Raw genomic sequence first — 144,179 nt, forward strand, 5'->3', positions numbered from 1 at the left:
GTACGCACAGGCTCCAAAAATATGCATTCCAAATACTGCTCGGGGGAGCCAGTAGCGAGAGAGCACAAATTTTTAGAGAATCACAAGGGGGACATTTAAAAAAAAAAAAACATTTCTTTACCCAGAGAGTGGCTAGAATGTGGAATTAGCTGTCAGACTGTTGTTAATGCAGGGTCAAAATTCTGAAAAAGGGAATTGGAAACATGCTTGAAAAAGAGAAATAATAAAAGGCATGACGAGCGAGCAGGAGAGTGGGACGAGACTAGCTGGAGAAACAACACGGGTGCAGACTTGATGGGCTGAATGGCCTGTTCCAGTGCTGGAAGACTCTGTGATTCTAGATCAGAGCACTCTAGTTTTCTAATGCCTTTTTGGCTACATATAAGATGCATGAGTGAGATTGTTATGCAATGTGCGCAGAGGATATATCTATTTATATAACGGAGGTTCACCAGTAATAGACGGTACCAGTGACACGCTTCACCGCAGGTTTGGCAGTGATGGTGTTTGTGGTTTTGTAATAGCAGACAGCTACATAAGAACATAAAAAATGTCAAGGATGGAAAAAGCCATTCAGCCCATCAAAGCCTGTCCAGTAATCCAAATTACCCGGTATAGTATCCAGCTGCAGATTGGATGCCCCGCATGTCTTTGACTCCACTATTTTACTTGGCAGATGACCCCAAATAATGACTCATTTGAGTAAAGAATTTTTTCCTAATATATATTTGCTTCAAATTTATTAATCACTCACTTAAATTTATGCCCTTTTGTCCTGTTGGCCATTTACTTAGACTATCACTCAGGGTTCACCTTTTCTATGGTATTTAATACTTTATATACGTTCTCATGGGGCACCCATTTAACCGTCTTCCAATCTAGACCGTAGAGAGCCGATTTTTGATCTTACAGTGAAAATCTCCCGTGGGACTTTCCTGATTTCTGGCAGTATTTGTTGAGGGATGGTGATGGGGTGGGGGAGGGGGGTTTGTGGAGAAGGGACAGTGGCCTGGACATAGGAGAGCTCCTTGCTCTTCTTCAAGTCAGGCAGTGATGGTGTAAGAAAACTCAGTCTAAGTGTTAAAGCTTTAATCAACTGTTTTACAACATGGAGGTCTAGTTGTGTCCTTCACTAGTTCCTGTTAAGAATGTCCTGCGCAAGCTGGGCCCATGCCCGAGTATTTATACTCTCCCTGGACAGCGCCACCCGTAGGCCGCTCAGTATTATTTCATTAGTCTTTCTTTCATGAATAACTGATTCATGTTAAGTGGTATCTTTAACATCCACCTGAACAAGCAGAGGGACCTTCATTTAATACCTAAAAGGTGAGTAGAGTAACTCCAAGTATGCAGCGCTGCCTCAGTACTGCACTGTATTATCACTCTAACCTACACACTCAAGTCTTGGTGGGGGGCCCGCGCTCCACCGGTTGACCCCGAGGTGTAGAACGGTACTAACTGAGCCAAGCTCATCTCATGATTTTCACTACGTTGCAGTCTCAGCCGGAAAGGCTGCTAGGGTGGCTGGCGTGGGAGGTGGAACGTGGAGGGCTGACCTTTTTGAGGGTGGGACTGAGGTGCATCGTTAAAGAAGAGGCAAAGGAATTTGGCTCCTTATCCAACTGTGCTACTTCTGACCTGGGAGTGACCGATGCTGACAATGTTGGGGGGGGGGGGGCGGGAGGGGGTTGGGGGGAATAATCCGTCCCAAGCACTGTTAGTTCTGATCTCGATGAGGTCAGCCATGACCTCTTTGAATGCCGGAACAGGCTCGAGGGGGCTGAATGGCCTCCTCCTGTTCCTGTGTTCCTATAATAATTCACACACACACAAAAATCAAATGCAATGAACTGTAGAATGATACACTTTACCGAGTTGTTTCTTAAGTATACTGACCTATGTCATGATGCTGTTCTACTCTACTGCTGTATAAATATACTTTCATAAGTCTCTCTAAACCAAAAAAATTCACCTTTATACAAATAGATTTCTTTTTTACAATGTTCCTGTAATAAAATGGAGTTATTTTGGGCCAGAAATTTGGGTCAGGGGCTTCCCGCGGGTGCAAGCCCCCGACCTGCACTTACCTAGCGCGCCGGCCGTTGAGCTGTGGGCCCGCGTGGGATTCCGATCCTGGGCCTGCTCCAACTGCCGGCGCGCAGTGCTTGCGTATCCCAGGGGCGCAGTTAGTTCGAAGCGTCCCCATGGATCATGTGGGCCATGGAGAGCCAATGGTAGCAGGGAATCTGTATTCATAGATTTGACAGGAAGACCTGTCAAATCTATGAATAGAGTTCGGCCCCAAAACCTAACTAAAACTTCAAATAATTTTTTTTTTTAAATCACATTTTTAAAATAACTATAAGTTACATAAAATAACTATTTTAAACAATAATTTAAATTTTTGAAAAAATTAATTACATTTTCTAACGGGGCTAAAAATAAACTTACCTTTCTTTAAAGTATTTAAAAATAATAAACCTGTGGAAAAAATGTTTTAATTTTATTTAATTCACCACTTACCTTGTTAAAAGCAGGCCTTGCGACTGCTTTTTAAATGCGCAGCTGCTGGAGACTTACCCTCCCGGAAAAACCTGGAAAAAAAACGTAAGTTCCAGGCGTGCGTGCTGCCTCTCCGGCGTACGCATTCGACCTGTGAATCCCTTCTTTCAAGGGAACGGAAGTTCCGGTTTCCAGCGCATGCGCAGTGCATGCACGAAACCGGCACTTTCGTTGGCCCTACGTGTGAGTACCCAGCGCGTACTCGCCCGTGGGGACCTGAATTTCTGGCCCAGTAAATTCTCGGTCATAGACTGCAAGCTGCTACAAAGGTAAATTAGATAGTAGTGTCCAGCTGTCCACACCCTATTCACGTGGTGACTTGTTACTGTCGTTCCCTGTATTAAGCGCCATTTTTGTAGACTTTGAAAATGTGTTATGATACATTCTATAAAATTACGCATAAAACCAATTGGATCGGCTGTGATCTAATTGATTGGCGGAGCAGGCTCCCCTGTAAGGCTCCATTGGAGCCAGATGGAAGTCCTGTCATTAACTCGCTTTTCGGACAAAGGACCAGCATTGAAAATATTCGGAGCGCCTGTCTGGCCATTCCTCCTCAGAGCCACACGCACCTGGAACCACGGCTGAATGGCCGACTCCTGTTCCTATGCAAATGTTCGACTCCTGACCATTCTCGTGCTCAAGAGGCAGGCATCTCATGAACCTCATGTTGCACTGCTCTCTACTTGAGGAGAAACTGGAGTGCTTTGTTTTTGATCTCCGTTGTTTAATTATTGTCCCGTTTGTTTCCCGTCCCTCCCCCCGTCCCCCCTTTTCCTCCACTCATGCCACTGCCCAGCTGTCAGGGTGGCTATGCAGTTTTCTTCCAGTCTTCTACCAATGCCACCACTCTTTAAACAGGAGCTAGGAGGGTGGCCTGGGGTGAATTGTCCATCTCCTCCTCCCCCCCGCCCCACCCCATCCTCCCCACCTCTACAAGTCATAAACCCTGAGATCATGAACTTCCTCTGTGAGGAGCTGTGGGTGTTAACACATCCTAACGTTCTTGGGACACAGTATATCAGTAATTTGAGACGTGACATGTGGTGAGTGTAGCACACTTGGGAGGAACACACAACTTTGGACCTATGGTTCCCAAAGCTCTCCACCACTGCGGTTTTTTCCTTGCGTCATGTCTGGGGTATGTTGTAGATTAATTGATAGCGATGGATTGCTGTGATCAGTCACCAACTCCATTATCGTTGTATCAGAAGGCGAACTAGATGGATCTTGGTTGCTCCTTGTCCAGAAATTCCTAGTTTCTGTGCGGTGCTGGCATGCATCACTACACCAACACACTACTCACCTGATCACCTCAGTCAGTGCCACTTCTAAACACAGAGATATGTTGGCGTCAAAGATATTTAATTCTATGTTCCTGAAGGTCTGGTGGAATAGTGATAATGCACTCTGAAGTATATTGGAGCGGGTTTTTTTTGAGGACAGGGCATTAGACTGAAGGATCTGCCTTAAGGATTGACCTGACTACTCGTAACTCCTCTTGCAATACTCAGGCATTATCAGATAAGTATTTACCGTGTAAAACAGTGACTGCTAGATGAGCAGATTAAAGGGATTTTGTGCCAACCTTAACATCATTGGAGTAAAATCCGAAACTTGAGAAATTATACTGCGCGCTATTACTGCGCGAACTCTGAGCACGCTCAGGTCATCTTGCTGCGCCCTTCATTTTAGAAGAAGCATTAACCCATTCGTTTTAAATGGATTAATACCTCCCTTAAAATAGTTGGTGACAGACGTTTAAGTCTCTTTGCGATAGGGTCGCGCAGCACAATTTCTAGACGCGAGATTGTTTAAAGGTGGCGGCGTCACAGTGATGGGAGAGGAGAGGGCGAGAGGTGGGATTGGGACAGATTCCATTCCCGGAGCAGCTTGGGAACAGCCTGTTCCGAAATGTTGTATCAAACCTGCCAGACTGGACATTGAATTATCACAGTACTGACGTGTAAAGCTTCCACCGGCTCCTGTCTAATGGTTTTAAGATGTAAAGCAGACACTGATTTTTGTACCTGATCCTGTATATATTTTTTTAAAACTTGTATGTCTTATACCTGTTTCTTGATCTGTTATTAATTCAATATCCTAGAAGAGGACAACCTGTCAAATTAGTGGTTCTGTCGAATTTCTGGTTTTGAAGTTTAATGTATTTTTTTTTGCCTTTAGTGTCTTTATTCACAACTAAAATAAAATATATTTTTTGTTAGTCTATTGTTTTTTTGTTGAAATAATTATGATCCTGACAGCAGAAGGTGGGACTGGAACCGTGAAATTCACTGGGGGAGTTCCCTATCTCGGCTGGGCTTGCCGGGGGGGTATTTCGTGCTCACAGGCCAAGTGGTTTCATCCTCGGGGGCCAAAAAAAAAAGGATGCATGGAACCATTGGGGCTGAATTTCCCTAGAGGTTCTCCCGATCATTTACCCCCACCTCAGTAACCCTGCGCTCCTCCAATTCCGGCCTCTTGCCGATTTCTTTCGCTCCACCATTGGCGGCCGTGCCTTCAGCTGCCTAGGCCCCACAGCTCTGGAATTCTCATCCTAAACCTCTTTGCACATCTACCTCTCTCTTCTTTAAGATGCTCCTTAAAACCTACCTCTTTGACAAACCTTTCGACCACCTACATAGAAACATAGAAGATAGAAGCAGGAGTAGGCCATTCGGCCCCTCGAGCCTGCTCCGCCATTTAATGAGATCATGGCTGATCATCCAAATTCAGCTCTACCCATACAGATTCCACATCATCAGAGCTAATATCCTTCCTTACTATTATGTTAATCTCTTTAACAAGCAATGCTACCCCACCTCCTTTTCCTTTTTGCCTGTCTCAGCCTTGGTCACCCTGGAGCCATGTTTCCGTAATCCCAATCATATCATATCCTGTCCTAATATCTCCTGATGCGGCTCAGTGCCTTGGAACACTTTACTACTTTAAAGATGCTAAATAAATACAAATTGTTGTTGTTATTCTTGATCTGCTGAAAACCTGGAAAAATGACATGAACGCTGTTTCTCCAGGGTTTCCGCAGTTATGGCGAATGATCGGGAGGACCTCTGCGAATATTCAATCCCATAGCATTTTACAGCATATGAGGCCATTCGGCCTTTCACACCTCTCCATTCCTTTGTCCTTTCCTCGTATACCCTTTTAGTTATGTGTTCTGTTTGAAATATCTATACACTTTCCTTTTAAAAGCTATTATGGATTCTGTTTCCATCTGGTAGGGCGATCCATGTCCTAACAAGAGTCTTGTGTGAAAAAATTCCTACCCACCCTCGCCCTTCGTTCTTTTGGTGGCGATCTTAAATTTATGCCTCCCTACAGTTACCGATTTCCTAACCAGTGGCAATAACGTATCCCCTCTTACCTCATTGAAACCCACCGTCGTTTTGAATACCTCTATCAGATTTCTGCTTAACTTGATACGCTCTGACGAAAAGAATCCTAGTTTCTCTAATCTCTCCTACCTAAAGCCTTTCGTCCCTGTTATTAATGAACCTAATCGAGGTGTTTAAGATGATTAAAGGAGTTGATAGGGTAGATAGATAGAAACCATTTCCACTGGCGGTGAGGGAGTCCAGAACAAAGGGGGCATAACCTTCAAATTAAAGCCAGGCCATTCAGGGGTGATGTCAGGAAACACTTCTTCACTCAAAGGGTGGTGGAAATCTGGAACTCTCTCCCCCAAATCGCTGTGGAGGATAGGGGGGGTTCAATTGAAAATTTCAAAACTGAGAGTGATAGATTTTTGTTAGGCAAGGGTATTGAGGGTTTAAAAAAAATTAGTTTATGGGATGTGGGCGTCGCTGGCAAGGCCAGCATTTATTGCCCATCCCGAATTGCCCTTGAGAAGGTGGTGGTGAGCCGCCTTCTGTCCGTGTGGTGAAGGTACTCCCACAGTGCTGTTAGGGAGGGAGTTCCAGGATTTTGACCCAGCGACGATGACGGAACGGCCAATCTATTTCCAAGTCAGGATGGTGTGTGACTTGGAGGGGAACTTGGAGGTGGTGGTGTTCCCATGCGCCTGCTGCCCTTGTCCCTCTAGGTGGAAGAGGTCGCGGGTTTGGGAGGGGCTGCCGAAGAAGCCTTGTCGAGTTGCTGCAGTGTATCTTGTAGATGGTACGGAACCAAGCCGGGTAGATGGAGTTAAGATACCGATCTCACTGAATGGCGGAACAGGCTGGAGGGGTTGAATGGCCTCCTCCTGTTCCTATGACACCAGCGGGCACGATTCCGGCACAACCGGTGGGATTGCAGCCCGGGAAATGTCAGGGCCTCGGGTGTTGACATGACCATTCAATTCTGCAGCTTGACATGTTTACGAAAATCTGCTTTGTGAACAGAGCGTAGCGCAGACACAGAAATCAGGCAGGGGGTTGATGCTGTTCATTTAATTTTACACATCCCAGAAGGTGTACACAGAAGGATGAAAAGAAGGCCAAAGATAACCATCTTTGGATATAAACTGAGCAAAGCAAGAAAGCTCTACTTTAACGAAAAAACAATCTGCACAGAAATGATTACAATCCACTTTGGTTCCTTAAGGAGTCATTGCACCTCACTTGTGGTGATTCCACTGTAAATCTATGAATTCTTTGGAACATTGAAGATGTCAATCAGATACATTCAGCCAGGAACCGTTACCAGAGAACGTTTACTCCATGTCCATTCCAAGTTTTTTTTTGGTTTGTCCATGGGATGTGGGCATCGCTGGCAAGGCCAGCATTTATTGCCCATCCCTAATTGCCCTCGAGAAGGTGGTGGTGAGCCGCCTTCTTGAACTGCTGCAGTCCGTGTGGTGAAGGTACTCCCACAGTGCTGTTAGGGAGGGAGTTCCAGGATTTTGACCCAGCGATGATGAAGGAACAGCCGATATATTTCCAAGTCAGGATGGTGTGTGATTTGGAGGGGAACTTGGAGGTGGTGGTGTTCCCATGCGCCTGCTGCCTTTGTCCTTCTAGGCGGTAGAGGTCTCGGGTTTGGGAGGTGCTGCCAAAGAAGCCTTGGCGAGTTGCTGCAGTGCGTCTTGTAGAATTTCGAGGGGCCTAGGAGTGAGACCTTCAACTGACAATAGGGGTCTATTCAAAATCAAATGCACTTGGATTCATCAAGAGAAGAGTCTGCTACATTGGTAGCACTCCCCCCCCCCCCCCCCCCCCCAGAGTACTGTTCACGTTTAGCATAGCTTTAAGGGCACTATGATACCGTGAGATGCTGGGGTAATCTAACAGAGGCCAAAGTCAAACCGGCATAACAATTACACAGCAAACAGAAGATGACAAAATAAACTACAAACAATGAATTCAAACTATTTCATAAGATTACAGCGAACAAGAAACTCCAGTGCAGCTTGGGATGTAGTGTAGAGGGAGAGGACAAGCAGTGCTGAATGAGTTCTCTATCTCAACTGGGCTGTCTAGGGGAGGTGGTAAGCAGAGGCAAGGTCACTGGCAGATAGGGGCTAATTCTGACTTTGGGTGATGATGTAAAAGGGGCGCTATTGATTCAGCCGCCCGTTGTACACCTCTCCTGACTTGCATTTCCATTGACGTCAATGGAACCATCGCCCAATGGAATTACTCCCATGGTCCTTTGTGCGACGCAAGGCTGAGGCCCAGTCGCCCCTGGATTAATGACTAAGGGGGTGAAATTCCTTCTCATTGATAGTTTTAACAAAAAAAGTTGGAATGAATATTCATTTTGCTTTCTCAGTAAAGTGATTGACAGGACGAATTTCACCCCCCCTCCCATATCTACAGAATTCCAGGCTGGCCTTTTGTTAAGCTCTATGTGCATTGAAACAAACCTTGTTACAGCGACTAAGCTACTCTGATTCAGGAGTAGCTTTAGAAATGTAATATTAAACCTGTGCTACAAAATCAACATGAAAATAATGTTAAATACAATACGTTTTGAACAATGTATTTCTCATCGGGTCTTCTCCTCTGTTCCCCTTTTCTCCGTTCTCTCTCCAAGTTTTGTTACTGTAATGTCATTTCTAACAACATTTATTTTAACATTTCCATAACTTCTTTTCCTTGACCTATGCAGCCCTTAGGGCTATAAAGGAAATGAACTATTGACCTACGTCGCCTTGGTAGGTATACAGGAAGTGAGCTTCGATGCTGGGGATGTTGGCCTGAGCGAGAACACTGAGGTTGGTGCGCCTATCCTGCCAATGGATTTGCAGGATCTTGCGGAGGCAGCATTGGTGGTACCTCTCCAGTGCTTTGAGGTGCCTGCTGTACATGGGCCATGTCTCTGAAGCATACAGGAGGGCGGGTATCACTGCTGCTCTGTAGACCATGAGTTTGATGCTGGGTTTGAGGTCCTGGGCTTTGACCACGCTCGATCAGCTCCGATGGACGGGTCACATCGTTCGCATGCCCGATACGGGACTCCCAAAACAAGCGCTCTACTCGGAGCTCTGACACGGCAAGAGAGCCCCAGGTGGGCAGAGGAAACCCTTCAAGGACACCCTCAAAGCCTCCTTGAAAAAATGCAACATTCCCACCGACACCTGGGAATCCCTGGCCCAAGACCGTACAAAGTGGAGGAGAAGCATCCGCGAAGGCGCCGAACACCTCGAGTCTTTTTGCCGGGAGCAAGCGGAAGCCAAGCGCAAGGAGCGCACGTCAACCCAAGCACCCCGCCCACCCGCCCCTTCAACCGCCGTCTACCCCACCTGTGACAGGGACTGTAGGTCCCACGTTGGACTCATCTTCTTCTTCTTCTCTCTTAGGCAGTCCCTCAGAACCGAGGATGACTTGCTTCCACATTAAAAATGAGTTTGCAGGTGACTGATGAGAGTCCAATGCGGGACCTACAGTCTCTGTCACAGGTGGGGCAGATGGTGGTTGAAGGGGCGGGTGGGTGGGGTGCTTGGGTTGACGTGCGCTCCTTGCGCTGCCTGCGCTTGGCTTCCGCTTGCTCCCGGCGAAGAGACTCGAGGTGTTCGGCGCCTTCCCGGATGCTTCTCCTCCACTTTGTGCGGTCTTGGGCCAGGGATTCCCAGGTGTCGGTGGGAATGTTGCACTTTTTCAAGGAGGCTTTGAGGGTGTCCTTGAAGCGTTTCCTCTGCCCACCTGGGGCTCTCTTGCCGTGTCGGAGCTCCGAGTAGAGCGCTTGTTTAGGGTGTCTTGTATCGGGCATGCGGACGATGTGGCCCATCCATCAGAGCTGATCGAGTGTGGTCAAAGCTTTGATGCTGGGGATGTTGGCCTGAGCGAGCACACTGACGTTGGTGCGCCTATCCTGCCAATGGATTTGCAGGATCTTGCGGAGGCAGCGTTGGTGGTACCTCTCCAGTGCTTTGAGGTGCCTGCTGTACATGGTCTATGTCTCTGAGGCATACGGCAGGGCGGGTATCACTGCTGCTCTGTAGACCATGAGCTTAGTGCCGGGTTTGAGATCCTGGTCTTCATACACTCTCTTCCTCAGGACTCATCAGTCACCTGAGAACTCATTTTTAATGTGGAAGCAAGTCATCCTCGGTTCCGAGGGGCTGTCTAAGAAGAGACAGGAAGTGACTTAATCTGTCCTAGTAACTTCTAGTGACATTGATCCACTAACCTGGACACTACTGAAAGAGTAAACTTATGACTTACTGGGGCTGAGGTTACAAAGGTACTCTGCCCTTTCTTGTTACTCAAATTAAAGCTTTTGCCACAAGATGCTTTGTAAGTTATATTCAAAGGGTAAAAAACTCTCACTGAAATTTGGATCATACTGCAACCTGTTGTCCCTGGTCAATATTTTCTGCAATTTGAGCCAGAAATAGGGTTCTGCGTGTGGATTGTGGGGCCAACTTAAGACAGAGGCTTTGCACAGTCTCTTGCGCAACTGCAGGTACTTTGACTTCCTCAAAGATTGAGCCAAAAGAACCAAGACAATGACGTCCACCTTCTCATCCAATAGCCGCTGGTGTGCAATGAAGAAAGCCTGCCTTAACTGTCCGCTTACAAAAAAAGCGCTCGTCATTATAAAGATTGTTTTCCTACTTTGGTAGATGGCATCGTACAAGTTCTCTATTGATGACTTGCCCGGAATCCAATCTCTCTCCTCAAGGCAAAGCCTGAAACGGAATTGTCCTTTCTTCTCAAGGCTGACTACAAGTTCTTGATAGACCCAATCGGCTACAGCTTTGTGCGTGGTGTCGAAAGCTATAAATGCATCATATTGCAGACTTTCTGAGGGGATTGTTGCACTGCCTTTTAATTTGGCAGCGCAAATATGGAAAGTGTACCAAAAATCCCAACCAAATAGTTTATTTAATATAGGTAGGACCGTGAAGGTTATTGTTGCCAGAAAAGACAAGACAAAGCTTATACTTCCATAAATCTTCTGGCAGGACAGGGGATCAGTCAGCAGAATGCTCTTGCCCTCTTCTGACTCTGGAAACTCACATTTCCAACTGGTGGTGAGATGTGCCAACGACACACTGGTATCTTTGATGAAATGAATAAACCAATCAGCCTCACAGGTGCATCTGAAAGGGTTGTTGCCCAGAGCTAGCGTCTCCAAACTTCCCAGTAACTGAGAGGGGAAGCTGTTTTCGTGTAATATTTTGATATCATTCTGGCTTAGGTCAAGATAACGCAACACTTTGACCTGGGATAGAAACTTGCTGGGAAATGTTGCTATTTTGTTGTTTTGCAGGACAAGTTTGGAAAATGTCTTGGGAAAGTGACACGGTTTTGTAGGCAACCCACCAAGTAAGTTATGGCTTAAGTCTAGAGTTTCCAGGTTTACCAGCCCGCTTAGATTGTCCCAGTTGAAAAAGTTAATCTGGTTGTTGTTGATATAAAGTTCCTTCAGATTTGGCGGGAGTCGAACCATTGCTTCTGGCGGCACTGTCTTCAGCATATTGTTCGAGATGTCCAGGCATGTTAAATTATTAAGGTTGTAGAAAAAATTCAAGTATGTATTTGTCCCACTTTCCCACATAATGCTCAGCATGTTTCCAGTGAAGTTTAACACGTTCAGAGAGTTGCTGTGGAGCTCACTTGATACCCGTTTTGCTATTTGGTTGTTTGCGAAACTTAAGCACCTGAGAGAATGGAGCTGACTGATGAATTCGAAAGAATGGCCCATGCCTATCATTTGAAAGGTGTAACTGTTGTAACTGAGATCTAAAACTTCGAGTGTTTGGATCTCAGAAAACGCCTCCTTATAGTAGAAATCAATTCTATTGTGAGCAAGATCCAAATACTTCAGTTTTTTCAATCTGTTGAATTGCTGGCCATTCAACGCTTGGGTCATATAATTGCAAGACATCAAAAGGCATTCAATGTCTTCCAGCCCTTCGAAATCTTCCGGTTTAATATCTGCAATGTTATTGGATGACAAGTCAAAGGTCCTCCCGAAAGAAGAACATCTGCTAGAGGAAAAGTAGGGAGAAGGCTCAACCTCAGTTCCGGTCTCCTCAATATCCTCATATTCACCTCTTCTTTCAGGGATCCGTCGCTCTTGATGGCTGGTGGCAACGGAGCCCTTATTCATTCTGCTATTTTCACAACCATACCGGCAGGTATTCCGCAGCGAAAAAGACACTTTGTTTTCAGACAGCCCAATATATTTCAATGACGTCATATTTTCAAAGAGCTTGAAGTCGACATGCTCTATAAAATTCATTCGGAAGTTTACAGACGTAAGGCTGGGAAGTCTGAGCAACGAGTGTATGCCACCTTCATCTAACGTGCTAAAGAAATACCCATCAATCTGAAATTTCCTCAAAGACGTCAGACTCTCCAAAGAAGGAGGTAGGACAAGACGATCAAAGGTTTTAAAAGATTCGTAGTTATACATTAAGTTGAGATTTTCCAACTTGGGCAAGCTTGCAAAAAATGTGGCATTTTGAATTTCATAGGCAAGAAAGTTGTCTGATAGATCTAAGGAGGTTAAGCTTCCCAGAGATTGGAATAACCGGTCTTCCAGGTGCCTAAGAGAGTTGCCCCTGAGGACCAGCACCTTCAGTTTACTAAGATGGAGGAAGGCTTCAGGAGACAGCTCAATGGATCTGTTGTCTTTGCAAGGGAAACAAGGTTGGGCAGCGTGATCGCATCGTTGGCAGTTCCATGCCAGGAAAAGATTTTCCAAATTAGTGAGGTTTTTAAAATCCTCTGAAGAAATGTGCGAGATTTTATTTTCAGAGAGGCTCAGTGTCCTCAAGGATCTCGGAAGGCCCCTGGGCACGGCAGTTATGCTATTGAAGCTGATCTCCAGTAAGCGCAGGCTGGGCATCTTCTTAAAGGTGTCCTCCTCAAAGGTAAATGAAGTGTTGCACGGATTTTGGTAAAAACAGTTTCTACTAATGTTCAGGGCCTCCAGCTTGACCAGATTGGAGACGTTGCTAAATTGCAGGTTGACTATGTTGTTGAGCGCCAAGTACAAGTCAGTGAGCGTTGTGGGCAGTGGTGGGATACTTGTTAAACTGTTTCCTGTAAGGTAGATTATTTTTAACTTGCGGAGGTGAAGGAAGGCTCTGGACTCGATGATCAATTTGCATTCTTGACCAGGGGAGCGGAGCTTCCCAGGGTAACAGTTGTGACTCAGGTCAATCACCACAAGGTTCGGGACACCGGAGAAAGCTTGATTTTTGACCTCTTGTAGCGAATTCTTATTCAGCAGCAGGGTGGTTACGTTTGCTGACCTGATTATTGGCACTGACGTTAAATCCCTGTTGCTACAGTCAATCTCTCCGGCCGTCCTCACGACATCACAAGGCAGGTAGATCGGAAAACGACACCAGGCAATGTTGCAATTGAAAAGAACGAGCAGTAGCACTCTTGCGCAAATCTGCCAAATATCCTGTTAAGTAAAATGAGAGTATTATAGTTTTTTTTAAAACCCTTTTTACCTTATAAAACAACCTTTCTCTTTGGCTTGTCTCTCCTTGTCAGCCTCGTCTCTGAGTCAGAAGGTCGTGGGTTCACAGTCCCACTCCAGGATCTTGAGCACAAAATCTAGGCTGACACTTCAGTACAATACTGAGGGAGTACTGCACTGTCGGAGGCTGCTGCCCTTCAGTGGAGTTGTTATACTGAAGAAGGGCAGTGGCGCTCTCCCCCGCCCCCCCCCCCCCCCCGTGTCCTGGCCAATATTTATCTCTCAACCAACATCACCAAAAGACAGATCATCGATCATCTGCCCAGTGAGGGGGCATAGCATATAGGACAGGTTGGGTGATTGAGCAGAAGCATGGCAGATGCAATATAACGTGGATAAATGCGAGGTTATCCACTTTGGTGGCAAAAACAGGAAGGCAGATTATTATCTGAATGGCAATAGATTGGGAGAAGGGGAAGTGCAACGAGACCTGGGTATCCTTGTGCACCAGTCGCTGAAGGTAAGCATGCAGGTGCAGCAGGCGGTTAAGAAGGCAAATGGTATGTTGGCCTTCGTAGCGAGAGGGTTTGAGTACAGGAACAAGGATGTCTTGCTGCAGTTGTACAGGGCCTTGGTGAGACCACATCTTGAGTATTGTGTGCAGTTTTGGTCGCCTTATCTGAGGAAGGATGTTCTTGCCATGGAAGGAGTTCAGCAAAGATTCACCAGGTTGATACCTGGGATGGCAGGAATGACATATGAGGAGAGATTGGGTCGATTGGGCTTAAACTCGCTGGAGTTTAGAAGAATGAGAGCGGATCTCATTGAAACTTATAAAATTCTGACAGGACTGGACAGACTAGAGGCAGGAAGGATACTCCCGTTGGTCGGGGAGTCCAGAACCAGGGGTCACAGTCTAAGGATAAGGGGTGAGCCATTTAGGACAGAAATGAGGAGGAATTTCTTCACCCAGAGAGTGGTGAACCTGCCAATTCATTAAATATATTCAAGAAGGAGTTGGAATTATTTCTTAAGGCTAAAGGGATCAAGGGGTATGGGGAGAAAGCAGGGACAGGGTACTGAATTTGGATGATCAGCCATGATCACATTGAATGGCGGAGCAGGCTCGAGGGGCCGAATGGCCTATTCCTGCTCCTATCTTCTATGTTTCTATGTTTCTATATCTGCGCAGATAATTGGTGGATGTATTCTACTGCTTTGAAAATGGCGGAAAGAAGTCGCGCAGCATCACTGCTGTTACTTGCAGCCTAGCAGCGCCGCACACAAGGGACGTCTATTTGGCCCTGCTTTCAATGATGCTGTGGGTGGCGGAGGAGCTATTTAAAACTTAAGTGTAGAAAAAGGCCTATGTAATTGATTGCCACTTTAAAAAAAAATCCCCCCCCTCCCACTTTAAGCGGTAACACATTGGCGTTGTCCATGGTATGCTGTGGTAGATAGAGTGAAACTATTTCCTCTGATGGAGGAACCAAGAACAAGGGGGCATAACCTTAAAATTAGAGCTAGGCTATTCAGGAGTGGGGGGGTTAGCTAAACCCCAAAGTTTCTCTCATTCTCTACTCCTTTTAGCGTACAGCATAAGGTGCCCCCCAGGGGTCAGTATTATCTCCTTATTCTTCTTTCCAAAATGTATCGCCTCACATTTCAGAGCAATTGTCCTAATACTGACCCCTGGAGGAATACCCCTATTTACAGCCATCCTGCCCAAAGAACTACTACTTTAGCTACTACATTAGACACAGTTGACCACACCATCCTCCTCCAACACCTCTCCTCCGTCGTCCAGCTGGGTGGGACTGCCCTCGCCTTTCCATTCTTATCTATCCAGTTGTAGCCAGAGAATTACCTGCAATGGCTTCTCTTCCCGCTCCCGCATTATTACCTCTGGAGACCCCAAGGATCTATCCTTGGCCCGCTCCTATTTCTCAGCTACATGCTGCCCCTCGGCGCTACCATCTGAAAACACATCAGATTCCACATGTACGCTGATGACACCCAGCTCCACCTCACCACCACCTCTCTCGACCCCTCCACTGTCTCTAAATTGTCAGACTGCTTGTCCGACATCCAGTACTGGATGAGCATAAATTTCCTCCAACTAAATAATGGGAAGACCAAAGGCATTGGGCTGGATTTTCATTGGGCCGTGGAGGCGGGATTGGAGGCGTGTGGGGGGTTAAAATCCTGAAATCGGGGGTCCCGACCCCATCCTGCCCCCAACCCGCCTCCATGCCAGATTCAAAGGAGGCGGGTACCTGACCCGCACTGGGACCCGCCTCCCCAAGGCGGGAAGGGGATTAGTGCCAATTAACTGCCTGTTAACAGGTAGTTTTTAGCCTAATCCCTATCTTTATTGTTGAAATGTGGGATTCCCAAGGGCTCCAAACCACGCCAAGTTAGCGAGGCGGGCCGTCGGGATGAAGGGCTTGGTGGGGTCGAGATGTCCGGTGTTCAGGTGAGTGATGGGTGCATGAGTGAAGAGATAAGTGTGTTTGGTGTGTTTAAAGTGTTTAAAGAAGTTCTACTAACCTTTACTTACCTTTACAACCTTCCTTCCTTCAGGTCTCGGGAGTCCCTCATCTCACCGGCACAGAAAGCAGAATGGCCGCCAGCTGTCAAAATCTGCAGCATTCAGCTTTCTGTTCCAGGAAGATCTCTAAATCATCCTGAGAGGAAGGAATTAACCTGGAGTACAGATTGTCAGTGTTTGACAGCTTCAAACAGCAGTTGAACACTGATATTTCATGTCAAAAGGTCTTGACAGATGAAATATCAATCTGTGACATCACCTGGTGCCGGGTGGCCCTTAATTGGCCTGCTGAGTCAAAATCACGTGGGTTGGCTAGAACTCGATGGAGGCGGAACTACAACCCCAAAAGTTGTAGTCACACCTCCTACCCGACTCCTCAATGAAAATCCAGCCCAATGTCTTCGGTCCCTGCCACAAACTCCGTTTCCTAGTCACCGACTCCATCCCTCTCCCTGTCTGAGGCTGAACCAGGCTGTTTGCATCCTTGGTGTCATATTTGACCCTGAGATGAGCTTCTGGCCACGTATCTGCACCGTCACTAAGACCGCCTACTTCCACCGCTGTAACATCACCCGACTCCGCCCCTGCCTCAGCTCATCTGCTGCTGAAACTCTCACCCATGCCTTTGTTACCTCTAGACTTGACTATTCCAACGCACTCCTGGCCGGCCTCCCATCTTCCCCCCTCCATAAACCTAAGTGCATCCAAAACTATGCTGCCCGTATCCTAACTCGCACCAAGTCCCGTTCACCCATCACCCCCTGCGCTCGCTGACCTACATTGGCTCCCGGTTGAGCAACGCCTCGATTTTAAAATTCTCACCCTTCTTTTCAAATCCCTCCATGCCCTCACTCCTCCCTATCTCTGTAACCTCCTCCAGCCCTACAACCCTCCGAGATATCTACGCTCCTCCAATTCTGGTCTCTTGCACATCCCCGATTTTCATCGCTCTACCATCAGTGGCCGTGTTTTCAGTTGCCTAGGCCCTAAGCTCTGGAATTCCCTCCCTAAACCTCTCCGCCTCTGTACCTCTCTCTCCTCCTTTAAGGCGCTGCTTAACACCATCATCTTTGACCAAGCTTTTGGTCATCAGCCCTAATATCTCCTTATGTGGCTCGGTGTCAAATTTTGTTTGATAACGCTTGTACGAAAAGCTGATATTTAGTAGATGAGAATCATATATGTATAACTTTAAGTGTAGCCATTGACCAAATAATATTACCCATAATTACTCCTGGGTAACTAGAAAGCTAAGACTTGTTCAAAATGTAGCTGCAGACAGTCAAAAGCAGTTTTGACTAAGTTTTGATAACAAACAGCCACAGGCTGCAAGTGAAGGTCAAATCATTAAATTGCTAAGAAAAACATATTGGCCCGTATTTTCCGATCGTAGGCCTCCCGCGGACGGAGGACTGCGATCTGGAAATATCTGCGCCCTTACCTGAGGGCTCCCGGGACGTGCACAATTCCGGTGCTGGGCCTCTCGAAACTGCCGGTGCGCAGGGCCCACGTGTCCCAGAGGCGCAGGTAGTTCGCAACGTCCCTGGGATCACGTGGGCCATGGGGAGCCAGTCAAAGAAGGGAATCTCCCTTCATACATTTGACAGGAAGACCTGTCAAATATATGAATGGAGATCACCCCAAAGCATAGTAAAACTTCAAATACATTTTTTAAAAATCACATTTTTAAAATGACTTGTAAGTACAATAAATTAACTATTTTAAACAAGACTTTAAATTTTTCAAAAAAATAATTAAAGCTTTTTACGGGGCTAAAAATAAACTTACCTTTTTTAAAGTATTTTTAAATGATAAATAAGTGGAATTAAAAAAAAACTTTTTCAACTCTTATCCTGGTAAAAGCAGGCCTTACGCTTGCTTTTACCAGGCGCAAGAATTGTAAGTGTTTTCTGCGGGCGGAGGGTCTCCAAAAAGCGGAACTCTCCGCCCGCAGAGGCCCTGCTCCAAGGCAGCCGGAGGATCTGTCAAGAGCTTTCTTGACAGATCGGAAATGCTGGTTTCCAGCGCATGCGCAGTGCGTGCCTGAAACCGGCATTTCCGATGTCCCTACGGGTGGGTACACAGCGCGTACACACCCGTAGGGATCGGAATATCCGGCCCATTATAATGCTGTATAGAACTTAGAATTCGCTTAACAAAACTATTTGCAACAATAATTAAAGGATAATTAGTATAAATTCCAATAAAATGAGAGAGATCATGGAAGTTAAGGTATTTATCTGGTAGATTAAAGTGAGATAGTCTGGATACATCAAGACTGGTGAAACAGCGCTGAAATGATCTAGGCCCTTGGTGTAGAGAAAGGCCTTGTACTGCTTGAGACATGAAATGAAAGAGATAAAGTAAATTCCAATGGGGTGAAAAGCTATAAACAAGATAACACGGCAGCGGAACAGGGTTAATGGGAATATACAGGAAAAGGTGTGGCCATATTACTAGCCTTAACTTGAGTGACAATGGTATTTTGACCATTAGAACCAATTAAAAAAGGTGATTTTGTTAAAGACCATATATGGACACTGGCCAAACGAACTGTTGATAAGGAATGGGTTAAAACCTCGATACTCAAAGAACAGTTTCACACAGAGATTTGCTGCGAAGATAAGGAACAGACCTGCGACAAAGTTGCCTGTGTCCGAAGGGCTCCAGAAACCAAGAGCTGCGAGCTATTCATTACTATCGCCTAATGTTAAGTATTGATTACGCTGTAAGCTTAATAAATCTGACCTATTGCTCAAACATACCGGCTGCTCCCTATTGTGTCTTGTCCAAGAACTCTGAGTGGTCACTTGACTGACTCACACGCTCCTGTGAAGCGCCTTGGGATATTTTACTATGTTAAGGGCACTATATAAATGCAAATTGTTACTCTCTCATTTTGCATCCTATAACCAATTTCCTAACCATGCTACCACAGGCATGGGAGTTTAAACACAATAAAGGGGCAGGGCCGGGAAGTTAAATACTATGGGGATGGGAATTTAAACACAGCACAGGGACATAAATGGAAGTCAAAACACAATGAATGATTGGAGATGGAGGACTAAACAGGCACATGTTATTGTGTCGGAAACAAAGGCCGCGATTTTCTCAGCGGTGTCAGGATGGGGGCAGGTCAGCTGGTTTCCTGGTTCCAGTCCCGCTCCCAGCAGACGTGATTTTCCCTTGATTGGCCTTGTTACGCCTGCCTACCCGCCAATTAACAGGAAGCAGGTCTGATGACATCATTTAATGACGCGTCATCTGCCAGTTTCCTTAAAGGGACCATGCACAATTTTATTTTGACAATTGATTTTTCAGTGTTTGACAGCATTGAGGTGCTGAAAACACTTGACAATCACTGCACAAAGGTGAACTCTTGCATCCAGGCTCTCCAATGACTCCCTCCATATGCTTTTGGAGGGAGTCACAGTATGCAGGGAGGTTCTCTTCCCTTCCAAGGGTGGAAGAGACCTCCCCAGGTCACCAACTTACCTTGCACCTCCACCCATCCCTCTCTATCTGCTTTATCACTTCCCCATCTTACTAGCCACCCCTCATACTCACCCTCATTCTACTGCAAGCATACCAACTAACAACACACAAGGGTGGGGACTTGAGAGGTTTAGCCAATGTCCATGTGAAGTTTCTGGTAATGTGTTGTCATACAGTGAAATCACGTTTTCAAAAAGTGCCCCTTATTGGACAGATCTGAGCGCACCTTGAGAAGTGTCTTACTGAGTTCCAGTGATTGTTCAGACATAACTCCCCCCGCACCCCTCCCCCCCCCCAGTATAATGACGAGTGTGCATGGAATGGCTTGGACATTAAAGGGATGCTTCATGGTGCTGGTGTGGGATGGTGTCAACCTGGCGCATCATGTGGCAGCCAGGGTTTACAGCATCAAGTGAAGAAAGTCTGGCTATGGTGATGCCATCGCTGGCCTCCTGGCCAGCAATGTTGTCAGGGGCTGATGCCCTGTGTCCAGTGCAGCATCAGGTGATGGCGGCGAAGGTTGGTGATGAGGTTGGTGATGTTGGTGTTGGGGATAATTGTGGAAGGATTCGGAGGACCAAGGTCTGATTGTTTCATTGGCTCCGATGTTGCTGCAATAGATGGCAGCTGCAGGTGAGATGACAGAAGCGATCTGTCACTGGTGAGAGAGGTGCTTCCAATGAGGTGGACATACAGTTGGATTTAAAAACTTGTAAGGTAAAGAAATCTGTATATGTATTAAAAATACAGTAACCAACATTTTCTTTGCTCTGAGACTCACCATGTGCAACATGGCATCCTTCACACCACTTCTGCAGCTGTCATCTCTTCACAAACATCAGACCAGACACACAACACGCCGCACTTGCCTGGCGTGGTGCCTGGGCGTCGTAAAACCCGACCCAGAAGCTGGAAAATCGAAAAAGACCCTGAAAACTGCTCACAAGTACCTGTTAATAGGCAGATAATCGCCTTTAATCCATTTCCTGTCTCTAGGTGTCGGGTCCATTCACAAATCGGGGACCCGACACTTGGGAAGGTTGCGGGGAGGCGGGATGACGGCGGGTGCGGAACCCGCCGTCAATCAAAATGGCTTTCACCTCTGACCCGCCTCCAAACCCGCCCTCTGAGCGCTGGCAAAAATTGCGGCTAGAGAGTAGCAGAGAGTGACAGGATGCAGAGACCCCCTAATATCGTGTGGAATGGAACGGAACGCCAGACCACCCTGGTACCCCTGCCAGATGTGAAGCTGAACGAGACAGAGACCTTACACTAAATAGAGAGAAGGGAAGGGGAGAGAAAGTAAAATAATAATAAGTATATAAACTCAATTCATTCGTAAATTTTGATTTTGATTTTTTGAAGCTCAGTCAAAGCTGGAAAGCAATTTCCCCCCATTTAGGGGAATTTTTCAGGGCTGTGGAAAATAATAAGTTTACAATAGTACCCGACCCCAACTGGAAGAGGAGCGACTGTAATGAAGAAAGCTCAAGTGCACTTACCATCTTATCAGTGTCATTCACAATTGTGAAATTGTCAATGCGAAAGTTCTCCTGTAGTATTCCACAGGCACTGAAATTGCCCCTGTTGTTCTACTCCTTCTGAACTCGACACATTTGTTTAATCGGATGAGCTTGACTGCGGACCACTGTATTTCCTTCGTGGAACTGACTACGAATGATAGCTCATTTTTGCAGTTTCATTTCTCCTCTGCTTTAGAAATAGCCGTAAAATTGGCCCAACCACCACAGTGATCTATCAGTTCCTTTTTAAAGATGCTAGCCGACCTCACGAGGCATTGCTCACGGGCAGCCTGCATCCTGGGGCACAATTGTTGCTCTTTTGGTGCGATCAGTAAACAAAAACCGTAACTTCACAAAAATACATCAAATGAAACTTAACAAATTTAAATTAAAATTTGGTTGCCAGGGGTTGCTGATGCACTCCAGTCCCTGCGGTGCTCACCGGTCGCGGAAGGCCTCAAGCATGCCGGCGGACACTGCGTGCTCCGTCCCCAGGGCCACCTGGGCACGAACGTGGCCACGGAAGAGAGGCAGGCAGTCGGGCCGAACGACCCCCCTCGACTGCCCGCTGCCTAGACCAGTTGATGGCCACTTTGGCCAGGCCCAGGAGCAGTCCCACGAGGAGGTCCGCTGACTTGCCCGCTCCACCCACCCCTTAGCAATCTTGTTGTACGAGGCCCCTTTGGTCGGAGCGATCATAATATGATCGAATTCTTCATTAAGATGGAGAATGAAGTAGTTGACTCAGAGACTAGGGTCCTAAATTTAAATAAAGGAAACTACGATGGTCTGAGGCACGAGTTGGGTAGGATTGATTGGAGAATGTCACTCAAAGGGTTGACGGTGGATAGGCAATGGAAAACATTCAAAGACCGCATGGATGAACTACAGAATTTGTTCATCCCAGTTTGGCATAAAAATAAAACCAAAAAGGGGACTCAACCGTGGCTAACAAGGGAAATTAGGGATAGCATAAGATCCAAGGAGAAGACATATAAATTGGTCAGAAAAAGCAATAATCCTGAGGAATTGGGAGCAGTTTAGGATTCAACAAAGGAGGACAAAGGGGTTAATTAAGAAGGGGAAAATAGAATATGAGAGTAAGCTTGCAGGGAAAATAAAAACTGACTGTAAAAGCTTTTATAGATATGTGAAGAGAAAAAGATTGGTGAAGTCAAACGTAGGTCCCCTGCAGTCAGAATCAGGGGAATTTATAATGGGGAACAAAGAAATGGCAGACCAATTAAATACATATTTTGGTTCTGTCTTCACAAAGGAGGACACAAATAACCTCCCAGAGATGCCGGGGAACATAGGGTCTGATGAAAGGGTGGAACTGAAATAAATCAGTATTTGTAGGGAAATGGTGTTAGGGAAATTGATGTGACTGAAGGCCGATAAATCCCCAGGGCCTGATAATCTACATCCTAGGGTACTTAAGGAAGTGGCCCTAGAAATAGTAGATGCATTGCTGATCATCTTTCAACATTCGATGGAATCTGGAACAGTACCCATGGATTGGAAGGTAGCTAATGTTACCCCACTATTCAAAAAAGGTGGTAGAGAGAAAACCGGGAATTACAGACCGGTAAACCTGACATCGGTAATGGGGAAAATGCTAGAGTCCATTATAAAAGATGTAATAGCAGAGCACTTCGTAAACAATGACAGGATCGGACAAAGTCAACGTGGATTCACAAGAGGTAAATCGTGCTTGACTAATCTACTGGAATTTTTTGAGGATGTAACTGGTAAAATAGATAAGGGAGAACCAGTGGATGTGGTGTATCTGGACTTTCAGAAGGCCTTCGATAAGGTCCCGCATAAGAGATTAGCATGTAAAGTTAAGGCACATGGGATCGGGGGCAAGGTATTGACTTGGATAGAGAACTGGTTGGCAGACAGAAAACAAAGAGTTGGAATAAATGGGTCTTTTTCCGAATGGCAGGCAGTGACTAGTGGGGTACCGCAGGGATCGGTCCTTGGACCCCAGCTATTCACAATATATATAAATGATCTGGACAAGGGAACTAGATGTAATATCTCCAAATTTGCAGACAACACAAAGCTGGGTGGGCATGTGTGCTGTGAGGAGGATGTCGAGAAACTCCAGGATGATTTGGACATGTTGGGTGATTGGGCAGAAACATGGCAGATGCAATATAACGTGGATAAATGTGAGGTTATCCACTTCGGTGGCAAAAACAGGAAGGCAGATTATTATCTAAATGGCAATAGATTGGGAGAAGGGGAAGTGCAACGAGACCTGGGTGTCCTTGTGCACCAGTCACTGAAGGTAAGCATGCAGGTGCAGCAGGTGGTTAAGAAGGCAAATGGTATGTTGGCCTTCGTAGCAAGTGGGTTTGAGTACAGGAACAAGGATGTCTTGCTGCAGTTGTACAGGGCCTTGGTGAGACCACATCTTGAGTATTGTGTGCAGTTTTGGTTGCCTTATCTGAGGAAGGATGTTCTTGCCATGGAAGGAGTTCAGCGAAGATTCACCAGGCTGATACCTGGGATGGCAGGAATGACGTATGAGGAGAGATTGGGTCGATTAGACTTGTACTCGCTGGAGTTTAGAAGAATGAGAGGGGATCTCATTGAAACTTATAAAATTCTGACAGGACTGGACAGACTAGATGCAGGAAGGATGTTCCCGATGGTCGGGGAGTCCAGAACCAGGGGACACAGTCTAAGGATAAAGGGTAGGCCATTTAGGACAGAAATGAGGAGGAATTTCTTCACCCAGAGAGTGGTGAACCTGTGGAACTCTTTACCACAGAAGGCGGTGGAGGCCAGTTCATTAAATATATTCAAGAAGGAGTTGGATATATTTCTTAAGGCTAAAGGGATCAAGGGGTATGGGGAGAAAGCAGGGACCGGGTACTGAATTTGGATGATCAGCCATGATCGCATTGAATGGCGGAGCAGGCTTGAGGGGCCGAATGGCCTACTCCTGCTCCTATCTTCTATGTTTCTATGTTTGTATGTTTCCGCACCGGGTGACCAAAGATCAGGAGCATGGGATTGAAGTGCAGCCAAAAATCAAGAAGCAGCCCCTTCAAATGGAAGAGGGGCGGCAGGGGTACAATAGTTAGGAGCCAAATGTTCTCCGCCATATTTGGGATGGGAGGGGGTGGAAATTGGGATTGGACTTGATTTGGCCCATTACTGCGTCGTAAACAGCAGCACGGATTTTGGGGCTCAGTGATCTGTTATGAGCACATCCCGGGATCAATTAGAGGCTAAATACACCAGCAAATGAGTGGCTTGCGTTCTCCATATATTCTTGACACTTAAAATGTTTACTGGCATTCTGGAGGGGGAGGGTGAACAGCCAGTGGTCGTGGTCCACATTGGTACCAACGACATAGGTAAAAAGAGGGATGAGGTCCTGCATCAAGAATTTAGGGAGCTAGGTAACAGATTAAAGGGCAGGACCTCAAAGGGTGTAATCTCTGGATTACTCCCAGTGCCACGTGCTAGTAAGTATAGGAATGGGAGGATAGAGCAGATGAATGCGTGGCTAAAGAGTTGGTGTAGGGGGGAGGGTTTTACTTTCCTGGATCACTGGGCCTGCTTCTGGGAAAGGTGGGACTTGTACAAGTCGGACGGGTTGCACCTGAACCAGAGCGGGACAAATATCCTTGCGGGGAGGTTTGCTAGCACTGTCGGGGGGGGTTTAAACTAACTTGGCAGGGGGATGGGATACAGGGGGGAGCTGAAGTAGGGGGGGATGTGCTGCCAATTATGGAGGAAAAAACAAGTCAGCTTGGTAGGCAGGGCAAATATATAAGGGCAAGGCTGGATGGCATCTATTTTAATGCAAGGAGCCTTGCAAATAAGGTGGATGAACTGAAGGTGTTGATAAACACATGGGAGTATGATATTGTTGCTATCACTGAGACATGGTTGAGGGAGGGGCAAGACTGGCAGCTCAATATTCCGGGGTACAGAATCTTCAGGCGAGACAGAGGGGGAGGTATAAGAGGAGGGGGTGTCGCAATATTAATTAAGGAGTCAATTACTGCAGTAAGGAGGGATGATATATTAGCTGGGTCCTCTAATGAGGCCATATGGGTGGAGCTTAAAAACAAAAAGGGGGCAAGCACTTTGCTGGGAGTGTACTATAGGCCTCCAAACAGTCAGGGGGAGATAGAGGAACAGATATGTAGGCAAATCTCAGAGAAATGTGCAAATAATAGGGTAATAATAATGGGGGATTTCAACTTCCCCAATATTAACTGGGATAGTCAGAGTGTGAAAGGCTCAGAGGGTGTAGAATTCTTAAAGTGCATCCAGGAGAGCTTTTTGAGCCAGCATGTAGAAAGTCCTACAAGAGAGGGGGCGGTACTGGACCTAATTCTAGGGAATGTGGCCGGCCAAGTGGAAAAAGTGCTAGTAGGTGAGCACTTTGGTGATAGTGACCATAATATGGTAAGATTTAAGGTGGTCATGGAAAAGGACAGGGATGGGCCGGAAATAAAGGTTCTAAATTGGGGGAAGGCCGATTTTAATAGGATAAGGCAGGATCTGGCCAAAATGGACTGGGATCAGCTACTTGTAGGAAAATCCGCATCGGAGCAATGGGAGGCTTTCAGAAGGGAGATTGAGATCATACAAGGGCAACATGTTCCCATAAAGGTCAAGAGTGGTTCCAAAAACCACAGGGAACCGTGGATGTCAGGGGATATACGGGAATGGATTAGGAAAAAAAGGAGGGCTTTTGGTAGATACAAAAGGCTAAAGACGGAGGAAGCCCTAGAGGAGTACAAAAAGTGCAGGGGGATACTTAAAAAAGAAATTAGGAGATCAAGGAGGGGCCATGAAATAACACTGGCGAGCAAAATAAAGGAAAATCCGAAGATGTTTTATAAGTATATTAAGGGTAAAAGGATAACTAGGGAAAAAATAGGGCCCATTAGGGACAAAAGTGGCAATCTGTGTGTGGAGCCGGAAGATGTAGGAGGGGTTCTAAATGAATTTTTTGCATCTGTTTTCACTATGGAGAAGGACGATGTAGACATAGAAATAGGGCGGGGGCACTGTGATATGCTCGAACATATTAACATCGAGAGGGAGGAGGTATTGGCGGTTTTAGCTGGCCTAAAAATGGATAAATCCCCAGGCCCCGATGAAATGTACCCCAGGCTGCTGTGTGAGGCAAAGGAGGAGATTGCGGGGGCTCTAACACATATATTCAGGACCTCTCTGGCCACAGGGGATGTGCCAGAGGACTGGAGAACCGCTAATGTAGTACCATTATTCAAGAAGGGTAGTAGGGAAAAACCGGGGAACTACAGGCCAGTGAGCCTAACATCAGTGGTAGGAAAATTACTGGAAAAAATCCTGAGGGACAAAATTTGTCTCCACTTGGAGAGGCAAGGATTAATCAGGGATAGTCAACATGGCTTTGTCAAGGGAAGATCATGTCTGACTAATTTGATTGAATTTTTTGAGGGGGTGACTAGGTGTGTGGATGAGGGTAACGCAGTGGATGTGGTATACATGGATTTCAGTAAGGCCTTCGATAAAGTCCCGCACAGGAGACTGGTCAAGAAGGTAAGAGCCCATGGAATCCAGGGTGCCTTGGCACATTGGATACAAAACTGGCTTAGTGGCAGAAGGCAGAGGGTGATGGTCGAAGGTTGTTTTTGTGACTGGAAACCTGTGGCCAGTGGGGTACCACAGGGATCGGTGCTGGGTCCCTTGCTGTTTGTGGTCTACATTAATGACTTGGATATGAATGTAAAGGGTATGATCAGTAAATTCGCGGATGATACTAAAATTGGTAGGGTGGTAAATAGCGAGGAGGGTAGCCTCAGTCTGCAGAACGATATAGATGGGTTGGTCAGATGGGCGGAACAGTGGCAAATGGAATTTAACCCGGAAAAGTGCGAGGTGATGCACTTTGGGGGGTCTAACAAGGCAAGGGAATACACAATGAATGGTAAGACCCTAGGCAAGACGGAGGGTCAGAGGGATCTGGGTGTGCAGGTACACAGATCCCTGAAGGCGGCGGAACAGGTGGATAAGGTGGTAAAAAAGGCATATGGGATACTTGCCTTCATTAGCCGAGGCATAGAATATAAGAGCAAGGAGGTTATGATGGAGCTGTATAAAACACTGGTTAGGCCACAGCTGGAATACTGTGTGCAGTTCTGGTCGCCACACTACAGGAAAGATGTGATCGCGTTAGAGAGGGTGCAGAGGAGGTTCACCAGGATGTTACCAGGGCTGGAGCGCTTCAGCTATGAAGAGAGACTGGGCAGATTGGGTTTGTTTTCCTTGGAGCAGAGGAGGCTGAGGGGGGACATGATTGAGGTGTACAAAATTGTGAGGGGCATAGATAGGATGGATGCTGAGGAGCTTTTCCCCTTAGTAGAGGGGTCAATAACTAGGGGGCATAGATTCAAGGTAAAGGGAGGGAGGTTTAGAGGGGATTTGAGAAAGAACTTTTTCACCCAGAGGGTGGTTGGAGTCTGGAACTCACTGCCTGAAAGGGTTGTGGAGGCAGAAACCCTCACAACATTTAAGAAGCATTTGGATGAGCATTTGAAATGCCATAGCATACAAGGCTACGGGCCAAATGCTGGAATATGGGATTAGATTAGACAGGGCTTGATGGCCGGCATGGACACGATGGGCCGAAGGGCCTCTATCTGTGCTGTATTACTCTATGACTCTATGACTCTATGATGACCTCCTGTAACATTCTGGCGGGGAATGAGAGTGACGTAAGAAAACTACTAGGCACTTGGTCTAAGCGTTAAACAAAGCTTTAATCAACTGCTTTACAACATGGAGGTCTAGTTGTGACCTTCACTAGTTCCTGTTAAGAATGTCCTGCGCAAGCTGGGCCCGTGCCCGAGTATTTATACTCTCCCTGGACAGCGCCACCCGTAGGCCACTCATTATTATTTCATAAGTCTTTCTTTCATGAATGACTGATTCACGTCAGAGAGCATGAGATCTTTTATGAGAAAGTGGATCTGTTGCGGTGTTGGTGATGGTGCGTGAGACGAAGCCGTTTGTGGGAGGCAATTTGGTTTTGGAAGGGGCGTGGAAGCAAGTAAGTGGGTCGGGGAAGTGAGAAGCTGTGGGTGTTGTGAGCTTTGGGAGGAATATATTGTGGGCCGATTGGTATTTGGGGTATAGTAGAGAAGGGAAAAAGGAGAGCTGGTGAAAGATGATGGAGGGGTGAGTCTTTGGGACAGTTCGGGAGGAGTTGGGCTGGCGACTGGAAAAAAAAAAGCGGGGAAGTTTAAAGAAAAGACTATCAGAAGTTGAGAAAAAAATGAGAAAAATATAGATTGTGGGGGGAATGAAAAAATAGGAGGAAAAATACTGTAAACCAGGCCTGGAAGAAAAAAAGTGAGACTCAGTCCTTTAAAAAACATAAGGCTTAAAAAAGACTGAGGGCAAAAATGTTTTAAAGAAACAAAGACTAGCATTTATATAACGCCTTTCACGACTTTAGGACATTGGGCTCTACAGCCAATTAAGTGCTGTACACAATTACACAAAGTGCTTTACAGCCAATTAAGTACTTAAAAAAAAAAAGCGTAGTCACTGTTGTAATGTAGGAAACGTGGCAGACAATTTGCGCACAGCAAGCTCCCACAAACAGCAATATGATAATGACCAGATTGTGGGGGACTACGGTCTTCCGCGTAAAGGAATAGGCAACACAGCAAACTATAAGAAATAGGTCTTTACTCCAACTCTCACAATACAGTACTGAATTCGTAAAGCCCGCGAACCTGTGATGACTCACGGATTGGTCACCTGCTGGAACCTGATTGGTTTTCCTTCTCCCAGCAGCAGGCAAGTCTGAACATGCCTTATTCCTCTCAGCTTGTAACTGTCTTGCGGGGAGAGGGGAATACAGCAGTTAAAAGGGGATTATGCAGGTTTATCTACATACACACAGTGTTTCCCCAATGTGGCAACGCCACATACGCCCCCCCAGAATCCTCGTTAACTGTAAAAGTCAGTCTCTGCGGAGGTTTGACCAAGCGGCCGTAGCGGCTGTAGTAGCCATCTGGCGTGTGAGGAGGGCTGTCTGGGAGGTCGGCCGGTTGGTTCGTCGGCTGGTCTGGCGGCTGGTCTGCCGGTGGGCTGGCTGGACGGGCTGCCAGCAAAGGTGGGGCGGTGGCCGGGAAGTAAGGTTCTGGCGTGTCTTGGTCCTCTTGTGGGGCCGCCGCCAACGCGGGAGGTCTGCCCCGCCGTGGGGGAAGAGCGGCCGAAACGGGAAGCTGAGGTCCAGGTGCGCCGGTTTGAGGCGGTCTACTGAAATAAGGTCCAGCTTCCCGCCGACGTCGATAAGAAAAGCTTTGTCCCCCGTCTCCAATACTGGGAAGGGGCCGGTGTATGGTGCCTGCAGCTGGCCTCTGTGCGCGTCCCGGCGCACGAAGACGAACTCCGCATGTCGTAAGTCTCGAGGCACGTAGGACGGCTGCGGGCCGTGTTGCGAAGTGGGCACTGGACGGAATTGCTGGGCCGCGTCCTGGTGCAGGGAAAGCTGTCTGGCGGCCGACCACGGCTCCGTTGTCAGGGGGAGGAAGTCGCCTGGTACTCTGAGCGGTTGGCCGTAGACCATCTTGGCCGCGGAGGCGCGGAGGTCCTCTTTGGGCGCGGTACGCAATCCCAGGAGGACCCAGGGTAGTTTGTCGATCCAGCTGGTGTCGGCCAGGCTGGCGCGGAGGGAGGCTTTCAAGGAACGATGAAAGTGCTCGCAGAGCCCGTTGGCCTGCGGGTGGTAGGCTGTTGTCCTGTGCAACTTGGTGCCGAGGCCGGCGGTGATGGCATTCCACAAGTAGGAGGTGAACTGGGGGCCTCTGTCCGAGGATATGTCGGTCGGCACGCCGAACCGGGCCACCCATGTCGAGACGATAGCTCGCGCGACGTCGGTCGTGGTGGTGGAGGCGAGGGGAACCACCTCGGGCCATCTGGTGGTGCGGTCGACGATCGTGAGCAGGTGTGTGAAAACGTGCGACGGCGGCAAGGGGCCTACCAGATCGATGTGGACGTGGTCGAAACGCCTCTCGGGCACCGGGAAACACTCCAATGGCGCCTTGGTGTGCTGCTGGACCTTAGCGCGCTGACACGCCACGCATGTGTTGGTCCAGTCTCTCACATCCTTGTGGAGTCCAGGCCAGACGAACTTGGCGGACATGAGTTTCTGAGACGCACGCATCCCTGGATGTGAGAGGCCGTGGATGATGTCGAAAACTCGCTTGCGCCAGGCGGATGGGACGACCGGCCTAGGCGAAGGGACTGAGACGTCGCACAGGAGGGTTGTGCCGGCTGCGTGGAAGTGGATGTCGGCCAGGGTGAGGCTGGTGGTTGACGTCCTGAGGGCCTGGATCTCCCCGTCGGCGGCCTGGTCTCTCGCCATGCTGGCGTAGTCGACGCCTAGGTGCACTGCGTGGAGCGAGGGTCTTGAGAGGCAGTCGGCCACCAAATTGTCCTTGCCGGCGACGTGGCGGATGTCCGTGGTGAACTCCGAGATGAAGTTGAGTTGGCGCTGTTGGCGCGCGGACCAGGGTTTGGTTACTTTGGCCATGGCGAAAGTGAGCGGCTTGTGGTCCACGAATGCGGTGAACGGCCGGCCTTCCAGGAGGAAACGGAAGTGCCGGATTGCCAGGAACAGGGCCAGGAGCTCTCTGTCGAACGTGCTGTAGACCTGCTCGCTCTTGCACAGCTGTCGGCTGAAAAATGCCAGTGGCTGCCACGCGCCTTCGACCCACTGTTGCTGGACGGCGCCAACGGCGTAATCCGAGGCGTCCATGGTGAGGGCGATCTTGGCGCCCGGGATGGGGTGGGCCAGTAGTGTGGCGTTGGCCAAGGCGCTTTTGGTCTGGTGGAAGGCTGTCGCCATCTCGCTGGACCAGGTGAGTTGCTCTTTGCCCGTTTTGCCCCTGGTGGCTTCGTAGAGGGGGCGCATGAGTGAGGTGGCCTTGGGCACGAAGCGGTGATAGAAATTGACCATCCCCAAAAATTCCTGCAGCGCCTTGACCGAGGTGGGCTGGAGAAAGTCCGCCACCGCCTGCACCTTGGAAGGTAGGGGAATGGCTCCCCTTGGCGAGATTCTGTGGCCGAGAAAGTCAATTTGGGCTGCTCCGAACTGGCATTTGGCCGGGTTGATGATTAGCCCGTGTTGGCTGAGGCGCTGGAAAAGGGAGCGCAAATGCGCGATGTGCTCGGCCTTGCTGGTGCTGGCCACGAGGATATCATCCAGATAGACGAACAGGAAACTCAGGTCCCGTAGGACAGAGTCCATGAGCCGTTGGAAGGCCTGTGCGGTGTTCTTGAGCCCGAAGGGCATGCGCAGGAACTCGAACAGTCCGAAGGGGGTGATGACCGCCGTCTTCTGGACGTATGCGTGGTGGACGGGGACCTGATGGTAGCCGCTAATCAGGTCGACCTTGGAAAAGACGGACTTTCCTGCTAGGTGTGCCGAGAAGTCTTGGATGTGCGGAATGGGGTATCTATCGGGCGTGGTGGCGTCGTTGAGCCATCTGTAGTCGCCGCAGGGGCGCCAGCCACCGCCCGGCTTGGGCACAATGTGGAGGGGGGACGACCAGGGGCTGTTCGAGCGGCGGATGATGCCCAGTTTCTCCATCGTGGCGAATTCTTCCTTGGCCATGCCATCTTGGCTGGGTCCAGGCGTCTGGCTCGGGCGAACACTGGTGGTCCCGTAGTGGTGATGTGGTGCTCGACCCCATGCTTGGCTGCCGCGGCCGAGAAGGTCGGTTGTGTGAGCCTCGGGAAATCTGTGAGTAGGCGGGCGTAGTCGTCATGCGCCGGGGCGGAGCAGGACCTGACGAGGGCCGGGCTGTTGCTCTGCTGGCAGGCCAGTGAAGCGAAAGTTGCTGCGTCGATCAGGCGCCTGTCGCGGACGTCGACCAGGAGTCCGTGGGCGCAAAGAAAATCGGCGCCCAGCAAGGGATGTTCCACCGAGGCCGTCACGAAATCCCACGTAAATCGCTGGCCGTTGAAACAAACCTCGGCCCGTCGCTTTCCGAAAGTAGCGATGGCTGCGCCATTTGCCACCACGAGGGGTGGGCCGCTGCGGCCTGCCTGGATGTCGAGCTGGGAGGCAGGAATTATGCTGCATTGGGCTTCGGTGTCGCAAAGGAATCTGCGCCCTGAAAGGGAGTCGGTTATGTACAGCAGTTTACCTGCGGTGCCGATGGCCATCGTGGCGGCGGGGGTGCGGTCGAGCGGGCCTAGGCGGCGGTCCGGGGCTGGTGCGTTGGGCCAGGCGGCCCTCTTGGTTTGATCGAAAGAGCAGGGTGCTCTGCAGCGTTGGGCCTTGTGGCCGAAACGCGCGTGGTAGTAGCATAGTTCTGCGGCCTGGCGTGGCGGCGCGTGCTCGGTGGTGTTGGGGAGCCTCGCGGCTGCACAGCCGAGTTGGGTGACGGCGAAGACTTTGTCCGCGGCGGCTGCCAGTTGTACGCAGTCCGTGATCGGGAACCCCGCAAGGGCAGTCTGTACCTGCTGAGGAAGCAGGCTGAGGAAAAGGTCCCAAAACAAGAAGCACTGCGGTTCAGAGCCCAGGAGCGCAAGCATCCGGCTCATCAACTGGGTCGGGGTAGAGTCGCCGAGGCCTGGTAGTGAGAGAAGCCTGCGGGCCCTCTCCTCCCTGGACAGGCCGTAAGCCTGCAGCAAGCGGCCCTTAATGGTTGAGTACTTGCCGGTCTGTGGTGGGTTCCCCAGCAGGTCGAGAATCTCGGCGGCGGTGGAGCTTGCTAGTGCTGAGACTACGTGGAGGTACCTTTCTTCATCGTCTTGAACCCTGCGAAGGGTGAATTGGGCCTCCGAGTGCGCGAACCAAGCTGGTGCTTGGTGTTCCCAGAAGGTGGGGAGCTTCAAGGACGCGGCGCCGGCCGACATCGGGCTGCTGCTGGTTGCCGTCGGGTTGTTGCTGGCCTCTGTAGGGCTGCGTGAGTCGGGGGCTTCGGCCGCCGACATTCGGGGTCACCAATGTGGGGGACTACGGTCTCCCGCGTAAAGAAATAGGCAACACAGCGAGCTACAAGAAATAGGTCTTTACTCCAACTCTCACAATACAGTACTGAATTCGTAAAGCCCGCGAACCTGTGATGACTCACGGATTGGTCACCTGCTGGAACCTGATTGGTTTTCCTTCTCTCAGCAGCAGGCAAGTCTGAACATGCCTTATTCCTCTCAGCTTGCAACTGTCTTGCGGGGGGAGGGGAATACAGCAGTTAAAAGGGGATTATGCAGGTTTATCTACATACACACAGTGTTTCCCCAATGTGGCAACGCCACAAGATAATCTGTTTTTTTAGCAATGTTGATTGAGGGAGAAATATTGCCCCAGGACACTGGAGAGAACTCCCCTGCTCTTCTTCAAAATAGTACCACGGGATCCTTTACGTCCACCTGAGAGGGCAAAACAGGGCCTCGGCTTAATGTCTCATCTGAAAGACGGGACCTCCGACAGTGCAGCGCGCTCTCCATACTGCACTGGAGTGTCAGCTTCGATTCTGTACTCAAGCCCCCTGGAGTGGGACTTGAACTCATCACCTTCTGACTCCAAGGCAAGAGTGCTCCCAAATCATCAACGCCTGGCACCGTAGGTTGTTAATATTTGGGAGCAGTGGAAGGGGGGGAAGATAACCCATGCCAAAAGCATTTGTACCTATTATTGACTCCCAGGTCTCTAAGGAGAAAAAGTTATAGAGATAGAGGTAGAGGTAGAGGTAGATGTAGAGGTATTAATTGGATAGATAGATATATATTGGGCCAGAAATTCGGGTCGGGGGCTTCTCACGGGTGCAAGCCCCCGACCTACACTTAGCTAGCGCGCCGGCAGTTGACCTCTTGGCCTGCGTGGAATTCCACTCCGAGGCCTGTCCCAGAGGCCGGCGCGCTATGCTGGCGTGTCCCAGGGGCGTAGTTAGTGCAATGCGTCCCCTGGGATCACATGAGCAACAGGCAGCCAATCGGAGCAGGGAATGCTCCATTCATAAGTCTTGACAGACTTGTCAAAACGTATAAATGCTGAGGCTGTAAAACTGTACTTTACCTTCAAATAATTTTTTTTTTAAATCACACTTTGTAAATAAACTATAAATGACATTAAATAACTATTTTAAACAAAAATTTAAATTTTTGAAAAAAATAATTATATAAAAAAACGGGGCTAAAAATAAACTTACCTTGCTTTAAAGTATTTAAAAATAAAAAACCTGTGGAAAAAATGTTTTAATTTTAAATAATTGACCACTTACCTTTGAAAATGAAGTCCTTACGGCTGCTTTTTACATTTCTAAAATGTACAGACTTACCCGCACGTTAAAACCTGTAAAAAAAGGAAGTTCAACGCGCACGCGCAGACTCCCGCACGCACGCGTTCGACCTCTGAACCCCTTGGTTCAGAGGATCGGAAGTGCCGGTTTCCCGCGCATGCGTAGTGCATGCAAGATTCCGGCACATCCATCGGGTCCACGCGTGAGTACTCCGTCCGTACTCACACGTTGGGACCCGAATTTCTGGGCCATTATATAGATAGGTAGATATTAGATAGATAGATGTTAGTCCTGCCACATCCAGTTGTGAACGGTGGTGGACTATTAAACAACTAACGGGGGAAGGAGGTTCCACGAATATCTCATCCTCAATGGTGGCGGAGCCCAGCTCGTGAGTGCAAAAGACAAGGCTGAAGCATTTACAACCAAAAGTGCCGAGTGGATGATCCATATCGGTCTACTCCTGAGGTCCCCACCATCACAGAAGCCAGTCTTCAGCCAATTCGATTCACGCCATGTGATATCAAGAAATGGCTGAGTGCACTGGATACAGCAAAGGCTATGGGCCCCGACAACATCCCGGCTATCGTGTTGAAGACTTGTGCTCCAGAACTAGCCGCGCCTCTAGCCAAACTGTCCCAGTACAGCTGCAACATTGGCATCTATCCGACAATGTGGAAAACTGCCCAGGTATGTCCTGTCCACAAAAAGCAGGACAAATCCAATCCGGCCAATTACCGCCCCATCAGTTTACTCTCAATCATCAGCAAAGTGATGGAAGGTGTAATTGACAGTGCTATCAAGCGGCACTTACTCACCAATAACCTGCTCAATGATGCCCAGTTTGGGTTCCGCCAAGACCACTCAGCTCCCGACCTCATTACAGCCTTGGTCCAAACATGGACAAAGGAGCTGAATTCCAGAGGTGAGGTGAGAATGACTGCCCTTGACATCAAGTCGGCATGAAGGAGCCCTAGTAAAACTGAAGTCAATGGGAATCGGGGGGGGAAACGCTCCACTGGCTGGAGTCATACCTAGCACAAAGGAAGATGGTTGTGGTGATTGAAGGTCAATCATCACAGCCCCAGGACACCGCTGCAGGAGTTCCTCAGGGCAGTGTCCTAGGCCCAACCATCTTCAGCTGCTTCATCAATGACCTTCCCTCCATCATAAGGTCAGAAATGGGGATGTTCGCTGATGACTGCACAATGTTCAGTGCCATTCACAACTCCTTAGATAATGAAGCAGTCCATGCCCGCATGTAACAAGACCTGGATGACCTTCAGGCTTGGGTTGATAAGTGGCAGGTAACATTCGCACCACAGAAGTGCCTGGCAATGACTATCTCCAACAAGCGAGAGTCTAACCACTGCCCCTTGACATTCAACAGCATTACCATCGCTGAATCCCCCACCATCAACATCCTGGGGGGTCACCATTGACCAGAAACTTAACTGGACCAGCCACATAAATACAGTGGCAACAAGAGCAGATCAGGGGCTAGGTATTCTGCGGCGAGTGTCTCACCTCCTGACTCCCCAAAGCCTTTCTACCATCTACAAGGCACAAGTAAGGAGTGTGATGGAATACTCTTCACTTGCCTGGATGAGTACAGCTCCAACAACACTCAAGAAGCTCAACACCATCCAGGACAAAGCAGCCCGCTTGATTGACACCCCATCCACCACCTTAAACATTCACTCCCTCCATCACTGGCGTACCGTGGCTGCAGTGTGTACCATCTACAAGATGCACTGCAGCAACTCGCTAAGGCTTCTTTGGCAGCACCTCCCAAACCCGCGACCTCTTCCACCTAGAAGGACAAGGGCAGCAGGTGCACGGGAACACCACCACCTCCATGTTCCCCTCCAAGTCACACACCATCCTGACTTAGAAATATATCGCCGATCCTTCATCGTCGCTGGATCAAAATCCTGGAACTCCCTCCCTAACAGCACTGTGGGAGCACCTTCACCACACGGACTGCAGCGGTTCAAGAAGGCGGCTCACCACCACCACCTTCTCAAGGGGCAATTAGGGATGGGCAATAAATGCTGGCCTTGCCAGCGACACCCACATCCCACAAACGAATAAAAAAAAAATGAGATAGACAGATATTAGATAAAAATTTATGTATCGTACATGGGTGATTCAAATTCCTGTAAGGACCTCTTGGTCCAATTATGGTACGACCAATTTTTAGATTTTTTGTGCCTGCTTTTGTTCATGGTTAATTATTTATTACTATTTGACTCAGACCCCCCCAAAATTTTCAAGGTTGGCTTCACATTTTCTGACCACTATTTCTATATACAAGGCAGTGAGCACCAAGAGGCGTGCTGGCTGACTGACTGCTTCCTCAAATTGCATTTTTATCTGCGTTTTGGGTGTTCTGACAACAGAGCTCGCAAGTAGAATGTAGTGTCACATCTTAACATGACAACAGTGGTAGACCTCAGACACACTCTGCCACGGACTATCTGTCAGCCATCTCAGAAATGCAATTGTGCGGCTTAAATCAGATATGAGCATTTTGGCTGAGCTGCTTCTTGTTGCAATGACTTGATCAGCATCATAAAAATGCACTACCCTGGGATTCAGACAAGCACTTGAAGAATGCTCATTTTTAAGGGAACTTATTGACGTAATAAAACTCACTACGCACTTGGTTCAAGTATAAAGGCTTTAATCAATTTGTTTCAAAACATGGAGGTCTAGTTATCTTTCACTAGTTCCTGTTTACAAAATGTCCCGGGTAAGCTGGGCCCACGCCCGAGTATTTATACTCCTTGGATGGCGCCACCAGCTGGCCGTCCAGTGTTATTTCATGAGTCTTTCTTCATGGATCATAAGATTCATAACATTTATTATTCTCCCTTCCTATCTCCTTCTGCGGTCTCTTTGCCCCTCACTTATTCCCCGGCTAAGAGAAGGAGCAGGGAACCTGGGTCGGAATGCTGCTCTATCTCCCATAACCAGGAGGTTCATTGAAGCAGCCCTCAGTGAGGCTATGAACATTCTCTACAGTTCTCCTCCCCCCAAACCCGCCACCCCACCAGCTCCTCTTTGTTCCTATGCTTTTCCTGGGTGCTTCCCAACAATATCAGAAACTAGCTGTGTGAGACAACCAAGAACTTCTGAAACGTGACCAGACAGGTGCAATCTTGGCCTGACGCATCCTCTGTCTTGTAGGGCTGGTGTTGATTGCCAAGGTCACCACCCAATGTTGGCTGTAATTTTTCTTTATATTGCGCGGGCTCTTTAACCGGCTGTGCGGCCCAGTCGATTTACATAAGAACATAAGACGTAGGAGCAGGAGTCGGCCATTTGGCCCCTCGAGCCTGCTCCGCCATTCAATAAGATCATGGCTGATCTGGTCTTGGTCTCAACTCCACTTCCCTGCCCCCTCCCCATAACCCTTGACTCCCTTATCTTTCAAGATTTTTCGCGCATGCGCGGTTATCACTGTTGTAAAGCTGGTGAGCGGCCTGCGCGGGACCTCCAGACCGCTGCGCGGCCGCGCGGCCATGCTTTTTAATGGGAACGTTGGTCACCCCTGCCTTCAACGCTCAAGTTTCCGCTAAGTCACCTGCAAGGTTCCGCACAGGCCGCTCACCGGCTTTTACATTGTAGACACCGGCACGAGCAAAAACTTGAATGGTCCTCGCTTTGGGGAACGGGCAGGGAAGTGGCTTTGAGCCCAAGATCAGCCATGATCTTATTGAATGGCGGAGCAGGCTTGAGGGGCCAAGTGGCCTATTATTGCTCCTATTTCTTATGTTCTTATGTTCTTATGTTTGGGGGAGACAAGCCAGCCGGCCAGGAGGTAGTGCAGCTTACGGGGGGACATTGCGTTTCGCCCCCAACTTTTGGCTGATGTACTGCTCACACATGGGTTAAGAAATTACAGAAGTAAAATCAACTCATAAGAAAACATGAATTACTTGGGTACGGGAGTGGGTGGGAGTTCTTTACAGAGCAGAACCCTTCACGCTAATTTGCAGTTTCATTTCATCTTGTTTTTTGAGATTGAGGAAGTCTGTCTGTGCTCAAAGCCTACAATAAGGGACGTTAATATCCTGCGTGTAAGAATACGTGGGCAGGTTCGGCAGTGCTGTGAACTGGGAGAGCAGCTGCATCACAGGTGCAGGAGAGTCACTTAACATGGAGAGCAGCCCCAGCGCTGCCGTTCCGCGCTCCACTGCGTATTGGGCGTCCATTTTGTACCGCGACTTCATTAAAGCCCCTCATTTTATGCAATAATATTTTGCGGGATTTGTCCTGAATTTCCTAGTGCGCTTATTTTGAATAAGCCAGCCGCGTGAGCGAAGCAATGTGGCACAAGTTTTTTTTTCTCACTCTCATCTTGCCGTGTTGCCCACAACCTGAGGCACAAGCGCTGGTTAGGCCGCAGCTGGAGTATTGTGTCCAATTCTGGGCACCGCACTTTAGGAAGGAGGCCAAGGCCTTGGAGAGGGTGCAGAAGAGCTTGACTAGAATGGTACCTGGGATGAGGGGCTTCAGCCATGCGGAGAGACTGGAGAGGCTGGAAATGTTCTCCTTAGAGTAGAGACGGTTAGGAGGAGATTCGAGGGAGGGGTTCAAAATCCTGAGGGGTTTTGATGGAGTAAATAAGAAGAAACTGTTTCCAGTGGCAGAAGGGCCGGTAACCAGAGGACACAGATTTAAGGTGATTGAGAATAGAACCAGAGGCGACGTGAGGAAACATTTTTTTACGCAGCGAGTTGTTATGATCTGGAATGCGCTGCCTGAAAGGGAGGTGGAAGAAGAATAGTAACATTTAAAAGGAAATTGGATAATTACCTGAAGGGAAATAAATTGGCAGGGTTATGGGGAAAGAGCAGGGCAGTGGGACTAATTGGATCGCTCTACCAAAGAGCCGGCACAAGCACGACGGGCCGAATGGCCTCCTTCTGGGCTGTATCATTCTATGATTCTATAAATAGTAAAAAAAACTGCATTGCTCTCTACCGAAGCAGAGATGTATCTTAACTGCTGACGATACCCCTTTAATGGGTGTGTGCTAAATGGAAGCTAAGGCCGACATGTGATCATTTCGATCACAGAATATTTTACCAGTTACTTAAAGGTTCAAGTAGTCCGCACTCCGATCGGATTAGCAGCATTCCGGATTGAAACACTTCCCTGGCACAATCCTGAAGTATCGGCCTTGGCTGCGATGCGCCCTCGTGGTCATGCAGCCTGCCAACTCTCTCTCTGTCTAAGCCGGCAGGTGAGGGCTGGACTCTGGGCGAGGGGCCAATGAGTGACCGTAGCCCATCATGAGTCACGGCCGGAAAGCACGCAGAGTTCACAAGGTTGCTGGCTGAGCACGAGGCTTTTATTCCATGCGTAACTCTCTGTGGGTTGATGTTTGGGATGGTTGCTGCGTAGCAGATCAGCTAAACACTTTTCACGGCCAAAGAGGTGTAGGAATGGATATAGTGTGTACCGTGTCCAGAACTTATTTATTTTAGGGGTGCGGGGGTGGGTGGGGGCAAGGGAGGTGAGGGCACCCTCCCCAGATTTTAATTTTTGACTATTTGTTTCACTTTCCATCAATTTGGAGTACACCGAGTTCTCCTCAGTGTCCTGGGCCAATATTTATCGCTTAACCAACACCACTAAAAAGCAGGCTATCTGGTCATTGTCACATTGCTGTTTGTGGGAGCTTGCTGTGCGCAAATTGGCTGCCGACTTTCCCTACATTACAACAGTGACCGCACTTCAAAAAAGTACTTCATTGGCTGTAAAGCGCTTTGGGACGTCCTGAGGTCGTGAAAGGCGCTATATAAATGCAAGTTCTTTGTTACATAGGTCAATATTTTCAGATGCTTCACATAACCCACTAAACTGGGCCGAAAGCTTGAAACGTGAACGTTGAGTTAATCTGATATTAACAAAATAATATGCTCGTTTCTTGATTCAAAGAGGTTCAGGTTGGCTACTTGCCACGTTTGAGATAAGGAGTGTGCGCCCAGCCTCATTTATCCCTCATCAGATCCAAATTACTTTGCTTCTTCATCAAGATGGTAGCCTTTCAAAATTAGGAGTTTGATGAAAAGTGAAAGTGGATTAATCAAGTTCATTGTTTTGTTTAATAAAATCTTTAAATGAAAGAACAGGCCCTCCAGTGAGGGCTGATATGGTCGAGGCAATGTACGGACCGCAATCCATTCATCATTATCCATTTAATGGAAAGAAAGAAAGACTTGCATTTATATCTTCTCTTCTTCTTAGTTAGTCCCTCGGAACCGAGGATGACTTGCTTCCACACTAATAATGAGTTCGCAGGTGACTGATGAGTCCAATGCGGGACCAACGGTCTCTGCCACAGGTGGGGCAGACGGTGGTTGAAGGGGCGGGTAGGTGGGGTGCGTGGGTTGACGTGCGCTCCTTCCGCTGTTTGCATTTGGCTTCCGCTTGCTCCCGGCGAAGAGACTCGAGGTGTTCAGTGCCTTCCTGGATTTTTCTCCTCCACTTTGTGCGGTCTTGGGCCGGGGATTCCTAGGTGTCGATGGGGATGTTGCACTTTTTCAAGGAGGCTTTGAGGGTGTCCTTGAAGCGTTTCCTTTGCCCACCTGGGACTCGCTTGCCGTGTCGGAGCTCTGAGTAGAGCGCTTGTATTGAGAGTCTCGTATCGGGCATGCAGACGATGTGGCCCGTCCATCAGAGCTGATCAAACGTGGTCAAAGCTTCGATGCTGGCCTAAGCGAGAACACCGACGTTGGTGTGCCTATCCAGCCAATGGATTTGCAGGATCTTGCGGAGGCAGCACCTCTCCAGTGCTTTGAGGTGCCTGCTGTACATGGTCCATGTCTCTGAAGCATACAGGAGGGCGGGCATCACTTCTGCTCTGTAGACCATGAGCTTGGTGCTGGGTTTGAGGTCCTGGCCTTCAAACACTGTCTTCCTCAGGCGACTGAAGGCTGCACTGGCACACTGAAGGCGGTGTTGGACTTTGTCATCGACGTCTGCCCTTGTTGACAGTAGGCTCCCGAGGTATGGAAAGTGGTCCACGTTGTCCAAGGCCTCGTCATGGATTTTGATAATTGGGGGGCAGTACTGTGTGGCAGGGGCAGGTTGGTAGAGGACCTTTGTCTTACGGATGTTTAGTGTAAGGCCCATGCTCTCGTATGCTTTGGTGAAGGTGTTGACGAAGGTTTGGAGTTCGACCTCTGAGTGTGCGCAGACGCAAGCGTTGTCTGCATACTGTAATTCGATGACACGACCTTGGATCGGGACTGGAGGCGACAGAGGTTGAACAGTTTCCCGTTTGTTCTGTAGATTAGCTCTACTCCAGCGGGGAGCTTACTGAGGGTGAAATGGAGCATTGCAGCCAGGAAGATCGAGAAGAGCGTTGGTGCGATGACACAGCCTTGCTTGACCCCGGCCCTTACGTGAATTGGGTCTGTGGTGGAACCGTTGGTCAGGATCACTTGCATTTATATAGCACCTATCACAACCACCAGACATCCCAAAGCGCTTTACAGCCAATGAAGTACTTTTTGAAGTGTAGCCACTGTTGTAATGTAGGAAACATGGCAGCCAATTTATGCACAGCAAGCTCCCATAAACAGCAATGTGATAACAGCCAGATAATCTGTTTCAGTGATGTTGATTGAGGAATAAATATTGGCCAGGACACCAGGAAGAACACCCCTGCTCTTTGAATAGTGCCAAGGGATCTTTTACGTCCACCTGAGAGGACAGATGCGGCCATGGTTTAACACCTCATCTGAAAGATGACACCTCCAACAGTGCAGCACTCCCTCAGCACTGCACTGGAGTGTCAGCCTAGATGTTTGTGCACAAGTTAGGCCCGCCCTGCGAGGTTCCCAGCTAAATAAAAGGAAGCAGGTCTGATGACGTCATTTGATGACGCGTCATCAGCTGGTTTCCTTAAAGGGACCATTTCCACATTCCTTTTAACATTTGTGCTGTCAGTGTTCTACAGCATTGCAGTGTTGCAAACACTGGCAAGCACTGCACAGAGGTGCACGGCTGCACCCAGGCTCTCCCATGCTTATGGAGGGAGTCACAGCACGCAGGGAGGTTCTCTTCCCTTGCCATGGGTGGAAGAGACCTCCCCAGGACACCAACGCAGCCTGGTTGCACATTGCACAGAAAGGCACAAGCAGGGATGTGGTCAGGAGGACCAGGCTGCAGTGGCGCAAACCTTTCACTGATCTCAGTAGATCACGAAATGTTAGTACAAAGCCACACTCAACCTCACTCCAACTTACCTTGCACCTCCACCCATCCCTCTCTCTCTATCTACATTACCACATCCTCATCTTACCAGCCATCCGTCACATTTACCTTGTCCAATCATACCAAGTAACAACACACAAGGGTAGGCACTTGGGTGTTTTAGCCAATGTTCATGTGTAGTTTATCTTGATGTGTTACCAAGCATTGAAATCTTTATTTTCAACACTTTGCATTCTTGGACAGATTTGTGTGCACCTTTGGAAGTGGCTTAGTGAGTTGTAGTGAATGGTGAGACATAACGGTACCCCCCACAATGGCGATGAGTGTGAAAGGAATGGCTTGGGCATTGTAGGGATGCTTTATAGTGTTGGTGTGGGGTGGTGCCAACCTGGCACATCATGTGGCAGCCAGGGTGTACAGCGTCAAGTGAAGTAAATCTGGCCATGGTGAGACCATCGCTGGCCTCCCGGGCAGCAATGTGGTTATGTGCTGATGCCCTGAGTCCTGTGCAGCATCAGGTGATTGCGGAGAAGGTTGGTGTTGTTGTTGGTGATGCTGGTGTGCCTGGTGATGCTGGTGTTGGGGCTGATTGTGGAGGGATTCTGAGGACCAAGGTGAGATTTTTTCAAGGGCACCGATGTTGCTGGAATAGATGGCAGCTGAAGTTGAGATGACAGAAGCGATCTGTCAATGGTGAGAGAGCTTGCTCCAAGGAGGTGACAGTGGATAGAGAGTTTACTCCAAACACTTCCAACATGCATAAAGCTGAAAAGTGTATTCCAAATCCTGAAGGCTCCAGCTTCTAAGATTGGAAAGTGAACAGCTGTGAAATGATAGCTTTTATACCACTTTTGCAGCTGTCACCTATTCAAAGGAATGGCAAGTAATTGAGAACCCGACCTACTTACCCGACGTCATGTCTGAGCGCCGGGAACCTCACGAAAAAGCTGGAAAAATGGTAAGTACCTGGTAAGATGATGTTTAAGTACCTTTTAGCAGGTTCTTAACGATGTCAATTGGCTCCCCCGCTGCTTGGTGTCGGGTCTGTAAAGCGCAGACAGACCCGGCACTTGGGATTCCGACGTGGCGGCGGGTTGACGTCGGAATCCCGACCCACTGTCAATCATTTCCATTTTGACAGCGGACCCGCCTCCAAACGCGTCCTCTCAGCGCCGGTAAAATTCCGGCCATAGTGTGTGTGTGTGTACATATATATATATATATATATAAACAGGTAAAAAAATAAGGATTAAAAGCAGCAGGGTTGATTTTCCAAGTAGAGGGTTCTGACAGGGGACCTTGCCCACAGAACCAGAGAGCGGGAAATCGTTGGCACACTACCTACCATTTACTGTCCATTGAAACCAATAGATGGAAATTCCCTGCCAGCGACCTGGTGATCCCCGTTGGCGGAGTGAACTCGGAAAATGGTCCCTGCGATGGGTACTCTGGAATTCCCTCCCTAAACCTCTTCGCCTCTCTGCCTCGCTCTCCTCCTTTAAGACTCTCCTTAAAACCTACCTTGCCTGTCCTAATATCTCTTTAAGCGGCTCGGTGTCAAATTTTTCTGTGATAACGCTGCCGTGTAGCCCCCTGGGAGGTTTTACTACCTTAAAGGCACTATATCAATGCAGTCTGTTCTTGTTGTTAAAACCTTCCTCTTTGACTAAGCTTTTGGCCAGCTGACTTCCTCTTTGGCTCGGTGTCAATTGTTCTCGTCTGATTACACTCCTGTGAAGTGCCCTGGGACGTTTTAGCTGCATTGTTGTATATGTACGGGGAAGGTATGTTGATGAGGACTAAATATAACGCCCTGATAGCGCCTGAATAGCGCGTGACTCATGTTTCCATCTGGTCAGGGGTGGGTAGTGGAAGCAACGTTGTGAGGCCTCCCCTGCCTTTAGGCCATTGCAGACCCTCCCAATGTTCCTCCTCCCTTCTACCATTGGAATTACATTTGTGTGCAGTTTTGGTCGCCTTATCTGAGGAAGGGTGTTCTGGCCATGGAGGGAGTGCAGCGAAGATTCACCAGGCTGATACCTGGGGTGGCAGGAATGACGTATGAGGAGAGATTGGGTCGATTGGGCTTATACTCGCTGGAGTTTAGAAGAATGAGAGGGGATCTCATTGAAACTTATAAAATTCTAACAGGACTAGACAGGCTAGATGCAGGAAGGATGTTCCCAATGGTCGGGGAGTCCAGAACCAGGGGTCACAGTCTAAGGATAAGGGGTAGGCCATTTAGGACAGAGATGAGGAGGAATTTCTTCACCCAGAGAGTGGTGAACTTGCGGAATTCTCTACCACAGATGGCAGTAGAGGCCAATTCATTAAATATATTCAAGAAGGAGTTAGATATATTTCTTAAGGCTAAAGCGATCAAGGGATATGGGGAGAAGGCAGGGACAGGGTACTGAATTTGGATGATCAGCCATGATCTCATTGAATGGCGGAGCAGGCTCGAGGGGCCGAATGGCCTACTCCTGCTCCTATCTTCTATTTTAAGCTCCAGTCCCACCTCTCTCTCTCTCTTTCTTTCTCTCTCTCTCTCTCCTAATGGAAATGCTGTGCTTCTGACCCTTTAAGCTGCAGCAGCTTGTGAAGTGACACTGCTTAAGCTGATTTATAATATAAATAGTGCAAGCCTATTCTGTGTTGCCGGCAATCCATGGGATAAATACCCTTGTGTTCAGGGAACTGACCAAGAAAATTGTGTTCTGAGTCAAATTCTTTTCAAGATCAGCCAGGCAGCTGGCATCTCCAGAAATTGAACCTCTGTATTACAACAGCAGCACCCCGCCCCCCCTCCAGTTAAAGAAAGCAAGCAAAGCTTGTATTTATATAGCGCCTTTCGCTACCTCAGAACCTCCCAAAGCACTTTACAGCCAATGAAGTACTTTTGAAGTGTAGTCGCTGTTGTGATGTAGGAAATGCAGTGGTCAATTTACGCACAGCAAGCTCCCACAAACTTCAATGAAATAAATGAGCAGGTAATCTGTTTTAGGTATTGGTTGCAGGATAAGTATTGGCTCAGGACACTCGGGGAGAACTCCCCTGCTCTTCTTTGATACAGATCTTTTCCGTCCACCTGAGAGAACAGACGGGGCCTCGGTTCAACATCTCATCCGAAAGACGACACCTCCGACAGTGCTGTGCTCCCTCAGTACTGGCACTGACGCAGCGAAAGGTGGAGAGTGTTGCACGGAAGTCAGTCTATCGCAACGGAAACAGTGGGGGGATAAAACACCTTTGGAAGCCCACCACACTTGCGTGTTGTAAATCTGCAGCACACTACGATGGATTATCTTCTCTTTCTTGACGTCTCTCCAATGGTCTAGAGATATAAATCACGTCATTTGAAATTTGATGCGGCCTCCCTCCTTGACATAAGTAGCGTTTCGTATTTTTTAACGGTACGTTTTGCCTTGTGCAGTGTTTTTACTTTGAAGGAATGTTGCTTGTTAATTTCCAGCTACAAATGATGGTGGTTAATTAAAAACAGTTTCGTAAGTTATTTTGCATTCAGTGCCTGCTTCTTAATTGAACAAGCGAAGCAGCAACCAATATGAAAGCCTGGGATTTATTAGTGTAGACACTTGTGCAATGAGTCGCACATATTTATTAGCTGAGCTTTGGTTGTATTTCTGTCTCAATTGCTGCCCTGGGAACTCTTCCAGGATATTTTGACTCACGGTGCTGAACCTACACCACAATTCCTGAATGGGTTTCAATAAAACTTGTCAGCTTCAGATAATCTCTCAATTTTCATGAGGGAATTTTTCTTCCCCCCCCCAGCCCCTACTTCCCTGAAATGCTGTAGTTCTTCCTGTGGTTCTCCTACACAGGTGGTCGGAAGATTGAGCCCTGGCTGATTGCTGCAGCACTGGGGCATTCATAGCTAAGCCCACCCACACAAACTTTCTGGCAGGGTCACTGGGCGGCCATTAGGAGGGGAATTTGACGGGACCGTCCCTTCACCAGCTTTAAGCGTGACGTAGCTATTCCTTAAGTTATTTATACCTTTCAATAAAAGAAAGAGATTCCCATCCATCTCATTGGAGGCAGTTCAAAGACGATTTACTCGGTTGATTCCAGAGATGAAGGGGTTGACTTATGAAGAAAGGTTGAGCAGGTTGGGCCTATACTCATTGGCGTTTAGAAGAATGAGAGGCGATCTTATTGAAACATATAAGATACTGAGGGGGCTTGCCGAGGTAGATGCAGAGAGGATGTTTCCCTCATGGGGAAATCTAAAATGCAGGGGCACAGTTTTAGAATAAAGGGTCACCCTTTTAGAACTGAGATGAGGAGGAATTTCTTCTCTCAGAGGGTTGTAAACCTGTGGAATTCTCTGCCCCAGAGAGCCATGGAGGTTGGGTCATTGAATATATTTAAGGTGGAGAGAGACAGATTTTTGCAAGATAAGGGAGTGAAGGGTTATGGGGAGCGGGCAGGGAAGTGGCTTTGAGCCCAAGATCAGCCATGATCTTATTGAATGGTGGAGCAGGCTCGAGGGGCCAAGTGGGATTCCTGCTCCTATTGCTTATGTTCTTATGTCTTTCTTGGCCAAAGAATTGAAAAAGAAAGACTTGCATGTGGCGGAGCCACCAAGGGTCTCAGAACAATTAGTAATAATCCCTTTAACTACAGTGTAGTGCAGCCGCGGACTGCACCTTTAAACTGCCTGTTAACTGTACTGTATTGTATTTTCCTGCACTCCACGTGATGACGTCATGACGCCGATCACGTGACCGCCAGTGGCGCGAAGGACGCGATGACGTCATGACGTCAGCTTCCAGAATCTTCCAGCAGTCGTCGAGTGCCCAGCAAGCTGATTAGACCTGTGTACCGTTTCTCCTGTAGTTTCCCTGTTAACTTCGTTGTTCATTAAAACCTGTTGATTTGATTCATCGAGTCGAATACCTTTATTCAGATAGGAACCTCCGTTCCTACATGCATTTATATAGCGCCTTTCACCACCTCGGGACGTCCCAAAGTGCTTTACAGCCGATGAAGTACTTTTTGAAGTGCAGTCACTGTTGTAATGTAGGAAACGCAGCAGCCAATTTGCGCACAGCAAGCTCCCACAATCAGCAATGTGATCATGACCAGGTATTCTGTTTTAGAGATGTTGGTTAAGGGCTAAATATTGGCCCAGGACACCGGGGAGAACTCCCCTGCTCTTCTTCGAAATAGTGCTACCTGAGAGGGCAGACGGTGGGGGGGGGCCTCGGTTTAACGTCTCATCCAAAAGACGGCACCTCCGACAGTGCAGCACTCCCTCAGCACCGTACTGGAATGTCAGCCAGGATTTGGTACTCGGGTCTTTTGAGTTGGACGTGAACTCAGAGGCAAGAGTGCTACCGACTGAGCCACAGCTGACACTCGCAATAGGCGTGGCCTGGACAGATTTTAGCCCAGAGGAGGTTTGAGATCAAAGACGCTTGCACCAAGCGTTGCTTATCATTTGGTTGACATAAACTGACACCCTGTAGGTAAACCGGAGTGATCGGATGGGATTTAATGCACACTGGGCCTGGCCCCATTGCCATTTTGTAACTATCCATGAGGAGGCAGCAGCAAACAGCTTTGCTTTGAGAAGTCCCTGGTTACTGAAAAGTGGAACTGCGGAGACTGGTAAATGACCATGGGGGGTTGGGGGAGGGTGGGGGGGGGAGAACATTACTCGCACAGAACTGCATCCCTTCTATGGCACAAATTTATTGGAGTTCCAGCACATGGCTTCAGCCTGTGAGCTCGAGCTGTTGCCACCACTTTAAAGTTGACGAATGAGCTACATTGAAGACCGTGATCTCACGTTCAAATGCCATGGAGGCTTATACTCAATTTGCAGAAAGTTAAATGTACTTTAAATACTTTCTACACAAATGTTCTATCTATTGCTTTCAGCATTCTCAAAACTGACAGAGCGGGACCCAAGTGTAATTTCTCTTTTCATTTTCTAAATGTCACCACGTCGCACATTTTCTTTTGGTGGGGGGAGGTGAAGGTAGGTAATATTTTGTGAGGGAAAACCTAAAAGCTAAGTATGAGCTCTGCAAAAGGAAGTGGAGCTGGATCTGCCGCCTGTTCAGGATGAATGAAGAAGGCGTTTCCACACACGTCCCTTATCTGAGGAAGGATGTTCTTGCCATGGAGGGAGTGCAGCGAAGATTCACCAGACTGATACCTGGGATGGCAGGAATGACGTATAAGGAGAGATTGGGTCGATTGGGCTTATACTCGCTGGAGTTTAGAAGAATGAGAGGAGATCTCATCGAAACTTATAAAATTCTAACAGGACTAGACAGCCTAGATGCAGGAAGGATGTTCCCGATGGCGGGGGAGTCCAGAACCAGGGGTCACAGTCTAAGGATAAGGGGTAAGCAATTAGGACAGAGATGAGGAGGAATTTCTTCACCCAGAGAGTGGTGAACCTGTGGAATTCTCTACCACAGAAGGCAGGTGAGGCCAATTCATTAAATATATTCAAGAAGGGATCAAGGGATATGGGGAGAAGGCAGGGACAGGGTACTGAACTTGGATGATCAGCCATGATCTCATTGAATGGCAGAGCAGGCTCGAGGGGCCGAATGGCCTCCTCCTGCTCCTATCTTCTATGTTTCTGTGTTTCTATGGTCACCAATTGGCAGGAGGTTAACGAGGAGACTTTCCTTGAGGCGGAGGAGCATGGTTGTGCCAGAGCAAATCAAATTGGCCTGTCCAACTAGGATTGGACACATTCATGCAAGGTTGAGCTGGATGCAGGAATTTTATTGACACTGAGCAGGAAGTGTGAATTTTCCGAGACCCCGTTCTACCTGAGGGCCTTGCACATTGCAGGTGGTTTATTGGAAAATTCTGTTGACCTGAATTTATCTATCCTTGCACCCCCACCCCCTCTTCTTCAGCTACACGCTGCCCCTTGGTGACATCATCCACATGTATGCTGACAACACCCGCCTCTACCTCTCCATCACCTCTCCTGACCCCTCCACTACCGTCTGTGTTGTCATGGATGAGCCGGAATTGGGAAGACCGAAGTCATCGTCTTTGGCCCTGATCACAAATTCCGTACACTCACCACCGAGTCCATCCCTCTCCCCCGGCCATTGTCCCAGGCTGAACCAGGCTGTTCACAGTCTTTTGTTTCTTTACCTGCCCTATTACCATCTCGTCTCGCCTTGAATATCTCTTAATGTCTCTTCACCTCTCACAGACCTTCCCTTTTCTTCTTTCATCCCCTCCCCCATTTCCCAGCCCCCAAACTTGTTTTTTCATCCGTTTCATTTCCTGCTTTTTTCTCAGTTCTGACGAAGGGTCTTCGACCTGAAACATTAACTCTGTTTCTCTCTTCACGGATGTTGCCTGGCCTGCTGAGTTTTTCCAGTGTTTTCTGTTGTTCACAATCCTAGCCTGCTATTAGACCTCGAGCAGAGCTTTTTACCACATACACTCTCCATCACAAAGACCGCCTACCTCCATCTATGTAGCATTGCCTACCCTCATCACTGCCTCAGCCCACCTTTTGCTAAAACCCTCATCCATGACTTTGTCACCTGCAGACTCAACTATTCCATAAACTTCAGCTCATCCAGAACTCTGCTGCCCATATCCTATGCCAAGTTACGAGGAGAGATTACACAAATTAGGGTTGTATTCTCTAGAATTTAGAAGGTTAAGGGGTGATCTGATCGAAGTTTTCAAGATATTAAGGGGAACAGCTGGGGTAAATAGAGAGAAAATATTTCCGCTGGTTGGGGAGTCTAGGACTAGGGGGCATAGTCTAAAGATTAGAGCCAGACCATTCAGGAGTGAAGTTAGGAAACACTTCTACACACAAAGAGTGGTAGAAGTTTTGGAACTCTCTTCCGCAAACGGCAGTAGAGGCTAGATCAATTGTTAATTTTAAATCTGAGATTGACAGCTTTCTGTTAACCAAAGGTATTAAGGGATATGGGCCAAAGGCGGGTAGATGGAGTTAGGTCGCAGATCAGCCACGATCTCATTGAATGGTGGAGCAGGCTCGAGGGGCTGAATGGCCTCCTCCTGTTCCTACGCTCCTGTGTTCCTATGCCAAGTTCTACTTATCCATCAAGCCTGTGCTCTATTGGCTCCCGCTTCCTAAACACCTCAAATTTAAAATTCTTATTCTTGTGTTTAAACCCTTCATGGCCTCACCCCTCCTATTCCTGTACAACCCTCCGAGAACTCTGCAATCTTCTGGCTCTGGCTTCTTGTGGGTATTTTTATGTGTGATCTGAGAGTTCCACAGGAAGAGTGAAGAGGAAGTATGACCTTGTCGTTAGTCATGATACACAGCTCAGTTTGAAATTTATTCCATCAACCTGCTAGAATAATATGTCACAATTTGGGAAACTTATGCTCGTTTATTTTTGATGTGTAGAAAAGTGAACTACCAGCAACATTTAAGGTTTTTTCTTGCTTCAAATCGGAGATCCCAATACTCCATCCTGAATTGGATAATTCTTTTTAAAAAGTCATAAATTCTCATCGTCAGTGTGCGATCTTCTAGCCAATCGTAGCCAACAATTCTTTTATACGAAGCTTAAGATTTGATGAAAGACATAATGGCGATATTTATGGGGAAGGACGGGGGTGGGGTTGGCCAGCTGTCAGGTGGGTAGGTCGATGGCAACAGGCCACAGCTCGGGACCGGAGCAGCAGGAGGGTGGGAGGGAGAGAGCGATCGCGAGTTGAACATGGGGTGGGGGGAGGTGAGCCAGGGTTGGACCTGGGGGCATTCCGATCGCGGGGCTGGGGGAAGTGGCGGGGGGAGCGATTGTGACGACGGTAGTGATCACGGTGGTCCAATTGCGGGGAGGGAAGCAGGGCTGGAAAGCAATGTTACCGTTAAGCTGCGTGGCCACGCAGCTGTCTGGAGGTCCCGCGCAGGTTTCACACTGGAAAAACCACGCACGCAACTCCCCAAAGCCTTTCCACCATCTACAAGGCACAAGTCAGGAGTGTGATGGAATACTCTCCACTTGCCTGGATGAGTGCAGCTCCAACGACACTCAAGAAGCTCGACACCATCCAGGACAAAGCAGCCCACTTGATTGGCACCCCATCCACCACATTAAACATTCACTCCCTCCACCGGCACACCGTGGCTGCAGTGTGTACCATCTACAAGATGCACTGCAGCAACTCGCCACGGCTTCTTCGGCAGCACCTCCCAAACCCGCGACCTCTTCCACCTAGAAGGACAAGGGCAGCAGACGCATGGGAACACCACCACCTCCAGGATCCCCTCCAAGCCACACACCGTCCTGACTTAGAAGTATATCGCCAATCCTTCATGGGTCAAAATCCTGGAACTCCCTCCCTAACAGCACTGTGGAAGTACCTTCACCACACGGACTGCAGCGGTTCAAGAAGGCGGCTCACTACCACCTTCTCAAGAGCAACTAGGGATGGGCAAAAAAGTGCTGCCCTTGCCAGCGACGCCCACATCCCATAAGCGAATAATCAAAAAAATTTGAACGGGCCATGCAGCCCCTTAAAGGGGCCACGCATCCAAAAAAAAATTAGAGGGAACATTACTCGAAAGTTACTTACCTGTTCCATCCAACTGTTCTCGCCTCCCATCAGTATTAAAATATTAAAATATTTAATTGAGGTGGCGTGCCTCCAGTTTTAGCTCTTTTTCATATTTAACCGAGGCCTGGGAAACCCGGCCAATCTGAAAAAAAGCTAAAATTGGACGCACGCAGCCTCATTAAAATATTTAAATTCGGGACCCGCCTCTGGAGAGCAGGTTAGTTGTGTGCCCCTCAATCCGTCTCCGGTAAAACCGGAAGTGGGTGTGTTGGAGGTGGGTTGGGGTTGGGTTTCCCATTTAAAACATTTTTAACACCACGCCTGTCCTGGGGGGTTTTAAATTATCCCCAATGTATCTATTATGTTCTAAGAGCGGTCTGAAATGTAATCCCCGATTGCTGTCCTCTGTTAAAACCAGCTGGTGGAAATGCATGCAAACTGCAGCTGGCAGCCATGGATGTACCAGGCCACTAATCCCATTGTTTACTGAGATGTTAGTCTGTTAAAAGTTGATTTGCCAAGGGAAATCTTTAAAGAAACTGCTTTTAACTTCAAAGGAGAAAGTGTTCTTAAGAGACAAAGGATCTTTTTCGATGGTTATTGTTGTTCCAGTACAGTATGTGCCCAGATATCATGGCAGGCCAAAAGGGGTCATATAGCATCCTCTGTGCTTAAAAACTCCTGTGTATTTCTCTGTTTGGGATGTATAGAAATCTCATTACCACAAGGGACAGTCATTTTCAAAGGTTTGCCAGAAGGAGCTAGAACCTTCCCAATTGTATTACAAATTACCTCTTGTCCTGTATAGTGTTTGCCTGTCTTTTTGTTTATGTGTATCAATTTTAGTTGTAAATAAATGTGACCAGTAAATTTAGCCTGTACCAAAGGGTCTAGCACTGTGATATTGTCAACCTTCTGGATTGACATGTCATCCTGCATGAAATCCAGTGAGCAATTTACTCTTGATTGTCAATTGTTAGATCTGGAATCTGCTAACTCAGGCAGGGAGTAAACTTTGAGCGCACATTGGTGGCGGAAAATCTCATTGGATAAGAAATCATGGCAGTGTTCCTGAGATTTTCTGATACGCACTAGCAAGGTTCCATGCTGCCAGAGTTTGCTTAGAAAATTGCCCCCGGAGAGTGCAAGCTGTGCACATGGGGAAACTGTGCGGAAGAAAGCCTGACCCATAATGCCATCAAAATTAAAGGAATGAATACGATCAGACTTGTTTACGACAGGGATTTATGACTTGGAGATGTTACAAAGGCAATGGCTGCGATTTCGCCTACCGTGGCGGGTCTGGGGGACCCGCGGTTGGTGGCGGGGTGTGACCTCGCTGCTAGCTCCAGCCCACCCCGTTGAAGTGATTTTCCGTTGATTGGGCTTGTTAAACCCGCCTAGCGCTTTTCCCGGCCAATTGAAGGAAGCGGGTCTGATGGCGTCACTTGATGAAGCGTCATCAGCCGGTTTCCTTAAAGGGACCATGCGCAAATTGATTTTGACAGTTGTGCATTCAAGTGCTGCAAACACTGACAAGCACTGTACAGAGGTGCACGGCTGCAGCTAGGCTCTTCCAATACTCCCTCCATATGCTTATGCACATTGCACAGGAGGACACAAGCAAGGATGTCATTAGGAGGACCAGGCTACAGTGGCGCAAACCTTTCAATGATCTCAGTGGTTCACAAAATGTTACTGCAAAGCCACCCTCAACCTCCTCCTGCTATGTCACTCATCACATTCCCATCACTCTGCCTTCCCTACCCTACTCCTGCACATCCTTACTCACACCAACTCACCTGGCACCTCAACCCGTCCCTCTCTGTCTACATTATCACTTCCCCATCTCACTAGCCACCCCTCACACTCACCCTCATCCTAGTGCAATCATACCAAGTAACAACACACAGGGTAGGCACTTGGGTGTTTTATGCAATGTTCATGTAAAGTTTCTGTGAATGTGGTGTCAAACATTGAAATCTTTATTTTCAGCACTTTGCGTTCTTGGACAGATTTGTGTGCACCTTTGGAAGAGGCTTAGTGAGTTGCAGTGAATGGTGAGACATAACGGTACCCCCCGCAATGGTGATGAGTGTAAAAGGAATGGCTTGGGCATTGTAGGGATGCTTTATGGTGTTGGTGTGGGGTGGTGCCAACCTGGTGCATCATGTGGCAGCCAGGGTGTGCAGTTTCAAGCGAAGTAAATCTGGCCATGGTGAGGTCATCCCTGGCGTCCTGGGCAGCAATGTGGTTGGGTGCAGGTGCCCTGTGTCCTGTGCAGCATCAGTTGATTACGGAGAAGGTTGGTATTGTTGTTGGTGCTGCTGGCATGCCTGGTGTTACTGGTGTTGAGGCTGATCGTGGTGGGATTCTGAGGACCATGGTGATATTTTTTCAAGGGCACCGATGCTGATGGAATAGATGGCAGGTGAGGTTGAGATGACAGAAGCGATCTGTCAATGGAGAGAAAGGTTGTTCCAATGAAGTGACGCTGGATGGAGCATTTGCTCTAAACACTTGCAACCTGCATAAAGCTCAATCTGTCTTCCAAATGCAGTAAGCAACAGCTTCTAACCTTGGAAAGTGAAGACCTATGAATCGGGAGCTTTTATAAACCATTTGCTGCTGTCAAGTAAAGAAATCATCCCATGCTGACACAACTCACGACCTCCTTACCCGACGTGCTCCCCGAGCAGCGAGGAAGCCATTGGCGAACTCTAAAAATCTAAAGTTGAGCTGAAAATACTATTTAATTGCCTCTTAACAATCTCTCTAATGATGTAAATTGCCTTCCCCGCTGCTTGGTGTCGGGTCTGTTCAGCGATGACAGACCCGAGATGTGGGAGAGTCGTGTGGAGGCGGGTTGACAGCTTGGGCATTGTAGGGATACTTTATGGTGTTGGTGTGGGGTGGTGCCAACCTGGTGCATCATGTGGCAGCCAGGGTGTGCAGCGTCAAGTGAAGTAAATCTGGCCACGGTGAGGCCATCCCTACCCGCTGTCAAAAAAAAAACATTTTCCCAGCCGGCCCTCCACCTGACCCCCCGAAAAATTCCCCCCACACAGGCTCAATTAGTATATGTCTCATGTGTAACTCAGCACACAGACCAGGAAAATCCCACATTTGATTCCCGGCCCGCGCTGATTTAGGTGACCTCAGCCAAGCCAATGGTACGGGTGCTGCAAGTGGCCTGAAGTGCTCTTGAGTTAGGAAGTGAGAAAAGCAATCTGAGTTCGTGCTATTGACCCTGTCTTCAGCTGCCTCGGCCCCAGGCTCTGCTACTCCCCCTCTGACATCTCCTGCCTCCCCACCTCCATCTGCTGCTTCAAGACCTTCCCGAAAACCCTCTTCTTGTGCCAAGTGTCTGGTCCCCACTGCTAATCTTTCCTTCAGTGGCTTGGCTTTAATTTTTCCCCTTTATGTGTCTGAGAAGCACTTTGGCACTTCTTCCCTTTTAAAGGCGCTATACAAATGGAAGCGGTTGTTGATTTTTTTTTACTGTCCCATTGACAACACCTCATTAAACACGCTACTGTCGGCATTACAATCTGAAAACCTGAAGTTCCGTTAGAGAGGGATGGGGTTGAAAGGAGGCACTATGGTTGTCTTACTCCAGTGCGGTACTGAGGGAGCGCTGCACTGTCAGAGGTGCTGTCTTTCAGATGAGACGTTAAACCGAGGCCCCGTCTGCTCTCTCGGGTGGACGTAAAAGATCCCATGGCACTATTTTGAAGAAGAGCACGGGAGTTCTCCCCGGTGTCCTGGGCCAATATTTATCCCTCAACCAACATCACTAAAACAGATTATCTAGTCATTATCACATTGCTGTTTGTGGGAGCTTGCTGTGTGCAAATTGGCTTCTACATTTCCTACATTACAGCAGTGACTACACTTCAAAAATACTTCATTGGCTGTAAAGAGTTTTGGGACATCCTGAGGTTATGAAAAGCGTTGTATAAATGCAAGCTCTTTCTTTCTTCTTTCTTACTTGTTCCAAATATTTCAATTTTTCTTCCCTAGAAATAGAAATCATAGAATCATAGAATCGTTACAGCACAGAGGAGGTCATTCGGCCTGTCAAGCCCGTGCCGGCTCTCTGCAAGAGTACTTCAACTAGTCCCACTCCCCCGCCCTGTCCCCGTAGCCCTGCATATTCTTTTCCTTCAGGTACTTATCCAATTCCCTTTTGAAAGCCACGATTGAATCTGCCTCTACCACCCTGTCAGGCAGCGCATTCCAGATCCTAACCACTAAATTTGGTACGGAGGTGAAAGGCTTAAAATATTGGGTTATTGGCAAGTCTGCTTCACGGGCCGTCTCATTGTGTCTAGTTCATAGCGCATTTCTGTTAATGCAGTTTCTTGTTTTGACAGAATTTGACTTCTCAGGTCTCGCAAAAGTTCGTCTGATGGCTTCACCTCTGCCTCTCCGAGAACATTCGCAAATCCACAACAAGAGAGGATGGACAGAGTTACAATGCCGCAACCTCCAAACAGGCTAACGAGAGTCCGAAGGTAAGCAAGGTTTGAGACTCCATCGGGAGATGTACTGATACCATTGGCGGCCGGGCCTTCAGCCGTCTAGGCCCTAAGTTCTGCGATTCCCTCCCTAAACCTCTCCCCCTCTCCACCTCTCTCTCCCCTCCTGCTTAAAACCTACCTCTTTGACCAAGCTTTTGGTCACCTGTCCTAACGCCTGCTATTTTGACTTGACGTTAATTATTGTCTGATTACGCTGCTGTGAAGAGCCTCAGGATGTTTTATTACGTTAAAGGCACTGTATAAATGCAAGTTGTTGCTGTAATGAGCTGTGTAGAAAGAAGTAATTCGGCAGGAGAGTTCTGTGTTTTGGGGGCGGGGGGAGGGGAGGCCTTAGCGTTAAGGACATAGGTGCTAGGATAGAATGTTTGGTGAAGAGAAAAGACAAGGGAACTGCATTTGCTTTACACATTCGTACGGATGATATGGATATGAAGTCTGTTTTTTTTTGTTGAGTTAGCCTTCTCTGGGTTATTGCCAGTCATTGGAGGTTTGTTGGAAAGAAACAGTGTCATTGGTTTTAATTGTCCTTCTTTCAACTTAATATATTGTGTTCGCTGCTCACGATGCGATTTACAGTTCCTCTAGACCCGTTTCTTTACTTGTCCCATTATCCACCCCCTTTTGCCTTGCACCATCATCCCTTTTGTCATTTAATCTCTTCTGCCTTCCACCCGATCACAGACCTTCCCTTTTGTTCTTTCCTCCTCTCCCCCCGCCCCCTTTCCCTGCCCCGGCACTTGCTTACAACCTGTTACATCTCCAACTTTTCCCAGTTCTGACGAAGGGTCGCCAACCTCAAATGTTGGCCGGAATTTTGCCGGCGCTCAGGGGGCGGGTTTGGAGGCGGGACATCCGGCAAAATTGCAAAGATTGACAGCGGGTCGGAAACCCGCTGTCAACCCGCCTCCAATCAATCTTCCCAGGTGTCGGGTCCCCGATTTGCGCATGGACCCGACACCTAGCAGCGGGAAGAAGATTATAGGCACTTAACTGCTTGTTAACTGCTTGTTAACAGGTTGTTAACAGGCAGTTAAGAGGCTTTTTGCAATTTTGACCTGTCTACTGCGGGCTTCCCGACGTCCGGGCACCACGCCAGGTAAGTGTGGCATGCTGTGGGCCTACTGTAATGTTTCTGCATTGATGACAGCTGCAGAAGTGGTGTGAAGGATCCAATGGTACACTGGCGAGTTTCAGAGGTAAGAAAATGTTGGTAAAATCATTTTTAATGTATTTAGACTGTTCTGTAGGTGACAAGTTTTGAATTGTTTGTGTAGTCCCACCTCATTGGGAGAACCTCTCTCACCAGTGACTGATCGCTTCTGTAACCTCATCTACAGCTGCCATCTAGCCTAAGGAGGGAGTCACTGGAGAACCTGGGTGCAAGGGCTCACCTTTGTTCAGTGATTGTCAGTGTTTGCAGCACCTCAATGCTGTCAAACACTGAAAAATCAGCTGTCAAAAAAAATTGTGCGTGGCCCCTTTAAGAAAACCGGCAGATGACATGTCATCAACTGACGTCGTCTGACACCGGCTTTCTCTTAATTGGCCGGCAAGCCCGCTGGGCGGGCTTAACAAGGCCAATTGACACAAAATCGCGCCTGTGCGTTGGACGTCGCTGGGGGTGAGATTGGAACCCAGAAGGCAGCTGTCCCGCCCCCAAGCTGCATCGAGAGGAAAAATCGCGGCCGTTAACTCTGTTTCTCTCTCTGCGGATGCCCCTGGTTTTCAGGGTTCCCTCTCAGTCGCCTCCTGTCGAGGCTGAAACATCCGTGGCTCATAACTGTTCTGCATCATTATATTTGTATCGGCTTCTCATTACTTAATTACTCATCACTTAAAGACACATGGCAGCTGTCTTTCACCCTGCCAGCGCATTTCACACTTCATTTAGAGCCATTGTCTGTTTCTTTACCTATCCTATTACTATCTCGTCTCACCTTGAATATCTCTTAATGTCTCTTCTTTCATTCCCTCCCCCATTTCCCCGCCCCCAAACTGCCTTTTGTTTCATTTCCTGCCTTTCCTCTCAGTTCTGTAGAAGGGTTTCGACCTGAAACGTTGACTCTATTTCTCGCTCCACGGATGTTGCCTGGCCTGCTGAGTTTTTCCAGCATTTTCTGTTGTTACTTAAAAACCCATCTGGTTCACTAATGTCCTTTAGGGAAGGAAATCTGCTGTCCTTACCCGGTCTGGCCTATATGTGACTCCAGACCCACAGCAACGTGGTTGATTCTTGACTGCCCTCTGAAATGGCCGGGCAAGCCCCTCAGTTGTGCCAAACCGCTACAGAGAAGACGGACTGCAGCGGTTCAAGAAGGTGGCTCACCACCATCTTCTCGAGAGCGATTAGGGAGTGGCAGTAGATGCTGGCAATAAATGCCAGCGACGCCCACATCCTGTTAATGAATTTTTAAAAAATGTACTGCGGCCTGGTGATAAGCACATTGGGACTGCAGCCCAGCTCCAAATTCCCCGTCCTCTTTATTCCAAACAACACCATGCTTTTAATAAGTTACAGATCTATTTCCTGTTTCCTGGGTTGCTTTGCTGAGTGAAGGGACTGGTTGGACAACAGTTTTACTGTGTACAGAATTGGCTGTTCCATGGCTGCCCAGCATCTGTGAAATAGGAGAGAATAGCTCCAGCTGCAGCTACTTGTAGACCGCATTGCGGCGCTCGAGCTGCGGGTGGATGGATTTTGGAGCATGCGCGATGCTGAGAGGGTCGTGGATAGCACGTTTAGCGAGTTGTTCACGCCTCAGGGTAGGGCTGCACAGGGGGTGACCATCAGGCGGAGCAACAGAGGCAGGCAGGAAGTGCAGGGAACCCCTGCAGACATCCCCCTTTCAAACAGGTATACCAAGTTGGATACTGTTGAGGGGGATGACTCACCAGGGGAAGGCAGCAGCAGCCAGCTTCCTGGCACCAGGGATGCTTCTGCTGCTCAGGAAGGGAGGAAAAAGAGTGGGAGAGAAATAGTGGTAGGGGATTCTACCGTAAGGGGAACAGATAGGCGTTTCTGTGGCCGCAAACGTGACTCCAGGATGGTTTGTTGCCTCCCTGGGGCCAGGGTCATGGATGTCACTGAGCGGCTACAGGGCATTCTTAAGGGGGAGGGTGAGCAGGCAGAGGTCGTGGTCCACATTGGGACCAACGACATAGGTAGGAAGGGGGATGAGGTCCTGCATCAAGAATTTAGGGAGCTAGGTAACAGATTAAAGGGCAGGACCTCAAAGGTTGTAATCTCTGGATTACTCCCAGTGCCACGTGCTAGTGAGTATAGGAATAGGAGGATAGTGCAGATGAATGCGTGGCTAAAGAGTTGGTGTAGGAGGGAGGGTTTTAGTTTCCTGGATCACTGGGCCTGCTTCTGGGAAAGGTGGGACTTGTACAAGTCGGACGGGTTGCACCTGAACCAGAGCGGGACAAATATCCTTGCGGGGAGGTTTGCTAGCACTGTTGGGGGGGGTTTAAACTAACTTGGCAGGGGGATGGGATACAGAGGGGAGCTGAAATAGGGGGTGATGTGCTGCCAATTATAGAGAAAAAAACAAGTCAGCTTGGTAGACAGGGCAAATATATAAGGGCAAGGCTGGATGGCATCTATTTTAATGCAAGGAGTCTTGCAAATAAGGTGGATGAACTGAAGGTGTTGATAAACACATGGGAGTATGATATTGTTGCTATCACGGAGACATGGTTGAGGGAGGGGCAAGACTGGCAGCTCAATATTCCGGGGTACAGAATCTTCAGGCGAGACAGAGGGGGAGGTAAAAGAGGAGGGGGTGTCGCAATATTAATTAAGGAGTCAATTACTGCAGTAAGGAGGGATGATATATTAGCAGGTTCCTCTAATGAGGCCATATGGGTGGAGCTTAAAAACAAAAAGGGGGCAAGCACTTTGCTGGGAGTGTACTATAGGCCTCCAAACAGTCAGGGGGAGATAGAGGAACAGATATGTAGACAAATCTCAGAAATGTGCAAATAATAGGGTAATAATAATGGGGGATTTCAACTTCCCCAATATTAACTGGGATAGTCAAAGTGTGAAAGGCTCAGAGGGTGTAGAATTCTTAAAATGCATCCAGGAGAGCTTTTTGAGCCAGCATGTAGAAAGTCCTACAAGAGAGGGGGCAGTACTGGACCTAATTCTAGGGAATGTGGCCGGCCAAGTGGAAAAAGTGCTAGTAGGTGAGCACTTTGGTGACAGTGACCATAATATGGTGAGATTTAAGGTGGTCATGGAACAGGACAGGGATGGGCCGGAAATAAAGGTTCTAAATTGGGGGAAGGCCGATTTTAATAGGATAAGGCAGGATCTGGCCAAAATGGACTGGGATCAGCTACTTGTAGGAAAATCCGCATCGGAGCAATGGGAGGCTTTCAGAAGGGAGATTGAGATCATACAATGGCAACATGTTCCCGTAAAGGTCAAGGGTGGTTCCAAAAACCACAGGGAACCTTGGATGTCAGGGGATATACGAGAATGGATTAGGAAAAAAAGGAGGGCTTTTGGCAGATACAAAAGGCTAAAGACGGAGGAAGCCCTAGAGGAGTACAAAAAGTGCAGGGGGATACTTAAAAAAGAAATTAGGAGATCAAGGAGGGGCCATGAAATAACACTGGCGAGCAAAATAAAGGAAAATCCTAAGATGTTTTATAAGTATATTAAGGGTAAGAGGATAACTAGGGAAAAAATAGGGAAGAAGGGTCCAACCCGAAACGTCAACTCAAATTTCTCTCCACGGATGTTGCCTGACCTGCTGAGTTTTTCCAGCATTTTCTGTTGTTATTTCGGATTTCCAACATCTGCAGTATTTTGCTATCGTCCCCCCAAAAAATAGGGCCAATTAGGGACAAAAGTGGCAATCTGTGTGTGGAGCCGGAAGATGTAGGAGGGGTTCTAAATGAATTTTTTGCATCTGTTTTCACTATGGAGGAGGACAATGTAGACATAGAAATAGGGCGGGGGGACTGTGATATGCTCGAACATATTAACATCGAGAGGGAGGAGGTATTGGCGGTTTTAGCAGGCCTAAAAATGGATAAATCCCCAGGCCCGGATGAAATGTATCCCAGGCTGCTGTGTGAGGCAAAGGAAGAGATTGCGGGGGCTCTAACACATATATTCAGGACCTCTCTGGCCACAGGGGATGTGCCAGAGGACTGGAGAACCGCTAATGTAGTACCATTATTCAAGAAGGGAAGTAGGGAAAAACCGGGGAACTACAGGCCAGTGAGCCTAACATCAGTGGTAGGAAAATTATTGGAAAAAATTCTGAGGGTCAAAATTAGTCTCCACTTGGAGAGACAAGGATTAATCAGGGATAGTCAACATGGCTTTGTCAAGGGAAGATCATGTCTGACTAATTTGATTGAATTTTTTGAGGGGGTGACTAGGTGTGTGGATGAGGGTAACGCAGTGGATGTGGTATACATGGATTTCAGTAAGGCCTTCGATAAAGTCCCGCACAGGAGACTGGTCAAGAAGGTAAGAGCCCATGGAATCCAGGGTGCCTTGGCACATTGGATACAAAACTGGCTTAGTGGCAGAAGGCAGAGGGTGATGGTCGAAGGTTGTTTTTGTGACTGGAAGCCTGTGGCCAGTGGGGTGCCACAGGGATCGGTGCTGGGTCCCTTGCTGTTTGTGGTCTACATTAATGACTTGGATATGAATGTAAAAGGTATGATCAGTAAGTTCGCGGATGATACAAAAATTGGTAGGGTGGTAAATAGCGAGGAGGGTAGCCTCAGTCTGCAGGACGATATAGATGGGTTGGTCAGATGGGCGGAACAGTGGCAAATGGAATTTAACCCGGAAAAGTGCGAGGTGATGCACTTTGGGGGGACTAACAAGGCAAGGGAATACACAATGAATGGTAAGACCCTAGGCAAGACGGAGGGGCAGAGGGATCTGGGTGTGCAAGTACACAGATCCCTGAAGGCGGCGGAACAGGTGGATAAGGTGGTAAAAAAGGCATATGGGATACTTGCCTTCATTAGCCGAGGCATAGAATATAAGAGCAAGGAGGTTATGATGGAGCTGTATAAAACACTGGTTAGGCCACAGCTGGAATACTGTGTGCAGTTCTGGTCGCCACACTACAGGAAGGATGTGATCGCTTTGGAGAGGGTGCAGAGGAGATTCACCAGGATGTTACCAGGGCTGGAGCGCTTCAGCTATGAAGAAAGACTGGGCAGATTGGGTTTGTTTTCCTTGGAGCAGAGGAGGCTGAGGGGGGACATGATTGAGGTGTACAAAATTATGAGGGGCATAGATAGGATGGATACTGAGGAGCTTTTTCCCTTAGTAGAGGGGTCAATAACTAGGGGGCATAGATTCAAGGTAAAGGGCGGGAGGTTTAGAGGGGATTTGAGAAAGAACTTTTTCACCCAGAGGGTGGTTGGAGTCTGGAACTCACTGCCTGAAAGGGTTGTGGAGGCAGGAACCCTCACAACATTGAAGAAGCATTTGGATGAGCACTTGAAATGCCATAACATACAAGGCTACGGACCAAATGCTGGAATATGGGATTAGATTAGACAGGGCTTGATGGCCGGCACGGACACGATGGGCCGAAGGGCCTCTATCCGTGCTGTATAACTCTATGACTCTATGGCCTAGAAATTCAGCTGTTTGCGCCAGCCGTTAGCGCCAGATTTCCGGCGCTATCCACTTAGCGCCCAGGCACCGCCGGATCTGCGCCTACGCCGAAATTCAGCTGGGCTTTAGCGCCGGCGCAAAGTGTTAGCGCCCGCTCAGCTGCGCGCGCATCTTATGACGTCATTCCGTCGTGCAACGCCGTTTGTGCGCCCCAAACCGGAAATTCAGTGGCGCCCGGCCGATGTGGGTGTGGCGCTGCTAAGAACTGTGAAATGGAACTCAACAGAGGCCCTGTGGGATTCGGGGAGCGCTAATTAAAGGGTACATCCACTCACCCATAAAAGCCAGCCATTTCGCTGCAATGACTTGACTGGTTTGGATTTCTGCACAGAGAGCAAGGCACAGAGATTACTGATTTCGGACACCATAGGAGAGGTATTTTTGGCTTCTAGCCAGTGCTTTGACATTTGCATCCTTGTGATTTTGCTGTTTGGAACTTTGTAATGGGGGCTGCATGGGGGGCCAACCCTCAGTTGCTACATTTTGTGCAAAGGGCTCGCAGACGCTTTGAGAGAGGGCCAGGCATGCCTAGACGCAGAGGGGCCATTAGGCGTCGCCAACGTAGGCCTTACCCAGTCAGGCAATACCGGGAGCAGGTCTCATATCTCACCATGACTGCGGCGCATTGTGTTAAGAGGCTGCGCTTCAGAAGGGAGGTGGTTGGAGAGATCTGCCAGCTGCTTCATGCAGATTTGCAGCCACAGCTCATGTCCAGGGCGTCTCTCTCGGTGGAAGTGAAGGTCACGGTGGCTCTCAGCTTTTATGCAAGCGGCTCCTTCCAAGCCGCTGCTGGGGACATTGCGAACATCTCCCAGTTCGCCACGCATCGCTGCATCCGACAGGTCACCGAAGCACTTTTCGCGAGGAGGCACCAATTCATCTCCTTCCCCATGACCCAACACAAGCAGGAGCAGTGTGCAGTCGGATTTGCCAGGATCGCGGGCTTCCCCATGGTGCAGGGCGCCATTGACTGCACGCATGTGGCTATGCGGGCACCTATCCACAATGCCGAGCAATACCGCAACCGGAAGGGCTACCATTCCCTAAATGTGCAGCTGGTGTGTGACCACAGGCAGCGCATCCTAGCTGTCAATGCCCGCTTCCCAGGAAGCAGCCACGATGCCTTTATCCTGCGCCAGACTACTGTGGCTGACATGTTCCAGGCACAGCCTCCACCAAGGGGATGGCTTATCGGGGACAAGGGCTACCCTTTGTGCAGATGGCTCATGACCCCGCTCCGCGCGCCCAGGACCCCAGCGGAGCTGGCATACAACGAAAGCCATCAAGCCACAAGGAACCTAATAGAGCAAACGATAGGCGTCCTCAAGCAACGGTTCCGTTGCCTGGATCGTTCGGGCGGGTCTCTTCAGTATTCGCCGGATAGAGTCTCCCAGTTCGTCGTGGTGTGCTGCATGCTCCACAACCTGGCTATCCGCAGGACTCAGGCACTGCCACCTGACATTGCCCCACCACCTCAGGAGGACGAGCAGGAGGACCCTGAGGAGGAGGAGCACCAGACCAGGAGGGAGCGACAAGGTCCAAGGGCCGTCCGCCGGGGGCTTATTGCTCGACACTTCTAGGCCCCCTGTCAGGGAATGGCCTGGGCCACTGAACGCAGCCGCTCCGCAAGCCCTCAGCCGGTTAACCCAACAACCACTTGAAACATGACACCTGCACATGGTGAATAAATAAACATCTTTATTTCAAAAACTCAGGGCCCTTCCCACATGGAAGAGCAAAACAGAGAAGACCCCCAAAAAACAGTCACAAACTTCTGTCACTCCCAAAACCTGGGGAGGACTAACAAAACATCACCATCCAAATGGCCTTCCTCACTGGCCTAACAAAAACAAGCCCCCCCCACAACACAAACACCCCCATAAAACCAAACAACATAATGCCCCCCAGAACAGAAGCCCCCGCATCACCCAAACCCTCGCTCAACACACTCTATTCGGTGTGGCGAGAGGGCGAGTCTGTCGACAGCCGTCTTTTGCCCCGACCCGTCCTGCTGCTGCGCCTCAAGCTGGGCCGTGAGGCTGTGGCGAGGCTGGGGGAAGGATCTTCAGGGCGACAAGGCGTCTCGCCAGATGCCCTTGGGGGTCGGCCTACACGAGGGCGGGCCCGGGAGGGGCCGGCTGGTGGCTGCTGCAGCTGTGGGTGGCCCTCTTCACTCCCTGCAGCAGCTCCTTGCACCCTGGCTGGGGGAGTGGCAGGCTCGCCTGCACCAATGGGGACAAGGTGGGTGATGCCAGGCGCGCGCTGGTCGCCAGACACACGTGCACTCGGGCGGCCTGGCCGGGGAGCAAGCGCGCCAAACTGTTGGTCGCCAGACCGGTGTGCGGCAGCAGGGCGGCGGCTGGCCTGGCGACGCCTCCGCGCCAGTGCGAGGGTGGCAGAAGTCAGTGCCCCAACTGCGCCGGCATGTGCCCGCATCTGCAGTGCCATTGTTTGCACAGCACCTCTCAGCTGGCGACTGGCGTGCTGCGATGCCTCGAGTTGTTGCACCCCCCTCTCATGCACTGCCACAAGGAGCTCCACCCCCCTGGCGTGCGCTGCTGCGAATTGCTCTAGGCCCCTGGCCTGGGATTGGCCGAAAGCCACCACACTTTGTGCGAGGCTTTCGATGGCGTGAGGCATCTGTGCCACCACCTCCATGAATTCGACGTGCCGCCGCTCCGACGCCGCCGACATCTCGTCCAGGAGGCGCACCTCCTGGGCGACGTCCGAGTCCGGACTGGAGGGCGCCTCCACCCTCTGGCCAGAAGGCTGGCGTGCCGCCGGAGCCTTGCCGCGTGCGGCCACGCCACTGGGACCAGGTTCTGCCCTCCCCTCCACCGCCTCCCCCCTCTGGGCAGAAGGCTGGTGTGCCGCCGGAGCCTTGCCGCGTGCGTCCATGCCACTGGGACCAGGTTCGGGGCTCCCCTCCCCCGCCTCCCCCTGGCTCTCCGGCACGCCAGACGTCTCCCCTTCATTGCCATCTCCTGGAGCGGAGGAGGGTTCCGCCGAGGTGGCGCCTTCCTGCTGCTCCTCGACGTCCTCCTCCTCCGAGGGCCTGGCTGTCTGGGCTTCAGGGAGCACCTCCTCCTCACCAGCTGAAAGCAGGAAGGCACAAGTGTAGCTTTAGAGTGAGGACAGGCCGACAGCGAGGGAGGCCGCACTGGTGCATTATGCGCATTTTTCGGCCAGTGGGGAAGGATGTAGATCTGATGCGCGAGGGCAAGGAGAGAGGTGCACCCGGTCCTGTCCTTACCAGTGGGTTCCAGTATAGGGTCGGCGTCGCCGAGCGCCACAGGCCCAATCACCGGGTGACGCAGCAGTCGGGCCACCCTCTCTTCCAGAACCGTTAGCTCCTGGTAATCGCGAGGGCCTCCACCAGTGACACGCAGGCTCCTGGCGTTCCTCGCCAGCTTGGCCTGCAAGAGAAAGGAGGGCGTCTAAGTACAGTGTGGTGCCCCGTTGTTGTGTGTGAGGCCTCCCATGGTGGAATAGCTTGCACAGTGTGGTGCCCTGTTGCTGTGTGTGAGGCCTCCCATGGTGGAATAGCTTGCACAGTGTGGTGCCCTGTTGCTGTGTGTGAGGCCTCCCATGGTGGAATATCTTGCACAGTGTGGTGCCCTGTTGCTGTGTGTGAGGCCTCCCATGGTGGAATAGCTTGCACAGTGTGGTGCCCTGTTGCTGTGTGTGAGGCCTCCCATGGTGGAATAGCTTGCACAGTGTGATAAGTGCAGAAAGAGCTATTGATTAACATGCAAGTGCCATTGCAGCGGCAGCAGGGCTGGGCATTAGACCTTTGATGTCCCTTTGGCCCTAATGGGAGGTGCACATGCAAGGATGAGGGGGGCACTGGAAAGGGTACTCACCTTGACCAGCCGACATAGGTCATTGTATTTCTTGCGGCACTGGTCCGCACTCCTGGGAACATCGGAGTTGGAGGAGACCCTCCGGGCAATTTTGGTCCACGCCTCCCTGAACTGGCTCCTGGGAGCCTTCCTGCCACTAGCCGGGCACACGACCCGTCTTCTCTTGCGTACCCCATGAAGGAGCACACCCAGCGCATGCTCAGAGAACCGCTGGGCTCTTTCACGGGCCCTCTCCATGACCTCCAGGCGTTGATTTGGTACACAACCAGTCCTGAGGCCTAGTTGCAGGGCTACAGCATGCAGGGCGTGGCTGCAGTCAAAGTTGACCCTTCCCCCTTTAAGAGCTGGCCGGCGTCAGGGTGTCTGCTGACATTCACCACATGATCGCACCTGCGCTGCGCCCGGAATCGGCGTTATCAGGCTGCATCGCCGGATTAGCGCCTGAACACAGGGTTCCAACGCCTTTTGCAGCGCTCGGCCAAAAAGTTGGCCAAATCTACTGAATTTCGGCGAGCTCGCCTGCACTTTCCGGCGGCCGCTAAATTTGCCGAGCGCCCGACTTTAGCGCCGCAATAGCGTCCGAACTGAATTTCTAGGCCTATGACTCTAATAGTGACTCTGATTGAGAAGCCACCCGCAGATAGGTACATTTTTTGAATTGTGACTTAATTTTTTCCCCCACAGATCTGGTGAAGGTTTTAGATGGGGATCCTGTCATCAGAAAAGATGATGGGTTAACACTCCAAACATGAGCCTGCCCTTTCTCTTTACAGATGTTGCCTGTTCTGCTATGTATTTCCTGCATTCTCTGTGAATAAGGCATTTGCCAGGAATAATTATTCACTTATCTCTGGGCTGGTCACTTACATGAATTGCAGATTAGGTCCTCTCTTTCCCATTGCTTAGGAACATAAGAGCATAGGAACAAGAGGAGGCCATTCAGCCCCTCGAGCCTGCTCCACCATTCAATGAGATCATGGCTGATCTGCGACCCAACTCCATCTACCCGCCTTTGGCCCATATCCCTTAATATCTTTGGCTAACAGAAAGCTATCACTCTCCGATTTAAAATTAACAATTGATCTAGCATCAGTTGCCGTTTACAGAAGAGAGTTCCAAACTTCTACCACCCGTTGTGTGTAGAAGTATTTCTTAATTTCACTCCTGAAAGGTCTGGCTCAAATTTTTAGACTATGCCCCCCTAGTCCTAGAATCCCCAACCAGCGGAAATAGTTCCTCTCCATCTACCCGACCTGTTCCCCGTCCGCGGCCTTTCCTGTTCTGAGCCAGCGCAGATGTTTTCAACATCACTTGTCTGAAATCTTGGCACCAGTGAGCGTTTGCAAAAATCTTCACTTTTTCCAGTGAGGAGGATCACATTTCTGTTTGCTAAATTGAGGGTCCTGTTTTGCAGGTGGACGACAGCACAGGTAGCTAGCTAACGGGGCGGTGGGGGGAGGTGATAGGTTTCACATACCATGCGCAGGGCAGGTGATACACATTTTGCTCAGACCTGCACATAAACAAGCATTTTCACTGCCTCTGGGGCTTTTTTAAGCAAACGTGCAGTGTTTGGACAGTACATTGTGCTACATGTAATAAGGGAGGCAAAGAGGAACTGTGAAATTAAATTATCAAGGAACATAAAACAAAATAGTAAAATATTTTACAGGCACATAAAAGGAAGGTTGGGATGGGAATAGGGCCATTAAGGGATAGACAGGATAATACCACAGGTAACGATAGAGAGATGGCAGAAATATTAAATCATTAATTTGCTTCAGTATTTACCAGGGAGATAGAACAGGTGGACATGCATTGGATGATGAGATTAGTAATGAGATAAGTGCATTTAAAATAAAAAAGGAGATATATTAAATAAACTAATCATACTCAAAGAGGATAAAACCTCTGGTCCGGATGGATTGCATCCATGCATTTTAAAAGAATCTAGGGAAGAGATAGCAAAGGCAATACTACACATATTTAATAATTTGTTAGAAAAAGGTGTAGTGCCAGAGGACTGGCGGATAGCTAACGTAATACCGATATTTAAGAAGGGGGATAGAACATGTCCAGGGAATTATAGACCAGTCAGCTTAACTTCGGTGGTAGGAAAAATAATGGAATCCCTACTAAAGGAGAAAATAGAAGAACATCTAGAAACGGAAAGTATAATAATGAATAGTCAGCATGGATTTTAAAAGGGAAAATCTTGCTTGACCAAACTTATTGAATTTTTTGAAGAGGTAACAGAGAGAGTAGACAAGGGTAATGCAGTAGATGTAATTTATCTAGATTTTCAAAAGGCCTTCGATAAGGTACCCCATAATAGGCTGATGAACAAGGTCAGAGAATCCGGAGTCAGGGGACAAGTAGCAGAATGGATTGCTGGCTGGTTTCAGGACAGAAAGCAGAGAGTGGGAGTAAAGGATAGCTATTCACAGTGGCAGAAGGTGGGTAGTGGTGTTCCACAAGGATCAGTGCTGGGACCACTGCTGTTCACAATTTATATTAACGATTTAGACTTTGGAATCAAAAACACAATTTCTAAATTTGCGGATGACACCAAATTGAGGAGGACTGCAATAAATTACAGGAGGACATTAATAAACTTGCAGAATGGGCATATAATTGGCAAATGAAGTTCAACACAGATAAATGAGGGATTACATTTTGGTAGGAAGAAGAGGGAGGTTCAGGGGAACGGTAGCGTAGTGGTAATGTCACTGGGCTAATAATCCAGAGGCCTGGACGAATGATCCAGAGACGTGAGTTCAAATCCCACCATAGCAGCTGGGGAATTTAAATTCAGATTAATTAAATAAATCTGGAATAAAAAGCTAGTATCAGTAATGGTAAGCATAAAACTATCAGATTGTCGTAGAAACCCACCTGGTTCACTAATGTCCTTTAGGGAAGGAAATCTGCCGTCCTTACCCGGTCTGGCCTATATGCGACTCCAGACACACAGCAATGTGTTTGACTCTTAACTGCTTTCTGAAATGGCCTAGCATGCCACTCAGTTGTAACAAACGGCTACGAAACAAAATAATGGCCCAGAAATTGGTGTCGGGGGCTTCCCGCGGGTGCAAGCCCCTGACCTACACTTACCTAGCACGCTGACAGTTGACGCCTGGCCCTGCGTGGATTTCCTGTCAGTGGCCCGGTTCAGCTCCCGGCGCGCTATGCTTGCGTGATCCAGTGGCGTAGTTAGTTCGATGAGCCAGCTGGGATCACGTGAGCACTGGGCAACCAATCGGAGGTTGCAAAAGTTCATTCATGAGTTTGATAGTAAGAACTGTCAAACTCATGAAAACTCCGGGTGCCCAAAACAGTACTTAAACTTCAAATAAAAGTTTTAAAAAATCCCACTAATTAAATGAACTATTAATAACTGTAAATAAACAATTTTTCAAATTTTTGAAAAAAATAATTTTTTAACAAATCGGGTCTAAAAATACACTTACCTTACTGTAAAATCTTTAAAAATAATAAACCTGTGGAAAAAAATTTCTAACTTTAATTGATAGACCACTTACCTTTTAAAACTAAGTACTTACGTCTCCTTTTTTCTCGTGTAAAAACTGGAGGCCTTATCGCACGGGCATCCCTGTAAAAAAAAAAGGAATTTCAGCGCGCACGCGCAGACTCCTGCACGCACACGTTCCACCTCTGAACCCCTTGGTTCAGAGGATCGGAAATGCCGGTTTTCCGCGCATGCGCTGTGCATGCTGAAAACCGGCACTTCCATCGGGCCCACGCATGAGTACACGGTGCTTACTCACGTGTTGGGACCCGAATTACTGGGCCATTAAGAATGAAACCGGAGGGACCACCCGGCATCGACCTCGGCACCGGCTACGGACACGGCAACAGCACACCCAGCCCAGTCAACCCTGCAAAGTCCTCCTCACCAACATCTGGGGACTTGTGCCAAAATTGGGAGAGCTGTCCCACAGACTAGTCAAGCAACAGCCTGACATAGTCATACTCACAGAATCATACCTTTCAGCCAATGTCCCAAACTCATCCATCACCATCCCTGGGTATGTTCAGACCCAACAGGGGTGGCGGCACAGTGCTATACAGTCGGGAAGGAGTGGCCCTGGGAGTCCTCAACATTGACTCCGGACCACATTAAGTCTCATGGCTTCAGGTCAAGCATGGGCAAGGAAACCTCCTGCTGATTACCACCTACCGCCCTCCCTCAGCTGATGAATCAGTACTCCTCCACGTTGAACACCACTTGGAAGAAGCACTGAGAGTAGCAAGGACACAGAATGTACTCTCGGTGCGGGACTTCACAGTTCCATCACCAAGAGCGGCTCGGTAGCACCACTACTGACCGAGCTGGCCGAGTCCTGAAGGACATAACTGCCAGTCTGGGCCTGCGATAGGGGGTGAGAGAACCAACACAAGGGAAAAACCTACTTAACCTCATCCTCACCAATCTACCTGTCGCAGATGCATCTGTCCATGACAGTATTGGTAGCAGTGACCACTGCACAGTCATTGTGGAGACAAAGTCCCGTCTTCACACAGAGGACACCCTCCATCGTGTTGTGTGGCACTACCACCGTGCTAAATGGGATGGATTCAGAACAGATCTAGCAGCTCAAAACTGGGCATCCATGAGGCGCTGTGGGCCATCAGCAGCAGCAGAATTGTATTCCACCACAATCTGAAACCTCATCACCTGGCAAATTCCTCACTCTACCATTACCATCAAGCCAGGGGACCAACCCTGGTTCAATAAGGAGTGTAGAAGAGCATGCCAGGAGCAGCACCAGGCGTACCTAAAAATGAGGTGCCAACCTGGGGAGGCTGCAACACACGACTACTTGCATGCTAAAAAGTGGAGGCAGCATGCTATAGACAGGGCTAAGCAATCCCACAATCAACGGATCAGATCAATGTTCTGCAGTCATACCACATCCAGTCGTGAATGGTGCTGGACCATTAAACAACTAACGGGAGGAGGCGGCTCCATGAATATCCCCATCCTCAATGATGGTGGAGCCCAGCACGTGAATGCAAAAGACAAAGCTGAAGCGTTTGCAACCATCTTCAGCCAGAAGTGCCGAGGGAACTAAATGTAACATTTCCAAATTGGCTGATGATACGAAGCTAAGTGGCAGTGTCAGATGTGAAGAGGCTTCAAGGGGATCTCGACAGGCTCAGTGAGTGGGCGAGAACATGGCAGATGGATTACAGTACAGGTACACTATCCCTTATCCGAAAGCCTTGGGACCAGCTGAGTTTCGGTTTTCGGAATTTTTCGGATTTCAGAAGGTATTTTATAAGACTGGGAAATTTGTCGGGGGTGGGGGTCGGCGGGGGGGTTGGCGGGGGGGGTCGGCGGGGGGTCGGGGGGGGGTCGTCGGGGGGTCGGGGGTGGGGGTCGGGGGGGGAGAAAAGAATATCGGACGGGCCACGGTTCAGGTCGGGGGGGGGTCGGGTCGGGTGGGAGGGGGGAGAAAAGAATATCGGACGGGCCGCTGTATTGTTGGGTTCACTCTCCCGGTACCTCCTTCACACTGCCCGGCTCAGCCTACAATCTCCTACCCAGGAGGGAACTCTGTGACCCTCTGCCCTGCTCAGCGTAAGTCGTGCGCCACTCTGGTCATGTCGTGCGCACGACTTACGCTGAACGAAAAAACTTTCGGTTTTTAGAGGTTTTCGGTTTTCGGAAGTTCGGATAAAGGATAGTCTACCTGTATAATGTGGATAAATGTGAAGTTATCCACTTTGGTAGAAAAAGCAGAAAGGCAGAGTATTTCCTAAATGGTGAAAGATTGGGGAATGCAGATGCTCAAAGGGATCTGGGTGTCCTTGTACATGAGCCACTGAAAGTGAATGTGCAGGTGCAGCAAGCCATTAGGAAGGCAAATGGTATGCTGGCCTTCATTACAAGAGGATTTGAGTACAGGAGTAAAGAATAATATAGGGCCTTGGTGAGACCACACCCGGAGTAATGTGTACAATTTTGGTCTCCTTACCTAAGGAAGGATATACTTGCCATAGAGGGAGTGCAACGAAGGTTCACGAGATTGATTCCTGGGATGGCGGGACTGTCGTATGAGAAGAGATTGAGTAAACTAGGCCTGTATTCTCTTGAATTCAGAAGAATGAGAGGGGACCTCATTGAAGCATACAAAACTATTACAGGGCTTGATAGGATGGATGCTGGGAGAATGTTTCCCTTGGCTGGGGAGTCTAGAACCAGGGGTCACAGCTTTAAGATAAAGGGTAGACCATTCAGGACTGAGATGAGAGGAAATTTCTTCACACAGAGGGTGGTGATTCTTTGGAATTCTCTACCCCAGAGGGTTGTGGAGGCTCAGTCATTGGGTATATTCAAAACAGAAGTCGATAGATTTCTGACTAGTAAGGGCATCAAGGGATATGGCGATAGGGCCGGTGAATGGAGTTGAGGCAGAAGATCAGCCATGATCTCATTGAATGGCGAAGCAGCCTCGAAGGGCCGAATGGCCTACTCCTGCTCCTATTTCTTATGTTCTTATGATCCACATCGGCCTCCTCCTGAGGTCCCCACCATCACAGAAGCCAATCTTCAGCCAATTCGATTCACTCCACGTGATATCAAGAAATGGCTCAGCGTACTGGATACAGCAAAGGCTATGGGCCCCGACAACATCCCGGCTATCGTGCTGAAGACTTGTGCTCTAGAACTAGCTGCGCCTCTAGCCAAGCTGTTCCAGTACAGCCACAACACTGGTATCTATCCGACAATGTGGAAAATTGCCCAGGTATGTCCTGTCCACAAAAAACAGAACAAATCCAATCCGAACAATTACCGCTCCGTCAGTCTACTCTCAATCATCGGCAAAGTGATGGAAGGTGTCATCGACAGTGCTAGCAAGTGGCACTTACTCAGCAATAACCTGCTCACTGATGCCCAGTTTGGGTTCCACCAAGACCACTCAGCTCCCAACCTCATTACAGCCTTGGTCCAAACATGGACAAAGGAGCTGAATTCCAGAGATGAGGTGAGAGTGACTGCCCTTGACATCAAGGCAGCATTTGACCAAGTGTGGCATCAAGGAGCCCTAGTAAAACTGAAGTCAATGGGAATCGGGGGGGAAAACTCTCTACTGGCTGGAGTCATACCTAACACAAAGGGAGATGGTTGTGGTGATTGAAGGTCTATCATCACAGCCCCAGGACATTGCTGCAGGACTTCCTCAGGGCAGTGTCCTAGGCCCAACCATCTTCAACTGCTTCATCAATGACCTTCCCTCCATCATAAGGTCAGAAGTGGGGATGTTCACTGATGACTGCACAGTGTTCAGTGCCATTCGCAACTCCTCAGATAATGAAGCAGTCCATGCCCGCATGCAACAAGACCTGGACAACGTTCAGGCTTGTGCTGATAAGTGGCAGGTAACATTCGCGCCACACAAGTGCCAGGCAATGACTATCTCCAATAAGCGAGAGTCTAACCACCACCCCATGACATTCAACGGCATTACCATCGCCGAATCCCCCACCATCAACATCCTGGGGGTCACCATTGACCAGAAACTTAACTGGACCAGCCACATAAATACTGTGACAACAAGAGCAGGTCAGAGGCTGGGTATTCTGTGGTGAGTGTCTCACCTCCTGATTCCCTAAAGACTTTTTACCATCTACAAGGCACAAGTCAGGAGTGTGATGGAATACTCTTCACTTGCCTGGATGAGTGCAGCTCCAACAACACTCAAGAAACTCGACACCAGCCAGGACAAAGCAGCCCGCTTGATTGGCACCCCATCTACCACCTTAAACATTCACTCCCTCCAATACCGGCGTACCGTGGCTGCAGTGTGTACCAGCAATAAGATGCACTGCAGCAACTCGCCAAGGCTTCTTCGGCAGCACCTTCCAAACCCACGACCTCTACCACCTTGAAGGACAAGGGCAGCAGGCGCATGGGAACACCACCACCTCCAAGTTCCCCTCCAAATCACACACCAACCTGACTTGGAAGTATATCGCTGTTCCTTCATCGTCGCCGGGTCAAAATCCTGGAACTCCCTCTCTAACAGCACTGTGGGAGCACCTTCACCACACGGACTGCAGCGGTTCAAGAAGGCGGCTCACCGCCACCCTCTCAAGGGCAATTAGGGATGGGCAATAAATGCTGGCCTTGCCAGCGACACCCAAATCCCATAAACGAATAAAATAAAACTTATCACTGGTAGGGTGCGAGTCTAGGTGGGGCAGAGGAACAAAGGGATCTCGGAATACAAATACACAAATCACTAAAAGTTGCGTTACTGATTAGCAAGGCCATAAAAAAGGCAAGCCTAGCACTCGGGTTTATTTCCAGAGGTATAGAAGTGAAATGTAGGGAAGTTATGCTAAACCTGTATTGGACCTTGGTTAGACCACACTGTGTACAGCTCTGGTTGCCAATAAAAGGATATAGAGGCACTGGAGAGGGTGCAGAGAAGATTTACAAGGATGATATAATGCGAGGGTTTACATATCAGGAAAGGATGAACAGGCTGGGTCTCTTTTTTCTTGGAAAAAGAAGGTTGAGGGGTGACCTAATAGAGGTCTTTAAAATTATGAAAGGTTTTGATAGAGTGGATACAGAGAGAGTGTTTCCACTTGTGGGGAAGAGCATAACTAGAGGCCATCAATATAAGATAGTCACCAAGAAATCAAATAGGGAATTCAGAAGAAACTTCTTTACCCAGAGAGTGGCGAGAATGTGGAACTCGCTGCCACAGGGAGTGGTTGAAGCGAACAGTATAGATACATTTAAGGGGAGACTGGACAAACATATGAGGGAAAAGGGAATAGAGGGTTATACTGATAGAGTTTGATAGACATATGTCCCTGAAGGTGGCGGGACATATTGAGAGAGTGGTTAACAAAGCATCTTGGGATCTTGGGCTTCATAAATAGAGGTATTGAGTACAAAAGTAGAGAAGTTATGCTGAACCTTTATAAAGCGCTGGTTAGGTCACAACTGGAGTATTGCGTCCAGTTCTGGTCACCACACTTTAGGAAGGATGTGAAGGCCCTTGAAAGGGTGCAGAGATTTACCAGAATGGTTCCGGGGATGGGGGATCTTAGCTACAAGGACAGGTTGGAGAAGCTGGATTTGTTTTCATTCGAGCAAAGGAGGTTGAGGGGTGATTTGATAGAGGTGTACAAGATTATGGCGGGTTTGGATAGGCTAGACGGGGAAAGGCTGTTCCCACTAGTTGATGGTTCAAGGACTAGGGGACACAGATTTAAGGTTTTGGGCAAGAGATACAGGGGGGATGTGAGGAAAAACCTTTTTACGCAGCGAGTGGTGAGGGCCTGGAACTCGCTGCCGACGGAAGTGGTGGAAGCGGAGACACTCAATGTTTTCAAGGGGAGACTGGATAGGCACTTGAGGGAAATAAACTTGCAGGGCTACGGGGATAGAGCGGGGGAATGGGACTGACTGGATTGCTCTACAGAGAGCTGGCATGGATTTGATGGGCCGAATGGCCTCCTTCAGTGCCATTATAACTCTATGAGGAAAGATGGGAGGAAGATCGAGTGGAGCATAAACTCCGGCATGGACTGGTTGGGCCGAATGGCCTGTTCCTGTGCCGTAGATCCTATGTAATCCTATGTAAGTATGGTGCCTTTGCCATCACTTGCCGTACGCTACAGTGTGGGGTGGAATTTACGCAGACATCCTCCTGCTCAGCCACCGTAGCTTTGCCGCAAGAGCCATGGCAACTTGTGTTTCCATGAAGTGGAGCATGCTGACTCTCTGCACGCCGTCAAATTAGAGCTGGGCTATAAAAAGTTCAGACGCAAGGTCATCGACCTGAACCGTTAACTCTGTTTCTCTGTTCACAGATGCTGCCTGACCTGCTGAGTATCTCCAGCATTTTCTGTTTTTATTATAAAAAGTAAGTGGTGTTACTGTTGACCCAAGCTTGGTTGATGTGGTCTCCTGGACTGCTTTTGATCAGCTCAGGGGGGTGGGGAGGAGTTTTCCAGCCCTGTTTTTTTTTCTTGTGTTTTTAAGCCTCTTTCAGGAAATGACATGGCTGTGGGAGGAGTCATGAATCTTATCATGACTCATGAAGTAACACTGGACGGCCAGCTGGTGGCGCCGTCCAAGGAGTATAAATACTCGGGCGTGGGCCCAGCTTGCTCAGGATGTTTCTATAACCAGGAACTAGTGATGTAACTAGAATCTCATGGTTGTGAAACAGTTGATTAAAGCCTTGTTTTATACTCAAACCAAGTGCTCAGTAGTCTTTTTACATCAGCAGGTGTGGGGGGTGGGGAGAGGGGGGCAGATAGGGGCAGGCTTGATGGAGCAGATGGTCTTTTCCTGCCCATCATCTCTGTTTGTTCGTAAACCTTGGAAAAAGAGCTCGATTTACGCTTACATTATTTTCCTGGGCTTCTCAGCTCTTCTGCCGCAGTTGCAGCAGGCCATTGGGAAAACCACACATAGAAATTCACCCCTTTACATGTTAAAGACCTTTGTAGGAGAGATTGGGTCGATTAGGCTTATATTCGCTAGAGTTTAGAAGAATGAGAGGGGATCTCATTGAAACGTATAAAATTCTAACAGGACTAGACAGACGAGATGCAGGAAGGATGTTCCCGATGGCGGGGGAGTCCAGAACCAGGGGTCACAGTCTAAGGATGAGGGGTAAGCCATTTAGGACTGAGAGGAGGAGGAATTTCTTCACCCAGAGAGTGGGGAACCTGTGGAATTCTCTACCACAGAAGGCAGTTGAGGCCAATTCATTAAATATATTCAAGAAGGAGTTAGATATATTTCTTAAGGCTAAAGGGATCAAGGGATATGGGGAGAAGGCAGGGACCGGGTACTGAGTTTGGATGATCAGCCATGATCTCATTGAATGGCGGAGCAGGCTCGAGGGGCCGAATGGCCTACTCCTGCTCCTATCTTCTATGTTTCTAGGTTTCTATGTGTATATAGCATTGGTGAGTGATGCTAATGGCCCAGACAGAATTATTGGCGTGCACCGTTGCCCCTGTAAATGTGCTATTCATGATGGCTGATGTGCATTTTGATTCACTTAAGCTGCACTGTCGGAGGTGCCGTCTTTCAGATGAGACGTTAAACCGAGGCCCTGCCGGCTCTCTCAGGTGGACGTTAAAGATCCCCATGCCGCTATTTCGAAGAAAAGCAAGGGGAGTTCTTCCCGGTGTCCTGGGGCCAATATTCATCCCTCCGGCTGCATCGCTAAAAACAGATTATCTGGCCGATATCTCATTGCAGTTTGTGGGAGCTTGCTGTGCGCAAATTGGCTGCCGCGTTTTCCCACCTCACAACAGTGACTACACTTCAAAATGTAGTCACTGGCTGTGAAGCGCTTTGGGACGTCCTGCGGTTATGAAAGGCGCTATAGAAATGCGAGTTCTTTCATTAAAAGGATTCCAGTATATTTTATTAATGCAACAGAACATAAGTGATAGAAGTGCCTGTTGGCGATATTAATGTACAAACACTTAATGCGCTCATATGGCATTTGAAATGCAGGCATTATCCGATTCCCACATTACAACAGTGACTACACTTCAAAAGTACTTCATTGGCTGTAAAGCGCTTTGGGATGTCCTGCGGTTGTGAAAGGCGCTATAGAAATACAAGTCTTTTCTTTTTTAAATTTTCAATGGCGAGCACCTCTGCTGAAATAAAGGGTAGGGTAATGTGCTGACTGGCCATACATGAATATCATCGACAGTAAATTCTACACTCGTATGTGGTATAACAGAGGCAATCACTTGTACATTACAAACCACACGGGCTGGATGATGTGATATGTATTATGAAGTACCCACACGGGGTAGTGGTAGGAGAATACAATGTACAGTACAGGATACATGGACGTCACACAGATCTATGACATGATATGCATGACTGTGAATATGGTTGAGTACGTGATTGTATATAGACACAGTGTAATATATACTGAAAGGTATATGAACCAGATTTGTGCACCAATATTGCCCCTAGAGCTGGGGAGGCTCCTGGACAGAATACAGTGAACAAGCGCATTATATGAGGGCTGATTGCCTCTCTCCGCTAGAGCCTCTTTCTATCTCGCAATCCTGTTGTTTCTTTCAACTCTGCTGCAAGAGTGTTTCAGTCCCCCAATTCTTTGCGGCCCCACCACCCCAGTTGCGACCTGCTGGGATACAGTTCCACGGGCGCTGGTTACCTGTAAGAGCGGCGGGCATTTTCAACTCACTCCCTGGTATTTCGGGTGCCCGAGGCGCACCCGTAGCGGCCTGGGCACCCACCAGTGATATGCGGATGAGGGACCAGCCCCCTGACCTCGGGTCACTGGGGGAAGCCCCCAGCTGGTGTGTCCTGGCACTTAGTCCAGGATTACGGACCCATGTGTTTATGGTCCCGATATTTTATACACTTTGATATGCCTTACGAGTATATGGACCAAACATGTATATTGGGCAGCATGGTCTCTCTAGGTACTTGGACTAGATGCAGCTATGTAAACTATATGGATGTTCTTGACATGGAGGGAGTGCAGCGAAGATTCACCAGACTGATACCTAGGATGGCAGGAATGACATATGAAGAGAGATTGGGTCAATTAGACTTATATTCGCTAGAGTTTAGAAGAATGAGAGGGGATCTCATTGAAACATATAGGGGGAAAATTCAGTTGGTTGCGCCACCCGTTAGCGCCTTAAGAGGGCGCTAAGTGGGGCGCAAACCAACTAGCGCCTGGGCGCGGCACTGCCCACGCCTCCCGCAAAATTCAGCGGGAGGTTAGTGGTGGCGCTAACCGGTAGCGCTGCGCCGCTGGCGATGACGTAATTGGTGTGCGCAGCGCCCCGCTCACGCCCCGGCCGCGATCTTCGGGAGCGCCCCCTGATTTACCGCCGGACGCTATGTCCGACAGGGTCAGGGTGGCGTACCTGCGGCCGGGGAGGCACAATTTAAAGGCGAGGTGCGGGACGGCCATTTTTGTTGCTGGCCGCCTGCCAGCACCTGCCTGCGCTCCCGTCCCCGGCCTCCTGAACCGCCCCCCCCCCCCGCGGAGTGCTGGCTGCGCTCCAAGAGCCCGGCACTTCTCTTGAGTGCCGGCCTCTTTTGCCTGCACTCCCGATCCCCGGGGGCCCAGCTGGGCCCCAGATCGCGCTGCACAAGGCCCCTCCCCTTTAAGAAGAGGAGGAAGGCCTGCAATACCGCGGCACGTAGTGCCACGATATTCACTCACAGCGTCCCAAGAGGGATGTGGGGCGCTCCCAGTAGTGCCCCGCTTCCCTCTTGGGGCGTAACTACTCAATTTCCGGCGCGGGGGCGCTAATTTTTCTGGGGTGCTACTCAATTTTTAGCCCATAAAATTCTGACAGGACTGGACAGACTAGATGCAGGAAGGATGTTCCCGATGGTCGGGGGAGTCCAGAACCAGGGGTCACAGTCTAAGGATAAAGGGTATGCCATTTAGGACAGAAATGAGGAGGAATTTCTTGACCCAGAGAGTGGTGAACCTGTGGAATTCTCTACCACAGAAGGCAGTTGAAGCCAACTTATTAAATATATTCAAGAAGGAGTTAGATATATTTCTTAAAGCTAAAGGGATCAAGGGATATGGGGAGAAGGCAGGGACAGGGTACTGAATTTGGATGATCAGCCATGATCTCATTAAATGGCGGAGCAGGCTCGAGGGGCTGAATGGCCTACTCCTGCTCCTATCTTCTATGTTACTCTATGTACATAGATATTAATAGGAACAAACTGCAATTTTTATATTCCATTTCTTTTCTTTTTGAGGTGCTTTCCCTCCCCTTACATGTTCATCTGCCACCCCACAACATTATCCAGTTGGCAATGTCCAGCATAATTTAGTTGTAGTGTGTTTCAGTGTGTGAATAGCTTGCCATGGCAGAGTCTGCCAGTGGCTAAGTGTCTCTTGGTTGTGGAGTGTCTTGCAATGGCAATGTGTCTATCAGTGTCTGGTAGTAGCTTCTCGGCAACAGGTCATTTCTTGGTGAATGGGTCTCTCGGGTGGGGGGGTGGGGGGGGAGGGGGAAAGGGCTTCCCTAGCTGGTTGTGAAACATTTCTCCAAAACCAGAACATGCTCCAGCTCCCCAATGGTGCCACGTCTCTGAGTGGCAGACTGTCTCTTGGCAGCTGCTCCCCTTCTGACAAACTTGTTAGCTTTATGGTCAACTTTATTGAGTCTATAAATGCAAGTCTTAATGTTGCAAGAGGGGGTGGGGGGGGAGTGGGTGGCAGAAGTGGGGTTGGGCTTCACTTACCATCTCCATGAATGCCATTGTTGACTTGCAGGGAACCTATTATCTGGCTTGTAGCCAGCTCAGCGCTACAGCTTCTTGGGTCTCTCTTTGGTACCGACTGTGGCACCGAATCGTGTGGGCGGAGCTTTAGTGTGCCTTTGTGCATGTTCAATTGTGTTTCAGCTGTGGCTCTGTGGGTAGCACCCTTGCCTCTGAGTCAGAAAGTTGTGGGTTCAAGTCCCACTCCAGGAACTTGAGCACACAAAGCTAGGCTGACACTCCAGTGCAGTGCCGAGGGAGTGCTGCATTGTCGGAGGTGCCGTCTTTCGGGTAAGTTGTTAAACTGAGGCCCCCGTCTGCCCTCTCGGGTGGATGTAAAAGATCCCATGGGCACTGTTTCAAAGAAGAGCAGGGGAGGTCTCCCCAGTGTCCTGGGCCAATATTGACTCCTCAGCCAACATAATAAAAAAAAACCAGATTATCTGGTCATTAGCACATTGCTGTCTGTGGGAGCTTGCTGTGTGCAACTTGGCTGCTGCATTTCCCACATTACAAAAGTGACTCCACTTCAAAAAGTACTTAATTGGCTGTAAAGTGCTTTGAGATGTCTGGTGGTTATGAAAGGCACTATATAAATGCAAGTCTTTCTTTCTTTCAGTTGGAGGGATGGCAAAGTGGGTAACCTAATGATGTAGAAGAAAAGAACTCATGATGGGAGCCCCCCCCCCACAAAAAAAAATATGATTCTGCCCCATTGACTTAGTTACACTGCTTTCCTTTTCAGGTTCTGACATGAATCTTGTCATTTATGTGGAAATGACTTATGAAATAATACTGGGTGGCCTGCTGGTGGCGCTGTCCAGGGAGAGTATAAATACTCGGGCACGGGCCCAGCTTGCTCAGGGCATTCTTTAACAGGAACTAGTGAAGAACACAACTAGACCTCCATGTTGTAAAACAGTTGATTAAAGCTTTGTTTAACGCTTAGACCAAGTGCCTGGTAGTTTTCTTACATCAGGTTCGTTGCCATCTTATTTTTGGACTTTTCCTGCAGCGAAGAGAGGAAAATCCGTGGCCCGCTTAACAGTGCGGCGCATCACCGTCCTTCCAGTCCAGCTTGAGATACAGCTGACGTCTGAGAAAGTGGAGGTTCCACACCAGGAATTGGAGGAGTGGCATCAGGACACAGATGCTACCGATGACGCAGCCCGTGGCAGCGCCCGGGTTCTCCTCGTAGTTCAGTATCCTGTAGATGAACACCTCCCCCTTGAGGCCGGTGCCCCCGGCGACCCAGTAGACCACACTGAAGAGGATGAACGCCAGAGAGTAGGCCAGGACGTACACGAAATGGGCGAGGTGAATGGGAGCTGCAGTCACGCCCAGCTCCAGCAGTACAAGCACCGAGTTCATCACGTGCATATTGATGTTAATGGAGTTAAGGGTGCCTTCCCCTGGGATATAGTCAAAGCTCCAGAAGGCAACTGTGACAAAAAGGGAGACCACACAGGTTAGGTTCTGCAGGGCCCACTGTATGCAGATGGTGGGATACAGCACTGAAGGGGGTGCGTAGAATTCTGTGTGCAGCTTCAGAGAAGGGGTCCGGCCTTCAATTTCTGGAAGTGCTTTTGAAAAAGAAAACGTAGTGGTATTATTAAAAAATACATCCTCAACAGCTGTTTAATATTTGCTAAGAGATGGGAATCACATCATTCTTTCAATTTCAACTATGTGCCACATTTACGCATCATTCCTATGCTTAAAAGGAACTAATGACCTGTATGTATATCAAGGAGAAACAAGGAAGGCTGATGATCGGCAAAGAGAGAGAGACAAACAGACAGAGAGAGACAGAGTTAGAGACAGGCAGAGAGAGAGTGACAGACAGACAGAGACAGAGACAGAGTTAGAGACAGGCAGGCAGAGAGAGAGTGACAGACAGACAGAGAGAGAGACAGAGTTAGAGACAGGCAGGCAGAGAGAAAGAGAGTGACAGACAGACAGAGACAGAGACAGAAATGAGGTATTGGTGTCCCATTAATCGTCTGTTAACTATTAGATTCCTGTGATTTCAAAACTGGCACATTGCCGGCTGTGTGAAACGGAACATAGACTTACATAGAGTTTACAACACAGAAACAGGCAATTCGGCCCAACAGGTCCGTGCCGGTGTTGATGCTCCACACGAGCCTCCTCCCACCCCTCTTCATCTCACCCCATCAACATATCCTTCCAATCCTTTCTCCCTTATGTACCTATCGAGCTTCCTCTTAAATGCCGGTTGTTGAGTTGTTGAATAAGTTATCAGGAAAGGTCATTGAAGCAGCCAATCTAAACAGATTTAAGAGACAATTAGGTGTGTTTCTGAAGAGAAGTGATGTGGTGAGAAGGTGGGGTTGGTCTGTGAAAAGGGAACATTGTAATATTTTTGTTGTCTGGAATGTATTTTATTTTCATTTATGTTATAGATATATAAGGTAATTTCTGGAGGAACAACCATTGAGAGGGAGACATGCTGGATATATTGGGACAGGTAAGAGTGGAACCAAGCAAGAGGGGACGGGGAGAAAACATAAAATAATAATTGTTGAAACCTGCACCAAAAATAGCTTCAACATTTACACAGGAATCATTGTCTTACCTGGGCTGGAGCTCGACACCTCCTCCAAAGAGGCTGCCCCGATGTTCTGTGTTGGCTTCTTCTGTCCAAGTGCCATGTAGCAAATCAAATTTACCAACGCCAGGTTGAAGTAAATGGTTAGGGCGGTGTAGGTCAGGTGTGTCAGGAAGATGAGCCATTTGAGGTTGTTGGTCTGAACTCCACTACTGACGCACCAGATCAGGGTGTATGCGGCCACGAAGAATCGATAAAACAACCAGACAGCTGGGTGGGGCCTCCACTGAAAAGGGGAAAAGAAAAGCATTCAGTCGAGGTGGGCCAAGAGCTTCTCCAGCAGGTGGACTTGTGGCCTCAGTAAGGTGACTCCTCACAATCTGGGTTATAATTGTACAGCCACCGCTAAATAGTGGCGATAATGAAAAGGAGAATCGGTCAGGGTGTATAATAGGCATCTCATCGGCAACCGTCCGTTTTCTGCCCCCCACCCCCGCGAAAGTTAAATTTACCCCCAGTAACTTTTATCTCTCAATTTTCTTTCTTCTAAATCAAATCAAATCAACTTTTATTGTCATTGTTAGTGCACAAGTGCAGTACAACGAAATGTAGGCTTGCGGCTCCCGAGAGTGTACATTTGGATTAAGACATTTAAACATTCAACATACATTTGGCTTGTAATACATTAACATAAACATAACCATAATAAAGTGCATTGGCAGATGTGCAGGCTTTAGAGTTTATTTGTGGAGTTCAGTAGGATGACAGCCCTGGGAAAGAAGCTGTTCCTAAATCTGGTCGTACGGGTGCGAATGCATCTGTAGCGTCTCCCAGATAGCAGGAGGGCGAACAGACTGTGGCTGGGGTGGGTAGGGTCTTTGATGATGGACCGTGACCTCCGTAGACAGCGTTTCTGGTATATGTGCTCTATGGTCGGTAGCCGGGTGCCGGACTCACAATGGGGTACGGTTCCAGGCTGCCTGGCACCCATAGGGTACCTCGCCCAAGTTGCATTTCTTAGAGTCATAGAATCATAGACTGGTTACAGCGCAGAAGGAGGCCATTCGGCCCGTTGAGCCCGCGCCGGCTCTCTGCAAGAGCACTTCAGCTAGTCCCACTCCCCCGCCCTTTCCCCGTAGCCCCGCAAATTTTTTCCCCTCAGGTACTTAGCCAACTCCCTTTTGAAAGCCATGATTGAATCTGCCTCCACCATCCTTTCAGGCCGTGCATTCCAGATCCTAACCACTTGCTGAGTAAAAAAGTTTTTTCTTACGTCGCCTTTGGTTCTTCTGCCAATCACCTTAAATCTGTGTCCTCTGGTTCTTGACCCTTCTGCCAATGGGAACAGTTTCTCTCTATCTACTCTGTCCAGACCCCTCATGATTTTGAGCACCTCTATGAAATCTCCTCTCAACCTTCTCTGCTCTAAGGAGAACAACCCCAGCTTCTCCAGTCGATCCACGTAACTGAAGCCCCTCATCCCTGGAATCATTCTAGTAAATCTCCTCTGCACCCTCGCTAAGGCCTTCACATCCTTCCTAAAGTGTGGTGCCCAGAATTGGACACAATACTCCAGTTGAGACCGAACCAGTGTTGATAAAGGTTCATCATAACTTCCTTGCTTTTGTACTCTATGGGCTGGATTTTATCAATGGAGGTGTGTAGGAGGCGGGACTCCCACTTTTGGGGTTGTAGTCCCGCCTCCTTCGAGTTGTGGCCAACCCACTCGATTTTCCCCTGATTGACCTTGTTGAGACCGCCCAGCGGGCCCAGTGGGCCAATTAAGAGCCACCCGGCAACAGGTGACGTCACAGATTGACATTTCATCTGTCAAGAGCTTTTGACAGATGAAATATCAGCGTTTGACAGCTGTTTGAAGCTGTCAAACACTGACAATCTGTACTCTAAGTTAATTCCTTCCTCTCAGGCTGATTTAGAGATCTCTCCAGAACAGAAAGCAAAGGCTGCAGCTTTTGACAGCTCGCGGCCATTCTGCTTTCTGTGCTGGTGAGATGAGGGACTCCCGAGACCTGAAGGAAGGAAGCCTGCATTAGTAAGTAAAGGTAAGTAAAACGTATTTAAACACTTTACACACACCAAACACACTTACCTCTGCACTCATGCACCCATCACTCACCTGAACACCGGACATCTCGAACCCTCCAAGTCCTTCAGCCCGACGGTCCACCTCGCTAACTTGGCGTGGTTTGGAGCCGTCGGGAATCGCACACTTCAGGGATAAAAATAGGGATTAGGCTAAAAACTGCCTGTTAACTACCTGTTAACAGGCAGTTAATTGGCACTAATCCCCTTTCTGCCTCAGGGAGGCGGCTCCCAGCACAGGTCGGATACCCGCTTCCTGGGAAACGGGCATGGAGGCGGGTTGGGGGCGGGATGGGTTCATGCCCCCCCGATTTCGTGATTTTAACCCCCCCACACACCTCCAATCCCGCCTCAACGGCCCGATGAAATTCGAACCCTATGCCTCTATTTATGAAGTCCAGGATCCCGTATGCTTTTTTAACTGCTTTCTCAACCTGCCCTGCCACCTTCAACGATTTGTGCACATATACACCCAGGTCTCTCTGTTCCTGCACCCACTTTAGGGTTGTACCCTTCAGTTTATATTTCCTTTCTTGTATTTCGTGTGTGAGCCTAGACAGTGGGTTATTTAACAATGGTGGGGGCATCGGAGCCAGGCCTGACCTGACATCCACACACAAACACACACATTCCAATACAGTCTACTGGACAGTAACCAGGAATGGGAACTCTGGCTGCTTTTGATTTCCCTCTTTCCAGCTAAAAGGTGCTGAAGCCAATTGTAAAGCCCTCACTGTCACCACCACTGAGATCAGTTAGCGTGACACAGACGGCAGCTGTTGATGATTCTGCTATTCCCATTTACATCTCTTCTAGACCCATCTTTTGTTTCTTTACTTGTCCCATTACCACACCCTTTCGGAAATAATGACAGAAAACGCTGGAAACACTCAGCAGGCCAGGCAACATCCGCGGAGAGAGAAACAGAGTTAACGTTTCAGGTCGAAACCCTTCTTCACCCTTTCACCTTGCACCATCCTCCCTTTTGTCATTTAATATCTCCTGCCTTCCAGCCTATCACAGATCTTTCCTCCCCTTCCCCTCTTTCCCTGCCTCTGCACTTGCTTAAAACCTGTTGCATCTCCAACTTTTTCCAGTTCTGACGAAAGGTCATCGACTTGAACTGTTAACTCTGTTTCTCTCTCTCCGCAGATGCTGCCCTGACCGGCTGAGTATTTCCCAGCAATTTTCTGTTTTTATTACAGATTGGGGTTCAAACTTGGAAACCTTCCTTCATCTTGTTCAACCCTGAGCTGAGTTTCTGACCCGCATCCTCTCAATTACAAAGACTGCCTGCTTCCACCTTCGTCGCATTGCCCGCCTCTGCCCCTACCTCAGCTCGTCTGCTGCTCCGATCTCCATCCATGCCTTTGTTACCTCCAGCCTCAGCAATCTTCTGGCCGCCTTCCCATCCTCCGCCCTCTGTAAACTTCAGCTCATCCAAGACTTAACTTAACATCCAAGCCTACATTTCGTTGTACTGCACTTGTGCACTAACAATGACAATAAAAGCTGATTTGATTTGATTTGATTTGACTCTGCAGCTCCTATCCTAACCTGCACGGCTGTCTCTTGCTCCTGTCTTCACCGATCCACATTGGCTCCCAGGCCCCCCAACATCACAAATTAAAAATTCTTATTCAATAGCAAAATACTGCGGATGCTGGAAATCCGAAATAACAACAGAAAACGCTGGAAAAACTCAGCAGGACAGGCAACATCCGTGGAGAGAGAAACGGAGTCAACGTTTCAGGTCGATGACCCTTCGGCAGAACTGGAAAAAAGCAGGAAATGGAAAGCAGGTTTAGGGGCTGGGAAAAGGGGGAGGGGATGAAAGAACAAAAGGGAAGGTCAGTGATGGGATAGAAAGCAGGAGAGATTAAGAGACATTGAGAGACATTAAGAGATATTCAAGGCGAGCGGAGGTGGTAATAGGACAGGTATAGGAATAAAGGATGGCTCTAGATGGGGTGTGAATTACGCTGGCAGAATGAAGGACAGCTGCCATGTGGGAGGGAAGAAAAAAAAAGGGGGCCTCTTGCATTGTTCCACGGAAGCTCAGCGTAAGCTCGAGGAACAGCACCTCATCTTTCGATTAGGCACTTTACAGCCCTCTGGACTCAACATAGAGTTCAACAATTTCAGATTATAACCTCGGCCCCTGTTAGATATATATATTTTCTTCTTTTTTTTATCCACAATTTTTGTTTGGCCCCCCTTTTATCTTTCCTGCCTCTTACAAAAGTACAGGGTGTTCTTTCAATTCCTTCCCCCCCTCCTAACACCCCCCCCCCCCTGTCTCTGCGCCTGCTTAATATCTGTTACATCTCCAGCTTTTTCCAGTTCTGATGAAGGGTCCCAGACCTGAAACGTTAACTCTGTTTCTCTCTCCACGGATGCTGCCTGGCCTGCTGAGTTTTTCCAGCATTTTCTGTTGTTATTTAAAAAATTCTTATTCTTGTGTTTAAATTGATTTAATCTTGCCCTTCCCTATCTCTGTAACCTTTTCCCTCCCACTGTATTCTCCATTCTCCTGACTCTGGCTATTGTGTCTCTACCTTCCATTCACTCCACCATTGACAGCCATGCCTTCAGTCACCTAGGTCCTACAAACTACAGTTAATGCAATGTACTGTACCAGAATGTGTATATCTATATATATAAAAGGATACTTCTGTCTGCCATTCCGTCTGTCTGTCTGTCTTGAATAAACTCGAAAGTTATAGAGCGTACCTACACGTGTGTTACGTCGAAAGAAAGCTGACGATTCCAAAACCGTCATAAGCATATTTACTTTTCGGTTGGACTAAAATTGTTCGCGCGTTATGCAAAAAACCTTCAAAATTAAACTCATTATCTGCTAATAGCATTGATTGACTGACGTCAAGGTTGACCAATCCTGTGCCGTCACGATTGACCAATCCTACAGTTCAGTCGCCTGATGGTTGGCCAATCACTGCGTCTGTGGGTGAGACTAATGCTTTTCAACTCAGGCATCGGGCAGCCATTGCTTCACTACTTCCAGCTCAAAATCTGCTAATCCAGCTTCTAAAAAGTTAGTATCTCTTTTAAAAATAACATCACATTTACCAAAAACGTTTTATAAGTACTTTCACTTTCATCTTTGAAGCTATTAAAAGGTAGAAATGTTGCCCGGCAGCAGATTCACAAAGGGACACAGAGACAGGCCCCAAAGCCTGGGACTCGATTTAAAACGTTGCCCGGCAGCAGATTCACACAGGGACAGACAGACAGGCCCCAAAGCCTGGGACTCGATTTAAACCGCCCGGCCCAAAACAGCCCTGGCAACGCCGGGGCCCCCCCAGCTAGTATATATATATATTCAGTCTCGGGATGTGGGCAACGGTGGCGAGGCCGCATTTATTGCCCATCCCTAGTTGCCCTGAGACAGTGGTGGTGTGTCGCGGCTTGATACAACTGTGTAGCTTGCTAGGCCACTTCATGGTTAGTGAAGAGTCGACCACATTGGTGAGGGGCTGGAGTCACCAAAGGGTCAGAGCAGGTGAGGACTGGAGGTTTCCTTCCCTACAGGACATTAGTGAACCAGTTGGGTTTTTGCCACAACCCGACAGCTGTCATGGTCACTTTTACCGATCCCAGCTTTTTATTTCCAGCTTATTATTTTATAAAATCTGCCATGGTTGGACTTGAACTTGTGCTCTACTGGATTGCTAGTCCCGGCCTCTATGGATTATTAGTCCAGTAACATAACCACTACACTACCGATACTGAGCATCACAAGCCTACTCAGCCATGGAATTGTGGGTTTAAGGGTCTCCATTGCAAGTTACCGCAGGTTGGGCCGTGTAGCGGCCATTCTTTAGGCGCTATGTGACCACATAAGACTCGAAAATGGAGTTTGAGATGCGTCCACACTTCCGACGGGAAGTGCGACTGATGCCGCCTTGGTAAAGAGATTTGCCCGCGTGTGCCTGATGTAGAGATCGATAGATTTTGGGGATATTAAGGGAATCAAGGGATATGGGGCTAGTGCAGGAAAGTGGAGATGAGGTAGAAGATCAGCCATGATCTTATTGAATAACGGAGCAGGCTCGAGGGTCCGTATGGCCGACTCCTGCTCCTATTTCTTATGTCCTTATGTTCTTAACTGCCGGCATCATTCAGAACAGCGAGCCGATGATGCAAAATCAGTGTGCAACTCTCTTACCTCAGTTTCAGCGAGGACCAATGCATGAGATGTCTTTTGAGCTCTGGTCACCAGAACCACGGTGGCATCAGTCTGAGCGTCCACTGCAGCACTCGGACCTTTGATGGAAGACCTACGTGCTGCAATAGAAGCTGTGTTATCAGCCGCTGCATCAAGGTGGGTTCCATCGGTGTGCTGATGGAGGTGACCACCCGTTCCATGTTGGGAAGGATGGGCATAGCCCTGTGCATAGTTGGTGCGGGACTCCTCAATGCTGCTTGACACTGTGCGCAGGGCTTTCCGGCCAGTGCACCAAGCGTTTGGCTATGTACGCCCCTCGGCCTTCTTCTGCAGCCTGGCCCATCGGAGCCCTCACCTGACTCCTCTGCAGCAGAACTAGTGTGTGACCTCGCCCTCCGGCGGGCTGGCACCAGCGCTGTCCTTTTCCACCCCCGCCCTGGCTCCTGTGCACTTGTGCCCGGTGTCTCACCATGTGCACGTCTCTACTCTATCCTAGCCTCTAAAATAGATTTAAAGTAATGGGTAGAAGAATTAGGGGGGAGTTGAGGAGAACTTTTTTCACCCAGAGGGCGGTGGGGGTCTGGAACTCACTGCCTGAAAGGGTGGTAGAGGCAGAAACCCTCATCACATTTACAAAGTACTTGGATATACACTTGAGGTGCCGTAACCTACAGGGCTACGGACCAAGAGCTGGAAAGTGGGATTAGGCTGGATAGCTCTTTTTCAACTGGCGCAGACACGATGGGCCGAATGGCCTCCTTCTGTGCCGTAAATTTCTGTGATTCTTTGATTCTAAAATACGCGCAGTTGTCAGTCTCTGAGCTGGTGGCTGTGAGTGTAAGATTGAGTGATGGTGTCTCTTCATCTTCACTGTCTCCTTTCCCTTCCTCCTCTGACTGGGAAGGTTCCAGTTCTTGGGTACCTGAAATGGAAAAAGGGACAAGGGTTGTGTTCAACGTTGGGGCTGCACGACCCATTGACACTTTACACTGAAAAAGCCAGTCCCGGGCTGCACAGGACCGGCAGAGAGCTGTGTGTCCGCGCAGCTTATAGGGAACGTTGGTTGGTGAGGGGAGAGGTGAAAGTAAGAAGTGCATGCTTTACACCCGCTGCAGCCTCTCAGTCAGGAGAGATTGAGGGATGAGGGAGAGGTGAGAAAAGAGAAGGAGCATTCGGTATGCAGATAACCTCATCGTCGATCCCTCCAGCCACGCCAGTGGCCATGGCTTCATCGATGCCCCTTCCCATGATGGCCAGCACTATCTCCTCCTTGGGGTTTAAAACCTGCAGTTCTTTCTTGCTGCTTCCTTTTCCTGGACGAAAGAGGGAAGTTTGTCAGTGATTATCCTGCAATATGTTTGGGTGATGCGGCTGTCATGGTTGAATAGCTGCCACTGTGTGCAAACAGTGGGCTGGATTTTCACTGAGGAGGCGGGTAGGAGGCGGGACTACAACTTTCGGGGTTGTAGTCCCGCCTCCATCGAGTTGTAGCCAACCCACGCGATTTTGACTTGATTGACCTTGTTGAGCCCGCCCAGTGGGCTCAGCAGGCTAATTAAGGGCCACCCAGCAACAGGTGATGTCACAGTTTGATATTTCATCTGTCAAGACCTTTTGACAGATGAAATATCAGCGTTTCACAGCTGTTTGAAGCTATCAAACACTGACAATCTGTACTCCAAGTTCATTCCTTCCTCTCAGGATGACTTAGAGATCTCTCCGGAACAGAAAGCTGAATGTTGCAATTTTTGACAGATTGCAGCCATTCTGCTTTCTGTGCCGGTGAGATAATGGACTCCAGAGACCTGAAGGAAGGAAGGCTGTAAAGGTAAGTAAAACTTCTTTAAACACTTTAGACACACTTACCTCTGCACTCATGCACCCATCACTCACCTGAACACCGGACATCTTGACCTCTCCAAGCCCTTCAGCCCGACGGCCCGCCTCGCTAACTTGGCGTGGTTTGGAGCCGTCGGGAATCCCACACTTCAGGAATGAAAATAGGGATTAGGCTAAAAACTGCCTGTTGACTACCTGTTAACAGGCAGTTAATTAGCACTAATCCCCTTCCTCCCTCGGGGAGGCGGGTCCCAGTGCGGGGTGGGTACCCGCCTCCTTTGAAACTGGCATGGAGGTGGGTTGGGGCGGGATGGGTTTGGGATTTTAACCCCCCACATGCCTCCAATCCCGCCCCCGCGGCCCAATGAAAATCCTGCCCTGTGTGTTGTGGGTATAAGGCTTGCAACAGTGCTAAGTGTGTGAGGGGGAGGTAAAGCACATGAATTGTAGGGTCGAGCACTGATTGATAGTAATTGTTGATAGATGGATGATGGGGTTGTAGAAAATTATTTTCTTATTCGTTCCTGGGATGTGGGTGTCGCTGGCAAGGCCAGCATTTATTGCCCATCCCTAATTGCCCTTGAGAAGGTGGTGGTGAGCCGCCTTCTTGAAACGCTGCAGTCCGTGTGGTGAAGGTACTCCCACAGTGCTGTTAGGGAGGGAGTTCCAGGATTTTGACCCAGTGACGATGAAGGAACAACAATATATTGCCAAGGATGTTATGTGAATTGCAGGGGAACTTGAAGGTGATGGTGTTCCCATGCACCTTGTCCTTCCAGGTGGTAGAGGTTGTGGGTTTGGGAGGTGCTGTCGAAGATGCCTTGACGAGTTGCTGCAGTGCATCTTGTAGATGGTACACACTGCAGCCACGGTGCGCCGGTGATAGAGGGAGTGAATGTTTAAGTTGATGGATGGGATGTCAATCAAGTGGGCTGCTTTGTCCTAGATGGTGTCGAGCTTCTTGATTGTTGTTGGAGCTGCGCTCATCCAGGCAAGTGGAGAGTATTCCATCACACTCCTGACTTATGCCTTGTAGATGGTGGAAAGGCTTTAGGGAGTCAGGTGGTGAGACACTCGCCGCAGAATACCCAGCCTCTGACCTGCTCTTGTAGCCACAGTATTTACGTGGCTGGTCCAGTTAAGTTTCTGGTCAATGGTGACCTCAAGGATGTTGATGTTGGGCGATTCGGCGATGGTAATGCCGTTGAATGTCAAGGGGCGGTGGTTAGATGTTCTCTTGCTGGAGATAGTCATTGCCTGGTGAATGATGTGAATGTTACTTGCAGTGGGTGATGCTAGTGGTGCAGTTGGTAGGATATACCATTTGAAGATGAACTCACTCACCTTGACAACTCATGTCAGATCATTAATCTTCGTGTCACTGTTTAAAAAGAAGGGGTCGCCCATTTAAGACAGAGATGAGGAGAATTTTTTTTCTCTCAGAGGGTCGTGAGTCTTTGGAACTCTCTTCCTCAGAGGGCGGTGGAAGCAGAGTCTTTGAATATTTTTAAGGCAGAGATAGATAGATTCTTGATAAGCAAGGGGGTGAAAGGTTATTGAGGGTAGGCGGGAATGTGGAGTAATCAGATCAGCCATGATCTTATTGAATGGCGGAGCAGGCTCAAGGGGCCGAGTGGCCTACTCCTGTTCCTAATTCGTATGTTCGTATGTTCTTCCTGCACTGCATCCATGTTCTTCGAGCAACACTCCTGCCATTGACCTCTGCTGCTACTTCTTGCCATTGCCTCTTGAGCATAAGTCTGGAGTGCCTCCTGTCCCCCTTGCGGGTACAGGATGAGAGATTGGGTTGATTCGGCTTATATTTGCCAGAGTTTAGAAGAATGAGAGGGGATCTCATTGAAACTTATAAAATTCTAACAGGACCAGACAGACTAGATGCAGGAAGGGTGTTCCCGATGGCGGGGGAGTCCAGAACCAGGGGTCACAGTGGTTAGCACTGTTGCCTCACAGCGCCAGGGACCCGGGTTCGAATCCGGCCTCGGGCGACTCTCTGTGTGGAGTTTGCACATTCTCCCCGTGTTTGCGTGGGTTTACTCCGGGTGCTCTGGTTTCCTCCCACAGTCCAAAGATGTGCAGGTTAGGTTGATTGGCTATGATAAATTGACCCTTAGTGTTAGGGGGATTAAATACGTGGGGTTACGGGGATAGGGTGGGATATGTGTTGGTGTAGGGGTTATGGGGATCGGGTGGGATATGTGTCGGTGCAGGCTCGATGGGCCGAAATGGCCTCTATCTGCACTGTGGGGTTTCTGTGATTCTGTGATTCTGTGAAAGATAAGGGGTAAGCCATTTAGGACTGAGATGAGGAGGAATTTCTTCACCCAGAGAGTGGTGAACCTGTGGAATTCTCTACCACAGAAGGCAGTTGAGGCCAATTCATTAAATATATTCAAGAAGGAGTTAGATATATTTCTTAAGGCTAAAGGGATCAAGGGATATGGGGAGAAAGCAGGGACAGGGTACTGAATTTGGATGATCAGCCATGATCTCATTAAATGGCGGAGCAGGCTCGAGGTGCCGAATGGCCTACTCCTGCTCCTATCTTCTATGTTTCTATGGCCCCGATTTTCTGCCAGCCGTCGGGCGGCTTTCCAGGCGGCTGGGGGCCGAAAATCGCCGAAAAAGCGGGTCGCAACCCCCCCCGCCTGATTCCCCGCCCCGTCCGACTTTCGGACCGCCGTTTCCCCGCGACCTGAATCAGTCCCGCCCGCCGCTGGCGGGACTGGCCGTCGGACCACTAATAAGCAATTATTACCTTGTTTAAGTTGATTTTCAGGGGCCGATGCGATTTTGGGGCTTTCCCCACATCAAACACGCCTGCGGGGAACCCCGCTGATGAAACCTGGCGTGAAGCTCGCCGGCTTGCTTGCTGTCAGCTGCAGGTCATTCGGAAAAGCTGCGATTTAAAGGGACAGCACTTGTATGTTGAAGGACCTTGTTGCTGAAGTCTTGGGGCTACTTCTTCAAGGCTTAGGCACAGCTGTGGAAGGTTGGAGCCTCACACACTTCTCCAATGCGATCTCCTGGGCAGCCCCTCTCGCCACCCTCACTCAGCGCTTCCTCAGTGGAGGCATCTACGAGAAGCATGGGACGCCTTTTTTCCCTTCCCTTCTTGCCATTAGAGGATCTCCAGCAGCAGAGGCGGCAGCAGCAGAACCAGGAACAGCATGATGAGCACCAGGAGCACCAGGCTGCTGCTCACTCACCTGAAGCTGCACAGGCCAGAAGGGGCCAGCGCTTGGAAGTGGCTTGAGAGCACCTTGCTGCGCTTTAGGGGGCCATGGGGACCCGTTTCTCCACTGGCAGTCCTACTCAGAAGGACTTCCATGAAGATTTGGTTTCTCTGTTCAATAGATGGCCAACGCTCCTCAAGAGATGTCATTCTCTTATGAGCACTCACCATGTTTTCCATACCCTAGCGAGTTATCTCCTCCATGGAGGTTGCCAACCTTTCCATGGTGATGCGTTCATGCGCCAATGACTCCACAAAGGCTCTGCTCATGGTCGCTATGGACTCCTCCATTCGCTCCACACTCCACTGGAGACAAAACCTGCTAGAGACTCCTGCATCTGTGCATGGAGATCCATCACCTCTTCTCTTGCGGATGGACCCAGAGGCAGAGGGTCGACATGCAGCGCAGCTGAGCTGAGCTGGCAGAGTCCTGCGCCCCCTGACGAGGACTCTCCACTGCTGTCCCTGTCTCTAGAATCTGCTGAGGCTCACTTGTGAGCTGTGAAACACCAGGTGACAACACTACTCTATGTCTCGAAGGTCCCCCCGAGGTGTGAGTGTCTGCGCTGGTGCTGGGTGCGCTTACTTCTGCTGACGCTGCACCCTCAGAGGTTGGAGCTTCCTCTGAGGAGTCTGGCTGCACAGCCTCTTCCTCCTCCACAGTGAGGATGGGGGCTCTGTATGGTGATGTGGGGGAGTAAAGGAAGGAGTTAGAGATGTAATGCCAAGGTTCCTCTGGTGACTCCCAACGAGTTGGCATCTGCTGACACCTGCATCCATGCAGCATTGGTCTCAGTGGGAGGCCTCTTCCTCCCTGACCTAGGGAAGAGGACCTCCCTGTGGGCCCTAACCCCATCCAATAATGCCTGCAGTGAAGCCTTGTCGAATTTGGAGGCAGCTCGGGGCCTGGCACTGGCCACAGCTGCTGCAGGCTCCTCTGCCATCCTGTATGGTTCGTTTGGAAGCCTTCATAGGATGCAGTGCTTGCTATGGACCTTGAAAGCACCACGAATTATGACATCATACTGTGGGGCTTTCTGACTAGAAATGGACAATTAGCAAGGCTGCCCACATGCTGGGAATTAATTGGCCACTTGAGGGAAAATTGCATGGAGCTGGCTGACATTTTTTTGTGTGTCAGAAACCCCACATTCGGGGAAACCCGACCATTTCCCACACAAGCCACAAAATCAGGCCCTATGTCTCTCCTTCTCTCCACATCTTGCACCAGGCGTTCAGTGCATTGTCAGAAAACCTTGGTGTTCGCTCTCTTGTCTGTTCAGCCAGTTCTCAAAGTATCACAGCACAAATTCAGTTTTTGAAACCACTTCCAGCCACGATGCACCTCCCCTTTAAGAGGTACAGGCTGCCTTTAACCAGCACTAGCCACTCATGATATCAGGCCCCCCCCCCGGCCACCCAATCCCCGCCGCTGATGCATGCGGCCAATGAAAAGTGCAGGTAGCGCTGGCTGCACACTGGAAACGTGTGAAGCAGCAGGGAGCACCCATTTAATGTGTTTCCTGCAACGCCTTGTGGGTCGCGACCCCCTGCGATTGTTTTTGGGGGTTATCCAATTTAACCCCCCATTACGTCCTGAATCTCAGTTACTCTGTTGGTGTGAAGGCCAGGTGATTCTGCACAGAGCATCAAAGAAAAATCAGAGGGAAAGGGCATCCCGGGATCCTGCTACGTCTTCGCGAATGGCTTTGGCAGGGCATTTATGGAGGTTCAGAAACAGCTCCCCCATCGCTCCATCTCCGGTTGGGGTGCTGCATGTTGCAGAGACCCAAGAAAGGGTAGTGGGGGGGGGGAGGCAAGGGGTTGGTGGGGTGAATGGATGAACTTGCCTTAAAATGAGGCAGTTTTTCATGCCCATAAAATCCTTTGAAAAATACAGTGTGTCCCTGTTCTGTTACCGGCGTGAAGGCTGGTCAATTCCAAACTCTACAGCTCCCCTGGTCTCCTTTTTGTAGGTGAAAAGATTTGCAAAATATTGGAAACAGTCATAATCTCCACATCTTGAGCTGCTTACTGCTAAAACTACAGAAATATAACTTCTGTCCTACCTGCGACTGAAGTATTAATTGTGGATCTCTGACCTTCAGAGAACGCTTTTCCAGGGTGAACTCCTGCCTAAGGTGCTTGATCCAAGAAGTTCCCATTTTTTTTTAACAGCCTGAATACGTTTCAACGCTCTCACTGAGTCCTGGCATCAGTCTGCCCCGTATTTATATCGAGGCATTTGGTTCTGGTAGTTGGAACTTATTAAGAATGACTCAGTACTGATATCACTGCAAGTTATGCTGGCAGTCACACGAGTCTTTGCTTCCCCGTACCGCCAACACCCCTTCCAGCAAAAAACAAACAACTTTCAACCTCAAGCTGTACGTGAAGTAGCAGTGACTCTGAAACAGCAGCAACTTCCCCAGATGTGCACCAGAGATTTTGGAATCTCACCGAACAGCTTCCTCCATCAAGTCCCGTATTACTAATCTTGCAAACCCATGCCAAAATCAGCTTCTTGTGCAAATGTGGACTTCTTTCTTCCTTCCCCCCCCGCCTCCCCCCCCCCACAAACCCCCCCCCCAGCAATAACCTGGCTGCCATTTGCGAAAAGAGAAACCGCACTAGTAGGGAACTTTGTCTTCAGTAAGTTGGACTGTACTGTTAAAGTGTGTGCCAGTATCTGAAAACCCTACAGGATGAACTAAACCCAGCGCAGGACTCGACTGCCAGACTTTCATTTGTGATTCAAAAAGGCCTTACGCGGTGCCAGAAATATTTTTTTCTTTCTTAAAGCTGAGAATCTCATCGTCAAACCCCTTTTAAAGGGGGGAATGATCGCAGCAGGATTATTTTTCCGAGGGAGTCTCATGCCATTGTGACTCTCATTTTTAAAACGGGGGGGTCTTACCCTGAAGACGCCTTTCAAAACATTAACCATTTGCAAGAAATTCCATCTAATTTTAGGGTCGTTATTTTCCTGTCTATAACTGTTGGGGGTTTTTTTTTATACGGGGGCTACCCTCTCTCCCTGATCTGGCAATTTGTGTGGGGTTTTTTTTTAAAAAAAAGAAAAAAATCGAAAGTCAATCTTCAATCGTCACATCTTCTTCAAAGAAAAATGAATGAGAATGTTCCAGCATTGGAACGACTCCAAACTACTGGCTCTCAAAAAGACTGGGTTATGGTAATCTAAGGGAAGGCACATTCCAAAATGACGAAAGATGCTGAGTAATTCAGTAAACATCTCAATGAACTCACAAAGAGGTCACGTTGGAAGGTGGTCCATGTAAAGGTCTAGGAAGAATGGGCAAAGCTGGAAAAATGCTCGTGCCGAACATAAATTGGCCCAACTTTTAAATCTCATTGGGCGGATCTTGCCGGGTCCTTTGATTGGGTCAAGTTGTTCTTTTTTAACAGCATAAATGACATCATGTCACATGACAGTCATTAAAAATGTTCACCACATGCAGTGTCAAGTATGACACAGATGTCAACAATGTACTTTCAGTTACTGTCGCGATTCAGCACATATCCTCTTTAACCCTTTGCACTTAGTACAAGATTAAGTCATTTATTTGTATGTATTGCAGTGAAGGCGATCTCTATTCCCATCATATTTATAATGTTTCTTTATGTAAATGTAATAATCGTTGTAGGCAGGTTAGAAAAATCATACTTTGTTGACAAATCCTAAAATCCCTCTGTCATTGCATCATAGTGAAAGTTACAGACACCAGAATAGATCTATAAATCATACAATAGCAAAATACTGCGGATGCCGGAAATCTGAAACAACAACAGAAAATGCTGGAGATACTCAGCAGGTCAGGCAGCATCAGTGGAGAGAGAGAAAACAGAGTTAAACGTTTCAGGTCCGTGACTGTTGCTCCGAATTCGCTAGATGTTCGAAAGATCGAACAAATAGGTTCACAATTTTCCTTTTAGGGTTCAAATGTAAGTTTGGTCTGAACAAACACGCAGGCAACAGATTTCGCGTACAAAGATTTATCTTTAATAAATGCTTAACAAACACCGTTCGCAGTTTAAAGTACAATTCCAAAAATATAAGACTCACAACGTATATAGATATTACCCTGATTTGGTCCGAGGTGGTCAATCTCTGTCCAAACCTCTACGTAGGGTTTTGTCCCCAGGTCCCTGTTGTCGAGTGTTGCTCCTAGGTCTCTTGCTGCCAGGTTCTCGCTCCCAGGTTGTCGCTCTCTATCTGGGGTTTTCCCCCCTGGTTTATACTATCCTATAATCTGTCCCATCTCTTTGGTTACACATTTGTTCCTTTATTCCTGCGCCCTGATGATTAGTTTACCCTATTCCACATCCTGTCTCATCTCCTTGATTAGTTTACGTCTTACTTCATCCATTTTCTCTAATTGACTACTACTGGCGTCTGTAGTGACCTCACTCGTGTCTGACGAGGTTACCTATGAGCCCTCTGTTTCAGAACATCCCTGAACCTCTGCATTATTTATCCATTATCCCTTACACATGGTGACTCCATTTTATTTCAGTTTTCTTACTTAGCTTCCATTTCCACAGTGACCCTTGGTCACCGACCTGAAACGTTAACTCTTGTTTCTCTCTCCACTGATGCTGCCCTGGCTTTCTGCGCGTTCTCAGCTTTTTCTATAAACCATACTTAAGCTTAAAATGTCTGGTGGATTTTTGACTAAACATTAGTCGCATAATGTGGGAAATATTAAAGCTCGCTTCATGTGTAAATTATATTTGCAGTCATATCGCACGATAAAAGTGCAAAAAAAAAAATCATCTTTATTTATTTAGGTTCGATTAGCATCCACGGCATTGCTTTAATTGGAATCTTAATCCTATGTCTGGATTCGTTTCAAGGTGCAAAGTCTGGACTTGTGAACGAAGTGCCGCCACATCCAGTTAAATGCTATGGTTAATAAGCAACGTTACTTCAACAAGCTCTTCAAACATAGGCTAGATGGCAAGAAAATGCATTTTTTCTAAAACAAAATTAAAAAAACATTTCGGCCTAGAAATTCAGTTGGTTGCGCCAGCAGTTAGCGCCTTAAGAGAAGTGAATTTCGGGCGCTATGCGTGTAGCGCCCGGGCGCAGCGCAGTTTGCGCCTCGCCCCAAATTAAGTTGACCCTTAGCGCCGGCGCAAAGTTTAGCGCCCACCCGGCTGCGCGCGCAGAAAATGACGTCACATCCTCGTGCAATGCCCTTTGCGCGCCCCGATTCCAAACTTCAGTCGGACCGCCCCATTGTGCGGCTCGTGTCCAGAGCGTTTGTAAAATGGAACGCAACACAGCCGACGCGGGCCCCGGGGAGCGCAAATTAAAGGGCACTCCTCCTGCACTATAAAAGGCACTCTGCATGTGTTGTGTGGAAGGGTCCAGTGTGTTGTTGTGAACGGTGTATTTCTGTTTCTGGCCACCACCACCACCACCACCACCACCACCTCCTCCTCCTCCTCCTCCTCCTCAGACTCCTCCTCCTCCTCAGACTCCTCCTCCTCCTCCTCAGACTCCTCCTCAGACTCCTCCTCCTCCTCAGACTCCTCCTCAGACTCCTCCTCCTCCTCAGACTCCTCCTCAGACTCCTCCTCAGACTCCTCCTCCTCCTCAGACTCCTCCTCCTCCTCCTCCTCCTCCTCCTCCTCCTCAGACTCCTCCTCCTCCTCAGACTCCTCAGACTCCTCCTCCTCAGACTCCCCCTCAGACTCCTCCTCAGACTCCTCCTCCTCCTCCTCCTCCTCCTCCTCCTCCTCCTCAGACTCGGCCTTCATCTCTTAATAAATGTCCTGGTTGCACAAAATGAGAGGTGTTGGACGGAAGGAAAGCGTTTTAATTCTTGGAACTGGCGTCTGCATTAAGTATTCCTAAGTTAAGTTCGGCATAGATCAGCAGCAATCGTATCTTTCAGCCTCCTGCTGCTGTATATTGAGTTTGGTACCCGGCCATATTTTTCACTGGCACTTCAAACAAACAATTGTAGAGGCACGAGGGTCGGTTTATAACTTGGCTCCTTCTATGCGCCAACCCTTTAAGGGGAGCGCGGATTTAGGCACCGCACATCAGCCACTATAGCCTTGTGGTTCCAGCTGGGATGAGTACCGCCCCCTGCCTGCCTTAGGCTTTGAGGCTCAGATGCCATGTATCATCCAGAAACAAAATAAGAAAATGAAATGAGCTGGTGGAACTAGACAGTCCTTCCTCAGTTACAAAGACCTCCACAAGATATGCAGAAGGTTCTTTGCAACTTTAGCTCCTCACCAATGCTCCCATTTTTCTCTCGGCATTCTCCCAGAGGGTCGTGAGAAAAGTGGGAACGTTGGTGAGGATCTAGTGTTAATTGCTAGTAGCTCAGAGGATTGAGATGAGGAGAAATTTCTTCACTCAAAGGGTTGTGAATCTTTGGAATTCTCTACCCCAGAGAGCTGTGGAGGCTGAGTCAGTGAATATATTCAAGGCGGAGATAGACAGACTTTTGAAAAACGGGAATTAAGGGTTATGGGGAGCGAGCAGGGAAGTGGAGTTGAGGCCAAGATCAGATCAGCCATGATCTTATTGAATGGCGGAGCAGGCTCGAAGGGCCGAATGGCCTCCCCCTGCTCCTATTTCTTATGTTCTTATGTAACCATTTATACCTCCTCTGCACCCATCGTCTGTTTCTATACTTGTCCCATTATCACCTTTTGTTTTTGCTTTGCACCATCATCCCTTTTGCCAGTTAATCACTCCTTCCCTCAACTCTTCCCTTTTGTGCTTTCCCTGCCTCCCTTTTCCCAGGCTCTGTACCTGCTTAAAAGTCATTCATCTCTAACACCTTCCAGTTCTGATGAAAGGTCATGGACCTGAAACGTTAACTCTGTTTCTCTCTCCGCAGATGCTGCCCGACCTGCTGAGCGCTTTCCAGCATTTTCTGTTTTTATTACAGAAGGTTCTCTTTTGTGTCGTTGAGTGCAGTTACTCTACAGCTGTAAACCTGCTATACAATAAAACTGCGACTGTTACACCGACGCTACAGTTGTGTAGTACTCCTGCTCCTATCTTCTATGTTTCTATGTTTCTATGTAGTGTAGGTACAGCCTGAATCCAAGGTCAGGGCCAGAGCTGACACCAGAGACAAACAGAATAAGACTTCGCTGGAGGAAGGAATCTCACTCCTCTTTACTTTGGAGTTGGTTCAAGCCTTATCTACACCACGGACGTTTAGTGCTGGTGTGAAGCTTATAGTGTAAATACACCCTCATATTCTTCTCAGCTTCTAGATTTCAGTTTCTGTCCTATTTGAAACACTCCAGGATCTTCAAGAACCTTTTAGTAAGTTCCTGCATTGAGAGAATGGCTCTAATATATCCTTTGCACAGGATGTGGTGATCCTAGGTGATTGGCTTTTTGTCTGGGATCAGCTATGCCGATAAGTGCTTGTGCTTTATACTTTCTGGACAGGTAAACTAAAGGTGGATGTTGACTTTCCTTTGTACCAGGCCATGGTCAACACCACTGAACTCAAATGGTTACGAACAAACTCACAAAGTAGAGATTTATCAGTGGCCAACAAATGCTGACTCAAAAGCTAGGGTTCTGGCTAAACTACCCTAATCATTTTTGCCACTTTCCTGCCCTCCTCTCCTGAAGGAGCTGACTATTATTGGAGTGCATCCCATGGATGCCATCAACCCTCTGAGGAGCCCACAGTACAACCTGAAGGATCAAACCTTCCTCGCACACAGTGGACAACCATCAACTGCCTCAGAACCGGTCATGGTAGATGCTGCCATCTTCTCCATAGATGGAAGATTAAAGCATCCCCATCGTGTGACTGTGGAGCTCCTGATCAGACCCTGGAGCACATCATTGAGCACTGCCCTCAGAGGAAATTCGCAGGCAGCCTACAAGATATCCACGCTGTTACACCGGAAGCTTTGGCCTGGATATCCGACTTAGATATTGACATTTGATTTGCTTTGCTACTACTGTATGAGAGAAGAAGAAGAAGACCCTCTGGTGTCTTGCCCAAGTGACCATGCGTGAGTTTAAACTGTGAATGTTTGCACACTGTTCCATTATTTGGGGTGGGTGAGGGCGGCCAGGGAAATGATTACTGTGGCTTCCGGGTCCTGTCCTCTTCTGAAGTCCAAGTGTGCTTACTTTCAAGGACTCATAGTATCATGATCAGGAGCGAGAACTCTGGCTGATTATTCCTTTCCCTAGACCAAGGGTCTCTGAGGCTGTGTATTAGCATCCCAACTTCTACCCTGACTCAGCTAACTCACGCAGACCAGTCCTTCTGCATGGTTCAGTTACCAACTAAACCATTTAGGGAAATGGCAGAAGGCTTTGCGGTTTAGACTTGGATGAGGTTGCAAGGTACCTGCTGGAGTCTCCAAGCTTTATTGCTTCTCCACAAGCTTTTTTTGCATAAGGGCTACCTCAATCGCAGGTCCTCTTTAACAGGACCACTAGCGAGCATATTTTGAGAATGGCCCACAGTGTGACTCTTGGCCAAGATCAGGAATTGGCCTTCTGAAGGAATCATTGGCAAGAACGTCTTTCTATGTCACAGCCCATTGCAAACTTGCTTATCCACTTGACTGCTGGAGAAGTTCTGACAGTTTTCTCAGAAGTTAGTATCAGTTGTGCAGAAACTGTCTCTACTTATAAAGTTGGAAGTGAGTCAAGGGACATGTTAAAATAACAAAGTAAATCTGGTTGTAATGTTTGTCAGAAAGTGGAGTAGGAGAAAAACAATTCCATTTTATGCTACTAATTTCTAGTTAAATTCTTGGATTTTTCTCATTCACACAAAAATGATCATGCAACAAGATTTTTGATTTTTTACGTGTGTAAGGTATTTCAGCTGTGCTCCGGACCCTGACTCCACCTCTAAGCAACAGCTGGTACACAAGGGATTCAAAAACAACTGCAAGTGCTGGAAATTTCAAAGAGAATCAGAACATTGCTGGAAGTGCACAGCAGGTCCATCAATCTCTGTAGAGAGAAATGTCGGGTTAGGTAAAGGGTCTGTGTTTTGAAATGTTTATGAAGCACGAAGCCTTTGTCACACCTATCTGTTACAAACTATTACAACGTATTTACAGCACAGAAACAAGCCATTCAGCCAAACTGGCCCATGTTTATGCTCCACATGAGCCTCCTCCCACCCCATTTCATCTAACCCCATCAGCATATCCTTCTATTCCTTTCTCCGACATATGTTTATCTAGCTTCCCCTTAAATGCATCTATGCTGTTCGCTTCAACTACTCCTTGTGGTAGTGAGTTCCACATTCTCACCACTCTCTGGGTAAAGAAGTTTCTCCTGAATTCCCTATTGGATTTATTAGTGACTATCTTATATTTATGGCCCCTAGTTCTGGTCTCACCGACAAGTGGAAACATCTTCTCTATGCCTGCCCTATCAAAACCTTTCAGAATCTTAAAGGCCTCTATCAGGTCACCCCTCAGTCTTCTCTTTTCTAGATATTCTTCAATCTTTCCTGATAGGTATAACCTCTCAGTTCTGGTATTGTTCTAGTCAATCTTTTTTGCACCTTCTCCAATGCCTCTATGTCCCTTTTATAATATGGCGACCAGAATTGTTGACAGTACTCCAAGTGTGGTCTAACCAAGGTTCTATACAAGTTTACATAAGAACACAAGAATTGGGAGCAGGAGTAGGCCATACAGCTCCTCGAGCCTGCTCCGTCATTCAATAAAATCATGGCTGATCTTCGACCTCAACTCCACTTTCTCGCCCGATCTCCATATCCCTTGGTTCCCCTACAGCCCAAAAATCTATCGATCTCAGCTTTGAATATACTCAACATAGAATAACTTTAACATAACTTCTCTCTCTCTCTTGCTCACAGATATCCTGGAAGGCTGTTTCTGATGCTTATCGCAGTCTGGCTACTGCCTAAAGTTTGCCCATCACAGCTAGTAACAGACCACATACCTGTTGAAATAAAATGTTAAGTATGTTACCTGTTAAGTCTGTGTGTCCCAGTTAAGCTTATTATAAATCACTGGACACAGACCGCAAGAATAACTTTAACAGGTCTTTACTATTCGGAGGTCAGGGCTGAACTGCCCAGCAAATCCCTACACAACACTTATATACCGGTGTGGTCACCACCGGTATTACAGTATACAGCAGCCAAGAGAAAGTAGTACATCTCTTAAGGTAGTTCTCTTAAGGTGGAACAGGTTACATACACCACAGTCCTCCCTTTTTAGCTTAACAGTTATATCCCCATTTAACATAACATAATAACATATATATATATACAACTTCATGCAAAACAGTTCAAAGATTCAGTCTCTGAGGAGGCCTCCTGATTCGAGTTGGATAACGCCTTTCAGGGGTCTCTGATTCTCGTTGCTGGGTTGACTCATCTAGTTGGTCTCTTATGGATTGGACATCATCATCAGGTACATTCACTTCTGAGGTAGATGCTTCAGGTTCACTAACTTCTTCCACAGTTGTCTCTGCCGTAACCATAGGTTCGACCCTTGTTCTCGATTCTACCAGTTGGTCAGCATGACGCCGTATTACATTTTCACCAATATCTACCGTGTACATCAGGGGTCCTTGTCTGGCCCGATATGTTCCAGATTGCCATTTCTCGTTTTTATAGTCTCGGGCTAACACTGGTTGTCCTATTTCGAAACTCCGAGTGGTCTTGTTATTTATATGCTGGAACTGTTTGTTTTCAACTTCCCTCCGCACATTTGGTTTTAACAAGTCCAACCTGGACCGCAACCTCCTGTTATAGAACATCATGGCAGGACTTTGGTTTGTCACTGCATGAGTGGCGTTTCGATATGCCAGTAGGAATTTGTCCACCTTGTGTTGTAGTGGAATCTGATCTTCGCTCATGGCCTTTATTGCTTTTTTGAACGTTTGTACAAATCTCTCGGCCAACCCGTTTGTAGCCGGATGATATGGGGCAGAGGTATGATGTTTCACCCCATTCTTCTTCATGAATTTCTGGAATTCTTCTGACACGAACTGCGGTCCGTTGTCTGAACATATTTGTTCTGGCAATCCATTTCTTGCAAATATCGTTCTTAGCACCGCGATCGTCTTTTCCGAGGTAGTGGTAGTCATCTTAATCACTTCTGGCCATTTAGAATGTGCGTCCACCGCAATTAAAAACATGGAGTCCATGAATGGACCAGCAAAGTCAATATGTACACGTTGCCATGGGGTTGAAGGCCATTCCCATGGATGCAGCGGTGCAATTGGAGGTGCATTTTGCACTTTTTGGCACCCTGAGCAGCTTTTCGTCAGATCCTCTATCTGTTGGTCGATACCCGGCCACCACACATAAGCCCTAGCAAGGCTTTTCATCTTGACTCCCCCCAGATGACCTTCATGCAGTTCCTTTAGAACTCTCTCTCTTAACTTAGGAGGAATAATTACCCTTGTTCCATACATCAATGTTCCTTGACAGACGGACAGCTGGTCTCATCTTGCTGAGAATGCCGGTAACAGTGGATCACCATGTGCTGGCCATCCCTTCACTGTCACTTCGTAGACCCGGGACAGTGTCGGGTCGTTCCTAGTTTCTCTTTCAATACTTGCATTGGTGACTGGTAAACATTCGGTGATGGTCGAGTGAAATAACTCAACAGGGTCAACCGTCGGTGCCTCCTCCTCTGTAGGTAGTGGCAGGCGCGACAGCCCATCAGCATTACCATGCTGCTTTGTACCTTTGAATTCAATCTGATATTGATGTGCCCCTAGGAAAAGGGACCATCTCTGGAGTCTCTGTGCTGTCATCACCGAAACACCCTTCTTAGGGTTAAAAATGGATACCAACGGCTGGTGGTCTGTCAGAAGCGTACACTTTTGACCCTGCAGGTAATGATTAAACTTCTTTACTCCCCACACAAGGCTGAGAGCCTCCCTATCTATCTGAGCATAGTTGCGCTCAGCGGAGGTCAATGATCTGGATGCAAACGCGACTGGCCTCTCCAGGCCATTTGGCAACTTGTGTGAGAGTACTGCCCCAATACCATATGGAGAAGCATCACAAGCCAAACGAATAGGCAGCGTTGGGTTGAAGTGAGCCAACACTTCCTCTGAGGTGATCAATGCCTTGCTTTTGCGAAAGGCCCTCTTACAGTCCTCACTCCACTTCCATGGTACTCCCTTCTGCAAAAGAGCGTTCAGCGGGTGCAGCACCGTGGATAAATTTGGCAGAAACTTATGGTAATAGTTAATCAACCCTAGGAACGACCTCAACTGGGATACATTATCCGGAGCGGGAGCCTTCACAACAGCTTCGATCTTGTCAGGAGACTTGTGAAGCCCCTCCTGGTCAATGACATGACCACAGTACGAGATCCGCTTCTGAAAGAACTCACATTTCTGGCGATTAACTCGAAGTCCATATTCTTTCAATCTGGTGAGCACCAGTTCCAAATTTGCAAGATGTTCCTCGTCATCATCTCCTGTAATCAAAATATCGTCCAGGTAACATTGTATGCCTGGAATTCCCTGTAATACCTGCTCCATGGCCCTCTGCCAAATTGCTGGAGCCGATGCCACTCCAAAAACCAGTCTATTATACCGGTACAAGCCTCTATGCGTGTTGATCGTGAGATACTGGCGTGACTCTTCCTCAACTTCCATCTGTAAGTACGCCTGCGCCAGGTCTATCTTGGTGAAGTGTTTCCCGCCAGACAACGAAGCGAAGATATTCTCAATCCGCGGAAGCAGATACTGCACCGTGTGAAGCACCGGATTAACAGTGATCTTGAAATCTCCACAGATGCGAACCATCCCCGGTTCCCCCGGCTTGTTGCTCAATGAACGCTTCATGACGGGAACAATGGGCGTGGCCCACTCACTCCAGTCTACCTTATACAGTACTCCTGAACGTTCTAGCCCTTCCAGCTCAGCTTCCACAGCAGGTCGTATCGCATAAGGTACCGGTCTGGCTTTGAAAAATTTCGGGTTTGCGTGTTCTTCAACCTTGATGTTTGCCGTAATTCCTCTCAGTGTTCCCAGTCCTTGTTGGAACACCTCTTTAGCATCGTCCAATATTCTGGACAATCGTTTAGGTTTGACATCTTTTTTACCGGAATCTACCGTTAGTGCTTTTAAGGATTGCCAGTCCATATTTATTTTCCTAATCCACTCCCGTCCCAGTAGTGGTGGACCTCCCTCAGGTAGCACATATAAGTCCATTCCTCGGCTTTCTTTGCCCTTGTGGACCACCTTTACCTCTATCTTCCCGATGGGGTATACTCTTTGCCCCGTGTATGTTTTCAATACAATCTCCGTATCCCGTAGGGGAATATGTGGGAATAACCTTTTGTAATCTTGCTTATTCATGACCGTCAATGCCGATCCAGTGTCCAATTCCATCTTCACTTGGACTCCTGCTATCTGAAGTGTGACCCAAATTGTTTGGAGGTCTGCTTCCTTACCAACATTGTGTACTCTTAGACTACCCAGTTCATTACTGCTGGAGTCTGAATCTGACTTCTGTTCGTTCGAACTGTTCTCTGTCACCTTGTGTACCTTTCTGTACTTTTCCTGCGGTGACTTTTTGTTGCTGGTCTTCTTTCCTGACCGGCATACTTTAGCTATGTGACCAAGCCTGCCACATTTTCTGCATTCCTGATTTTTGAACCAGCACTGGTTCTGATCGTGCGTTGTCTTTCCACAACGATAACATTTTACTGTACCCAAGACCATTTGATTGGTGCTGAGTTCCGGTGACCGTAGCTGCATTTCCGCCGTGCCTCTCGCTGCGGCTTCATGCGATGCTGCAATAGTGACAGCTTTATCAAGCGTAAGATCATTCTCCTCAAGCAGTCGCTTCTGTGTTCCTTCTTTTAACAATCCACACACAAATTTATCTCTCAGCACATCTGCTAGTCCTGTTCCAAACTGACAGTGCTTTGATAGCTTACGCAGTTCAATTAAAAATTCAGCATTGCTTTCGTCTTTCAGCTGCGTTCTTCTGTAAAATTTTAATCGTTCCGCTATCATCAGCGGCGTGGGGTTTAAATGATTTTTCAGGACAGTAATAATATTCGCGAAAGTCTGATCCACCGGTTTATTTGGTAATAGAAGGTGCTTCAATAGCCCGTATGTCTTCGCACCCATTGAGCTTAATAAGGTTAGTGCTTTCTCATCATCTGGTACCTTATTTGCTTTACAATAAACTTCCATGCGTTCTACAAACGTGGTCCAATCTTCGATATCGCTATCAAAGGTATTAATGTTCCCATGTTTAGGCATCCTTGCAAGTTTTTTTAATTTTTCTTTTTCTCAAAATGGCGGCTTCCCGCGCTTGTCTTCTTCCCCCGCCTACTAAAATGGCAGCTTCCCGCGCTTGGCAGTCTTTCCCGCGCTCGTCTTCTTCCCCCGCCGACTACAATGGCGGATTCCCGCATTTGCCTTCTTCCCCCGCTGGCTGCAATGGCGATTGCCGTGCTGCTGCCGTTCTCGCCTCCCCAGCGGTTCTCAATTCCCCGACGCTGCTTTGCCTTGCAGCCCCGCTTGCAGCCCGGTCCTTTACACCGGCTGCGTTTGAGTTCTCCGCGGCTCTCGTGCCTTAAGCTGCCCCAGTTGCTGCGCCTCTCGGCCTCGATTGCAGCCCGGCCCGTTTTACCGGCCGTGGTCGAGTTCTCCGCCCTTTTTCCTCCGTTTTCCCTCCCCCACTCCACAGTCAACGCGGCCGACTTTCTGCTCGTGTCGCTGATCGGTTTACCCATCACCGTGGTAGAAGGGATGATCACTGCCTGTCGCTGATGGAGGGCTTCGTGGTCAGAATTTTTCTTTTTAACCCGGGTTCTCGATGCCTCCCATGCGATGGTGCTCAGCAGGATGATGAGGGCGGATGCCTCTTCTCGACGCCCGTTCTGAGGACGAAGCTGCCTTGGATGTAAAACTGCCGCAGGGTAAGATCGGACTCGTCGCCACTGTTAAGTCTGTGTGTCCCAGTTAAGCTTATTATAAATCACTGGACACAGACCACAAGAATAACTTTAACAGGTCTTTACTATTCGGAGGTCAGGGCTGAACTGCCCAGCAAATCCCTACACAACACTTATATACCGGTGTGGTCACCACCGGTATTACAGTATACAGCAGCCAAGAGAAAGTAGTACATCTCTTAAGGTAGTTCTCTTAAGGTGGAACAGGTTACATACACCACATTACCGATACTGAAAGAAACAGGCTATATATTATAATACTTGCTTAAGGTCCAAATACATTTTCTTCCTTCCCAAACTCTTTCTTTCCGTTACAGGAAACTTTGGTTTATCCGGAGGTTGTATGTCCGGAATACTCGATCTGATGGCAAAAATCAGGAGCCGTTTTCTATAAGTTTTTTAGTTCTCGTTCTTTTTTTTCCCCCCAGTCAGGCACTGCAATGTCTGTAGCTATAGCAACAGCTTCAGCTAGAGACGCAGCTGCAGCCGAGTGTTTTGAAGCTGTTGCTAAGCAACAGGGTTTGTTGATTCATACGGAGCTTTTCAGTTGCGTATGTTTCAACATTAACGCTGGTATATCCGGCACTTTTGATGTTACAGCACCAGCTCGGTCCCGTCAGTGCCGGCTATCAGAAAGTTTCCGTTACTTACATTGTCATTTTTTTTTTGCCTGCCCTCCCAAAATGAATTTGCCGCGTTTGATTTGCTTTGTTCTCTGCATTGTCGGAGGTGCCATCTTTCGGATGAGACGTTAAACCGAGGTCCCGTCTGCTCTCTCAGGTGGACGTAAAAGATCCCATGGGCACTATTTTGAAGAAGAGCAGGGGAGTTATCCCCGGTGTCCTGGGGCCAATATTTATCCCTCAACCAACATCACTAAAACAGATTATCTGGTCATGATCACATTGCTGTTTGTGGGAGCTTGCTGTGAGCAAATTGGCTGCCACGTTTCCTACATTGCAACAGTGACTACACGTCAAAAAGTACTTCATTGGCTGTAAAGCGCTTTGAGACATCCGGTGGTCATGAAAGGCGCTATAGAAATGCAAGTCTTTCTTTCTTTCTTGTATATTTCCAGCGTTTTCTGGACTGCTAGGGTTCCCACGACTGCTTTCCACCACTCTCTATCAATACCTGTCAACTGCACTCAAACAAACATTCATGTTCCAACTCAGCTGTGAACATTTTGCCTGCTTCATTGTTTCCAGCTACTCCACCTCCACTGCCAAACCCCATTCTAAGACCTGGACATTGCCATACTGCTTGAGTGATCTCCTAATTATGATCCTGAGAGACAGATAAATGCCTTCGGCTAATATAAGACAGCAGGGAAGAACGTTCTGTACCTTGGCTAAACTTCTAGAATGGCTCGCACTATAAATTACTTTTAATACTTCCCATATCCTACCAGCTTTCCTGAACAAGATACGAGAGAAAGTTTGGCCTCCGATAGCTGATCCTTCTCTCACCTTTATTGGTAGATATTTGTTAGGCAAGGATATTAAGGGATATTTCAAAAGGAATTTACAAGGCAGTATTCCAATATCATGTTCAGATGATGCTTAAACCATGTGGAAAATTGAGATTGAGACAAGGAACATTCAAATTAAGAAATTGTATCTAGTCTCAGCTAGGTATGAGAGATGTTGAAGTGAGACGATTTAATGCTACTGATTTTGACTATTTTTCTTGGAATTTTCTCATTGCCTTGAAATAAGGTAATTCTCTGAAGTAAGAAAGCCACTGTTGTCTCTCTGTCCTATCTTACATCAACACTGTGGCCTAGAAATTCAGGTGCGTCCATTCTGGGCAAGCCGGGGGGCCACAGGGTTCAATCCTCACACCTGAATATTAAGGCTCGGGGTACCCACGATATTGGAGCCTCGGGCCTCGTTTCCATGAAGCCGGCAAATGGTAATTGAAGATTGGGCCTCTACCCTCCGTGGTCGGGAGGAGGAATCCTGCTCCTCCCGGCTCCCCATTCAGGTAAGTATTGGGGGGCCTTCCTACATGTGGAGCGTGAAGAGCGGGAAAATGCAAAGATCTAAAACCAGTCCTGCTGGATGTGCCGGGCAGCAATTTGAATAAATTATTCTGACCTTTAAGTGTTGCCGATGTGCGCTTCTGCCCCCAGTGCCTCTGCCTCGTCCCATATGACGGGCGGCGCACTTCTGGCCGGAAATGTGCGCCGATCCTTCATCGTCGCTGGGTCAAAATCCTGGAACTGCCTCCCTAACAGCACTGTGGGAGCACCTTCACCACACGGACTGCAGCGGTTAAAGAAGGCGACTCACCACCACCTTCTCAAGGGCAATTAGGGATGGGCAATAAATGCTGGCATTGCCAGCGACGCCCACATCCCATAAACGAATTAAAAAACGCCCTCCTGCCTGCCATATTGGGAGTTTAGTTGGCTGTTTAACGCCCAAAGAATGACTGAATTTCTAGGCCAATGTCTGATCCACAAGAATTCTCGGTGCTGTCTTCCACATATCTACGGTGTAGTGTCCGAGTATCAATAATACACGGACTGCAGGAGAACAATAAAACAGGTATTTACTGAACAGAGGATAAACTTAAGACTGACGTTCAGAAGCCTGCTATGGCTTTTTATACAGGTGTGGTCACTGCCGGTACTGCAGTATGAAATCAGTTCTTCTCTTAAAGGTACATACACAACAATTCCTCCCCTTTTAGATAAACAGTACATAACATTCATTTAACAACTAAATAATAACTAATTACAATTACAATTGTCTCTGTACTATATACATCAACTGAAATAATTATTTATAAGTTCAGTCTTTGAGGAGGCTTCCTGATCCTGACTGGATAGCGCCTTTCTCGAGTATCCTGTTCTTGCGGCGGAGTCGATTCTGGCTCATTGTCATTGGTTGGTTCATCAGCTTCCAATACCACTGCTTCTGAGGTAGACGCAATCTGTACTTCGGGTTCATTACCAGGTGCACATGCTCGTGGTATGGGTTTGGCTTGTTCCTGTGACTCTAGAATCTGGTCAGCATGGCGTCTCACGATGCTCTCTCCAACGTCCACTGTGTACATTAGTGGTCCCTGCTGTGTGCATATCGTTCCTGGCTGCCATTTTTCTGTTCGGTAGTCGCGGGCCAAGACTGGTTGCCCTATCTTGAAGCTCCTGGTTGGCTTCTCATTGATGTGCTGGAATTGCTTATCCTCAACATCTCGTCTTATGTTTGGTTTGAGCAAATCCAGGCGACATCTTAGCCTTCGGTTGAAGAACATTATGGCTGGAGCTTGGTTGGTGACTGCATGTGTCGCATTCCGGTAAGCAAACAAGAAATTATCTACCTTGTATTGTAGTGGTATGTCGTCGTTATACATCATCTTTATTGCCTTTTTAAAGGTCTGAACAAACCTCTCAGCCAATCCATTTGTGGCTGGATGATATGGGGCAGATGTGTAATGTTTCACCCCATTATTCCTCAGAAACCTCCGGAAATCCTCGGACACAAACTGTGGCCCATCGTCGGAGCAAATCTGTTCTGGCAAGCCATTCCTGGCGAAGATGGTCCGTAGGACTGCAATAGTTTTCTCCGTGGTGGTGGAGGACATTTTGGTGACCTCTGGCCATTTCGAATGGGCATCCACGGCGATTAGAAACATTGAGTCCATAAATGGACCAGCAAAATCAATGTGTACCCGTTGCCATGGAGATGAGGGCCACTCCCATGGATGTAGAGGGGCCTGTGGTGGTGCATTTTGGACTTTCTGACATCCTGAGCAGCTCTTGGTCAGGTCCTCGATTTGTTTATCGATTCCCAGCCACCACACATAAGCCCTGGCTAGGCTTTTCATTTTTACCCCTCCCAGATGACCCTCATGAAGCTCATTGAGCACTCTGTGTCTCAACTTGGGTGGAATTACCACTCGGGATCCACACATCAAGGTCCCCCGGCACACTGACAGCTGTTCTCTCCTTGGCGAGAATGCTGGCAACAGTGAGTCGCCATGTGCTGGCCATCCCATCCTCGTCGCCAGTGTAGTGTCCGAGTATCAATAATACATGGACTGCAGGAGAACAATAAAACAGGTATTTACTGAACAGAGGGTAAACTTAAGACTGATGTACAGAAGCCTGCTATGGCTTTTTATACAGGTTTGGTCACTGCCGGTACTGCAGTATGAAATCAGTTCTTCTCTTAAAGGTACATACACAACATACGGTACCCTGTTCAACTCGACCAGGAGCCTCTCTGTTCCAGTTCAGTCACCAGCCTTGCACGTTTGTGGAGATCAGGGTGACTGTTCATTTTCAGGTTATTGTTACCTTTATTAAAAGATTTTATTGAGGGGAAAAAAAGAGAAAATGAAAATAAATAGAAATCCATCTATATTCATTTGCAATCCATATTTTTTTAATGAAAAAAAAATTATCCTGAATTATACTTGGAACTGTTCAGGAGAAACCTTGGGTGACTTATTCCGATTATTCCCATTCCCGGCTTCCAGTCTCTTTGTCCTTCTGAAGTCGTTGTTGAGATTGGCCGTATACGGAGAATTATGGACATGAAGCCCTGTCTTAAGAACATAAGAAGGAACAAATTAAGGAATGGCCAATCATTCTATTATGTCTTTCCTTCAATAGACATGTACAATCTACCCTATCATGAGCTCTACACAAATCATTTCATTTCCTGAGGGAACCTTCTGCATAAATACTCCCTGAATACTCTTCTAATAAATACTCCCTGAATACTCTTCTAATAAATACTCCCTGAATACTCTTCTGATAAATACTCCCTGAATACTCTTCTAATAAATACTCCCCGAATACTCTTCTAATAAATACTCCCCGAATACTCTTCTAATAAATACTCCCCGAATACTCTTCTAATAAATACTCCCCGAATACTCTTCTAATAAATACTCCCCGAATACTCTTCTAATAAATACTCCCCGAATACTCTTCTAATAAATACTCCCTGAATACTCTTCTAATAAATACTCCCTGAATACTCTTCTAATAAATACTCCCCGAATACTCTTCTAATAAATACTCCCCGAATACTCTTCTAATAAATACTCCCCGAATACTCTTCTAATAAATACTCCCCGAATACTCTTCTAATAAATACTCCCCGAATACTCTTCTAATAAATACTCCCCGAATACTCTTCTAATAAATACTCCCTGAATACTCTTCTAATAAATACTCCCTGAATACTCTTCTAATAAATACTCCCTGAATACTCTTCTGCATAAATACTCCCCGAATACTCTTCTAATAAATACTCCCCGAATACTCTTCTAATAAATACTCCCCGAATACTGTTCTAATAAATACCCCCGAATACTCTTCTAATAAATACTCCCCGAATACTCTTCTAATAAATACTCCCTGAATACTCTTCTAATAAATACTCCCTGAGTCCAAACCCCTCATGATTTTGAACTCCTCTATCAAATCTCCTCTCAATCTTGTATTGATTTATTTGTGGGTTCAATGACGAGACATTTATGAAAGAGAATGACTTTTAATCTAAAGCTTGTTCAACTCTTTTATACAGCTTTTACAGGAGACACGATGCTTGTGATGCATCTAGAACGAAACTGAAACTAAAACTAACTGCCTTGCTTCTCTCGGTCACATGCCCTCTGCTGGTCAGGCACAAGCAATCAATACATGCAAGCATGCTATTAAGGCATCATAATCGAACAGGCAAATACCATCTCTATTTGCTGATATCATGACATCTCCTTTTCTTAAAACAAAAGTATTTTACTTTTAACTAACAACATGTTTTCTTTGTATTAATCTGCATTTTAACTGTAACACTTAATGAACTTACATTATCATTATCATGATCAAGGTTTTTTAACCTTGCTTTGTGTGTTCACATGAAATATGTCAATACACTAGAACTTGAAGAAAGAATAAGATAACTGTCTGTGTGGAGTTTGCACATTCTCCCCGTGTTTGCGTGGGTTTCCCCCGGGTGCTCCGGTTTCCTCCCACAGTCCAAAGATGTGCGGGTTAGGTTGATTGGCTATGATAAATTGACCATTAGTGTTAGGGGGATTAAATACGTGGGGTTACAGGGATAGGGTGGGATATATGTGTTGGTATAGGGGTTACGGGGATCGGGTGGGATATGTGTCGGTGCAGGCTCGATGGGCCGAAATGGCCTCTATCTGCACTGTGGGGTTTCTGTGATTCTGTGATTCTGTGAATACTCTTCTAGTTTCTAGACTCAGTTGAGGCTTGTTCATTTTAAACCTGCGCCCTGGTTCTGTGCAAATCAACTAGCCCGCATGCATCTGGATAATCTGCGCCTCTCAAAGTTTTGATGACCTGCATCATGGTCTTCGTCTCTCAAGTGAAAACAAATTGAGCTCTCTAAATTTCTCCTCATAAGCACAGAACCCTAAGGCCTAGAATCCTCCTTGCACTCTTCTCTGATGCATCGACATTCTTTTCTAGGCTGCTATCTCAGGGAGGTACAGAAGGAGTGCTACATTGTTGGAAATGCCATCTTTTCAGATCAAATGTTAAACCAATAATGTTAAACCTGTCTTTCTGGTAGATCATAAAAAATATGTTCAAGGATGAGCAGGGGGCTTTCCCAATGTCGTGGCCATCAAGCCTCCTTTCAAGAAAATACAAAAATAAGATTTACTGGTTATTTCTGTTTGTGGGGATCTTGTTGTGCAAATTGTCCACTGTGTTTGCCTGTATAGGTTGAGTGTCCCAAATCCGGAGTTCCGGAATCCGGACTCGGGGACGATTAGTGACAGGGGTCCAGAATCCGTAAAACGTTCCAGAATCTGGACTGTGGGACGATTGGTGGCAGGGGTCCAGAATCCGTAAAACGTTCCAGAATCCGGACTCTGGGACGATTGGTGGCAGGGGTCCGGAATCCGTAAAACGTTCCAGAATCCGGACTCTGGGACGATTGGTGGCAGGGGTCTCGAATCCGTAAAATGTTCCGGAATCTGGACACCCTGAGGGAGGCTTACCAAAAGCGCAACCTGGGCCCAGTCGTTTCTGGACTCGGCACGTGTTTCTGATGTCCGAAGTCCGGATATATTGCAACCTGGGCTCGGGCGTTTCCAGACTTCGGACATCAGAAACACGCTCCGAAGTCCGGAAAAAACCCCGAAAACAGACTCGGCCTTGGTCCCGAGGTTGCCGGATTTGGGACGTTCTACCTGTATAGCAATAGTGACTACTTTGATGGTAATTCATTGATTGACAAGTGCTTTTGGATGTCCTGAGGATGTGATAAGGTGTTTAGGGGAAGAGATTGTCTGAAAATACACATAATTTTCCAAATGTGGCCTTGCCCAAATATATTCAGGAGTGTTATGTTTATAATGGATGTGGGACTCTATGTTAATGGCAAAGATCTAACAGAGTTTGAGCGTAATCCCTACAGAATTACACTGGACCTAATAGAAGGGCAGCTTACACTGATAGGGCATATCCTTCAGATCCATTGGTGCATGAGCTGTTTATAGTGCGCCTGCACTCCTGGGAGCTTGGGGAAAGATTCAGTGTTGACAAATCGATCACGATGATGCAAAGAAAGAAAGAACCTCAATTTATATAGCGCCTTTCACAACCTCAGGGCATTGCAAAGCTCTTTACAGCCAGTGACTACATTTTTGAAGTGTAGTCACTGTTGTGATGTAGGAAACGCGGCAGCCAATTTGCGCACAGCAAGCTCCCACAAACGGCAGTGAGAAAATGGCCAGATAATCTCTTTTAGTGATGTTGGTTGAGGGATAAGAAATGGCACTAGTATGTACTAGTTAATGTGTAACTAGTGGGGAAAGCTGCCAAACTGTCAACTGACGTTCCCTGGGAGCACTCAAAAGCAGAAGAGAAGCCAAGTAATTTTTAATTGAATGTTTTGCTACATCAACAAGAAGCTGTTCATCAGAGATGAAGAGGTGATCTAACAGTCTTTGTCCACCTGTATGTATTATTTATATGGGCCACACAGATCAAGTAGCGATGCCATCACTAATTGACAGATAGCCTTTCAGAGCCAAACAGGATCACGGAGAACTGACTAATTTAGCACAAACTATTTTGTCGACTAACTTATTTTCATACCCCAGCTATTCACAATATATATTAATGATCTGGACGAGGGAACTAGATGTAATATCTCCAAGTTTGCAGACGACACAAAGCTGGGTGGGCGTGTGTGCTGTGAGGAGGATGCCGAGAAACTCCCGTATGATTTGGACAGGCTGGGTGATTGGGCAGAAGCATGGCAGATGTAATATAACGTGCATAAATGCGAGGTTATCCACTTTGGTGTCAAAAACGGGAAGGCAGATTATTATCTGAATGGCAATAGATTGGGAGAAGGGGAAGTGCAACGAGACCTGGGCGTCCTTGAGCACCAGTCGCTGAAAGTAAGCATGCAGGTGCAGCAGGCAGTTAAGAAGGCAAATGGTATGTTGGCCTTCGTTGCGAGAGGGTTTGAGTACAGGAGCAAGGATGTCTTGCTGCAGTTGTACAGGGCCTTGGTGAGACCGCACCTTGAGTATTGTGTGCAGTTTTGGTCACCTTATCTGAGGAAGGATGTTCTTGCCATGGAAGGAGTGCAGCAAAGATTCACCAGGCTGATACCTGGGATGGCAGGAATGACGCATGAGGAGAGATTGGGTTGATTGGGCTTGTACTCGCTGGAGTTTAGAAGAATGAGAGGGGATCTCATCGAAACTTATAAAATTCTAACTGGACTAGACAGACTAGATGCTGGAAGGATGTTCCCGATAGTCGGGGAGTCCAGAACCAGGGGTCACAGTCTAAGGATAAGGGGTAAGCCATTTAGGACAGAGATGAGGAGGAATTTCTTCACCCAGAGAGTGGTGAACCTGTGGAATTCTCTACCACAGAAGGCAGTAGAGGCCAATTCATTAAATATATTGAAGAAGGAGTTAGATATATTTCTTAAGGCTAAAGGGATCAAGGGATATGGGGAGAAGGCAGGGACCGGGTACTGAATTTGGATGATCAGCCATGATCTCATTGAATGGCGGAGCAGGCTCGAGGCGCCGAATGGCCTCCTCCTGCTCCTATCTTCTATGTTTCTATGTTTCTATAAAGGTTTCAAAGCTAGGGGAGGGAGACCATTCATCTAACTCACCTTCCTTAGAAACCGAGGGTAATCTCCCCCAACCCGCATCCTAGCATCTAACTGCCTTTTGAATCATTCTCCAGCTTTCGTTCACTCTTTGCATGAAGTGCTTCCCGAGATCAGTCCTGAACTTACCGTTTACCAATTTACACATATGTCTCTTGTCCTACAGTTGAGTTTTAACCGAGATCAAGATTTACCCTTTCTATTTTCCTTGGAATCTTGTATAATTCCATAAGGCACCCTGCCATTCATCTCATTTGAAAGCTGAAGAGTCCAACTTTTCCTAAGCTATCCTCATGACATGGGTCTTCTGAGAGTAGGCAAACCTCTAAGAGCTTCGGTGTGTGTCTTGGATTGAAGTTAGCACTCAAAGCGCGACCTGACTTGATCACTACACAGTTTTCGTGGCAGCCTAAGAGTTTCACTCTTTGCTTCAAGCATTTTTCTGCTCATTAAGACGAGGGCTGGGAAATGGAACTCTCCCCATTTCAGTCACCTCATGTCAGCATCAATCACTAATACAACAGCAAAATACTGCGGACGCTGGAAATCTGAAATAACAACAGAAAATGCTGGAAACACTCAGCTAGCCAGGCAGCATCCGTGGAGAGAGAGACGGAGTTTCAGGTCTGTGACCCTTCGTCAGAACTGGTAAAAGTTGGAGATGTAACAGGTTTTAAGCAGGTGTAAAGGCAGGGAAAGAGGGGGAGGGCGGGGGGGGGGGGGTGGGGAGGAAGGAACTGAAGGCACAGTCTGTGCTAGGATTGAACTCGAGAGGTAAAATGTAGGGGATGGCAGAATCATCATCAGCTTCCGCCTGAAAAAATGGGGGGTGGGGTGGGGTGGGGGTTATAGTCTGAAATTGTTGAACTCGATATTGAGTCCGGAAGGCTGTAAAGTGCCTAATCGAAAGATGAGGTGCTGTTCCTCGAGCTTACGCTGAGTTTCAGTGGAACAATGCAAGAGGCCGAGGACGGTGAGGTCTGAGTGGGAATGGAGCGGAGAATTAAAATGACAGGCGACCGGAAGCTCGGGGTCACCCTTACGGACTGAACGGAGGTGTTCTGCAAAGCGGTCACCCAATCTGCGTTTAGTCTCCCCAATGTAGAGGAGACCGCATCGTGAGCAGCGAATACAGTATGCTAAATTGCAAGAAGTACAAGTAAATCGCTGTTTCACCTGGAAGGGGTGTTTGGGGCCCTGGACGGTGGGAAGGGAGGAGGTAAAAGGGCAGGTGTCGCAACTCCTGTGCTTGCACGGGAAGGTGCCGTGGGGAGGGAGGGGCTGTTGGGGGTGATTGAGGAGTGGACCAAGGTGTCGCTGAGGGAGCGGTCCCTTCGGAATGCTGAAAGGTGAGGGGAGGGGAAGATGTGTTTGGTGGTGGGATCACGCTGGAGGTGGCGGAAATGGCGGAGGGTGATCCGTTGAATGTGGAGGCTGGTGGGGTGAAAGGTGAGGACAAGGGGAACTCTATCGTGGTTCTGGGAGGGAGAAGGGGTGAGAGCAGAAGTGCAGGAAATGGAATGGACACGGTCGAGGGCCATGCCAGCCATGGTAGAGGGGAATCCTCGGTTGAGGAAAAAGGAAGACATATCGGAAGCACTGGCATGGAAGGTGGCATCGTCAGAACAGATGCAGTACATTGATGACAGTATTGGTGCCGTTTCCTGCTCTCGCCATGAACTGGAACTGGAAAAGTTCATTCACTTTGCTTCCAATTTCCACCCTTCCCTCACCTTCACGTGGTCCATCTCCGACTCTTCTCTTCCCTTCCTTGACTTCTCTGTCACCATTTCTGGTGATAGGCTATCAACAAACATCCACTACAAGCCCACTGACTCCCACAGCTACCTGGACTACACTTTCTCCCACCCCATTCTCCCAGTTTCTCCGTCTCTGCCGCATCTGTTCTGACGATGCCACCTCCCAGAATCACGATAGGGTTCCCCTTGTCCTCCAATTTCACCCCACCAGCCTCCACATTCAACAGATCATCCTCCACCATTTCCGCCACCTGCAACGTGATCCCACCACCAAACATATCTTCCCCTCCCCTCCCCTTTCAGCATTCTGAAGGGACCGCTCCCTCCGCAAGCAGAAAAAGGGCGTGTATGACAGATGTCAGGTTGAGAATTAGAATATAGAAAGTTCAGTGGGGAAGTGAAAAAGGAAATAAGAGGGGCAAAGAGAGAGTATGAGAATAGGTTGGCAGCTAACATAAAAGGGAATCCAAAAGTCTTCTATAGGCATATAAATAGTAAACGGATAGTAAGAGGAGGGGTGGGGCCGATTAGAGACCAAAATGGAGACCTACGCATGGAGGCAGAGGGCATGGCTGAGGTATTAAATGAGTACTTTGCATCTGTCTTTATCAAGGAAGAAGATGCTGCCAAAGTAATCATGAAAGAGGCGCTAGTTGAGATACTGGATGAGATAAAAATTGATAAAGAGGTACTAGAAAGGCTGGCTGTACTTAAAGTAGATAAGTCACCAGGACCGGATGGGATGCATCCGAGGATGCTGAGGGAAGTAAAGGTGGAAATTGCGGAGGTGCTGGCCATAATCTTCCAATCCTCCTTGGATACGGGGGTGGTGCCAGAGGGCTGGAGAATTGCAAATGTTACACCCTTGTTCAAAAAAGGGTGCAAGGATAAACCCAGCAACTACTAAGGCCAATCAGTTTAACCTCGGTACTGGGGAAGCTTTTAGAAATGATAATCCGGGACAAAATTAACAGTCACTTGGACAAGTGTGGATTAATTCAGGAAAGCCTAAATGGATTTGTTAAAGGCAAATTGTGTTTAACTAACTTGATTACGTTTTTCACCATTGGCGGAAGGGTCGAGAACCAGAGGACACAGATTTAAGGTGATTGGCAGAAGGCCCAAAGGCGACATGAGGAAAAAATTTTATGCAGCGAGTGGTTAGGATCTGGAATGCACTGCCTGACAGGGCGGTGGAGGCAGATTCAATCATGGCTTTCAAAAGGGAATTGGATAAGTACCCGAAGGAAAAAAACTTTCAGGGCTATGGGGAAAGGGCGGGGGAGTGTGACTAGCTGAAGTGCTCTTGCAAAGAACCGGCACAGGCTTGACGGGCAGCACGGTGGCATAGTGGTTAGCACTGTTGCCTCACAGCGCCAGGGACCCGGGTTCGAATCCGGCCTCGGGCGACTGTCTGTGTGGAGTTTGCACATTCTCCCCGTGTTTGCGTGGGTTTCCTCCGGGTGCTCCGGTTTCCTCCCACAGTCCAAAGATGTGCGAGTTAGGTTGATTGACTATGATAAATTGACCCTTAGTGTTAGGGGGATTAAATACGTGGGGTTACGGGGATAGGGTGGGATATGTGTTGGTGTAGGGGTTACGGGGATTGGGTGGGATATGTGTCGGTGCAGGCTCGATGGGCTGAAATGGCCTCTATCTGCACTATGGGGTTTCTGTGATTCTGTGAATAGTCTCATTCTGTGCTGTAACCATTCTATGATTCTATGATTCTCTGGGGTAGAGAATGCCAATGAGTCACAACCCTCTGAGTGAAGAAATTCCTCCTCATCTCAGTCTTAAATGGCCGACCCCTTATCCTGAGACTATGCCCCCTAGTTCTAGACTCTCCAGCCAGGGGAAACAGCCTCTCAGCATCTACCCTGTCAACCCCCTTTAAGAATTTTATATGTTTCAAGAAACTCCAGAGAGTATAGACCCATTCTACTCAATTTATTTTGTAAATGAAATCTGGATTTGCATGAATGGATCACACAGTAAAATTATTTATTCTCTATGGATTCAAACGAGCCAACTATATAATCCACAATGATGCCTTCAAGAAAGCAGCTCGAATGTAAGTAAATGGTGGGTGGGACTTGGGTTCAAATGCTGAAACCTCAAAGTGAAAGGGATTGAGTTGATTTTTTTTTCAGCGACCCTATAATTTGCTGAGTATTGTTGGTTTCTACAGTACAAATCCTGCTTTATGCCATCTTTTCTCCCAGTAATGAGATCCATGCTGAACTTGGCAGAACCCAGCTGGAAGATCATCAGAAGAGTCCGCAAGAGGCCGTTTAACTGGAGCTGTGGACATCCAATGTACATTCTCCAATTACACAGCAACAGTATGTGAACAGTCATTAGAACCCTTTAAAACTAGGGCCAGGGGAATTAAGAAATATATAATCAGGATATGGAGAGCCATTGATCGAGAAGATGGATAAACACAGAGCCAGCATGTCGGATCCATGGAGCTGGGAACTGTAAACAGACAGCTTCGAATGAATGAAACAAAAGCAGGGTTGTTGCTGGGAGATGCAGAGTGAAAGGCCAACGAATAGGCTGAACTGAAACACCACAACACGGTGAACCTTTCACAGAGAGGCGTAGAACCAGATCTTTAGTATCTTGTGTAGGCTGAAACTATAGTAGGAGAGGAATAGTTGTCTGAACCCCGAAACATCCAATGGATTAAATCAGTTTAACTTGGACTTTCATCAGTGTCACCGATAAGATGCCTTTTTTTGCTCTTACTCACCATTCTTGCCATAGGTTAAGGCCTAGAAATTCACTTCGGCGTGGGCAGCTCGCTCGCGCCCAAAAGTTAGCGCTGGGCGGGGAGGCATTAGCGCACGCCGTATATTCGTCTTCTGCGCCCCAATTCGGAAGCGGGCGCTATACCAGGGTGTGCCCGCCTCCGTTTGGGGCGCTGCAACTGAATATCGGCACGCTAGTCGCCGCAGCGCCACCCGATGTGGTGCGGCAGGCTGCGGTACTGCAGGCCTCCCCCTTCTCTTAAGGGGGAGGTGCCTGCAACGGCCGGAGCCCCGATCGCGAGTGCCGGCAAAAGAGCCCGGCACAACGGAGAAGTGCCGGGCTACACGGAAACCAGCCGGCAATGCCGCGGGGGTGGTGGAGGAGGCCGGGGAAGGAGGTGCGGGCAGGCGGCCGCCGAAAAAGCGGCCGGCCGCACCTTCAGCTTTAAAGCGCCTCACTATGGCAGCAGGATGGCCCTGTTTTCTGTTTGCTGTTTGCGCCCGCTTCGGAGGAGGCGGGCGCAAATAAATATGGGGATCGGCGCGGTTTCGGGGCGTTACGGGCCACCGCGCACACCGATGACGTCATCGGTCCCGGCGCAGCGCTAACGGCTACCGCCGCCAATACCGCTGCAGTCAATTTCAGCGCTACCACCCCGCCGGCGCAAAAGACCTCTTTAGGCGCTAAGTGGGCGCAAGGCCCACTGAATTTCTAGGCCTAAGTCTTTATAATGTCTTAACTGTGATGCCCTTTCGATGAGATACCTTCCCTCAGCTTCTAGATATGAAACCCAAAGATCGTTCATTTTTCCGGATCCCATGTTTCATAGCTGAAAACTGGTCACCGTTCAAAAAGGCTAAGAAACAGTGGATTGTGGAGGCATATATCTCTCATTCAGCTTTACACCTCTCACAACAACACCAACAACTTGTATTTATATAGCGCCTTTAACATAGTAAAACGTCCCAAGGCACTTCACAGGAGTGTTATAAGACAAAAAATTTGACACCGAGCCACATGAGATATCAGGCCAAATGACCAAAAGCTTGGTCAAAGAGTAGGTTTATGGCGCATCTTAAAGGAGGAGAGAGAGCTAGAGAGGTGGAGAGGTTTAGGGAGGGAATTCCAGAGCTTAGGGCCCAGGCAGCTGAAGGCACGGCTGCTAATGGGGGAGTGATTGAAATTGGAGATGCTCAAGAGGCCGGAATTAGAGGAGCACAGATATCTCGGGGGGTTGTGGGGCTGGATGAGGTTACAGAGATAGGGAGGGGCGAGGCCATGGAGGGATTTGAAAACAAGGATGAGAATTTTGAAATCAAGGCGTTGCTTAACCGGGAGCCAATGTAGATCAGCGAGCGCAGGGGGTGATGGGTGAACGGGACTTGGTGCGAGTTAGGACACGGGCAGCCGAGTTTTGGATGACCTCAAGTTTACAGGAGGTAGAACGTGGGAGGCCGGCCAGGAGTGCGTTGGAATAGTTGAGTCTGGAGGTAACAAAGGCATGGATGAGGGTTTCAGCAGCGGATGAGCTGGGGCAAGGGCGGAGACGGGGGATGTTAACAGGCGATCTTAGTTAATCTCATTCAGCCTTACACTGTTCTCATTGAGCTTTGCACTTCTCACATTCAGCTGGTCCAGAACAGCCTTGTCTGAGGGATGGAGGTGGGTGTTTATGTGTGTACCTATATCTGTGTGGAGGTAATGTTGACATTGTGCGATAGTGTGAAATGGGTGATAGTAAGTCGGGAGCTCATTGTACATCTCTCGATTCTTATTTCCATTGAAGGCAATGTAAAACGGGTGGCTGATTCGCTAGCACCCACTTTACACTAAAGCACAAAATCAAAATTACCCCCACCCCCACCCCCCTCCCCCCCCCGTGTCCATATGAGTGAGAGAAGCATTTGCCAAGAAAAAATACAGTTAAAAAATAACTTGTAGTGAATAGGAAAACGGTTATTACTGGCAGTACTGTGATAATTGCAGTTTTCAACAGATTGCAGTCCAAACATAACCGCATTGAATAGGGAACAAGAATCAAATCACGCATATTCCTTTAAAAAAAAAAATCTTTTGAAATATGTTTTGAATAAATATTTGGGCTGGTTGTGATGAAGGGTATCGGTGCAATATGGAATGGAATAAATCCCCGCTTCTTGAATCCAGAGTCGGAATCAGTCACAGCATAGATTAGAGGGAAAGGCCCCTCGACTGTACTCCAAAAATATGGCCAACTCCAACCTCAAAGGAGCGCCCCCTACTTCACATCGAAACACTCCCATTTTCTTTCTCTGTAAAATGGCAACTTAATGCCCATTTCTTCTGAATTAGGAGCAGTTTATTTTTCTGTCGTGGGTTCACAGCTCCTAGAATCTGGGTTGAGCCTACCCATGCTAATTTCACTTAGGACTCCTACAGCTGTGAGTTCAACAAAAGGAAGGTTGTGGGTTCAAGTCCCACTCCGGAGACTGGAGCACCTAATCCAGGCTGACACTACGCAGCAGTGCTGAGGGAGCGCTGCGCTTGTCGGAGGTTGCCGTCTTTCGGATGGGACGTTAAACCGAGGACCCCATCTGCTCTCTCAGGTGGACGTAAAAGATCCCACGGCCACTATTTCGAAGAAGAGCAAGGGGAGCTCTCCACGGTGTCCTGGGCCAACATTTATCCCTCAACCAATATTCGCTAAAAACAGATTACCTGGTCATTATCTCATTGCTGTTTGTGGGAGCTTGCTGTGCACAAATTAGAAAGAAAGACTTACATTTCTATAGCGCCTTTCACGTCCACCGGACGTCTCAAAGTGCTTTATAGCCAATGAAGTACTGTCACTGCTGTAATGTAGGAAACACAACAGCCAATTTGTGCACAGCAAGCTCCCACAAACAGCAATGTGACAATGGCCAGAAAATCTGTTTTTGTTCTGCTGATTGAGGAATAAATATTGGCCCAGGACACCGGAGAGAATTCCCCTGCTCTTCTTTGAAATAGTGCCGTGGGATCTTTTACGCCCACCTGACAGAGAAGACGGGGCCTCGGTTTAACGTCTCATCTGAAAGACGGCACCCCCGACAGTGCAGCACTCCCTCGGCACTGCACTGGAGTATCAGCCTAGATTTTTGTGCTCAAGTCTCTGGAGTGGGAACTTGAACCCACAACCTTCTGACTCAGAGACGAGAGTGCTACCAACTGAGCCACAGCTGCCACGTTTCCTACATTACAACAGTGACTACGCTTCAAAAAGTACTTCATTGGCTGTAAAGCGCTTTGGGATGTCCTGAGGTCCGTGTAAGGTGCTATATAAATGCAAGTTCTTTTTGTTCTCTTTTCACACATACATAAATATTATATTGTGGCGGAGCCACTAAAGGACTCAGATCGTTTGTATATAATTCCCTTTAACAACATGTTAGCTACAGCCTGAGTCTGTATCTTTATTTGTAATGTTTACTTGTACAGAGCGTGATTACTTTAACAGCATGGGTAAACGCGATGACGTCACGCCGTTCATCATGTGATTCCCCCACTGGCGGGAAGAACGTGATAACGTCATGACGTCAACCACGGGACTTCCCGAGCAGTCCTCATGGAACCTCCGAACTGAGCAGACCTACACTCGATGTTCTCCTGTAGATACTTGTTTAAACCTGTTAGTTTCCATTAAACTTCGTTTTGTTTGAGCGCCTGAGTGGGCCTCAGTCTTTGGATAGGAACTAGACATTCCTACATTGGTGACCCCGACTTTTGCGAACGGTTTTCGCAGAAGATACTCAACATGGAAACGAACGCCGTTACCTTGAAGCTACCGCAGTTCTGGGAGCAACAACCAGCCGCGTGGTTCATCCAGGCTGAAGCCCAGTTCGCCATCAGGGACATCATTGCGGATCAGACCCGTTGTTATTACATGGTCTCCGCCCTCGACAGCGCCACAGCCTCGCGGATCGTCAGCCTACTCGGTAGTCCGCCTACTGATCGCAAGTATGACACGTTAAAGGCGCGGTTGCTACAGGTCTTCGGGCTCACAAAGTTGGAGCGCGCTCGCCGGCTGCTCACTATGCCCGGCCTCGGGGACTCCAAGCCGTCTGAGCTCATGAGCCAAATGCTCACGCTCCTCGGTTCCGAACCGGAATGCTTCCTCTTCAGGGAGCTATTCCTCTGCCAACTACCGGAGCAAGTTCAGGCTGCCCTAGCCAGGTCCGAAGTCACAGACTGCGCGAAGCTTGCTGCCAAAGCGGACAAGATTTTCGCGGTGACACAGCATCACTGCGCTGCCACGAGGCGCCCATCCCCCACAGACGCTGCTCCAGCTCCTCCATCAGCGGGGTTGTGCTTCTACCACGCCTGTTTTGGCGTGAAAGCAAGATGCTGCCGCCCTCCCTGCAGCTTTTTGCTCAAAGAAAAAAAACATCTACAGCAACCCTGGCGAAAGAGGACCGGGTCCAACGAGCGCCCCGCAGCTGCGATGGCCATCGGAAATTCAGGAAAGCTTCTCTTCATCACCGACTCCCTATCTGGTCGACGTTTCCTTTGTGACACCGGGGCGCAGTGTAGCATCCTACCTGCATCAAATCTCGATATACAGGCTGGGGGCCACGGCCCCTCCCTCGTGGCGGCTAATGGCGCGGACATTCAGACCTTCGGAAGGTGGCGGGTCCAGGTACGTTTCGGCGGCCATCCTCCGGGCGGAATTTTTGTGCGCCAACGGCCTCCTGGTCGATGTCAGGCACCGCCAGTTGATCAATGCGGCCACGTTCCACTCCATCCCGTGCCACCGCGGTAACGCCGTGCTGCGCACTGTCTCCTGTGCGTTCCCACCTCCAGATGACTTCGCTCGCCTCCTCGGAGAGTTCCCAGATCTGACCAGGCCCAATTTCTCCTCCTCGGCCACGAAACATGGTGTCGAACATCTCATCACCACTACTGGCCCCCCGGTTTACGCAAGGGCCCAACGACTCGAACCCGGCAAGCTCGCGGCTGTGAAAGCGGCGTTCGACATGATGGAGCGGCTGGGGATTATTCGCCAGTCGAATAGTCCCTGGTCTTCGCCTCTCCACATTGTTCCGAAACCCGACGGCGGATGACAGCCATGCGGCGACTACCGACGCCTGAACGACGCCACTACTCCTGATCGGTACCCGATCCCGCATATTCAAGATTTCTCGACCCATTTGACGGGAAATACTTTTTTTTCAAAAGTCGACCTTGTCTGTGGCTGCCACCAGGTCCCCGTGCAACCGCAAGACGTCCTGAAGACCGCAGTCATCACCCCATTCGGCCTGTTTGAATTTCTGCGGATACCGTTTGGCTTGAAGAACTCCGTGCTTCGGGACCTAAAATTCCTCTTCGTCTACCTCGACGACATCCTCATCGCCAGCCCTAGCAAAGAGGAGCACTTCTGCCATTTGCGCACCCTCTTTACACGCCTCAGTCAGCACGGTTTGATTATCAACCCGGCCAAGTGCCAGTTCGGCCTGCAGCGGATTGATTTCTTGGGCCACCGCATCACATCAGACGGCGCAATTCCCTTACAGACGAAGGTGGAGGCGGTTACATCTTTCCCGCGCCTGCAGACCGTCAAGGCCCTACAAGAGTTCCTCGGGATGGTCAATTTTTATCACCGGTTCATCCCTAAGGCGGCCCTGCTTATGCAGCCCTTGTACGAGGCCCTCAAGGCCAAGTCCGGTAAGGATCAGCTGGACGGCCAAGATGGACCAGGCGTTCGTCGACACCAAAGGCGCCTTGGCCAATGCAACCATGTTGGTGCACCCGCTTCCAGGTGCCACCATCGCCCTTACCACCAACACGTCGGACTACGCAATCGGCGCAGTGCAGGAACAGTGGGTGAATGGGACGTGGCAACCGCTGGCGTTTTTCAGCCATCAACTACGGCGAAACGAAAGAAAGTACAGCACGTTCGACCGGGAGTTGCTGGCCCTTTTTCTAGCCATCCGCCATTTCCGGTTCTTACTAGAGGGACGTCCGTTCACGGCTTTTGTAGACCACAAGCCACTAACGTTCGCTATGGCCAAGACCGCCGAACCATGGTCAGCTCGGCAACAACGTCACCTGACGTTCATTTCAGAATTCACCACGGACATTCAGCATTTGTCCGGTAAAGACAACCTGGTGGTGGCTTGCCTCTCCCGCGCGACTGTGCACACAGTCCAGCTCAGAATCGACTACGCCCTAATGGCTGCGGATCAAGCCTCGGACCCAGAGGTCCAGGCATACAGAACCAGCCCCTCTAGCTTCCAAGCGGCCGACGTCAAATTCCATGCCGCAGGCACCACGCTACTTTGCGACGTCTCCATGGGAGCCCCCCGCCCTATCGTACCAGTCGCCTGGCGCCGAAAAGTGTTCAACACCATACATGGGTTGTCACACCCTGGCATGAAGGCCTCGCAAAGGCTGATGTCGTCAAAATTCGTCTGGAGGGGTATGCACATGGCTGTCCGCGACTGGGCCAACACCTGCATGGTCTGCCAAAAGGCCAAGGTACAGCATTATGTAAAAGCTCCATTGGCCACTTTCGCTGTTCCGGAGCATCGGTTTGACCACGTGAATGTGGACCTCGTGGGGCCGCTTCCACCTTCTCAAGGTTTTACACACATCCTCACAATGGTAGACGGCACCACTAGATGGCCAGAGGCAGTTACTTTGGTTTCCACCACTTCGGCAGACGTGGCCAGAGCTTTCATCTCCTCTTGGGTTGCTCGTTTCGGGGTACCGGCGGACATCTCTTCCAATCGTGGACTGCAGTTTTCCTCTGAGCTCTGGAACGCTGTAGCTCAGGGGCTCGGCTCCAAACTACATCGCACCACCGCCTATCATCCACAGGCGAATGGCCTGTGCGAGCGATTCCACAGGCCGCTCAAAGCCGCTCTGCGGGCCAGTCTTCAAGGCGCGGGATAGGTGGACAGACTTCCATGGGTCCTTTTAGGTCTTCATACGGCACCCAAAGAAGAGTTGCAATCGTCCTCGGCAGAACTCGTATATGGCCAGCCACTACGAGTACCAGGGGATATCCTCCCGTCTCCAACAGAGCCATGGTCCGCATCCCAGCAACTCGTCAGCCACCAGGAGGCAGCCAGATGTTTCGCTCCAGTGCCTACGTCGCATCACGGCTTACAGAGCTCCCATGTCCCAGCTGAGTTGAAGAGCGCCGAGTACGTGTTTATCCACCATGACGCTCACCGGGATCCGCTCAAGTCCCCTTACACTGGTCCCTTCCGCGTCATAGAGCCGGGAGACAAAACCTTTTCGGTCGATATCGGAGGTAAACCGGACCACATTTCGGTTGACCGGTTGAAGCCGGCACATTTAGACCTGGACCGCCCAGCTGAAATCGCTCAACCGCCAAAATGTGGCTGACCGCCCACAGTCGCCGTGCCAGATCCACCACAACCGCCAGCCAGCTCGACCACCGTCCATCAGCTTCCACTTCAGGGTTACAGAAGTCGCTCGGACAGGCTTGTCAGGCCTCCTCGCCGTCTCACTTTTGCTGTTAAAGACAATTCTGGGGGGGTGCATGTGGCGGAGCCACTAAGGGACTCAGATCATTTGTATATAATTCCCTTTAACAACATGTTAGCTACAGCCTGAGTCTATATCTGTATTTATACTGTTTACTTGTACAGAGCGTGATTACTTTAACAGCGTGGGTAAACGCGATGATGTCACGCCGTTCATCACGTGATCCCCCACTGGCGGGAAGAACGTGATGACGTCATGACATCAACCACGGGACCTCCTGAGCAGTCCTCGTGGAGCCTCCGAACTGAGCAGACCTACACTTGATGTTCTCCTGTAGTTACTTGTTTAAACCTGTTAGTTTCCATTAAACTTCGTTTTGTTTGAGCGCCTGAGTTGACCTCAGTCTTTGGATAGGAACTAGACATTCCTACAATATTATATATTAGTGCATTGTTTTTAATTGATATGTAGGGTTTGTGTACATCTGTAGGATTTTTACAGAGATGTTGAAGCTGCCACAAGACATCTGGCCAAAGATATATTAATAAAAGCTGGACCCAGGGGATCAAAGATTGGCCCACGTGACAGAAAGTTCCAGAGAACGAACTCTTCGTGTTCCCACACCAGAGCCTGACTTGATATGATTTAGTGTTGATTATGACTTGTCTTGTAAACAATTAATAGATAGCCCCGATAAAAATACCCCCAATAGAAGTACTTCTCTCCGACCCACGGTGAGGTGAGACCGATACTCCGCAAACAGTTAAAACTAAAAAGAATGAGCCAAAGTATAAAACTTTTTTCTGAAAATTCCTATGGGTCTGGACGTTATTCCACCGTCACTTGTTTTTCCTTCGGTTTTATCTAGGGATTTAATTTCCATGCCATTTGTAACATTCTCCATTCTCCAGCTCATCCCCGGGCCCAGGGCCATTCCTCGGTCCAGAGCAAGGAGCATCGCTCCTCTGTCCAACAGCACCCTCCGCTGGGCGACTTCAAGAACTGCCACAGCGTGAATCTAACATAAAGAAAAGACAAGACTTACATTTATAGAGCGCCTTTCACGACCACCGGACGTCCCAAAGCGCTTTACAGCCAATGAAGTACTACTTTGAAGTGCAGTCACTGTTGTAATGTAGAAAACGCGGCAGCCAATTTGCGCACAGCAAGCTCCCACAAACAGCAATGTGATAATGACCAGATCATCTGTTTTAGTGATGTTGGTTGAGGGATAAATATTGGCCAAGGACACCGGGGAGAACTCCCCTGCTCTTCTTTGAAATAGTGCCCATGGGATCTTTTACATCCTGAAGGAGCAGACCAGGCCTCGGTTTAACGTCTCATCTGAAAGACGGCACCTCCAACAGTGCAGCACTCCCTCAGCATGGCACTGGAGTGTCAGCCTAGACCTTTGTGCTCAAGTCTCTGGAGCGGGACTCAAACACACAACCTTCTGACTCAGTGGCAAGAGTTGACACTGGCAGTGCCTTAGCGCTGTGTGTTGTTTACTCCCTTATACTAGGGTGGCCGTACGTCCATGCAGAGGGACGGGTGCCGATTGGTGGGAGGTGATGCCAATCTCCTGTTAACAACCAGTAGAAAGGGGGTGGACTCGCTGAGGGACTTTAACTTGTGCAGAGATCGCAGAGATCTGTGGCCGCAGTACACACGCTTTTCCACCGCCCTCCACCCCCCACACCCAACCCGCATCTCCGGATGCTCCTGTGAAATTCGGTTGAAGAGAAATCGGCCCCGGAGCCAAAATGTCGGAGTAGCGGGGGTTGGGGTGGGGGGGGGGTGGCGGGGCACTGGTAACCGGGGTAATGAGCGGCGGCTGGAGCCAGGCCTTGTGGCTGTGTCCGGATCAGAGCGCGTTCCGCGACCTCGGACGGTGTGGGTTGTTTTGATTTCTTTTTGGGTTCAATAAAGACTCATTTCTGAAAGAGAATGTTGTTTAATCTAAAGTCTTGTTCAAGGCTTTCTACAGCTTTTTACAGAACACACTATGCTGTGATGCATCTAGAATGAAACTGAAAGTAAAACTCTTCTGGACTGCTTGTCTCTCACATGACCTCTGCTGGTCAGGCACAAGTAATCAAAAACACAGACAAATATGCTGTAAGGCATAAGTAATCAAACACAGACAAATATCATCACTATTTGCTGATATCATTACATCTCCCTTTCTTAAAACAAAAGTATTTTACTTTTAACTAACAACATTTAATGAACTTACATTATCATTATCATGATCAAGGTTTTTTACCCTTGCTTTGTGTGTTCACATGAGATATGTCAATACACTAGAACTTGAAGAAAGAATAAGATAACATTACTTCCTTCTTTAACAATAGTCCTTAAATTTGCTCAATGAGTCTCTCAGGAGGCTTCACGTGTCTTGAGGATTTTCTGATTGATTGTCCTTGAATCTGAGTTGTTGCCTCAGATGATTGGTTCTCAGCTGTGTGATCAGGTTGTTCACCAGTATCAGTCTCTTGACCTGCTGTGGCTGGTCCCATGAGAAGATCTCGACGATTTCTTCTCAGAACAGCACCCTCATCTGTCTGAATGGTGTATGATCTTGGTTGAACTTCACTCAGGACAGTTCCCTTCTGAGTCCATGTGTTTGTTTTGTCTTTCTACCTTACTTGGTCACCAGTGTGGAGTTCAGGTAGGTTTTGTGTTCCTCTGTCATAGTAGTACTTTTGCTTTTCTTTCTGTTGCTCTTTGAACTTCCTCACTTTCTCCCCCTCTTTTGTTTTCAGGAGGTTCTCCGGGATGGGTAGGTTTGACCTTAGCCGACGTCCCATCAGGAGTTGGGCTGGTGACATACCACACTCGAGCGGCGTTGTGCGGTATACAAGCATGCTTTGGTAGAAGTCAGTTCCACTGTCTTTTGCCTTGTACATCAGTCTTTTCACTGTCTGGACCGATTTTTCCACTAATCCATTGGACTGTGGATAGTGAGGACTTGACGTTGTGTGGACAAAGTCCCACTCTTTGGCAAAGTGTCGGAAATTTGCATTGTTAAACTGGGGTCCGTTGTCTGTGAAGACCTCGCTTGCCACGCCATGTCTGGAGAATATGGCTTTCATACTTCTTATCACAGCTTCTGCAGTGGTGGTGTACAGTCTACAAACCTCTGGATACAGGGAGTAATAGTCTGTGACGACAAGATAGTCCTTCCCTTGACATACGAATAGGTCAGCGCCTACCTTCTGGTAAGGTCTGTCTGGTGCTGGGTGTGGCTTTAGTGGTTCTACCGGATTGCTTGCTCGATATTTCAGGCATATTGTGCAGTTTGACACCTCATTTGTCACATCTTGGTTGATTCGTGGCCAGTACATCACCTCTCGTGCTCTTTTCTTACACTTTTCGATTCCCAGATGTCCTCCATGGATCCTTTTTAGCATCTCTCTTCTCAGACTCTTTGGGATAACTATTTTACTTCCTTTGTAGATGATGTCTTCGACCACTGATTGTTCCTCCCTGCAGTTCCAGTACTCTGCTATATCAGGTGAGCAGTCTTGCTTCATGTTGGGCCATCCATCCAAGATGCTTTTTCTCAGTTGTCTCATTGTTTCATCTTTGTTTGTCTCAGTCTTTGTGAGCTCCATTTTTGCATCTGCTATGGGCAGTGCACTTGTGATCATGTCCACGTAGGCGTTCACTTTTTCATCCATTGTGGTGTTTGCGGGCTCACTTGGGTCAACAGCTCTGGACAACGTGTCTGCTGTATACATCAGCTTACCCGGTGTGTACGCAACATTCAGTTCATCATAGACTGTCTCTCTTTCACTTTCCACAATGAGGACTCTCTTTACCAGGTTCAGTCTCTCACAGGCTTTTAAACCTAGTATGGCTTGCACATCCTTTGGCACCACGATTAATGCTAGCGTGTGCTCTCTGTCCTTGTGTGTTACTTTGACAATGCATTTTCCTTTCACTGGTATATCAGTACCTGAGTATCCGGTCACTTTCACTTGTATTCCATGTAACTTTGGTCTGGATCTAATTCTCTTAAAATCGGTCTCTGATATCACATTAACTTGTGCTCCAGTACCCAATTTAAATGGAATGTGTATGTCATTCACTTTTAGTGTCAACATCCAGTCTCTTTCTTCTCTTTTGTTTTCAGACACAACATCTACATAGAATTCCTCTATGTCGCTTTCATCTACTGCATGGACCTTGCTTTGTTGCACTTGGTTCTTGCAGCAACGGGCATAATGGTTGTTTTTGTTGCATCTATTGCATGTTTTACCATATGCTGGACACTTTCTTGGTGGATGCTGTGTACCGCATCGACTACATGACTTCCGATTGTCTCTTTCATTTTCGTTTGCTGGCCACGTCTCTTTTTTCACATTGGCGCTCTCTTTGTTAAACGGTTTGTATCCGTTCTTTCTCACTGCATCCACGTTGCAGCTACTGTCACTGAACAGCTCCTTTGCCTGCAACTTCACAGTCTCTGTAGCCCTACACAATGCTATGGCTTTTCCCAGGTCTAGATCTTGCTCTCTTAGCAGTCTTTCCCTTAGACCATTATCTCGAATACCACACACCAGTCTGTCTTTTATCAGCAAGTCTGTGAGTCCCCCAAATTCACACGATTTGCTCCGGTTTCTCAGTTCAGTCACATACTGATCAATAGTCTCACCGATTTTCTGTACACATGTGAAAAATTTGTGCCTCTCAAAGGTCACGTTGCATTTAGGTATGCAGTAGGCCTCAAACTGTTCCATTATTTTATCTAGCTTCATTTTGTCTCCATCAACAGCAAATATGAAATTATTATATACCTCCAGCGCTGCATCACCCACGACATGTAAGAACACGGGCGATTTTTGTTTATCACTTTTCTCGTCAGCTCCGATTGCCGCTAAATACAACTCTAAACGTTGTTTGAACCTTCTCCAATTTTCAGCCACATTACCTGTCAATTGAAGCGTCGCCGGTGGGAGTAAACCTTCCATTTTTTCACTTCGTTAGCTATTCTCTAATGGTAAGCAACGATGTTCTCTTCTGGCTTGCTAATATGTGGAGAGCTGATTTCGCTTACTTGCCACAACTGCTTTCACTGTCCCATCAAGTTGCTAACTTCAGATTTTTTCTCTTTCAGCCACTTCTGACATCATGTTTTGATTTCTTTTTGGGTTCAATAAAGACTCATTTCTGAAAGAGAATGTTGTTTAATCTAAAGTCTGGTTCAAGACTTTCTACAGCTTTTTACAGAACACACTATGCTGTGATGCATCTAGAATGAAACTGAAAGTAAAACTCCTCTGGACTGCTTGTCTCTCACATGACCTCTGCTGGTCAGGCACAAGTAATCAAAAACACAGCCAAATATGCTGTAAGGCATAAGTAATCAAACACAGACAAATATCATCACTATTTGCTGATATCATTACATGGGTGAGTGTCGGGCTGTGAGGAGGGGGAGGAGCCGGTGATTGCGGTCGGCAGGTGCTGTGAACAGCGGCCGTGTTATTCAGGCGGAAAGCTCTGCCGCTGCTTTTTGCAGGTTCAGTTTGCACCAAAATAACAAAAAAAATTGCCTCTCCAGGCTGCGTTGTCCATCCTGGCTACTTTGCTGTGCTCCCACCTGTGTGTCCTCGGATTCGGTTTAGAAATTTGGGCACCCTACCGTACACTCTTCATTAGTGAGTTTATTTTTGGCCCCAAATTATTAATATTGTACTGAAAATAGATTTGGTTATACTGGAAGCAGCTAATGTGATGAGCAAAGTCCCTGAAACCTTAGGTCTGGGAATCAGTAAGTTAGTACTCTTAACGCCTAATTATCATCACGTGTAAGTACAGGCTGGACGTGAGCAATGTTGAACACATTCCAGAATTGGCCTGGAGTTTCTGGGAATTGAAGATTAATCTCCAGGAAACTGCTGTGAGCAAAATCCCCGGAGAAAAATCATGGGGGCTTTACCAAAAAAAAAATGCTTCTTTGAATTTTTTTCGTACGTTTTTGTTTACTAGTTATAAAAATACTGGAGATGGGAGAAAAGGCTGCTTGGCTGACAGTCACAGATCACGCAATCGAGTAATGAAGGGCTGGATTTTACCAGCCCTGAGGAGGCGGGTCTGGAGGCAGGACTGCTGGGAAAAATCCCCCAAACCAACCAATCTTCCCGGGAGTTGGGTCCCCGATTTGCACAGGGATCTAACTCCTAGCGGCGGGAAGAGGATTATAGCCACTTAACTACCCGTTAACAGGTAGTTAACAGGCAGCGAAGAGGCTTTCTCCAATTTTTTGACTGCTGCTGCGGGCTTCCCGACGTCGGGGAGCCCCGCCAGGGTAAGTGAGGCGAGCTGTAGGTCTATTGTTATGTTGGTGTTTGGATGGCAGCTGCAGAAGTGGTGTGAAGCATGCAATTGGACACAGGTTAGTATCAGAGGTAAGGAAAAGTTGTGAAAGTAATTTTTAATGTGGTTAGATGTTTTTGCAGCTGATAAGCTGTGACGTGTTTGTGTAGCCTCATCTCATCGGGAGAAGTGACAGATGGCTTCTGCAATCTCAGCTGCAGCTGCCATCTGTTTCATCCTAAGGAGAGAGTAATTGGAGAGCCTGGGTGAAAGGGCTCACCTGTGTACAGTGATTGTCAGTGTTTGACAGCTTCTTCTTCTTAGGCAGTCCCTCGGGAACCGAGGATGACTTGCTTCCACATTAAAAATGAGTTTGCAGGTGACTGATGAGTCCAATGCGGGACCTACAGTCTCTGTCACAGGTGGGGCAGACGGTGGTTGAAGGGGCGGGTGGGTGGGGTGCTTGGGTTGACGTGCGCTCCTTGCGCTGCCTGCGCTTGGCTTCCGCTTGCTCCCGGCGAAGAGACTCGAGGTGTTCGGCGCCTTCCCGGATGCTTCTCCTCCACTTTGTGCGTTCTTGGGCCATGGATTCCCAGGTGTTGGTGGGGATGTTACACTTTTTCAAAGGCTTTGAGGGTGTCCTTGAAGCGTTTCCTCTGCCCACCTGGGGCTCTCTTGCTGTGCCGGAGCTCCGAGTAGAGCGCTTGTTTTGGGAGTCTCGTGTCGGGCATGCGGACAATGTGACCTGTCCATCGGAGCTGATCGAGCGTGGTCAGAGCTTCGATGCTGGGGATGTTGGCCTGAGCAAGAACACTGACGTTGGTGCGCCTATCCTGCCAATGGATTTGCAGGATCTTGCGGAGGCAGCGTTGGTCGTACCTCTCCAGTGCTTTGACAGGAGAGGTTTGACAGCACCTCAATGCTGTCAAACACTGTCAAACCATCTGTCCATCAAGTGTGGTGCATATGCCTTTAAGAAAACCGGCAGATGAAGCGTCATCAACTGATGTCATCTGACACCGGCTTTCTCTTAATTGGCCAGCAAGCCCGCGGGGCGGGACTTAACAAGGCCAATCAGGGCAAAATAGCGTCAGCTCATCAGATGTCGCTGGGGGCGGGACTAGAACCCAGAAACCAGCAGCCCCGCCCCCAACGCGTCTCGGTAAGTAAAATCCAGCCCGAAGTGTCTGTTCGCTTTGCAATTGGCCGTGGGAAGGCAGGGCACCACGAGGACGGACGTGTTGGGTGACCAATGGCGGGAGCCTGGGGTGGGGCAGTTGCCGGTCATGTGATGAAACCTCCAGAAATACTCCCAACTCGGGCCGGCAGCCCGAGGTGTGGGGAGTCATTTGCTCACTCCATACACTCTGCTGCGAGATATAACCCAGTGTCGGCCATGGCTCAGTGGGTAGCAGCACCCTCGCCTCCGAGTCAGAAGGTCGTGGGTTCATAGTCCCACTCCAAAGAATTGAGCACATAAAGCTAGGCCGGCACTCCAGGGCAGTGCTGAGGGAGTGCTGCATTGTCGGAGGTGCCATCTCTCCGATGAGACATTAAACCGAGGCCTCCTCTTCTCTCTCAGGAGGATATAAAAGATTCTACGACACTATTTCGAAGATGAGCAGGAGACTCCTGGCCAATATTTATTCCTCAATCAACATAACAAAAAAACAGATTATGTGGCCACTATCACAGTGATGTTTGTGGGAGCTTGATGTGCACAAATTGGCTGCTGCGTTTCCTACATTACAACAATGACTAGACTTCAAAAAAGTAATTAATTGGCTGTCAAGCACTTTGGGACGTCCTGAGGTCATGAAAGGCGCTATATAAATGCAAGTCTTTCTTTCTATTAGTAGTGAATTAAAAATACAGTCGGTTGAGGGGAGACTCTAATTAATTCAGTTAATGTTACATATCCTGATATTTTAACGCCTTCATATGCGCACTATAGGATCGACCTTCCTGGCCCTTGTGCCCGTGAACCGAGCAGTTGTGTGGGTAATCTGGCGGCGCAGATTGTGCGGCCCATCGCGGAACCTGCCCGATTTTCATTCCACTGATTTCCCTGGAGAAGAGCAGGCTTGCACTGCTCAGGATTAAGGGAACGAATATAGTGAATTCCTGATGGTGTGTTTGAGGCTGCCATAAGGGAGAGGCAGACCTCAAGCTTGGAAGCGGGAAGGTGTCCAGAGAGTTTAGAGGCTGGTGAACGCGTGCGATGGATTGTCCCAGGGAGGCAGTGAAGGAATATAATGTGGAAACATTTAAGGGAGAATTGGATTAGCTATTTGAAGGAGTGGGCCCAAGAGAGGCATTAGTTTTATTGGGACCAATCAGATGGCAGGGTCTTTTTCAACTCTTTCCTATGTTCCCATGATGGACACCCGGGAGTGAATTACAGACTGGAATGCAATCAAAGCGCTCAGATGGTTTGTCCATAAAATGGAAAGTAAGTTAGAGGCTGAAATCATATTGAGCCACCCAGGTGTTTACGTGACAGATACCTGGCAGCGATTATTTTAGCAATGAAATGAATTTCATAGTGGCAGGTTTAATACAAGACCCACGAGTCCTCAATTAAACAACTTAAATTGTAAAGAGCCTAAATAAGTGGGCACTGGGGCTCCGACCAGAGGGGAAGGAACCAGCTGGGAAACATTTGCAGCAACTAAATGGAGAGAGGATTAGTCCAACCGATGGGAATGACTTTGCCACTTTTGTTCGGTTGTTCTTGAGAATATTAGCCATAGCTTTGGTTGGTGTGGTTATGGAGCTCTTGCTTAATCAGCAGGATAAGGATTCATATTTGTTGACATCTTCATTTATTCACCAAGGTAGGTATTAAAGTGTTTATTATTACATTTATTTACTGTATGGAGTTGTTTATTCAGCAGGGTAAGGGTCACTCACTGTGTAACTGTATGGAGTTGCTGTTTCTTCAGCAGGGTAAGGATTACTCACTGCGTAACTGTATGGAGTTGTTGTTTATTCAGCAGGGTAAGGGTCACTCACTGTGTAACTGTATGGAGTTGCTGTTTCTTCAGCAGGGTGAGGATTACTCACTGTGTAACTGTATGGAGTTGTTTATTCAGCAGGGTAAGGGTCACTCACTGTGTAACTGTATGGAGTTGTTTATTCAGCAGGGTAAGGATTACTTTCTGTGTAACTATATGGAGTTGTTTATTCAGCAGGGTAAGGATTACTCACTGTAACTGTATGGAGTTGCTGTTTCTTCAGCAGGGTAATGATCACTCACTGTGTAACTGTATGGAGTTGTTGTTTATTCAGCAGGGTAAGGGTCACTCACTGTATAACTGTATGGAGTTGCATATTCAGCAGGGTAAGGGTCACTCACTGTGTAACTGTATGGAGTTGTTGTTTATTCAGCAGGGTAAGGATTACTCACAGTGTAACTGTATGGAGTTGTTTATTCAGCAGGGTAAGGATTACTCAGTGTAACTGTATGGAATTGTTTATTCAGCAGGGTAAGGATTACTTTCTGTGTAACTGTATGGAGTTGTTTATTTAGCAGGGTAAGGATTACTCACTGTAATTGTATGGAGTTGTTTATTCAACAAATAAGGGTTACTCACTGTAACTGTATGGAGTTGTTAGTTATTCAGCAGGGTAAGGATTACTCCCTGTGTAACTATATGGAGTTGTTCTTTATTCAGCAGGGTAAGGATTACTCCCTGTGTAACTGTATGGAGTTCTTTATTCAGCAGGGTAAGGATTACTCCCTGTGTAACTATATGGAGTTGTTCTTTATTCAGCAGGGTAAGGATTACTCACTGTGTAACTATATGGATTTGCTGCATATTCAGCAGGGTAAGGATTACTCACTGTAACTGTATGGAGTTGTTTATTCAGCAGGGTAAGGATTACTCACTGTGTAACTGTATGGAGTTGTTCTTTATTCAGCAGGGTAAAGATTACTCACTGTAATTGTATGGAGTTGTTTATTCAGCAGGGTAAGGATTACTCACTGTGTAACTGTATGGAGTTGTTGCATATTTAGCAGGGTAAAGATTACTCACTGTAATTGTATGGAGTTGTTTATTCAACAAATAAGGGTTACTCACTGTAACTGTATGGAGTTGTTTATTCAACAAATAAGGGTTACTCACTGTAACTGTATGGAGTTGTTTATTCAGCAGGGTAAGGATTGCTCCCTGTGTAACTATATGGAGTTGTTTATTCAGCAGGGTAAGGATTACTCACTGTGTAACTGTGTGGAGTTGTTCTTTATTCAGCAGGGTAAAGATTACTCACTGTAATTGTATGGAGTTGTTTATTCAACAAATAAGGGTTACTCACTGTAACTGTATGGAGTTCTTTATTCAGCAGGGTAAGGATTACTCACAGTGTAACTATATGGATTTGCTGCATATTCAGCAGGGTAAGGATTACTCCCTGTGTAACTGTATGGAGTTGTTTATTCAGCAGGGTAAGGATTACTCCCTGTGTAACTCTATGGAGTTGTTCTTTATTCAGCAGGGTAAGGATTACTCATGGTGTAACTATATGGATTTGCTGCATATTCAGCAGGGTAAGGATTACTCCCTGTGTAACTGTATGGAGTTGTTTATTCAGCAGGGTAAGGATTACTCCCTGTGTAACTGTATGGAGTTGTTTATTCAGCAGGGTAAGGATTACTCCCTGTGTAACTATATGGAGTTGTTCTTTATTCAGCAGGGTAAGGATTACTCATGGTGTAACTATATGGATTTGCTGCATATTCAGCAGGGTAAGGGAATAAAGCATTGGTGACAAAAGTTATTGAGCTAATTGTGTGCAGCTCCAGTTTATTCAGCAGGGTAAGGATCAAGACGGATTAAGAATATCAACTCACCACTGCAGTCCACTTGAAGAAATGAACTGGCATGTGAAGGGCTAACTGCCTTAGAGCTTCAGTTTCAGCACAAATGGTGTGTGTGCTGTGATTCACCGATCCAAAATTAAAATATGTAGAAATTAGCTTCATTTATTACATGCGGTGAGGTGAATTATTGAAAGATCACTCGTCATTTCTGTGTGGTTACCTGAGTTATTAGAAAAATCACTTAATTTCCTTCTGAAAGCTTTGGCCGTATTAACCTTCTACTCCAGAAACCGTAACAATTCTGTCCTTATTCATTTTCACATCGTAATTACTGAACAATTTCTTTTTTTGGCGGAATAGAAGGCACGGAGCTGGCACCGGTGACAATGGGCATCTCTGTGCAGGACCGAGAGGATCTGCATTCTCACTGTACACTGCAAGGGGAAAATGTGGTGATATCATTGCAGACCGGAGACGCACGCAAGCTGACTAGGCTGTGACCTTATCGAAAAATGCTCAGTCAGTGAGCAGTGGGATGTTGGCGCCACACAGAGGTCATGCGTATGGAGAGAGGGGGCGGGGGGGTGGGGGGGAAAAGCTTCCTATTCCCGATTCCAGTCTCAGCCAGTGGGTAGCACACTCCTCGCCTCTTGAGTCAGAAGGTTGTGGATTCAAGTCCCCACTCCAGAGACTTGAGCACAAAAATCCAGGCTGACACTCCAGTGCAGTGCTGAGGGAGCGCTGCACTGTCAGAGGTGCCGTCTTTCAGATGTGACATTAAACCGAGGCCCCATCTGCTCTCCCAGGTGGATGTAAAAGATCCCATGGCACTATTGCGAAGAAGAGCAGGGGAGTTATCCCCGGTGTCCTGGGCCAATATTTATCCCTCAACCAACATCACTAAAACAGATTATCTGATCATTATGACATTGCTGTTTGTGGGAGTTTGCTGTGTGCAAATTGGCTGCTGCATTTCCCACATTACAACAGTGACTCCACTTCAAAAGCGCTTTGGGAGGTCCGGTGGCAGTGAAAGGCGCTATAGAAATGCAAGTCTTTCAAAGTGCCGGCACGATGGGCCGAATGGCCTCCTTTTGTGCTGCGATTCTATGAATAAATCAAATTGGGGTCACATGACATCATTACGATGCCAAAGCCATTTCTCGGCCTGACCAACGCTCCTTGCTGCTCCCGCCCACCATCTTGGGTGGTACAAGTCCTGAGGTGGCCATTTCAAATTTAAAGGGATCCTCAGCTGTTCCAGGATAAAACTGCATGGAGCGTTTGAAGACTTGGGCTGTGATTTTGCTGAGCTCGGTGGGTCCGTGTCGGGCGATGTCGGTGACGGGTCCCTACCCTGCTGCTGGCTCCATCCCGTTGTCGGAAATGAATTTCCCCTGATTGGGCTTGTTAAGCCCGCCCAGCGCATTTCCTGGCCAATTAGAGGAAGCGGGTCTGATGATGTCACTTGATGACGCGTCATCAGCCGGTTTCCTTAAAGGGACCATGCCCAAATTTATTTTGACAGTTGTGCTGTCAGTGTCCTTACAGCATTGAG

At 48.2% G+C, this 144,179-nt stretch overlaps 2 protein-coding genes across 2 annotated transcripts; both read right to left on the bottom strand.

The window, feature by feature from the left end:
* Positions 1-9,718: 9,718 nt before the first annotated feature.
* tlr9 (toll-like receptor 9) lies at positions 9,719-81,428 on the bottom strand. Its single transcript, XM_086000008.1, has 4 exons — positions 81,411-81,428; positions 66,520-66,682; positions 65,790-66,361; positions 9,719-13,389 (listed from the first exon to the last, which is right to left on the bottom strand). Exons 1-4 carry the CDS (start codon positions 81,426-81,428, stop codon positions 10,234-10,236), a joined length of 3,909 nt encoding a protein of 1,302 aa, XP_085856134.1. The 3' UTR covers positions 9,719-10,233.
* LOC147111284 (uncharacterized) lies at positions 78,548-97,941 on the bottom strand. Its single transcript, XM_086002038.1, has 3 exons — positions 97,454-97,941; positions 84,028-84,286; positions 78,548-83,011 (listed from the first exon to the last, which is right to left on the bottom strand). The coding sequence occupies exons 1-3, from the start codon at positions 97,547-97,549 to the stop codon at positions 82,470-82,472; spliced, it is 897 nt and encodes a 298-aa protein (XP_085858164.1). The 5' UTR covers positions 97,550-97,941; the 3' UTR covers positions 78,548-82,469.
* Between the last annotated feature and the right edge of the window lie 46,238 nt (positions 97,942-144,179).

This window comes from Somniosus microcephalus, chromosome 11, assembly GCF_052327205.1.
Source record: "Somniosus microcephalus isolate GS21.2 chromosome 11, FLI_Smic_1.0, whole genome shotgun sequence".
NCBI lineage: Eukaryota > Metazoa > Chordata > Chondrichthyes > Squaliformes > Somniosidae > Somniosus > Somniosus microcephalus.

Coding starts and splice junctions, on each gene's coding strand:
- tlr9 (XM_086000008.1), bottom strand. Junction 66,362..66,519: donor CCCTATACTGGAACCCACTG/GTAAGGACAGGA, acceptor TCCTGCTTTCAG/CTGGTGAGGAGGAGGTGCTC. Junction 13,390..65,789: donor GGGTGGAGCTCCTTGTGGCA/GTGCATGAGAGG, acceptor TTTACTTAACAG/GATATTTGGCAGATTTGCGC.
- LOC147111284 (XM_086002038.1), bottom strand. CDS start 97,549: ATGGGAACTTCTTGGATCAAGCACCTTAGGCAGGAGTTCACCCTGGAA. Junction 84,287..97,453: donor AATTAATACTTCAGTCGCAG/GTAGGACAGAAG, acceptor TCCCCTTTTCAG/TGGAGGCCCCACCCAGCTGT. Junction 83,012..84,027: donor GGTGTCGAGCTCCAGCCCAG/GTAAGACAATGA, acceptor CTTTTTCAAAAG/CACTTCCAGAAATTGAAGGC.